At 37.2% G+C, this 144179-nt stretch overlaps 2 protein-coding genes across 4 annotated transcripts; both read right to left on the minus strand.

The window, feature by feature from the left end:
• Positions 1-13334: 13334 nt before the first annotated feature.
• AXR4 (alpha/beta-Hydrolases superfamily protein) lies at positions 13335-31290 on the minus strand. Its single transcript, XM_028206139.2, has 2 exons — positions 29089-31290; positions 13335-13773 (listed from the first exon to the last, which is right to left on the minus strand). The coding sequence occupies exons 1-2, from the start codon at positions 30271-30273 to the stop codon at positions 13525-13527; spliced, it is 1434 nt and encodes a 477-aa protein (XP_028061940.2). The 5' UTR covers positions 30274-31290; the 3' UTR covers positions 13335-13524.
• A 2079-nt stretch (positions 31291-33369) lies between these two features.
• LOC114310721 (long chain acyl-CoA synthetase 6, peroxisomal) lies at positions 33370-84266 on the minus strand. 3 transcript variants are annotated; one of them, XM_082914973.1, is made up of 24 exons: positions 83957-84266; positions 73875-73935; positions 73407-73484; positions 73193-73264; positions 73010-73091; positions 72667-72772; positions 72508-72584; positions 71608-71652; positions 71423-71506; positions 60806-60895; positions 60580-60659; positions 60384-60477; positions 58659-58747; positions 58484-58572; positions 57048-57177; positions 56812-56930; positions 37369-37492; positions 37198-37284; positions 36538-36641; positions 36244-36329; positions 34213-34299; positions 34036-34122; positions 33581-33688; positions 33370-33548 (listed from the first exon to the last, which is right to left on the minus strand). In XM_082914973.1, the coding sequence occupies exons 1-23, from the start codon at positions 84069-84071 to the stop codon at positions 33590-33592; spliced, it is 2085 nt and encodes a 694-aa protein (XP_082771099.1). In that variant the 5' UTR covers positions 84072-84266; the 3' UTR covers positions 33370-33548; positions 33581-33589. The 3 variants fall into 3 exon arrangements, with proteins under 3 accessions (XP_082771099.1, XP_028112608.2, XP_082771100.1); XM_028256807.2 differs by having other exon boundaries at positions 33370-33688; XM_082914974.1 differs by lacking the exons at positions 33370-33548; positions 33581-33688; positions 34036-34122; positions 34213-34299 and adding an exon at positions 34644-35729.
• Positions 84267-144179: the final 59913 nt, after the last annotated feature.

Here is a 144179-nt window from a genome sequence, read left to right on the forward strand (position 1 = left end):
TTTTTCTGGAATTTTTGAAAGTTAACTGAAAAAAACAGGTTTTAAGGTGGAATGCCCAAAACAAGGAAATTTAAAAAAAAGGGGTTCCACCATGGGAAAGTTTCATTTCTTTTGTGAATAAAATATGCTAACTATCACATGCTTAACTCAGAAATTTTGTTTGAAAGAGTACCCTTGAAAAGTTGAGAGATTTGTACAAAAAGAAGATGGTTTGTACCAAAATGAGGAAAATACAAGAGAGAAACAATACTCAAATCTTGGTATTTTTAACATAAGAACATGATAATAACAGATCTGAAACATCACTTAAAATCTTTAAAAGGACATGCATTAGAAAAGAAAATGAAGAGAAGGTTGTGTTGGTGGCTTACCTTCTAGCTTTGCACAAGAAAATCTCTTCTTCTTCCCTCTCCTCCTCTAGACTCCTCTTCCTTGCTCTCCTCTATCTCTCTCTAACCAAAATGTGTGTGTGAGTGAGTGTGTTGTGTGAGTTTGTAAGCTAGGGGGTGTGGTATATATATAGGCAAATAGGGGGGTAAAAGGACATAAAAGCCCTTTAGTTGGAATTGGATGGAAAGTTAGGATTTTGCTTGAATTCTAAAGGAATGGAAGGGACGTAGGAGGTGTGTTCCATTGGTTTAGGCCACATCTAGTTGTAATAAAACTAATTCTTGGATTTTTGTATCCTAGGTAGGTCACTAGGTTATATATTTTCTTAGAATCTCATGATGATATTTCTTGGAATTTGATTTCTCACATTCTCCAAGGAAGGGCAGCCATAGGGAAGTGTGGAGGGCAAATTCTTTATTATTTTATGTCCTAGGGTACACTCTTCAAGATGTATACATATATTTATATTACATGATTGATGGTACTTCAAGGTACAAGGTACAAGTACTAATTTTGGGGTAAATTTAGAATTTAAATAAAGAAGTGAGGGCTTGGAATTAAACTCATGTATTGGAACCTTACTTATGTAGAATTAAATTAAATTAGGTTAGGAAACCTAATCCGGCTAGTGTAATTCCTGTTCCGATAAAAATTAAAAATGCTATCAGGCAAGATTCGAAATAGTTTAAGAAACTGAGGGGCTTTAAGGAAATAATTCAAATGTAAGGGTTTTTTTTTTTTTTTAAAAAAAAAAAGAAAATACATTTTTCCGGGGCTTCACATTAAATTTAATGAAATGAGGAGGATTAGAACCTTAATGATGTATTTAATTATGATCTAGTTAGGTCTAGGACTAATGTAAATATCTTCTAGTTAGAAGTACACACATATATATAGCAAATATGTATAGGTACCAAGGTCATTATTGCTCCAAGATTTCAAGAGATTTTAAAGTACAATGATTATAGTCTAGGGGGGGTATGATGGCTAGCCATGTGATGGTGAATTGATGGACATGTTATATATATTTATATATATTTTGTACAAATCTTGAAAATTGTAAAATATATTATTAAAAAAGATTTTTGGGTAAAAGTGTATATAAATATATAGTAGTACTTGTTTGGGGTCAGTTTGTGATTTAATAAAAATATGCAGGCTTGGGTTCAATTAAAGTATCTATTTCAAGTGTAAAATAATTCAGTTTGTACTATCTTGTTTTGAATTTAAAGGTAAATAACTGAACGATGACTGTAAAAATTGAAAGTTAAGGTTTAGAGCGATTAATCTAAAATTTGAGAGTTAAGTAGTTAATATTAGAGTGTTAGAAGTGATTTCTAAGCTTCCAGGATCGATTAGGGTTTGTATGGATTCGCCCGTGATGCGTTTTCAGTCCTAGGGCTTAATTTGCGATTAATCGACGAACTAAGGACTTTATTATAATAATTCAAAATTTAGGGACCTAATAAGGTTTACAAAAAAAGTCAGGGGCCTCATAACCTATCCCCCTTAAATAAATTTCATCCTCGAAATTGTTGTGGAAAATTACGTCCTAGTGCTGACAACGTGTTTTTAAATCATTCACATGTTATTCTTCGTTCTGTCTAGAGTCGCCATTGGTCTTTCTAATAATAGCGTCTTGATTCGAATTCCTCCCTGATTAATGACTAAGGAGATAAGCTAATCTCCGAGCTTCTTGAATTGTTGACTACAAGGGTAATGACGCTGCTGCTTCCGCGTAAGGGCTTGTTTTGCCAATTTCCTGATGTGGCGATCTACACTTCCCATTGTGTTGGTTGATTTGTTGCATCATTAGTCTATCCCCCTTAAATAATAAAAGCGTTCTGTTGGATGGGTAAGAAATGTACTGACTTGGTGAGGCGGTCCACTATTACCCATATAGCATCGCGCCCTCTAGGTGACTTAGGCAACCCTGTCACAAAATCCATCGTCACATACTCCCACTTCCATTCTGCTATCGATAGAGGTTGCAACATTCCCCCTGGTTTCTGAAGTTCCGCCTTCACTTGTTGGCAGGTCAGACATTTGGCTACAAATTTAGCCACTTCCTTCTTCATCCATTCCACCAATATTGCCTCTTCAAATCTTGGTGCATTTTAGTCCCTCCTAGATGTACCGCAAATGCAGAATGATGGCATTCCTTCAGTACCTTTTCTCTAAGTAACTCGTCGCTTGGTACAAACAATCTGCCTTGGTATCTTAAACTCCCATCGGGGTGAATTACCCAACCGGGCATTGGTTCTCCTGACTCCAGACGTCCCTTGATGTAGGCTACCTCTTGATCATGCTTCTGGGCCTCCACGACTTCATTCATCAACTGAGGCATCACCTTCTGCGTATTAAGACATGCCTTTGTAATTTAGGATTCCACTTGGATCCTAAACTCATTGAGTGTCTTAACCATATCCCATTCCTTGACGGAGATCTTAGCCAACATCCCTCTGTTCTTACGACTTAGAGCATCTGCTACTACATTGGCCTTACCGGGGTGATATGAGAGAGTGAATTAGAAATCCTCAAATACTCCATTCATCGTCTCTGTCTCAAGTTAAGGTCCTTCTGTCTGAATAAATACTTTAGACTCTTGTGATCAGTGAAAATCTCAAATTGTTCCCTATACAGGTAATGTCGCCATTGCTTTAGGGCAAAAACTACGGCTGCTAGCTCCAAGTTGTGTGTGGGGTAGTTGCGCTCGTGAGGTTTTAACTGCCTGGATCCATACGCGACCACCTTCCCATTTTGCATGAGCGCACAACCTAATCCTTCTTTAGACGCATCGCAATACACAGTGTAACCCTCTTCTCGTTCTGGGATGGTCAAAATTGGTGCACTAGTTAACCTCTTCTTTAGTTCTTGGAAGGATTTTTTTGTCCCACTCACACTTTACTCATTTTTGTGTCAAACGAGTCATTGGTTTAGCTAGTTTGGAGAAATCTTGGATGAACCTCCAGTAATAACCGGCCAATCCTAAGAAGCTGCGGATTTCTGACACGGTTTTTAGTTGTCTCCAATCTAATACTGCATCCACCTTGGTTGGATCTACCGCAATCCCATTCCTTGATACCACATGTCCTAAGAATTTTACTTCATTTAACCAGGATTCACATTTACTCGCCTTGGCATATAGTCGATTATCCCTAAGAACTTGGAGGATAGTCCTTAAATGTTGCTCATGCTCTTCTTCAGACCTTGAATATACCAAGATGTCATCAATGAATACTACTACAAACTGGTCAAGGTATGGTCTAAAGATCTTATTCATCAAACACATGAATACTGCCGGTTGCATTAGTTAGTCCGAAGGACATTACTACAAACTCATAGTGGCCACATCTAGTACGAAAGGCAGTTTTTGGTATATCCTCCTCCTTGACTCGTAGTTGATGGTAACCTGGCCTGAGATCGATCTTTGAATAGCACCTTGAGCCTCTAAGTTGGTCAAAAGGTCATCAATCCTCGGGAATGGGTATTGGTTTTTAATTGTGACTCGATTGAGTTGACGATAATCGATGCATAGGGAAGTGTGGAGGGCAAATTCTTTATTATTTTATATCCTAGGGTACACTCTTCAAGATGTATACATATATTTATATTACATGATTGATGGTACTTCAAGGTACAAGGTACAAGTACTAGTTTTGGGGTAAGTTTAGAATTTAAATAAAGAAGTGAGGGCTTGAAATTAAACTCATGTATTGGAACCTTACTTGTGTAGAATTAAATTAAATTAGGTTAGGGAACCTAATCCGGCTAGTGTAATTCCTGTTCCGATAAAAATTAAAAATGCTATCAGGCAAGATTCGAAATAGTTTAAGAAACTGAGGGGCTTTAAGGAAATAATTCAAATGTAAGGGTTTTTTTTTTAAAAAAAAAAAAAAAAGAAAATACATTTTTCCGGGGCTTCACATTAAATGTAATGAAATGAGGAGGATTAGAACCTTAATGATGTATTTAATTATGATCTAGTTAGGTCTAGGACTAATGTAAATATCTTCTAGTTAGAAGTACACACATATATATAGCAAATCTTTATAAGTACCAAGGTCATTATTGCTCCAAGATTTCAAGAGATTTTAAAGTACAATGATTATAGTCTAGGAGGGGTATGATGGCTAGCCATGTGATGGTGAATTGATGGACATGTTATATATATTTATATATATTTTGTACAAATCTTGAAAATTGTAAAATATATTATTAAAAAAGATTTTTGGGTAAAAGTGTATATAAATATATAGTAGTACTTGTTTGGGGTCAATTTGTGATTTAATAAAAATGTGCAGGCTTGGGTTCAATTAAAGTATCTATTTCAAGTGTAAAATAATTCAGTTTGTATTATCTTGCTTTGAATTTAAAGGTAAATAACCGAACGATGACTGTAAAAATTGAAAGTTAAGGTTTAGAGCGATTAATCTAAAATTTGAGAGTTAAGTAGTTAATATTAGAGTGTTAAAAGTGATTTCTAAGCTTCCAGGATCAATTAGGGTTTGTATCGATTCGCCCGTGATGCGTTTTCAGTCCTAGGGCTTAATTTGCGATTAATCGACGAACTAAGGGCTTTATTATAATAATTCAAAATTTAGGGACCTAATAAGGTTTACAAAAAAAGTCAGGGGCCTCACAGAACAGACCTACCACAAATTAAAAAATTATTGTTTGGAAAAAAGTGTCTCTGTAAATGTATAGCAACAAAATGCTAGATAGATCTATTTTTTCTAGCAGCATAACATCGGAATAATGTAAATTGTTTAGCACCGTGTTACCAAAATTAATGGTGTAAAGAGATGAAATAGTTAATTTAGGGTTAGTTTTGGTATTATATTGAGGGTGTAATGAGAATTATATTTTTTTTAGTGGTGTAATAAGATGGAGGGTGTAAAGAGGTCAAATAATAGTGTAAATAGAATCACTCATAAATAAAAACTCATCACACCACACACATCATAAAGAGAAAATTTCATTTTCATCCCTACATTTTATCTTGATTTTCAATTACACTCCCAAATTTTAAATAATTCTAATTTTACTCTCAAACTTTTGAAATCGTATCAATTTTACCCCTACCGTCAAATTTGAAAAAGAAAAAGTCAAAAAAATTATATTTTGACCCCAAATTTGTACATTATCTCCTACCCAGGCTTACCCTCTCTTCTTTTTCTCCAATTCTTCCATCTCCGCACTTGCAAGTGTTGCCACCACCACCAACCATCACCACAAACACTCAATTCTCCAACCCAACTTCTTTCAAACCCAAATTCACTCACTAAATCCAAATCCAAATCCTCAAATCCAAATTCATTTACTCCAAAAATTTTAGTTATTCTTGCTCTAGGAGAGGAGCTGAGGTGGAGAGAGCAAAAAACACCACTTGGTTTCAATATCACAAAAATTCCCTCAATATCTCAACTTGATTTTGCATAGATTCTTTAATAAACCAATGATAATTTACAAAACAAAAAATTCAGAGTTGTATCCCTTTCATCACCTCTCACCGAGAACCCTTGACTATGGGATTCATCAATTCTTTGATATGACTTTCTACTTTCTTTTGGAGAGAAGCGGAAGGCAAAAGCTCAGTCACTTCAACGCCAAACGAGAAAATGAGAGATTTTCTATCTATTTCTAAGCTAACCCCCCGTGCTTGAAAGTATAACAGTTGGTTCTCTTCTAGATCACTAATTGCAGAAAGTGTCCATGGAAGTGTTCTTCAATTTCTTCCTCAATTAGGTTTTATTGAGAGAAAAACTGGGTTCTCAAGTATCATTCAATCTCTTCCCCAACTAGTTTTTATAGAGAGAGAAAGTGGATTATCAACGTGAGTGCTCCATTGAAAGTTGCATCTACGGAAGAAGATGAGATTGAATTCAACCAAGGCACGCCGTCGCCATTCAAATTGGCTGAAATTCAATCTGCTATTCACAGAGTTTGTCGACATATTGAGATTGGGTAATGATTAATTTGGATTTGGAAGCATTGAATTGCTTGAAAATTTCAGCCCAAGTGTAGAATGGATTGGCAGTGGTAGTGACTGCGCCGATCATCGAAGCACCCATGAATGCGAAGACGAATTCGGCACAGTTTTGGAAGAGAAGCATGATGACATCGCCTTTTTTGATACCGAGGATGTTAGGAAAAATATGTGATTCCCCACAAGTAAATCAATCAATGGGAATAAAAACTAATGCGGAAAAATTAAATCAAAAGTAACACAAGAATTTTTACGTGGTTCCCTCAATGTGAGGTACGTCCACGGGATCGAAATCCGATTCCACTATCAACCAAATAGTTTCTAAACGATTACAAACGAGACACGAATAGTCTCACAAAACCACCCTTAGGTGAATTCCAAATAATCACAAATAAACAAGAGGAAAAGATCTCACCAAATAGATGAACCAAAATCTTTAGAACCAGAATTGTAAAAGACCCAAAATCTGAATCAAACTAGCATCAAATCAAAGATGCTATAGTTCAAAAACAAACCCTTGGAAATTGAATCCACACAGCAACCATTCTCTTACTGGAAAAAAAGTTACACCCGAAGCACTGTCTTCCACAAAACCAATTTGCCGCCGCTATACCCTCTGATTTACCAAGGACTAAAACAATACATATATATATATATATATATTCTTGAATCTTGGGTTTTGTAATCAAACCCTAATTGTATCCAAATTGAATTGGATTTCCACAAATTAGATATAATATATAAAAATATATTATAACTAATACCAAACCAAATTAAACTCTTTTAATAAACCAATTGGGTCCCACACTCCAATAAGGAGGTATACCCAACAATTCTCCCCTTACCGGCTTAGGTGGAGATATCAACCATACCCGCCAAAGTTCGACACTTTAAATGTTTGTCCCTCGACAAAGTCTTAGTCAATATATCCGAAATATTATCATCTGTGTGAACCTTTTCGAGTTGCAACAATTTTGAATCTAACACATCACCAATCCAATGGTATCTCACATAAATGTGTTTCGATCTCGAATGAAAAGTAAAATTTTTACTCAAGTGAATAGCACTTTGACTATCACAATAAAGCACATACTTTTCTTGCTTCAAACCCAACTCTTGCAAAAATTTCTTCAACCATAACTTTTCTTTGCAAGCTTCCGTAATGGCAATAAATTCAGCTTCGATAGTTGAGAGAGCAACACATTTTTGTAATTTAGATTGTCATGCCACAGCTCCCCCTGCAAAAGTCATCAAATACTCCGAAGTAGATTTCCTAGAATCAACATCACCAGCCATGTCAGAATCTGTGAACCCATCAAGCATTGGCTTACCATCCCCAAAACACAAACACACCTTCGAACTCCCTCGAAGATATCTTAGAATCCATTTTACCGCTGCCCAATGTTCTTTACCCGGATTAGAGAGAAACCGACTCACCACACCAACGGCGTGAGCAATATCCGACGTTGTACAAACCATGGCATACATCAAAGAACCAACCGCTGAAGTATAAGGACCTTTCAACATCTCTTCCTTGTCTTTTTCACGTGTAGGACATTGACTCGAACTAAGCTTGAAGTGACCTGCAAGTGGACAACCAATCGGCTTTGCTTTATTCATGTTGAACCTCTCAAGAACTTTCTCAATGTAGCTTTCTTAAGACAATCAAATCAGTCCTTTTTTGCGATCACGAACAATTTTCATACCAAGTATTTGCTTTGCCGGTCCCAAATCTTTCATAGCAAAAGATTTACTCAACTCTATCTTTAACTTGTTAATCATGGTAGAATCTTGACCCACAATTAACATGTCATCAACATAAAGCAAAAGAATAATAAATTTACCATCCGAGAAATTTTTCACAAACACACAATGGTCCGAAGTGGTTTTAGAAAAACCATTATTCATCATGAAAGAGTCAAATTTTTTGTACCATTGCCGCGGGGCTTGCTTGAAGCCATACAAACTTTTCTTCAATTTGCAAACAAATTTCTCTTTCCCTTTTTTCACAAAACCTTCCGGTTGTTCCATGCAAATTTCTTCTTCAAGGTCACCATGAATAAATGCGGTCTTCACATCAAGTTGCTCAACTTCAAGGTTCATACTTGCAGCTATGCCAAGTACAACCCGAATAGAAGACATCTTCACAACCGGCGAGAAAATCTTATCAAAGTCAATACTTTTCTTTTGCCCAAAGCCTTTCACAACAAGACGTGCTTTGTACCTCAGATTCTTGCTATCATTCTTCAATTTGAAAACCCACTTATTTTTCAGAATTTTTCTCCCCTTAGACAACTTCACTAAATCATAGGTGTGATTTTCAAATAAGGAATTCATCTCCTCTTCCATGGCCTTTTTCCAATCACCTTTCTTTGTATGCTCAATTGCTTCTTGGTAGCTCTCAGGCTCCCCTTGATCAGAAATCAACACAAATTCATTGGGAGGATACTTTGTCGAAGGTTGTCGGTCCCTTGTAGATTTTCTCAACTCGAGTTGTGGTGGCGGTTCTTGAGTTGGATGCTCTTCCTCAATTTCTGGCTCAACCTCATTAGGATTAGCATCATCCTCCACATCTTCAATAGGTGGCTGCACATCTCACCCATTTTCATCATCAACTAAAGATGAAGGAGGTGGATCCATGTCAATGAGATCACTAGTTTTTGACTCCGATTGATCACCTTTGCCAAAGTCTTCAATTGTTTGGTCTTCAAGAAACACAACATCACGACTTCGAATGAATTTCTTGCCGACTGGATCCCACAATCTATACCCGAATTCATCACGCCCACAGTCAAGAAAAATACATTGTCTTGACTTACTATCAAGCTTGGACCTCTCAGCCTTTGGAATGTGAACAAAAGCTCGACAACCAAACGCTCTCAAGTGTTCATAAGACACATCTTTACCGGTCTAAACTCTTTCTGGAACATCACAATTCAAAGGATAGGAAGGAGATAAATTAATCACGTCAATCGCTGTCCTCAATGCCTCACCCCAAAAGGATCTTGGCAATTTAGCTTGTGAAAGCAAACACCTTGTTCTTTCTACAATGGTGCGATTCATCCTCTCGGCAACGCCATTTTGTTGAGGAGTCTTCTTAGCTGTCTTTTAGTGCCAAATACCTTGGCTGCGACAATACTCATCAAATGGCCCAATGTATTCACCACCATTATATAATCGGATGCACTTCAATTTCTGCCATGTTTCTCTTTCAACCATGGCCTGAAAATGCTTAAATACTTCTAAAACTTGATCTTTAGTTTTTAGTAGAAAATCCCAAACTTTCCTTGAATAATCATCAATGAAAGTAACAAAATAAAGTGCACCACTATGTGTTGTAACTTTTAAAGGATCACAAACATCATAATGAATCAACTCCAAAACATTTTCTTTTCTAGAAGCGACATTTTTATGAAAAAAAACTCTATGTTGTTTACCCGCCAAACAATGAACACAAGTTTTGAGATGTGTACCTTTTAAACCAGGTAGAAGCTCTTTCTCGAACAAAACTTATAGCCCCTTTTCACTCATATGGCCAAGCCGCTTGTGCCACAATTCGGTAGAAGTATCATCTTCAAGTGCATTAACAACACCTTTACAAATTTTTCCTTGCATCGAATAAAGTGTATGAGTCTTCTTGCACTTAGCCACCACCAAAGAACCCTTTGTGAGCTTCCATATTCCATCACCAAATTTGTTGTTGAAACCTTCATCATCTAACTTCCTAGTAGAGATCAAATTGAGGTGAATGTCAGGAACATGCCTCACATCTTTAAGTAACAACTTGCAGGCCAAATTTGTTTCCAAGCAAACATCACCCATGCCAAGAATCTCAGACAAACCTTCATTACCCATTCGAACAGAACCATAATCTCCTTCGGTGTAGGTAGTGAAGAAATCAACTCGAGAAGTCACATGAAAAGAAGCACCGGAATCAATCACCCAATTGCTCTCTTGGCCCACAAAATTGATACAATCATCTTCACAAACGACCATGAGATCATCGGTAGTAATTGCCGTTATGTCTTCTTGCTTCTTATCCACACTTTTGTCATGCATTTTCTCCTTGTTCTTGAGCTTTCATCATTCTCACTTCATGTGCCCTTTCTCATGGTAATAATAGCACTCGATGTCTTTCTTTGAAAAAGAACCATCTTTTTGATTTGTCACGGCTTTGATCACGGCCATGAGGAGTCTTACTTCTCCCCCTTGTTTTACTTCAGCCTCTCACAACAAATGCTTCCGAATGAGATGAACCTGCTGATTTTCTTCTAGTTTCTTCATTCAACAAGCTACTAGTAGTGACTTGGCCCATTGTCACAACTCCATCAGGCGCCGAATTACTAACTGTCACAACCAAAGTCTCCCAACTTCCAGGTAAGGAACTAAGTAGCATCAAAGTCTACAACTCATCATCAAAAATAATTTTCATAGAAGCAAGTTGGTTAACAATACTCTTTATTTCATTCAGATGTTCCGGTATAGGGCTGTCCTCTTTATATTTTAAATTAACTAACTTACGAAACAGAAAAGCTTTATTTGTGGCTGATTGCCTATCATAAAGACCTTCTAATTTTTTTCCATAAATCATGTGCTGAAGTTTCAGTAGCAACATGATGAAACATACTGTCATCAATCCATTGACGGATAACACCAACGACTTTTCGATTAAGCCTCTTCCATTCATCATCTTTCATATCATCAGGTTTGCCACTATCACCCTCAATGGGTCCATACAAATCTTTACAAAATAATAGGTCCTCCATTTTAGTTTTCCAAGTTACCCAATTGCTTTCATTGAAGCTAGACATACGACCCACATTCCCTTCCATTGATTTACACAAGTAAATAAACCCAAATAAACCATAAGTTCTGATACCAGTTGTTAGGGAAAATATGTGATTCTCCACAAGTAAATCAATCAATGAGAATAAAAACTAATGCGAAAAAATTAAATCAAAAGCAATACAAGAATTTTTACATGGTTCCCTCAATGTGAGGTACGTCCACGGGATCGAAATCCGATTCCACTATCAACCAAATAGTTTCTAAACGATTACAAACGAGACACGAATAGTCTCACAAAACCACCATTAGGTGAATTCCAAATAATCACAAATAAACAAAAGGAAAAGATCTCACCAAATAGATGAACCAAAATCTTCAGAACCAGAATTGTAAAAGACCCAAAATCTGAATCAAACTAGCATCAAATCAAAGATGCTATGGTTCAAAAACAAATCCTTGGAAATCGAATCCACACAGCAACCATTCTCTTACTGGACAAAAAGTTACACCCGAAGCACTGTCTTCCACAAAACCAATTTGCTACCGCTACACCCTCTGATTTACCAAGGACTAAAACAATATATATATATATATATATATATATATATTCTTGAATCTTGGGTTTTGTAATCAAACCCTAATTGTATTCAAATTGAATTAGGTTTTCACAAATTAGATATAATATATAAAAATATATTATAACTAATACCAAATCAAATTAAACTCTTTTAATAAATCAATTGGGTTTCACATTCCAATAAAGAGGTATACCCAACAGAGGAGTGATAATTTGGCAATGACTTTCTAGGAAACGATGTGGGTTTCGGAGAAAGAGTAGGATTTACCGATGGATCAATGATGAGACAGGGTTTGTCTGGGAATTGAGAGAGGTTTTGGAAGGAGTAAATGTGGAGAGGTAGGTGGATGGAGATGGGTATGTTAGGAAACTTTGATCGGAAAACATGGGTTTAGGAAGATTAAGACGATGGGTTCTGCGACGGAGGAGGAGAATGAGAGAGCTTTCATTTCTGTGTTTCAGCAGAAGCCACATACAACATTGTTGCCCCATCTCTTTCAAGCTCCTCTATCGATACAGAAGTGAGAATTTGGATAAGACGGGATGAGCTTAAATTTGAGACCAAATATAATTTTTTTAATTTTTTCCATTTCAGATTTGATGGCTGGGGCAAAATTAATCAGTTTGTTTGGTTCCAATTTTCAGAAAATTCTACCTTTTTATTTTCGTATTTTAATGTTTTCAATGAATTTTTTTTAATATTTTAAGTTTTTTTTTTTTTAAATTTAAGACACCTAACATAACTATACTTAAAAAGTATAATATTTGTGAAATTTTTTTCAAAAAATATACTAAATACCAAAAAATACCAAAAAAAAAATAAAAAAATTCAATACATTTCCGTATTTTTGTGTATTTATTAATTTTTTAAAATATTTTTTCGTAAATATTTTATTATTTTAAATATATCTAAGTAAGGTACATCTAAAAAAATAAAAAATTATTTAAAATTTTAAAAATATTCACCAAAAACAAAAAAATACGAAAAATAAAAAATTCGGTTTTCAAAAAACTAAAACTAAACACACTAAATACTATTTTAAAAAATTTGAAAGTAAAATTAAAATTATTCAAAGTCTAAGAGTATAATTGAAAATCAAGGTAAAATATAGAAATAAAAATGAAATTTTCTCTATCACAAAATCAACAAATACGGCAGAGCAGCAAATCCTTTTAAACATTTCAAAAGCTGGACAAGTCCAAGAAACCCAATATTTGAAAACTAATCAATTCCACGAGGAAGGTTAAATTATGTCCAATTACATATATATATATATATATATATATGAGTCGGGCTGCAGGCCTCAAATATTGAGGCGCGAATTTGTCTCGAATTTGTTTAACCGGTCATCCGACAAAAAAACTGATAGCCATGGTTGACAAGATGACAACTGCGGTAGACAAATGCTTCACCCGGTCGTCCGGGTGGTCGTCCAGCCAGTCAACCAGTGACCACAAATTCGCGCCATTTGTGTTTGAAGCTCTCGAGGCCTGAAGGACTAGTGTGTGTATATGTATATATATATATATATATATAGAGAGAGAGAGAGAGAGAGAGAGAGTACAGAGATAAAAACACAACTAAAGAGATTGAGAAGATCATACAAGATGATTAAAATTAACCTTAATAAACTAAAAAATTATGGTATTACACAACTTCATACTTCCAAGAGAACTAACTCACTCTGCTTTGTTTGAATTACCAAACTTCCAAGATTGAAGAATGTTACGAACACAAAAGCACGCACGAAGCATCGTTGGCCATATAAATGAAAAGAACTCAACTTGCCCATCCATGACCAAGCCCATACGCATCCATATAACCTGCAGTGTGAGCATGACCACGATCATGTTCATGACCATGATGATCGTGGTGGTCATCGTGATGGTGATGATCACTGTCTTTTGCTTTGTCGAGCATCTTCTGAATATGCTCCGGTATTGGCTCTTCCTCACTTTGTCTAACGGATTTCGGCAACGTGGACAGAAACTGAGAAATGCTTTCAGCTAGCTCGTCCGCTGCATCATCCTAAAACACAAAAACATATTGGGCTCTTAAAACATATAAATGCAATAATATACAAGATACTACTAACTGGAACAAAACATTTACATATAGCTCAGTTATACAGCAAATTACCTGCCAATTTATAGATAATTATCATAATCGAAGACCTAATAGAAATTTAAAGTTTTTTTGTAATAAAATATTAACTAGGTAGCTTTTTTTTACTAATTTATAACACTTTCAAGCTTATATTTTATTTTTGTAATCCTTTTAGGGGTTTAATAGATTTGATCAACAGCCTATATTTTAAGGACTTAATAGACTCAATAGATAGTTCAAAGACCAAGTACACATGATCGCAAATATGACCGTTACCGAAGCTCTGAGTGTTGGAGAGGCACGATTCGACCATGGCTGTTCAACTGAGGAAGAGGATCATCTGATCCGAAGCACAAAGAAAATTAAAAGCACATCGGGGAAAGAAGATGAAAATATGGCTGAAAACCAGCTGGAGGATCATTCAGATGCAGCCAATCCACTCCCCACTGATGAGCAAATGACTGAAATACGGGAGACAGAACCAAGAAGAAGCACTCAAAATGATAACCATGATATGAAAATAGATCAAGCGAAATCATTCAAACAGGCCCTCCTCAAATCACGGTTTAATGAAAGTGGTAATGAGAAAAGCTTTGACTGTGATGTAGAGGAAATCTCATCTGACGAGGAAGATTTGGCAACTAATGAAGCCCACGAGGACAATGATGATGCTCCAGAAGAAAACTTTGGGGGTATCCCTAGAGTCAAAATTCCACAGGCCCTACTGAAAAAAATCAGAGAACCATGGAAAAAGTGTTTGATAGTTAAGACTATTGGGGAAAAATATAGGGTATAAACTTTTCATGACGAAGATGACTCGAATTTGGGGCCTCCAAGCCGATTTTGAAGCCCTAGATATCGGTAATGGATTCTTTGTTGTGAAGTTTGATATGTTAGATGATTATACTAAAGTATTCACTGGAGGACCATGGATAGCCATGGATCACTATGTGACAGTGAGAAAATGGCAGCAAGCCTTCAAATCGGATGATGCTGAAGAAGACACTACAGCTCTATGGGTGCGATTCCCAAATCTACCCATAGAATATTACAATGAAAAAGCTCTGTATCACATCGCGAAGGTTCTAGGAACCCCTTTAAAGATCGATATTAACACAGCTATGGCATCAAGAGGAAAATATGCAAGAGTGTGTGTCGAGATGGATCTGCGAAAGCCTCTAATTTCCCAACTCTCCATAGGTAAGTACATTTATATGGTGGAATATGAACATTTACACCTATTTTGTTTCTCTTGTGGCAGGGTAGGACACAGAAGCGATTCCTGTAATGAAAGCACACCGCCGGAGGTGAACAAGCAATGGAACTCTACTGCCGGAGGAGAAAGGCTGAGGGAAGAAGCTGAGCTGGACACTGGGCTGACTACTAACAAGAAGCAAGATTTGGGGGAGATGAGCCGCACCAAATTTGGGCCATGGATGAAGGTCACAAACCAAAAGAGAAATGCTAAGAGCTTAAGGAACCCAAGAGGAGGCAAGCAGCAACAAGGAAATAGATTTCAAAGCCTGAAAGATGAGGAGGAGCCGCTGGATCACCAGAAGGCCCAATTTGCAAAAGAAAAAGAACAAGAACCCATGAGCCTAGGCCACCAGACTTTAGGTTTTAAGGAAAAGTCACCAGGCCACACGGACAAAAAGGATATGGGGGCCACTCAGCTCGACACAGCTATAGAGAAGAAAAGAGAAGATTTAATCAAGGGTAAGGAAGAGATTAATGAGGGAGGCACATGGGAACATCAATCAGAGTACCTACCTGAGGATGATACCACTACACACAGCCCACAACATCAATCACCAGTTAAGACCCCCACCAACTCTCTAGTTATCACCCCTTCCCACCCCCCCATAAGCTCTCAGCCAAGGAAAGATACTACCAGATCCAAAGTTAGAGATCCACCAGATAAACATGGAGGAAGAGGAGGGCGAGAACTACCCAGTGGAGTCCCACAGATTGAATCAACACAGAGTGCTGCTGTTTCTCACACCAGAGAAAAAAGTGTTTCACCTCATCAGCTCAGAATGGTGGATAGAGGAAGTAAACATGAAGATCCAACCACGGAGACAAATAGAGGCAAGCCAGGAGAGGCACTTTGTTTCCATAACATCTCCAATGCCAATGGTAGATAACCAAAACAAAGTAAGGGGTTTCCTGGACTTGCTGGACCAGACCCCTACCAAAACAAGATCAATCATCTATAGATTTATTGATTTGGAACTGTAGAGGAGCAGGCAATACCAGATTTAAGAGAAATATGAAAGAGCTAGTCCAGCTCCATAAACCTGATTTAATAGTTCTTATGGAAACAAAAGTGGAGTTTAGTTCCATGGGAATGTTTTTCAACAGAATGGGGTTTACCACTTCAGCTCATGTGGATCCTATAGGTCGTAGTGGGGGCATTTGGATGATCTGGAATCCTAGTGTAGTGAATGTGAGAGTAAGTGAGGCAAGCTCACAACTGATAACAGCAAAGATTTCAAGGCAAAACTACAGAGATTGGGTCCTGTCAGTAGTGTATGCTAGTCCTCATAGTAAGAAACGGGATGAACTTTGGCAACACCTGGAAGATACGTCCCAAACCATGGCTGATCCTTGGCTTATAGCTGGTGACTTTAATGATTTTGCCACTCAAACAGAGAAGAGAAGCTTGTCGGGAAACCTGAGCCAGACCCAAAGCCAAGATCAGAGGAGAAGCAAGAAGTTCTTAGATAGAATGAACAACTGTAATTTAATGGATCTGGGGTGCATAGGGCCCAGACTGACTTGGACTAATAACAGACAAGGCTGGGCCAATACTATGGTAAGATTGGATAGAGCGATGTACAACACAGAATGGAGAACCAGCTTCCCTGAACGTCTAGTTCAGAATCTCCCTCAGACCTACTCAGACCACTCACCAATGATGATTTTCACTCAAAGTAAGTCTCATTCTAACCCTAGTACCAAATCTTTTAAGTTTGTGGCTGCTTGGATATCTCATGAGGGGTTCCAATCTGTTGTGGATAAGAATTGGAGGGACTCCCCCCCTCTCTTACTGATAAACTCGATAGTCTAGCCCTTAAAGCTAGTGTGTGGAATAGAAAGACTTTTGGGAACATTTTCCAGAATAAGAGGTGGCTTCTTGGGAGGATTGAAGGAATCCAGAAATCCCAGTTTTTCAATTATTCCCACAACCTACACTTGCTTGAAATGAATCTTATTGAGCAATACAATAAAATTCTCTTTCAAGAGGAAATTCTATGGTTCCAGAAATCCAGATCCAACTGGATTACCCAGGGAGATAGATATACTAAAATTTTCAATTTAGCTACCCTGACTAAAAGAAGGAAGTGCAAAATTGAAACCCTCAAGAATGAGAGAGGTATGTGGATAGAAAATGTTGCTGAGTTGAAATCTCTTATCCTTGAGTATTTTGTGAATCTTCTTAATTTCACTCCTACTTCACCTGACCACTGGAACAATTTAACTCCTAACTTGATTAGTCAGGAGGACAATGCTGAGTTGACTAAGTAGGTGTCTAGGGATGAAATATGGAGGGCCGTGAAGAATATTAAGGCCTTTAAAGCCCCTGGTAGAGATGGTTTCCAAGCTGTGTTTTACCACACCTACTGGAATACTATCAGCACTACTGTTTGTGAGTTTGTTCAAAACTGTTTTAAAAGTAATAACATTCCCCCTATCATCAATAGAACTTTAATTGCCCTTATTCCCAAAATTGAGAACCCTGTGAACATCAAACAATTCAGACCCATTAGCCTTTGCAATGTGTCTTATAAAATTATAGCCAAAATCATCGTTGGTAGAATCAGACCCCTTTTGACTAAAATTGTCAGTCCTAACCAATGTAGCTTTGTTCCTTGTAGATCCACTAGTCACAACATCATCATCACCCAAGAAAACATTCATACTTTGACCCACAAGAAAGGTAAAATTGGGGGAATGATTTTGAAAATTGATTTGAAAAAAGCTTATGATAACATATCTTGGGATTTTTTGGAACAAACTTTGAAAGAATTTAATCTTGATGCCAACATTATTGAGCTGGTGATGTGTTGTGTCACTTCAGTGAGTACTGCTATCTTGTGGAATGGAGAGCCTCTCCAGGAATTCAAGCCTCAAAAGGGATTGAGACGGGGAGACCCCCTCTCTCCCTATCTGTTTGTTCTGTGCTTAGAAAGGCTCTCCAACATGATTAGATCCAAGGCTGAAAATAGAGTGGAAAGGCATACAGGTTGCTAGAGGAGGACCCTGCCTGACCCACCTTTTTTTTGCTGATGATCTACTCCTTTTTGCTAAGGCTGACATGAGAAATTGTAACACAATCATGAATGTCTCTCCTAATTATGATAAGAGAAAGGCCAGAGATCTAAGCTCCAAGTGTGGTATGCCCGACTGCAGAGTTAGGGAAATACCTAGGAGTGACTCTCATTCATGGGAGAGTGAATAGAGGACACTTCAGAACAATCCTTGAGAGGATGCAAAAACAGCTTGCTGGTTGGAAAACCAGTGTGCTGTCCATGGCAGGGAGAACCACCCTCATCCAGTCTGTGAGTTCTGCTCTACCCACCTACACTATGCAAACTTTGGAATTACCTGTTAATGTCTGTAATGAGATTGATAGACTTAACAGGAATTTCCTTTGGGGTGATACCCAAGATAAGAAAAGAATGCATTTGGTTAAGTGGGATGAGGTTTGCAAGTCAAAGAAACTTGGTGGCCTTGGCATTAAAAAGGTTAGGAATCAGAATCTAGCCCTTCTATCCAAGTTGGGTTGGAATCTGATTTGTGATAAGGAAGGTTTGCAGAAGGATGTTCTTAAGTGTAAATACCTTAAGACAACCTCCTTACATGAATGGCCTAAAGGCAGGCCTGCTTCTCATGTGTGGAGAGGCATTTTAAAGACCAGAAAAATTTTGAGGAAAGGGGTGAAATGAGAAATTGGCAATGGTAAGAGTGTAGATGTGTGGAAAGACTGGTGGTGTGGCAGCAAGCCACTAGTAGATCTTGCAGCTAAATCACCACAATCTAGCCTTAATGGGATTGGTGGGCTCAATGTTAATGATATTATTAATGAGGAAGGCACTTGGGATGTAGTGCTGATGAATGAATTATTCTCCCCTAATATTTCAGCTATCATCCAGAAGCTACCCCCCCCACCCACCTCTGATCTGGATATCCCTACTTGGAGGGGCTCATCTGATGGTGTGTTCACTACCTCAAGTGCAAATAACATCATTTCTGGCAATATAGGTACTGAGGAAGATTGGAGCTGGCTGTGGAAACTGAGATTACCTCAGAAAATTAAAAGTTTTTGTGGACTGCCCTCCATGGTAAACTCTTAACTAATCTGATAAGGGTTAAAAGAGGTCTGACCTCTGATCCTTTATGCCTCAGCTGTAGGGAGGTGGAAGATTTGAACCATCTTTTCAGGATTTGCTATAAAGCCAAAGCTGTTTGGTTAGCTATCTTTGGGAGGGAATGGTATCAACAAATGTATAATAAACCTTGGCAGGATTGGCTTACCTTTAATGCCAGAAACAAAAAACATTTCAATAAGCATCTCACTTGGTCTACTGTTTTTGTTGTGTGCCTTTGGAAAATTTGGAAAACCAGGAACTCCAAAATTTTTGAAAACATTGTGATTTGTACCCAGGAGAGTGTGAAGTTTGTTTTTGATTTTGCTAATGAAATTAACCAGGCTTTTACTCTAGCCATTGTTAACCCCAAACCAGCCTTCACACTAATCAAGTGGACTTTACCTCCTGCAGGTCAAATTAAACTCAATACAGATGGTTGTAGGAAGCTTGGAGGTGCAGGAGGATTTGGGGGCCAGTTCAGAGATGAAGCAGGAGCATGGGTGTGTGGTTATTATGGCAGACTACAGGATGGGACCAGTCTTGAAAATGAGTTATGGGCCATATACAAAGGCTTAACAGTGCTGCTACAAAAGGGTATGAATAAAGTGATTATTGAAACTGATGCCATGCAAGCTGTGACACTTTTAACAGAGGAGACAGACATCAACTCCCCATACAGAGGCTTAATAGAAGATGCTAAGATCATTATGCGTGAGTGTGAATGTACTGTGCAACATATCTACAAGGAAGGAAACTTGTGTGCGGATGCACTAGCAAAGCTTGGAGCGGAGCAACCAAAGGATATACTGGTGGTGAATGAACCACCAGCAGAAATTAGGAGTCTGCTAGTAGCAGACATCATTGGTAGAGCTATGGAGAGGGCTTAGCCTTGCTGTATTTTTTTTTAACTTTCCGATGTACCTAAAAAAAAAAAAAAGGCCAAGTACACAATTGGGCAATAGTTCAGGGGTAGAAAGTAAAATTAACCCAAATATATATACATATATATATATACTCATAGATTCCCAAGTTTCTTCTTCTCAGTGAGAGAGAGAATCCACTGCCCAGTCTCTTCAGACATTTATCTAAGATCAATTTTGTTTGAAAATCAAAACCAAGTGAGTACATCTTGCTTGGTTGACATGCATTTGCTTTTATATGCATATATGATACCAGGATAATTGTGTAGTATGTGTGCCAAGGCCCATGATAAATGTTAATATGCTAATTTAACAAATAAGAAAATGAATATAGAGGGAAAAAATAAATGAAGCTCCAGGTATCCAGCTTTTGAAGTATAGTAAGACTGAAATGTGATCAGCTGAAACCTAACTCAGAAAAGCAAACTAAATGACAATGACTCTAAGGTGTGGTTTGGGAAGTGGGTTGGCTTTTTGGCTATTTTAGCTTGAGGCTAAAAAACTTGATAGGATAGGCTTTTTCGTGAGGTGGCCACTGTTAGTATATTATTCTATGTTAATGTATATCAGCTGTTAGTAGGGTATATTTCTTTTCCTTTTACTTTATTTTATTATTGCAACTTTCGGCTCCTCTCCTATATAGAGGAGTTCAACTGAACCTTTGTAACATCCATCAACAACATTCAATACATAAATCAATATACATAATTCATTCTCTCTGTATCTCTCTCTATCAATTTATCTTACATGGTATCAGAGCAATGTTAAGAACTTAGTATTTTTCGCTTCCCCGGCGGGCGGCAACCTCGCCTTGGCCGCCCGCCGGACCTCAATCTAATCCGCTAGAATTTTCTACACATACCTTGAAGTTTCTTCGAGTCCACCATCTTCACGCCCAACTCCTTCGAGTCGCTGTCCTTGACTCACCCAGTCAACCCATCACCGAGTTCAGTCGGCATCGTATCATCATCTCCAGCATACCCATGGCCATTCCAGCCTCGGGAATCGATGTCGCCAAGCCCGGCTCCGACCGCAATACTCCCGGCAGCGAGCCCAGACAAAGGAGATGGCATACCATTTATAAACAGTAACCCGGCGGTGCCATTGCCAACCGGTGAAGTAGACTCTGCTACAATACGCCCTTTGCCCACATCTTCTGTCCATGGAGCACAGGTGGTGGGCTTGCTTGCACTTCAAATGAACGGGTGATACTCCAAGTGACAACCAGTACATGTTTCCGCCTAGCACGCCTCACATGCAAACGGCCAACAAGTCGCCCCCGGTTCCGCTACCCTGTAAACTGAAGGGCAGTCGGGAGATGGGCCCAACTTCTATTTACCACCACTAGATGCCACAAATGCCCCCAGAGAAGCCCTGCAGAGTTCTTCCAACTTTTCACAAGATAACAGAAACCTCAAATCCATGAGCAAGATGTGCTCACCACACATCTCACGGGCACAACCAAGGGGGAACCCATCACGGCTTTTAATTGCAGATTCTAGTTGTTCAACCAAGCACGATTGACAGAACTCATGTCCACTCTCCAACCTGTGTGTGTGTGTGTTATTGAATTCCAGAAAAGAAACGCTACCCACGTGATTTCATCTCTCTCGGTGCTGAGAGAGAGAGAACAACACTTTTTCTTAAAAAAAAAAAAAAAAAAAAGAAAAGAGCATAACGCAGCCTACAAGCATATTACATTTCTTTAATTTTGTTATGAATTTTCCACTCTGCACTCAAATACTTTCCCACCACCCTACACTAGCACTCACTTCCCTCTTTTATTTCTTTATTTAAACCACTTTTCCATACTTTCCCAACACCCCACACCAGCACTCCCTTCCCTCTTTTATTTCTTTATTTAAACCACTTTTCCATACTTTCCCACCCACCCACCCCAGCACTCCCTTCCCTCTTTTATTTCTTTATTTCAAACCCCTTTCCACGGACAGTGAGCCCGCCCTTTTCAATTCATTTTTCATTACATTTTTTTTTTTTTATTATTATTAAAAACAAAAAAAAAAAAAAAAAAAAACAAACAAACACACAAAAACAACAAAAAAAAAAAAAAACAAAACAAAACAAAAAAACACGACGCAGAGGAAGATCTGCACACCAAACTCACTCATTTTATTCATGTCGGGCTCACCCCGATCACCCATGTTTCCACATAAAAAAAAATAATAATAATAATAATAAAAAAAAAAAAATACAATAAAATAAAATAAAATAAAATAAAATACAAACAAACCACCACATTCACAGGTGGGATTTTTTCTCTACTCTGCCGCCGGCCTTTTCTTCTTGCCTCCGTCCTGGGCGGTCCTTGCCGGTGTTGCCTCCGTGTTTCCCACTCCACTGGGCACGATCACTACTCCCTGCTCCTCCACTGCAGCATATGGCGGCCCTCCAAATCGGAACATCACGGTGGCCTTCCGCTTCAGCTCCTTGTTTTCTGCCCTTAGCACGCTTATCTCTGCTCGCGCATCCTTATACATGCGTTGGAGCAGAGCCAGCTGGGAGTTTAATTGCTGCACCTCATTTGTCTTACTCTGCAGCCGGTGCGACAAGTTTGTGACCGCCGTCATGGACTCCACACATGCCTTCAAAGTATACTGATTCGCCTCCACATCCGTTTGCACTGCCATTTTTTGCTCCACCGACTGCATCGGAAAGTTCAACGGAGCAAACCCAGTGGTGTTTGGTTGAGGTTCACGGGACACCGCACCAGTTATCTCTCTTGTGGACTCGTTGAGGTCGGGAAAGAGAGTAAGCAGAGGGCAGGACGAAGAAGCCATTTTCTCTCGCAACAGAGTGTTACAGACTCTCTCTCTCAGCACAACGAAGAGTTTTACAGAGGATTTCGCAGGGTTTTTTGCTTCTGCCTCGGCCTCCGGCTCTGTCTTGGTTAAATAGCCGAGGCAGCCACGCGCATCGCGCGCCTCTTGACGCCAGACAAACGGGCACGCCAGCCAAGGCACTCACGTGCCTCGCCATCATTTTGGCACGCCTTTTGATGAATCGGGCACGCCTTTTGAGGGTGCGGGCACACCTTTTGAGGGCACGACTTTTGAGGGCTCGATATCTACATCCATGTATATCTTTTAGGCAGCCTATATACACACTCATACAGTGTCTTCTACACCGGCCAGCTTTATCAATCCCTTTGTTTCAACCTCAAATAGGTTTCTATCTTCACACCTATTTGAGTTTGAGGGGGGGTTATACATGTATCATGGTGAGCATGGTTACACACCATGGGAACCACTCAAGCCACCCCATGGCGCACTCCCTAAGTCGCCTCCTTGGTGCACCACCACAAGCTTTTACAACGGTCCAACATGACCCCATAAACTGTCTTCTACATCGGTCCGACATGACCCCATAAACTGTCTTCTACATCGGTCTGACACGACCACACAGTGTCTGCTACAACGGTCCGACATGACCCCATAAATTGTCTTCTACACCGGTCCGGCATGACCCCATAAACTGTCTTCTACATCGGTCTGACACGACCACACAGTGTCTGCTACAACGGTCCGACATGACCCCATAAACTGTCCCGACATTGATTCCGGTCAACTGCTACATCGGTCCGACATGACCCCGTAAACTGTCTTCTACAACGGTCCGACATGACCCCGTAAACTGTCCTGCTACAACGGTCCGACATGACCCCGTAAACTGTCTTCTACATCGGTCTGACACGACCACACAGTGTCTGCTACAACGGTCCGACATGACCCCGTAAACTGTCTGCTACAACGGTCCGACACGACCATACCGTGTCTTCTACAACGGTCTGACACAACCATACAGTGTCTCCTATCACATTTTTTAATTTTATTTGTCAGCTTATTTTTCTGTTTTGTTACTCTCTCCAAACTCAAGTTGGTTAGTACCTATCCTCCTTGAGTTTGAGGGGGGCTGTTAGTATATTATTCTATGTTAATGTATATCAGCTGTTAGTAGGGTATATTTCTTTTCCTTTTACTTTATTTTATTATTGCAACTTTCGGCTCCTCTCCTATATAGAGGAGTTCAACTGAACCTTTGTAACATCCATCAACAACATTCAATACATAAATCAATATACATAATTCATTCTCTCTGTATCTCTCTCTATCAATTTATCTTACAGCCACATGTGAAATGACCCAAATGCCCTTATAGTGAAAGTACCAAACTGCACAAATGGCTAACAACGTCAGCCTAGTCTTTGCTTTTAATATTTTTTTATTTTTTTTTCAATTTGTTTATTTTTTTGTCTGGTAGGGCAATTTATGTTTCGTTTTTTTGAAAATTATGTGGAAAATGAATTCACAAACTTGGATAATTTTCTTCTTTTTTTTTCATAGTTTTTTATTATTTTGTTTCTTGGTTTTGGAAAAAGCGTTATTAAATTTTTTTTTTAAATTTCTTTTATTAATTAGCAGATTTGCAGTCAGAAAAAAACAAAACATGAACCTCAATTTACCACAAAAAAAAAAAAATTTGTCACAGAATGGTATCAAGATTAGCATTTGTAGTTCAAAAAAAAAAAGGAGGGGGGTATTTGGCTACATTTCCATGACAGAGCAGTGGGTTTCTCACATGCGGGAAAAAAAAATTGACATAAACAAAGCAAACACAAATCAAAAAAACAACCACAGATGCCCAAAAATAAATGGCAAAAAATGTTTAATCACCCACAACAATGGCTTTGACAAATTAATCCAACAGATCGGGTTGAAGGCGATGGATTCAGCACAAACAAAATAGAAAAGCAACCAGTACCTAAAGATCGGTGGTGTTTCAGACGGCGAGTTCTTCTTTGGCGTTCTTCGCGCAATGTGTCATCCGGTTCCGATTGGCTTTGGCATTGTTCACGCGATATCTTCGCCGTTCAACGTCCCTGATTCGCCCCTTCGCTTCAGCGTGTTGTTGGTGTGACCTAGAATAATTTCAATGTTGCGTGTGTGGTGGGGCGGTGCTATGGTGAAGCAGAGTGGGAGGGGGATAGTTTGGTAAATTCACCCTGGCCTGGGACAATGCATAGCACATGAATCTCCTTTGTCTGTTAGTGGGTAATTTAGCCTTTTTTGGACTGTAGTGGCTATTTTAGCCCAAATCTGCCTTCCCAAATCCTGTGGACAAATAATTAATTATTGATTGGCTATGCCTCCATTTGGGAAGGGAGATTTGGGCTAAAATAGCCACTACAGTCCAAAAAAGGCTAAATTAGCCACTAGCAGACAAGAGATTCACATGCTATGCATTGTCCTAGGCCAGGGTGAATTTACCAAACTACCCCGCTCTCACTCTGCTTCACATGAGCACCGCCTCACCACACACGCAACACTGAAATTATTCTAGGTCACACCAACAACACGCTAAAGCGAAGGGGCGAATCGGGGATGCCGAACGGCGAAGACATTGCGTAAACAATGCCAAAGCCGATCGGAATCGAAGGACACATCGCGCGAAGAACGCCAAAGAAGAACTCGCCGTCTGAAACACCACTGATCTTCAGGTACTGGTTGCTTTTCTGTTTTGTTTTTGCTTTGTTTGTGCGTAAATCCGTCACCTTCAACCTGATTTGGTGGGTTCATCTATCAAAGCCATTGTTGTGGGTGATTAAACATCTTCCGCCATTTTTTTTTGGGCATCTGTGGTTGTTTTTTTGATTTGTGTTTGCTTTGTTTATGTCAATTTTTTTTTTCAGCATGTAAGAAACCCACTGCTCTGTCATGGAACTGTAGCCAAATACTTCCTTTTTTTTTTTTTTTTTTTGGAACTACAAATGCTAATCTTGATACCATTCTGTGATTTTTTTTTTTTAGGTAAATTGAGATTCATGTTATGTTTTGTTTTGTTTGTTTGTTTGTTTTTTTTTTTTTTTCTAACTACAGATCTGCTAATTAATAAAAGAAATTAAAAAAAAAATTAATGATGCCTTTCAAAAACCAAGAAACAAAATAATAAAAAACTACGAAAAAAAAAGACAAGAAAATTATCCAAGTTTGTGAATTCATTTTCCACGTAATTTTCAAAAAAACAAAACATAAATTGCCCTACCAGACAAAAAAATAAACAAATTGAAATATATATATATATATTAAAAGCAAAGACCGTTTGTGTAGTTTGATACTTTCACTATAAGGGCATTTGGGTTTCAAAAAAGCCAAAAAGCCTATCCCAAACCAGGTTTTTTAGCCCCAGGCTAAAATAGCCAAAAAGCCAATCCACTTCCCAAACCACACCTATATCTAATATATAAGCTGGATTTTACATCCCAAACACCTAAACATGAACCATCATATCTTTCTTCAACAAATAATTATAATTATTCATGCAATACCATATAGAACCCAATCATATGCTCAATTGTAGTTCTACCGTGATGCAAATATTTGTCAAGAGTTTCAGATACAAATCAGAGTTTGATGTAGGACAACTTTTAGAAAGTAAAAATCAAGCTGCCTACTATTGGTTTTATGGAGGGTTAGGGTGGTGAAAAGCTAGTAGAGTCGGGGCTTAATGAGGGAAAAAGAAAGTTTATAGGGATTGTAGACAAACAGGTGCAAGATTTTGATTGATTGCCAACATGGCAAATTACTGTATTTTTAGAAAAAGTGGTGCTGGAAGGTCTGGACACCGATGATTTTATGGGATTTTGGTGTCAATTCGAAGGTAAAGGATTGGAAATTGTTTAGGCTAACATTGGTGGTGCTTTAAAGCTGAAAAGGAGACTGGTCCTGGGCCGTGAACAATAACCTAGAACAACAAAGTTATTCTTGTTTGGAGAACAAGAAAAAGAAGAAAACCAAACCAAACTAACCTAAGCTTTGTCTCCCACTCTAGTAGGGTCGGCTACAAGAATCCTTTTTTACTATTCTACTTTGTCAAGGGCTATATACTAGAAGAAAGTGAAGAAGAGAGGAAAAAAACATGCATACACTTGCAAATACTACACAAAAGCTCACTAATACAACACCGAATTCTCAAGATTCAACTTTTCACTGACAAGGAAGATTATATGCACATATATAGGTTGCTGCTCCTAATTCTAATAGTAGTAAGGCTTCAGTTCAGGAAACCAATACACTTTCGACTCTTCAGTAAAAACAAAATATCCTAGATTTACTGTTGACCACAGATAATACCCAAAAGAACATAACTAGACCTGTAGCATGCCCTGTTGACCAATTCTAGAGTTCAAGTCCAATAAACTAGAAATTACCAAAATACCTTGACTCCGAAAACATAAGAAAATGAAAAGCAACCAGTAATAAACTGACTCTAATTTAGGAAACACACCATGGACATTTTTCTTCAGACAAAAAAGTCATTTCGTAAACTGTGAGCCCCATAGGCTTTGTTTTAGGTTTCCAAAGTGGGTATGCATTGTCTAACCAAACAATAGCTGCCAAATCAAGTTTAAGGATTTGGTAAAATGAGGATGAGAATCATTCAACTAGTTCTCTTCCATGTTTTATTCATGGAATTATAAAACATGGCAAATATTGAACTTGTAGTCAACAGAACCACTGGGATCATCTAAGGAAAGCTAAAGATGAAAATGCACCTTTCAGATTGGTTACTACCAAAATCTGAATTTACTGATAATCGTAACTAGTACTGTTTCTATCAGATATGATATTTTTAAAACTCCCTCGTTTATTTGAAATGACCTTATTCCAACAACTCTGGATGACATTCGTTTCCATGTAAATCACTCCTGAAAAAGTCTCATAGAATAGAAAATGCTAGAGATGAGCATCTCTCCATTACAGACACAGAAGACATGACATTTTTTTTTTCCTTTTAGTCATTTTAAGGGTTTTGGTTTACACAACCGTAAGAAAAATGTAAAGCCAAAATGGAGAAAAACTTTATTCACACAAAAAATATTACACAAGATGTGTATTATGCTGAAGGAATAAAAAGAAACCTACAAATAGACCTGACAACTTATGCACAGCTTGAAACTTGCTTTGTTATATCCAATCCAATTCTGGAAATTAAATAATTCACACAAAAACAAAGAGAACCTGACACTATGATTATGCTTATGGGAAGCAACACTTCCTGGCTGCAAAAGTATGTTTCAATAGGTGAGATCATCAAACAAGAAAGGGACGACTCCATATAATTTGAAATGGTTAATCATTTCTTTTGTTTATGGAAAGTATAAGACGCTGAGATTAAGCCTAGAAATCACCACACTTTAAGAAAGGTGTCCATGTCATGTCACTGATATTTTAATAAATCTTTCCCAACAATCAGTTGTTCAACTGTATTAGAGGAATTTCTGCATCATAAAATTGGTAAATTACATCTGAATTCTTTCATCAGCTAATTATGTCAGAAGGCATAACTAGCAACGCACCATATGGTATCAAATTTGTCTAAATGTTAAAGGATCATCCCATGTCGATTCCATCAATTTGAGGTTCTGGGAGTTTGGCCTGGGTAAAATAGTTGGAAACCTAACCTTTTGCTGTAGGACATAGTGACTTGACTTCCCTGGACTTAAATCTGCTAGATGGTAGACACAACTATTTTTCCACCAAGCAATGGGCCTGTATCCACTTTTTCCAATTATGGGCATATTTTTAGTCCTATACAATAGAACGTCATACCCATAAAAACATGGCCAAAATCTGCCAGAGTTCCATATCTTGCAGAGGTTCAATTGTGAAGTCAATAAATTTCTAGTTCAAAAATTGACCTTATTAACTAATCAAAGCTAGTTCTCTACCATACAATCTCACATTTGTGAAGCTATTCAAATCCTGAAACTCATTATAAGTCATAAAAACTCAAGCTTGATATGTTGGTTAAAAACTAAGTCAATATGCACAACTTCATCCAGAATCATTCTTGTCAACGGCATCTGAAAACATGAAGTTCATCACATAAAAGAAAGGAAAAGAAAAGCAGGATTTTATGATCCTCACCTGAGGCCAGCGTCCACCAGAATGCGTGACAAATGATGGCCTTGGAAGTGCATTGGCAACTTGGTGTCCCTCCTCACTCCATTCCTTGGACCAACCACTGGACCAAATCACTTGCATTGGCAAACCTTTCAACCCCTCTGAACTACCCCATTCCACCAAATCAAAACTACAATTCAACTTCTTCCCCATTCCTACAATTGCTCTCCTCCCGTCCCTCCCCTTCAAAAGAATCCTATGAGCCTCTACATCCAAACCACCAACTGATTTTGAACAAAACAATTCAAGAACCCTCACAAACACAAACCTAAACCCTAAAACAAGTTCTCTAACCACCGGCATTGCCAATACCCACAAAGGCAAAGCTGGGGAACTTGAAGTGGTGTCAAGAAGGGTCACACTCCTCAACAACCCCGAATTCTCCAACACCCAATTTGCGCCCAATCCCAACGCCGAATCGTGCAAAACCAAATCCACAGGTGCCAATCCCATAGAATCAATCACTTGCCCTAAAACCCTACCCATTTCTTCAGGCCCCAATTCTATTGCCTTAACCACCTCTCTCCTTGAAACCCGAATCTCATTTGCTTCATAATTCACATACCCCTTTTCAACCAACTGATCAAACCCCCAAAACAAACCCTTCTCTTTAATATCACTGTAAAGCTCCCAAACCCTTTCTAAACCCCCACTCTCACTCTCTTCCATCACCGTCATCGATTTATCAGAAAACCCAGAACCGGGCAGATCGATGGCGAGGGCACGGAGGCCTTTGGAGCCCAAAGACTTGACTAATTGGCGAAAAGTGTAAGAACTACAACCCAACCCATGTACAATGAGAACACTAGCGTCTGATTTGAGTGGACCATCTTGGATTGTGAAGACTTCAATTGGTGGATGGTTTGGGATTGTTTGGACCTTGATGGTTCGACCCTTGGAGTAGTGGTGGCGGAGATTGGTGGGGAGAGAGAGGAACCAGGTTTTGGGGTCTTGGGGGGAAAGGGTAGAGAGAGAAACGAAGAGGAGAGTGATGAGAGAGACTGTGAGGGTGGAGTAGAACCAGAAAGTGAAGGGGTTTGATTGGGAGGTAGGTTGTTTGTGGGTCGGTGGTGGTGGTGGTGGTGGTGGTGAGGTTTTGGGGTTTGGGGGTTGTGCTGGTTCTTGCTCTTCTTCGGTAATGATCGCCATTGTAGAGAGCTTGAAAGATCGTGGAAAGCCAGTAACATAGACTGAACTGAAAAAGCTGGACTTTGGTGGAAATGGGGATGAGAGAGAGAGAGAGATGTAAAGTGGAATTTTTTTTTTTTTTTTTTTTATAAAAAAAATTACAAAAATATGAGAGATAAATTACAAAAATAAGAGAGATGAAAGTTATTTTGAGATTAGCAATGATATCTCTTTTTAATTTTAAAACTTTGGTTGAGTTGTAATGATGTGGTAGATAATAAAAAAAAAAAATTAAAATTAAAATATCACATTACATTACATTAGGGTTATTAAAGCTTTTTTATTAGAATTCTAAATTATTTTTCTTTTGTGATACCGTGCAAGTATAAAGCTATAATATAGGTAAATTATGAATACATTCCTAAGATTTATTTAAAATATGAATTGTGTCATGTGATTTGAAAAATTACACTTACCTCTCCGTCAGAATTTTTTATCTAACAGAATTAATTGAAAAAGTGAAATTTCTAACTGTCTACCTGTATAATAATAAAATTATCTGAATTATTAATTGAAATAAAATTTTAACATTATTAAAAATTATTAATTAATTTGATAATTTATTAATAAAATGACCTATTTATTATAAAATTAGAAATCTTGAAGAGCATAATTTAATTTTTAAAATTACAAAAAGTAATTTGTAATTTAAATAAATCTCAAAGGATGTGTTTGTAATTTATCCCTTGTAACATATAATATTTGTGTATTTTTTTTATTTTATTTTTTCTGTCCGACTAAGTAATTTTTTATTTTTTTAAAGATGCAACCTCTCCCATACAAAACGACACTGTTTTGTACGTAATTCTTCCAAAAACGCTTCGTTTTGATGCACCGAACGTTTTCGACCCGAGTCCTGTCTTGGCGCTTCCCAGTTTTAAGAATAAAATATAGAAAAAATAGTGATTGCTTAAAGCATTTCCTATCCTTAACCTCTAAATTTATTTTTAATAAAAGATTTCTTAAAAATCATCTTCACCCCCTTTCATTCATCAAATCAAGAATGAAATATTATTTTCATCAAATTAAAAATTTATTAAATTTAAATTTAATTAAAAAATTAAAATATAAAAAATTAGAGATAATTTTCTTTTTCATTAAATTTGATGAAAAATGAATTTTTGGGTAAAAGGGAAATTTTGAAAAACATTTGTTGAAAATTACTAAAAAGATTAGTATAATTCATACGTGAATGTTCATAATTTACTTCTTTTTTTTTTCATCTTTACTAAATTTTTAAAAAAAATTAAAAAAAAACTTACGCTTGTAAATTCAACTCGACGGGATGAATCAAAAGATTAAAAACAAAAATAAACTTGAAATAACTTTTTTTGCTTGTTTTTAGGAATGGCAACGGGGCGTGGCAGGATGGGGCTGGGGATCACACTCCCCGTCCCCGATCCTCGAAGGCACAAAATTTTTCATTTCCATTCCCATCCCCAATCCTCGACGGCAAATCCATCAGCCCACTGCCCCTACCCCTGAACGGGAATTGGGTTTCCCCAACCTTGAAAAATCCCCGAATTTTTTTTTTTGGAATTTTGCATATCACAGAGATATGAGAAGGGACAGGGAAAAAGAAACAAACTTCTCCTTCAACAGATTCTCTTATTTATTACCATGAACTAAACTGGGGAGAATGTAAAAGAAATCAAGATAAATTTGATTCTCTATTCTTTTTATTTTTCACTAATTTTTTCTCCTAAATTTTTTTTAGCAACCAAACTAGCAGAGGGACCAAAAAAATTGAAACCTAGAGGACCAGAAAAATTTGTTCATTATACATACACACACACACACACATATATATAGACAATAGATCTGCTTCTTTTTTATCAAATCGATGAGTTGCTCAAATTTCTTGGCGGTTTATTGCTGAATTGCGATAATGAGGGAGTGCCTCGATCAGTGAAGATCCAAAGTTTAGATCGCCATCGTTTCTGACTTATTCGCTAGATCTGTTACCTCCGTCTGCTGCCTCACTCCAATCAGAGAAAGAGAGAGAGAAATCGAGAGAGAGAAGATAAGAGGCGGTCGTCTCTGTTGAGAAGAGGACAGGGGAAGGAGGGAGTCGGCGGTGATAAGAGGGTTTTAGAGAGAGACAGAGAGAGACCGAGCAAGAGAAGATGGAGAGGCAGTCGTCCCTGTGTATGAGTGTGAGTGATTGTGTAATGTTTTAGGATTTGATTTATATATATATATATATATAGGGGTAAACTGATAATTTTACTTCGAAGACAAATTGGGAAAGGGGTGAGGCCAGGACACTTATCCCCGTCCTTGGCCCGAAAACTGATTGAAGATTGATTTTTAAATACCATCCCCGTCATGTCGGCGGTATTTTTGGAAAAAAAAATCGCTCAAATCGAGATCAAGATGCCACATCCCCATCGGGCCAGATTCAAATTGTCATCCCTACTTATTTTGACTGTTTCAAAATTTTTAAATTCATCTATACAAGACGGGCAAAAAAATAAAATAAAAAATGACATAATTTAAATAAATAAATCACTAAACACAAAAAAATAAAAAATAAAAAATAATTTTCAAAAAAGGAGGTAGCTTAAGCTAACATCCCAAACACCCACTAAATTCAAGCCTTCTGCTTAAATTTAAATCAAATTAATGAAAAAAAACAATAGTGGAGGGCTGGCCATGACCTTGTAGAAAATAAAAGTAAAATCAAGGTCACTTTTAAAAGTGAGAATTTGAGTTGTAAAAACAATCTCTCCAAGAATAAGAATACATTCGAGTGAAAAACTATACTGTTGCTTGATCTGTGTCATGCTGTTTGTATATATAATATGGATTTTTTCCCTAGTATAGTTATTATGAAAATCATACTTTATACACAGCATTTCATTCATACTATCAAACCCTAGGACCTAAACAAACCGCACACTAGAGATGTAGGTGAGGTAATTTGCTTTGCTGGTTTGCCTGAGATAATTTCTGAATCCTTATTACAATATTCGAAAAGCAGATTCGAAAAAAGTATTATCAGTTGCTATAAAATCGTGTTACATCACTGCACAATTTGGAACCAATGAAAAAAGGTGGACCAAACTTGAGGATAGAATAAAATGAAATAAATTATCGGAACATGTTACAACCAAAGCAATGAAATTCTATACCATAATGAAGCAAGATCCCCATGAACCCTGGCACACGACATTAGTTAAATGGGAATTAACAAATCCAAGAATTTGTTGATAACTTTATTTTTTTTCTTTTCTTTATGCCCTCCATATATATATATATATATGCATTATTCCTCTCAGGACATTTTTGGTGGCGTTGGATCGGACGTGGAGAGCCCAGCGTACATGTTTGTAATTGCTTTGGCAAAGTATTCCTTTGCTTGAGGCCTCTTGACCTGGAAAAGAAATAAAAAGCAGCAAAACAGTGAACACTGCATTTCCAATTCTTACTCTCATACCATGCCTAGGAAACTGATGAGGAAGCATAATAGGGTTCCAATTACTCGGAAAAAAAAAAATACTCTTACAGAAATCTTAACAAGAATGATATGACAATGGCATTTTTTGGAAATACAAGTCATCGTGACGAGTATTTTGGTTTAAAGTGATAAAATCAAAACTTGCCACATTAATTTTTTATATAGTATTTCTGTTTGTATAGCACACTGTCTTGACAACCAAAAAGTGATTGAAAGATCTAGTAGCCGAGCTAATTTGAGGAGATTTTTTAAGAGAAGCTTACCTTGAATGTTGGAGTGAGAAGACCATTCTCCACAGTGAATGGTTCGAGCACCAAAGTCACGGCTTTTGCAAATTCAAAACCTCTCAACTGCATGGTAATAGCATAAGAATGTCAAACAAACTAAAGAACTGAATGAAATTTAGTAAAGAATTGAATAGTGGTGATTGCAGAAATTACCTGAGCTTCACTTCCGATAGCATCCATGTCAGCGAGAACAGCAGCCCTTGCTCTTGGGTCATTACATAGTTGTCCTAAATCTTCATACTGAGAAAATGCATTTTAAGACAAACGTCCTAAGAAGTACGGACACTTCTAAGAATGTGACATATTCGTCTCTTGTCCGTGTCGGACATCAACACTCTTTGGACACTCTTAGGACATATGTCCGACACTCTTCCAAACGTATCCTATTTTTTAATTTTTTTTTAAAGATCTAGATACTCTTTGGACACTTGAAGGACATACGTGTCAATCGCTTAACACACCTTTCTATCAATTAGACATATGTTAAACTAATTATAAGTTTGAACAAGATAACTTAAGATACGATAATAAAACAAAATCATAAATTTATAGGAATTGGTGTCATATTACACTTTTTCATGATCTTTGAATAATATATTCATATATGTAACATATAATAAATATATAAAATTATATATTTCATGTATGTCCCCCACGTCTCATGTGTTGCATTTTTTTAAAATTAACGTGTCGGCGTGCCCGTGTCGTATCCATATCATGTCACGTGTCCATATCCATACTTCTTAGCAAACGTCCATATAAATGCACTAAACTACTTTAAAAAAACAAACAAATGGCACTAAGTTGCTAATCAGAAAAGGATGCCCAGTATGTTGAAGATTCTCAAGTGGGTGTCACAAAATGAGGTTATGGCCAAAATAATACTCTTCTTCAAAATAATTCCCTACATAAAATGAATCCCATAATAACGTGACTGTTGAAGCCAATCGTTTCATCCCTAGAAGATTTATACTTCTCTCAAGGAACACAAACTTCATGGTTGTGACAATTATTGTAGTTTTCTTATAGAACAATCAGCATAAAATGTTCAGCGAAGAGGAAGATCTTAAGGAAGAAAAACCAAAACAAGAACTAGAATTATTTAGATAACCAGTGGGAGGACAATAAGCAATGCTGAAATAAGATTATCCACTCTCTTGTGGGTGTATTTGAAGTAGAGGTGCATCAAAGTCACAAACTAATCTTGAAAATGAAAATAATAAAGGGTAAAAAACAGTGGATCCCAAATTAAGAATAACAAAATTCAAGTGGAGAGGTGCAATGAGCAAAAAGGACTTAATAGGGAAATATCTCTTAATTAAGAATACTGGATGCAATTGCTTTTGTGGTTAGGTGGCCACATGAATGTCGGCACCAGCTTCCTTAGAAATCACTGCTCATCGTTCACAATCAGCTGCTTTGTCAAATAAGTGAAGTCTCCAAATTCCCACAATATTTTTTTTCATTTTTTCCTCTTTCTCTATCATGAATGTCTAGTTTGTTCCTTGAGAGAAGTTCCATCTTTAAGGAACATGAGATGTTGAGATGGCAGCATGTAGAAACACACACACGTGCAGGCAGAGACTTAAGTGAAATACTAGAGCTACAGTTTTAGGCAATTAAACTTACAGAAACTGCCAAATGCTTAGGATGCTATCCAATTTTATAGTCTGTGGCAAAAAATGACATAACAGGAATTATTTTTTAAGGACTGTTAAATATAGAAATCATCCCAATTGTATTATCTTGGAAAAAAAAAAAAAAAACTCATCAAAAACCACCAAATTCTCCGAGGTATTGCTGTAATTTGTAAACTAACAAGAAGCTAATACCAGGTTAATCAGAACCATCTTATTTTCAGTTATATTACATATTCCAGTGCTGCTTCTTACTGCTTATGACAGTAAAAGCGAATGCGCATGCCCAACAAGAGATATAAGATACAAGTTCTATTCTGTGCCTACATTAATGAAACTAGAAGGTGTTGGCACAAACGTAGTGTGCGAGTGAAACAATTAGATTGGCAATTTCAAATTCAAACAGTTGGATAGGGCCAGAAGCTGCTCCAAGCAGTTACCAGCGTGAGCCAGATTCATCTACACCAACTTGACTGTTGGCTTTATAATAGTATAGATAGACAGATAGATGAAGTTCAGCGTGCACCTAGTAGAGTCAGGTAAATACCTTGATACCTTCAGAATCAGCCCATTCCTTCAAAACTTCTGGGTCAACTGCCACCACGGCAACTAAACAGGAGTTCAAGCTATCACCTATGCACATAAAAACAGTCAGCTAAAAGTAAAACCTTGGCCTAATAACCTTGAGGTTATGGGTCAAGTCTCGGGGCAACCATTTTGTGCACTATACCAAAGGTTAGGTGTGTACCCACAATCTTTCCCTCCCAAACACACATTAATGTCTACTAATTGAGCATTGTTTTTTTAAGGTTTATGTACAGATTAAACTCCATCTTCTTACCATATATAAAACACTGAGAAACAAATTTGCACTTGGCATATACATTCTCAATCTTCTCTGGTGCTATATACTCGCCCTGTGCCAACTTGAAAATGTTCTTCTTCCTGAAACAAATTGATAATACTTTTCAATAAAAAGCTTTAAAATCCAGAATTCCCCAAGCATTGCTATTGGCATAGTACAAGTGTCTTTAGAAAGAAGATTCATCTTAAAAGAATGATCAGATTAGTTTCAAAAAAACTTGTACCAAGGACAGAGTAGTTAGAATAATTGCATAAAATTTATGCCACAAAATGTTGTAAAAAGGCTACTCTATCCAAATAGGTGAGGGCACTTTTATTTCCAGCCCAAGAATATTTACCTCAATAAGGAAAGTAATAATGCTTCAACAGAGACAACTAGTTGCCATCATAAGTTGTCATTGATGCATGTCTTTTCAAGTCCAGCAAAGGGTAAACATTCATTTTTTACATTGATCTAGAAAATCTCAAGCCGCAGGACATATTGAAACAAGTTAGACAACAATCTCTATACATCCAAGCAAGAGACATTAGATCATAATTAGATACAGTATAAGTGTAGTGTCAATTTTATTGAATTGTATGCAGTGTTAACATCAACTCCTCTGAATAATATGATATAAGATTTGTAAGATATTACCTGTCAATAATCCTAAGGCGGCCTCCAGGTAACCACAATCCAATGTCTCCTGTATGCAACCAAGCATCATCATCAACTACTTCTCTCCTGTTCAATTTACTTAAAAGTTAGGCATACTCGGTAATCATAAATTCATATAACAAGAAGTAACAACATGCATAAAGCAATTACGTCTGCACTTCATCCTTGTAGTAGCCTTGGAAAACAATTGGGCCCCTGACACAGATTTCTCCACGAGGGTAGGGCTGATCCTCAGAGGTGTAGCTCATTTCTGGAACATCCACAAGCTTGATCTCTGAAAGTGTATGGTAATATCAACTTAGCACAATGACAGACAGAGAGAGAAAACCAGATATCTGATAATTAGAAATCAACTTCCACTTAAATCTTTCTTGAGCTAGTTCATAATTTGCAGTAAGCATCTTTATTTATTTTCCTAACTATGATATGAAAGAAGTTACTTAGAAAAAAGCAAAGAAGAAGAAGAAGAAGAAGAAGAAGAGTCGTCTGAGGTAAGACAACACATTCAATAGAGAGAGTATTATATGAACAAAAAAAAAACACAAACAAACTCCTAAAAAAAATGCAATTTCAAATTCACATTCAAGTCTACTAAGTCTGCTAATAGAACAAAATTCTTCAACGTCTCATCATAGTGCATACGATCATATATCTGCACCTTTAAACAAAGAGCACCACTAAATGCCCCTACCTTTTTACTTTGGACCCTCCATTTCTTTTAACCCCCACCTACAAAATTCAAATTATTTAAAATTTCTTTGAACCCCCAACTTAATACCCAAATTATCCCTATTACAATTACCTCCACTCCAAAGGCATGCACACCCAATGCCTCCTCACCCCACTCCACCAACAGCATTATCCCAACCCACCAACGGTCTCGACATCAACAAGATTAAAGTTTTCCAGTGCCAACCCACCAAAGATATATATATATATTACCACATCTACATTCCAACCAAAAACATCATCCCACCGACGAGATTGAAGTTGCGTGGTCCTTCTCACAAGATATGTAAAGGTTATTTTCAATTTTTTGGCTTTATTTCGATCCTCACCATGTATTTTATGTACTAAAGCTATTACTATCCCGTTCGGTAGTCCAGTATTGAACATTGGCAAAACACAGAACCTTCTTTCTGAACAACAATCATAGACCCGGTAGGGTGTTGCCAAACATTATAGGTGTACCCGATATGATATTGCCGAACATTATCACCATAATGCGTTTGGTCTTGAAGAAACTTAATGTACGAGATGGATTAAAATGGAACTGTTTTTCAACACTTATACACTTTTACATACTTATACTCAGAAACAACTAATTGAACAAATAAATTTTGTTCGGAGTCCTAGTGCCGAATTATTTACTGTTGTTTGGAACTTGGTTGCCGAACAATCCATATTTGTTCGGTAATCTAAAATCGAACACGTCGCCTACACAAAACCTAATTTCTGTTCAAAAACACTTATCAATACATGGTAAACCTCAACAAAAATGTTGTTGTCATACTCCATTGCTACTTGTCGTAAGCTCTCGCCTCCTTTATCAACTAGGTTAGTGTCAACAATGATGATATGTGAAGAAGAACTAACACTATGAACAATGATGGGTGGTGAAGTTAGTCAAGAACACAATAGTGACAACAAACGAATGGGTTGAATGAAAATGGATTGTGATTATTGTCAGATGAGGAGTTTTTTTGCGGGGGGTTTGTGTTCAATATCGAGGTCTATGTGAGAGCGGTGAGAGTGGGTGTTTTAAGTAGGGGTGGGTGTCCAATTCTAAGTTGTCCTTAAGAGTAATTTTACTTAAGGTCATAATTGCCATTAAGAGAAAAACAAACAGGCGGGGGTCCAAAGTAAAAAGGCGGAGGCATTTGGCAGCACTCTCAAACAAATCCATCTCATTTTCCTAGCACTTCCTTTAGAGTAACGTCATTGAGTGGTTTTACTAATTGACTAGTGCTTTCAAATGTTTTAGGCATTGAAGTGACTAGGTCGTGTCATGGAATCTCTTTATCTCAAAGAAAATATATTATTGATTTGTTAAGTGAAACAGGGATGTTGAGGCCTAAACCTATAGACTCTCTTGTGGACCCTAACACCAAATTGATGGCTAATTAGGGTGAGTTGTTAATAGATCAAGGACGACATCAACAATGGGTTAGCAAGCTAACTGTTGTTACAAGACCAGACATCTCTTTTGCAATAAGTGCAGTGAGTCAGTTTTTGGATGCTCCTCGAACCTGTCATTGAGTTGAGATGCTATTATGCGCATTTTGAGGTACCTAAAAAGTGCACCTGGAAACGGAATCATGATCACAAAAATCAAGGGTTATATTGATGCAGATTTGGTTGGATCTCCACCTAATAGGAGGTCAATTACTAGCTATTGTGTATTTGTGGGAGAGTTTGAAGCACAAACTCAGACACATGACACAATACATGAGGGACACATGCAAAGTATGTTAAAATACTTATTTTTGTTCTCTTGCTAATATTTACGTAAAGTTGAGGTATACATATTGTTCTGTTAGGGTTTGTATATATATTTTGCTGATGTAAAGTTGAGGCATAATGATTATTCAACATACATAAAATTTCTCTCTTCTTCTTCTTCTTCTACTACTACTTCTTCTTCTTCTTCTTCCTCGTCCTCCTCCTCCTCCTCCTCCTAAATCCCAACCCTAAATTCCTTCATTTTACATTCTAACTTGGTATCAGAACAATCTATTCTTCATCAGAAAGGTTTCTACAGACTCTGAAGATCGATCTGAGGTGACCGAGATGTGATGATGTCATCAGCCGTACAATGACGTCAGCATGACGTAAGCACTGTACGGATGGGTCCTTTACCCCTAAACTCGAAATTGCCTCATGAGATTTACGGGGACTTTTCTGAAATTTTTTGATCATCCCTGATGTGAATTTTTAATTTTTGAAAGTATTTCATGTTTTTTAGGACTATTTTCCAAATCTGCTCTTGGGACTGCTTTTTGCTGTTTCTTCTTGCTAGAATCCCTACCCTAGGAGCTGAAAATACCTACCTTAGTGGTCCTTGCTCTTAATTTGTGGTTTTGCTACTGTTGGGTTGATGTTTTGTTAGATTATTGCCTCATTTTGGTCCAGCAGCACTGTTTTCTTCATTTCTACCTATTGACAGTTCCTATTTAAGGGCTGAAATCCTTCTAGCAAGAGATATTTGTTCTCTATTTATTGATTTCTGCTGTTGAGTTGGTGTGTTGGTTTAATTTGGGTCTAAATTTAGTTGGCAGACCTGTGTTCTCCTCACTCTTGCCTATTTTTGCTGTGAATTTTTTTATTTTTTTATTTTTGAGCTAGTTCTGCGTCTATATTGGTGATTGTTGGTGCTGGTTGTTGTGGGTATTGAATGTTTGCAAGAATTTTGCCCCTTTCATGCTCTTGTATTGAGAATTTCGTGTGATTGATCACTATGGTTAAGATTGAGGCTAAGGCTATAACTATGGGTAAGGATGATGACATGCCTAAATCTATCACTGCCAAAAAATTGAATGGTGCCAATTATTTGGCTTGGGCCCCTGTCGTTAAAATTTTCTCACGTGGTAAGAAGAAGTCCCGCTTCATTAGCGAACTCCCTCCTCCTATTGACGATAAAGCTTATGATGATTGATGTGGTGAGGATTCCTGTGTTATGGGTTGGATTTGGCATAGTCTGGAACCATATATTGCTGCTACTGCGTAATTTTGTGATACCTCTAAGGAAATTTGGAACTCTCTTCCTGAGTCTTTTTCAAATCAAAGTAATATCTCTCGGGTCTATGAGTTATATGAGCAGATTTTTGCTATGCGTCAATCTGGCCGGTCTCTCCCTGATTATTATATTAGTCTCCAGACTTTGTGGGATTAGTTACTGCAGAATCGGCCTTTCACTACTGATGTGAACAAGCAGAAGCAACATTGGGAGGAGTTTATAATGGCTTCTTTACTCTCTGGCTTAGATCTAAGTTGTGAAGGTTCAAGGATCAGATTCTTGCCAGTGAGACTCTACCTTCTACTGCAAATGCCTATTCTAGGCTGTTACACTCTTCATTGGAACAAGCACAATCCACCTATGGGTCCTCTACTTTGTCATCTTCTGCATTGGTTTCTAGTAGTGGTGATCATGGGTCTACTCACAGGGGTTTTCATGGTTCATCTGGTTCACAGGGCTCACGTGGTGGTTTCTGTGGTGGAGGTAGTAGTGGGCCTAGTTCTCGTACACGTGGTGATCGCAAGTGTACTCATTGTGGTTTCCAAGGTCATACTAAACCTTAGTATTGGCAGAAGTATGGAAAACCTGATCACGTCCATCAAGTTATGGATGTTCCATCCTCGCAATCTTCCTTGTTGTCCACTAGCTCTGATGCTTCTCCAGTTAATTCTCATGAGACACTCACTACTCAAATTAGTGAGCTTATTGCTCTTGTCCAGTCTCTCCGGCCTAGTCTACCTTCATCCTCTATTGTTATCATGGCTAGTTCAGGCAATATTGCATGTGTGGCTAAGTCCACTCAGCCTTGTGCCACGGATTGGGCGCTTGTCATCCTCCCGAGAAACCGACTCCACGAGTGGTACTGCATACCCCGTGCATTATGCCCAAGGACCAACCCAGGAAATGCAATAGGGATCTACCCTGCTTGCCTTGCCGCTCACAAACTAATGCGCTTGCAAGATACTTGGTGTAGAACTCGCACCCCGAATGAGTCGGTATGTGACATGCTACCATCGCTAGTCCCTGACGCCTTCGTCAAGAGGACATTACCCTGCTTGCCTGCCTCAATGCTTGTCCGTTCCCGTGCCCATGGGAAACCCGCCCTGCGCGGGCACCACCCTTGGTGCGGTCCCCACAATGAAGGTGCTTGGTGTAACTCCCACGTACAGTCCCCATCACAGTGCTCCTAGGCTGGCTCTGATACCACTTGTCATGGACTGGACGCTTGTCATCCTCCCAAGAAGCCAGCTTCACAAGTGGTACTGCGTACTGCCGTGCATTATGCCTAAGGACCAACCCAGGAGATGCGATAGGGATTTACCCTGCTTGCTTTGCCGCTCACAAACTAATGAGCTTGCAAGGTGCTTGACGTAGAACTCGCATCCCGAATGAGTCGGTACGTGACACTTGGCTCCTAGACTCTGATACTAGTTCCTATGTCTCTGGTAATTCCTCTCTTTTTGATACTCTTAGACCTGTTGATCATACAATTATACTTGCTAATGAATCTTCTCGACCTGTCTGTGGTCAAGGTCCTCTTTATCCCACTACATCCCTTTCCTTACCTTTTGGTCTTTATGTTTCTTTAGTTTCCATTTAATATGCTTTCTGTTAGTCAATTGACTCAAGCTCTCTATTGTTCGATAACCTTTTCTCCTACTTCATGTGTTTTGCAGGACCTCCAGACCAAGAAGATGATTGGTTCGAGGTGTGAGAAGGATGGCTTACACTTTTTGGACACTGAGACCTCTCCTCATCCTCCATTTGTTGTGTATATCTCCTCTTCAGTGGCATTTCAATTGAGTCATCCCTCCTTGGCCAAGCTCAAGTTAGCTGTTCCAGATTTGAGTAACGTTTCTTAGATTGAGTGTGAAGCTTGTCAATTTGGGAAGCATCACCATCAAGGTTCTAAAAAGCGGCCGCAACCATTACGTAACGGTTGTGGTGGTTACCGCCACCCGTTACGACCACTTTTGCGGTGTGATTGAGATTCACAATTGTGTCGGCCGTAGCGGTCGTAACGGTGTAGTAACGGCCATAACGGCCTGTTACGTAACAGTTCTGAACTATTTCTTTCAAAAAAAACAAAAAAAAAAAGAGCTAAAAATGAAGGAAAAGTGATAGAAAGAGAAGAGGGAAGATGGAGGAGTAAGAGATAGACAGAGAGAGAGAGAAGAGGGAAAATGAAGAACATGTTATTGATTTGTTGAAACTGTAAGACCTATACTATTCTATTCAGCTGCTATCACTCAACCATTTTGTTTGTCTGACTATTTATATATTGTTTGGAAATAATAATAATAATAATAATAATAAGTATGGTCATTATCTATTTGGCTTGATTAAATTATATATATATATATATATTTAGGATCTTATTTGTTCTCTTACTTTTGTCATTGTTTATCTCATATACAATAGTTAGTGATTATTTTTTTTTGTAAAATATCTAGAAAACATAACACCTATAATTATATATTAATACATATTTTATACATGTCAATTTTTTTTGATTAGTTTATTTTATTTTTATTTACAGGTTATCCAAAAAGAGAATGAATATTCAAGTGAGCCAAACCCTAAAAAAAAAATCTTTATAATTTATTTTTTAATTATTATATGATTACATTAGCATGTATAATTTATTTTTTAAGACTGTTCAAGTCAAAATTTGCATATGCTTCCACAAGTATAATAATTAAAAAAATAATTTTATACATCTAAGTCCAATTAATTATTTTTTTTGCCACAAGTGTAATATGAATTTATAACATATAAAGTCATTAGTTATTAAAATAAAATGTATGTGATTTAAAAATATGAAACATATTGAATCATACTTAAAAATTTACAAAAATTGATCAATATTTATTTTAAAACCCAATGAATATGATTATGAAAAAAAATATGCTGCTGGAAATTTGTGTTAATACATATAATATGATAGTGGTGTTGGTGGTAGATAGTGGCATGTATAGAATATGATAGTGGTGTTGGTGGTAGATAGTGGCATGTATAGAATATGATAGTGGTAGATAGTGGTAATATATAATATGTAAGTGGCATATAATGGGTTATAATGATGTTTGTAATATCTCCTATATAAGGAGTGTCATTTGGTCTTGTAAAATAAGAAGTTTTGAATATAACAGAAATATATTCCTTCTTCCTCATATTTTCGGAGTTTTTCTTCCTCATATTTTCTAAGTTGGTATCAGAGCAACAAAAAACGCAGCAGCCCTAAAACCGTCATAGCCATGTCGGAAGTCACGTCCGAAACCACTTCAACCCCTGCCGCTGCCATTCCGGTGAAAACGTCCAACTCTCACTCTGTCCAAATCACCACCACCCGCCTAAATGGTGATAATTTTCTCCGCTGGTCACAATCTGTCCGGATGTATATCCGTGGGCAAGGAAAGATCGGTTACATCACTGGTGACAAGAAGGCTCCTGCTGTTAATGATCCGCTGTTCGACAGTTGGGACGCTGAAAACTCCATGGTTATGACATGGTTGGTCAATTCCATGGAGGAGGATATAAGCTCTAATTACATGTGCTATCCTACTGCACAAGAATTGTGGGATAATGTTAGTCAGATGTATTCTGACCTAGGAAATCAATCTCAAGTTTTCGAATTAACTTTGAAGTTGGGAGAGATTCGTCAAGGAGATGATTCCGTCACCAAATATTTCAATTCGTTGAAAAGGTTGGGGCAGGATCTTGACATCTTCAACACATACGAATGGAAATCGGTTGACGACTGCAACCACCATAAGAAAACTGTGGAAGACAGCCGTATTTACAAGTTTCTTGCCGGCCTCAACATTGAGTTCGATGAAGTGCGAGGAAGAATTATTGGCAGACCTCCTCTCCCATCCATTGGCGAAGTATTTGCCGAAGTCAGAAGGGAAGAGAGCCGAAGGAGCGTCATGCTTAAGAAAAAAGGTACTGGTGAATCAATTGAAATTTCTGCTTTAATTAGCGATGCTGCGGCCAACAAGGCTGCAAATTACCAGCGCAGGTTTGATGATAAGCCACGGGTCTGGTGTGATTTTTGCAACAAGCCTCGCCATACACGCGAAACGTGTTGGAAGATCCATGGCAAACCTGTCAACTGGAAAAGCAGCAAACAAGGAGAGAAGAATCGTGGCTTTCCTACCGCTAATGAAGCCGATTCAGGTCCCTTCAACAAAGAGTAGATTGATCAACTCTTAAAGCTGATAAAATCCAACTCCTCATCCGGTACTCCTAGTGTTTTGTTGGCACAAACAGGTAGAAATCCTAAAGCCTTCTCTTGCCTAAACTTCTCTCCGTGGATCATAGATTCCGGTGCCTCCGATCACATGACTAGTTTTTCCCATTTATTTAGTACCTATTTCCCTTGTTCTGGTCATGACAAAATCAGAATAGCCGATGGTAGTTTTTCACCTATTGCAGGAAAAGGATTTATTAAACTAACTGAGAAAATTAATCTCAATGCTGTTCTTCACGTCCCCAACTTAGCCTGTAACCTTTTGTCTGTCAGTAAACTATCTAAGGATTCTAATTGTCGTGTTACATTTTTTGAATCCCATTGTGAATTTCAGGACCGGAACTCGGGGATGATGATTGGGCGTGCTAGGATGCTTGAAGGTCTTTACTACTTTGATGAAGTACCTGTTAGTAATAAAAAAGCTCAGAGCTTTAATAGTACTAGTTCAATCTCTGTTCGAGAAAAAATAATGCTATGGCACTATAGGCTAGGACATCCTAGTTTTCTTTATCTGAAACATTTATTTCCAGAATTATTTAAAGGGATTGATTGTTTTTCTTTTCATTGTGAAAGTTGCATTTTTGCAAAATTTCATCGCTCTACTTATTTGCCAAAACCTTACCAGGCTTCCAAACATTTTTATTTGATTCATAGTGATGTTTGGGGCCCTTCTAAAATCACTACTCTTTCTGGTAAAAGATGGTTTGTTACATTTATTGATGACCATACCCGCTTATGTTGGATTTATTTGATGAATAAAAAATCTGACGTGAAAAATTTATTCACCAATTTTTACAATATGATTGAAAACCAATTTCAAACAAAAATTGGTATTTTACATTCTGATAATGGAACAGAATATTTCAATGAGCAGTTGGGTGAGTTTTTGAAAAAAAAGGGGATTTTTCATCAATCTACATGTCGGGATACCCCTCAACAAAATGGCATTGCAGAACGAAAAAATAAACATCTACTTGAAGTAGCACGTGCTATAATGTTTTACATGCATGTTCCTAAATATTTATGGGGTGAAGCAATTTTAATAGCCTCTTATTTGATAAACAGGATGCCTACAAAGGTGTTAACATACAAAACACCTTTCGATTGTCTCAAAGCTTTTTTTCCTGACACGAGGTTGTTTTCTGATTTACCCGCCAAAGTTTTTGGATGTACTGCCTATGTTCATGTTCCTAGTCAATTTCGTTCAAAACTTGACCCCCGTGCTATAAAATGTGTTTTTTTGGGTTATTCCTCAAACAAAAAAGGGTATAAGTGTTTCGATCCTCAAACCAAGAAATTTCATGTGAGTATGGATGTGTCATTTGTGGAAACAAAATCCTATTTCCCCAACACTTCTCTTCAGGGGGAGACAAGTGGAGTAGAAGACCGTTTTTGGGATATTTCTATCCCGCTCCCCAATGTCATTTATCCTACACAAAAACCACATCTGTCTGATAATGATCACTTAGGAGAACCAAGTTCTATGGTGCCTAGTCAAGAAGATTCTTGTTTAGGGGGAGAAGTACTACAAAATGATCTAAATCCTGAGCTTCAGGTTTATACTAGGAAGCGATTTCATCTGAGGAATAATGACCTGAATGTCCATCCTAATGACCCGAATGTCCACCCGAGTTCTGGCATCGAAATTTTAGGTAATCCTATTCCTTCTATTTCCGACCTTGATGTTCCTATAGCAATTAGGAAAGGTGTCCGAAATTGCATTAAACATCCTATTGCAAATTACCTCTCCTATCAAAGACTGTCTAAAAACCATAGAGCTTTCACATCTAGGATTTCACACTTGTTTGTTCCAAGAAATATACAGGAAGCATTGGATGATCCGAATTGGAAATTAGCAGTCATGGAGGAGATAAATGCTTTAAGGAGAAGTGGTACTTGGAAGATAGTTGATCTACCCAAAGACAAGAAAACAGTTGGGTGTAAATGGGTGTTTACGATAAAATGTAACGCAGATGGAAGCGTTGAGAGATACAAGGCGAGACTGGTGGCTAAAGGCTTCACTCAAACTTATGGGATCGACTATCAGGAGACGTTTGCTCCTGTTGCTAAAATAAATTCCATCAGAGTACTGTTATCTCTTGCAGTAAATTCAGATTGGCCTCTACATCAACTTGACATTAAGAATGCATTTCTCAATGGTGATCTTGAAGAGGAGGTGTTCATGAGCCTACCGCCGGGATTTGAGCAGAGACTTGGAAGCGACAGAGTATGCAGATTGAACAAGTCATTATACGGACTCAAACAATCACCAAGAGCGTGGTTTGAACGCTTTGGGAAGGCAGTTATCAGTTGTGGCTTCTCGCAGAGTCAAGCAGATCACACAATATTTTATAAACATTCAAAAAACAGTAAAATTGCAATTGTGATTGTTTATGTTGATGACATCATTTTAACTGGTAATGATGAAGCAGAGTTAGCATCCCTCAAAGAGAAACTCGCAAAAGAATTTCACATTAAGGATCTGGGAGCCCTCAAGTATTTCCTCGGAATGGAATTTGCAAGATCCAAAGAAGGTATATTCGTTAATCAGAGAAAATATGTTCTTGATCTCCTTGGAGAAACAGGTATGCTTGGTTGTAAGATGGTGGAGACTCCGATCGAGCCTAACTTGAAGTTACAAGCTGCTAAGGCTGAAGAAGTCAAAGAAAGGGAACAATATCAGCGACTTGTCGGGAAATTGATTTACTTGTCTCATACGCGGCCTGATATTGCCTTTGCAGTCAGCATGGTAAGTCAGTTCATGCACTCACCAGGGGCAGAGCACTTTGAGGCCGTTTATAAGATCTTAAGATATTTGAAAGGAACTCCAGGGAGAGGCTTACTGTTCAAGAAACATGGGCATCTTCAAGTTGAAGTATACACAGATGCAGACTGGGCAGGAAGTGTTACAGACAGGAGATCAACATCCGGATACTGCTCCTTTGTAGGTAGGAACCTAGTTACATGGCGGAGTAAAAAACAGAATGTGGTAGCTAGAAGTAGTGCAGAAGCAGAGTTCAGAGCTGTTGCCCATGGAATCTGTGAAGTAATGTGGATTAAAAGAATTCTTGAAGAATTAAAGCTTTCTCACCCGACACCTATGAAGGTCTATTGTGACAACAAAGCAGCTATATCTATAGCTCATAATCCAGTTCTACATGATCGCACAAAACATATAGAAGTGGATAAACATTTCATCAAGGAGAAAATCAATGCTGGCATAATCTGTATGACCTACCTTCCAACAGGTGAACAATTAGCTGATGTGCTAACGAAGGGACTACACAAGAAGCAATTTGATAAGCTGACTAGCAAGCTGGCTATGGAAGATATCTTCAAACCAGCTTGAGGGGGAGTGCTGGAAATTTGTGTTAATACATATAATATGATAGTGGTGTTGGTGGTAGATAGTGGCATGTATAGAATATGATAGTGGTGTTGGTGGTAGATAGTGGCATGTATAGAATATGATAGTGGTGTTGGTGGTAGATAGTGGCATGTATAGAATATGATAGTGGTGTTGGTGGTAGATAGTGGCATGTATAGAATATGATAGTGGTAGATAGTGGTAATATATAATATGTAAGTGGCATATAATGGGTTATAATGATGTTTGTAATATCTCCTATATAAGGAGTGTCATTTGGTCTTGTAAAATAAGAAGTTTTGAATATAACAGAAATATATTCCTTCTTCCTCATATTTTCGGAGTTCTTCTTCCTCATATTTTCTAAGTTATGCGTATCGGTAAGTTTTTTTCAAATTGTGCGAAAAATAAAAAAATTCAGTTCCAGTTATCGCAACAGTTACGCTACGGCCTTTACACCCCGCAACCACAACCGCAACCTCAACCGCGCCACCGCCACCGTTACGGCGACCGCAACCGCTTTTCAGAACCTTTATCACCGTAATTCTTTTCTTAGTCGTAGTGTAGTCATGTGTCTAAGTCATTTGCTATTATCCATACAGATATTTGGGATCCTTCTAGAACTCAGTGTTAATGATTTCTTTTATTTTGTTATTTTTGTGTATGATTACTCTCGGATGACTTGGTTGTTTTTAATGAAACAAAGATCTGATTTGCCGTCCATCATCTCTAAGTTTTACAATGAAATCATTACTCAATTTGGCAAGCGTATTAAGATATTTCGGTCTAATAATGCCTTAGAATATGTGCAATCTATTGTAACTGCTTTTTGTGATACTCATGGTATTATCCATTAAACTAGTTGTTCTCATACATCCCTCAAAATGGTGTTGCAGAGTAGAAACACCACCATTTGTTAGACGTTGCTCGCACACTGATATTTAATATGCATGTCCCCAAATAGTTTTAGGGGCGATGCAGCTCTCATCACTTGTTTGCTTATCAATCACATGCCCTCTAGTGTTGTACACACATCTCCCTATTCTCTGTTATATCCCATAACATCTCCTCTTCCCTTGCCTCCTCGCATTTTTGGTTGTGTGGCCTTTGTCCATGTTCTTGATTCTGGTTTGGATAAGTTATCTCCTCAAGCACGCAAGTGTGTGTTCTTAGGCTATTCTCACGCTCAAAAAGAGGGTATCATTGTTATCATCTTGTGTCACGTCGCTACTTTGTCATTGCTGATGTTACCTTTTTTGAGTCTACTCTTTTTTTTTTTTCCTTTGGGCAACAGTTATCCACTGACCTTCTCTCTTATCGTGAAGGGGAGCCAGCCTCTCTTACTCCTACTATTCCATCTTATGCTCTTTCCATATCTACTCCTATATCCTCTCCCTCTCCTCTCGCTTCTTCCCCTCTTTTGCAGGTTTATCAACAGTCTCAAGCACGTCGCATTGGTGTCTTATGGCCCAACCAGTACATCTCCTTCGTGAGGTCCCTGTTCCACCTATCAATGTGCCCTTAGATGACCTTCCTATTGCACTCCGCAAAAGTAAACGAACTTGCACTCAACATCCTATTGCTAATTTCGTTTCTTATGATTGCCTCTCTTCTGGTCTTCACTCTTTTGCTTGTAGCTTCTCTAGTATTTTCATTCCCTGCTCCAATCAGCAGACTATGTCCATCTCTGGTTGGAAGAATGCCATAGATGAGAAAATGCATGCTCTTCAGAATCCTCTGCCGCCTGGCAAATCTATTGTGGGTTGTCGTTGGATTTATACTGTTAAGTATCTTCCTGATGAAACTGTTGAGCGACTTAAGGCTCACCTAGTAGCTAAAGGCTACACCCAAACCTATGGTGTTGATTACTTTGAGACTTTCTCTCCTGTAGCTCGTTTTAACTCTGTTCGGATTCTTCTCTCTGTTGTAGTTAATAAGTTTGGGCCTTTATATCAACTTGATATCAAGAATGCCTTTCTTCATGGTGATCTCCAATAGGAGGTCTATATGGATCAGTCCCCTGGTTATGTTATTCCCAGTCAAGAGCATCTTGTTTGTCGATTGCGGAAGGCCTTGTATGGTCGTAAGCAGTCCCCTCGTGCCTAGTTTGATTGCTTCAGTGCTATTATGCTTGCCTATGGATTTCACCGTTCCACCTTTAATCACTCTGTTTTTGTTCGCCACTCATATACTGGGAGTATTGTTCTTATTGCCTATGTGGATGACATTATCATTTTAGGGAGTGACTCCAATGGTATTGCTGATTTGAAGCAGTATTTGGGCCAACAATTTCACACCGAAGACTTGGGTCATCTTCGGTATTTTCTTGGGATTGAAGTTACCCGCTCTTTTTAGGGCTTGTTTCTTTCTCAACGGAAGTATGTTCTCGATCTTCTTACTGAGACTGGACTCTTAGGCACTCGCCCTAGTGATTCTTTGATGGATTCTAGTGTCAAGCTTGATGGTAAAACTGGAGCCTTATTTCCCTGATATTGGCCGTTATCGTCGATTGGTTGGGAAGTTAATATATCTCACTGTCACTCGTCCAGATATTACATATGCCGTGGGTGTGATCAGTCAGTTTATGCATGCTCCCCGCCAACCCCATTTTGTGGCTGTGTGTCGTATCTTGCAATACTTGAAGAGTGCTCCAGGTTGGGGTTTGCTCTATCGCCCGTCTTCCTCTTCGTCTCTTACTGGCTTCAGTGATGCTGATTGAGCTGGTAATAAGACTAATCGATATTCAACCTCGGGCTATTGCACTTTTGTTGGTGATAATCTTGTTACTTGGCTTAGCAAAAAACAGACTCTTGTTGCTCGTTCTAGTGTCGAGGCTGAGTATCGTGCCATGGCTCATACTACTTTTGAGATGCTTTGGATTCAGTCTCTTCTCCGAGATTTTGGCTTTGCTGTTCGCACTCCTATAAGCATGTCTTGTGACAATCAGGCTGCTATCTTTATTGCCAATAATCCCGTGTTTCATGAACGCACGAAACGTATAGAAGTTGATTGCCATTTTATTCATGATCTCTTACTCCGCAAGCAACTTGTGACTCCTTATGGTTGTTCTGCAAATCAATTGGGTGATATTCTAACTAAGCCTTTGGCTCAGCCTTCGTTTCATCATTTATCCGTCAAGCTGGGCATGTTCAATCTCTATGCTCCAGCTTGAGGGCGAATGTTAGAATACTTATTTTTGTTCTCTTGTTAATATTTACGTAAGTTGAGGTACGATGGTCATATTGCTATGTTAGGGTTTGTATATATATTTTACTGATGTAAAGTTGAGGCATAATGATTATTCAACACATATAAAATTTCTCTATTCTTCTTCTTCTTCCTTCTAAATCCTAACCCTAAATTCCTTCATTTTACATTTTAACGGTATACAATTTAATATGTTTAGTATATGCAATATACATGAATATTTAAGTCCAAGATAATAATTTTTAAATTCTAAATAAGATAGGTTAAAAAATTTACATTCTTTTAGTTTTATCATTGGATTTCAAGCTATTTTATTTAAACTTGTAGTGTGTCTTATGTGTCTAAGTGTTAGGAAGTGTTTGGTGAGTTTCATGTGGTGTTAGTGTTTGCCACGACACATTACCTTCTTAAAAGTGTCTGTGCTTTTTAGGTTGGAGGTAACTCGGTGTCATGGAAAAGTAAAACAAACAGTGATCGCTCAAATCGAGTGATGAGTCAGCATATAGGGCTATGGCGTTAGTTGATCTTATTGAAGCATATGTTTGAAAAACTAGGGACTAAGCATCCTCTTCCTATGAAGCTGTTATGAGAGAACCAAGCAACAGTACACCTTATTTCTCAAAGCAAGTTTTGGGGGGAACAAATTTACCCTCCAAAACCAAGTTTTGTTGAAACTACTACATAGCCTAATTAATCACAAAATAGAAATTCACCATGACAAAATAGGACCCTCCTGGGAATCATTCCAATTGCCAAAATTTATCTCCTCTCTAAATTTACTTTGCATTGAGCCTTTTATGGATTACATCACTTATCAAGACAGTAACTACTACATCTCATTTCCAAATCGTGGCCAAATGCCACCACGAGGATATACACCTGCTAGCATTACATTGTAAGTGCCCATTTTGTTCTTGCTATATAATATAGGACATGGTTTGAAAAATCTTTTGCTACCTGCTCATAGATGATACTGTACCTGCTTTATCGCTAGGAGAACATATTGCCAATAGTAAATACTAGTTAATCACATTTATAAAAAATGTGATTTCTCTAATATGGAGTAAAGTATACCATTAACTACAAACCAACTTCTGCATATGGAGTAAGTTCAAAGAGCAAATCCAAATCTATACCAACATTTTTTGACAAGACATAATAAGCCAAATCAAAGATGAAATATGCTACCAACATTTGGTAGAAAATTTGGTAAATATTTTGGGGTCTCTAGCATTGTTGAATCAAGATTCAAGTTCATCTGCTTTCAGTTTAATGTTAAAGGTCAGCTAAACATGACGGATGACCCTACTTTATCAGCACATGGATCAGGCCAGCTAAACATACTCGTATATGACACCACCAAAAATGATGCAGAAAAGATGCATCCAGGAAAACAAAATAAGGAAACCTCGCATAAACCATGAATCCTTCGAGAATGAGGGATGGACAAGGCAAAGAGGAAGGCACTAAAACTCACACTGAATCCCATGTGTAATTTATTATAGTGAACAAATCAACAATCACCATAGAGCTACTGTCTGGGATTAGGATTAGCAACACAAGAATGTTTTTGACAATCTCTCCAATCTAGGCTGATCATCATGCATTTTCTCTCAGCAATGATTCATGACCATTGCGGCCCATCTTTCTTCTTTCTCGTGCATTCAACCTGTACTGAATCATCCACCTTACAACTGTAATCACTGCCCTTCCTGGACATGACCCCAACTTTCTTGGGTAACTTTTCTAACCTTACATCCATGAATACTACCCCCACTTCCATTGAATGTGTTTCTCTAGCATTCACTTGAGTATAATTATTTCACATTTTTCTATCCCAATGGTAGGTGTTTATGATTTATGCAGCATTCTAAAAGAATTTCCAGCTTCATAGGTCTCGCTTCTAATAAAAAGCATTCTCTCCAGTCTCATATTTTGCATGAAATTACAGTCCATAATTGCGTTAATTCCAACTATTTTTTTCATCTTGAAGCATTCCTCCATGAAACTCAGTTATACCCCACTTATAGCAGAGTTTAACCAGAACTCTACCATCAACAAAGAACATACTCCTAGATAATGCCTGAATGACAATACCCACTATAGAGAAAAAACTACGATATTTGGAAATTCAATTTCATTCATGCTAGTCATTTCCCACTGTAGATGTCCTCAACAAAATGCTTGCCCAGTTCTTAGTCATCTACAAAGCCACTCTCTGGTGACCACACAATGCAATTCCTTCATTTCAATGCGTACATCATGCAGCTCTTTCTTCCTTTCAACCAAATCTATCAACTGTTCTTAAAATCGCTTCCATGGTCAATATTATGGCATGAAGCAAAATTAATTCCTAGACACCAGTATTCATATTGTAGTCACAGCTCAGCCACGCTCTTCTAAAGTTAGACAATACCAGGCAAAGCAAAAACTTTTCATTGTATTTTTAATATCAGGAAGATTATTTTTTTTCATTTGAAAATATATTATTTAAGAGCCAAAAAAAGGGGGGAGAGAGAGAGACAGACAGAGAGAGAGAGAGAGAGAGAGAGAGAGAGGGAGAGAAAGAGATTACAAATGGAGGTTGAAAAAACTCAAACAAAAGAAAAGTCAACATAGAAAAATGATATCAATGTATCATTTTTTTCCTTTACTTTTAGCAATCAGGATGTAAGATGGCACAATCCCTCCCGCAAAACGTCCATGACAACCCAAACATCAAAAGGCTCATGTCACATAACTAGTTGGCTACCACACAATGTAAAAGACGATGAGGGCTATTTTCCTCAACGCACATACACATACGACCAATTTACTATTATATGCCACCTCCTAATAAAGCATTCGATGGTGAGGATCTTCTCATGAGCTGTATTCCAAAAAAAAAAAAATACCACCTTCGAATGGTCTCCAATCAACCATATCCCTTCCCAAGGGAAAGAATGCCCATCATCCCCTAAAAAAATTTCATATAAAGATTTTACCACACAGAGTACCCCGCAGTGAAGACATCCATCAAAGAGCATCTTGATCCCCATTGGCTTTGGCATCTCATCCTACACATGCTTCCTCAAAGGGATGTCCACACAGTATGAGCATCTGATCTACGCAAATAATCCACCATAGAAAGCCTTCTTATCCTTGCCATACAAAAAATGGCAGGGAAAGAGCTTTCAATGCTATACTCCCCACACCATTTATGCTTCCAGAACATTACACTATCTCCTCCACCACCTCTCCAACTAAAATGACTTGCAAAATCCTACCAAACTTTCTAGATCCCTTTCCACAAATTTTTCCCGCGAGACAAACCCACCTCTAATGTAGTCCAATCACCCTAAGGCGTGGCATATTTAGCCGATACCACATGCCTCCAAAATGCCCCTCTCGATGCATATCTCCACAACCACTTCCCAACAGAAGCTCATCCAAAACTAGCTAGAAATGCCACATTTCAATTTGTTCGTGCTATTCATTTCCTCCTCCAATCCAATGGGGACTTCTCATATTTAGAATCTTTCTGCAGTGTGCTCTGTTTACTATTCTTTCGTACTTTCTTCTTTATACCATGCAATAGGTTAGCCAAGCATGAGCAGGAGCGAAGAAGGAAAACCCAAACACTTCAGTTTAACAGAAATGAGTAGTGACAAAATGACTAGATGAGGTGCCCATGCATCCCCAATTAGAAAGAATGATTGGAGGTTTGGGTCAAAGGTGAAGAAAAAGAAAAAGAAACATTTTGTGTCCAAAAATAGAAACCTGCAGTTTCACTCCCAATGCCCATTTCCTTTGGTTCTACATTCTTACCTGAAATAATAAATTGAGTTCATATAGGCATTTTTTATGCTTCTATGAACATAGCTTTTCTAGGCTTTCCAAGGCTATATTTTCTTCCACCCATGTCATAAAGTATTCGACCTGGTTTACAAAACTCCATTGAAAATCTCCAAACTCATAGTACCCAAACCAACCACTCTAGCAGACTTGTAGAAAGAACAAAAAGAGAGTTACAATGAGGGATGAGAAACCTGAATAAAAAACAAACCTACATAGGGGAAAATGTCAAACAAAAACAAAGGGCATTCTTTCAACTTTCAACTTTCCTTAAAATTCACAAGGAACTCAATGAAGATTATAGTCTCCCTTCAAGAATTTTCCTACAAATATAATTGCCCTCCTCTTGACCAAAATATTGCTTCTCCATATCCTGATCTATGAATGTGAAGGCATGAAGCACCAAAATGAGAACCCATATGAACTTTGATCTGCAAAAATGGTAATAACTGCAACAAAAACATAAATATGTACATATATAGACCCCTAGCTACCTAGTAACAACTATATAATCACATTCATCCAGATAAGCCTACACACGAGAGCTTTAGCTTCCTTAAGCCCTTCCAAGCAAACTATGCCCTGCTTTCACTACACTGCTATGACATAAGCTTAGAAGAGCGAATAACCTTTTCGTTCTGATCCCTAAATGTAACCCCGAAGAGGGTTTTTCTTTTGGAAAATTCTCGTTTACATCCATAGTGTATAAACTAAGTGGGCAGATAGGTGAAGCAAGCCTCTAGTTCAAACATCAGTTCCTGCACATAAAATGTATGGGTGAAGCAAGATAGAAAACAGTCCAATTATGAACGATTTTTTCAGGTTCAATTCTTATGTTATCTAGTAAGGTTTTCTAGATGTCACATTTTCTCAAAATTAATGAGTATGATCTCCCACCTTCTTCCTTGATAGATAATCAACAGATTGCACACCTGACTACTTTTTATTTTTATTTTTTTTGGAATAGTAGAAAGTATAGATTGCACACCTGATTATTAAAATAGTACACCAAATGAATGGGTCAATATTCTATGCCTATAGATGCATATCTATTTATTATCATTGTATGTTCATGTCCTTTTTCCCCTGGGATTTGGTATGTCAGTTTGTGATGCCAATTACTTTACAGTGCCATCTACAAGAATCTATAATGTGCCATGAGTTTTCCTTTATCCAGATCATCAGTCAACAGCTTACCACATGCAGGATTTGGAGCACCAACATGACCAGTCAAGTTGTCACCATCCTCCATAATGCTTATGACACAAGAAGTCTCAGTCATACCATATCCTTCAATGACGGGACAGCCAAAGCATCTGCAAGTTGTGGATGTGTTTGTTACAAAAAGACAATTAATCACTACCAACATTAGAAAATAAGGGTTATGCTCAACAAGTACTCATACAATGTTTTTAGAAGAAATATAAACTTACATCCTTAAAAATTCCATGACATCAGGAGACAAAGGTGAAGCACCTGAACCCAAAAAACGTACTCGTCCACCAAGTCTTGCCTTTATTTTGTTGAATACCAACCTATCCCACATCGGTGATGACTTCTGACCTAATACAATTATGAGAGAGTATAAGCAATTATGTGAGAATATACTATGAAAAAGCATTAATGGAAATCCTGCATAACTTGGGTAACATTTGTGTGTTGTGCATTAAACCATAAAATGCCAAATGGAAATTTTATGGAATATGACTGCATTCAAAAAGCTTAATGTATTAATGTCAAAGAAACTGATTATTTGGCTGTCAAAATCCAGCTCGTGCAAGATTCAGCTAAAAGTCTTAAGCAGTGGACATAAAGGATCCTTGTATTACAGCTTCCACCAGTACATTATTATACACAGCAATCATAAGCTTATCTGATCATGATAAAGTTTCCAAACATTATCAATTCTACCAGAAGAAAAATTAATGCGATTGCCCAGATCTAAACAAAATAGGAGGAAAACTCTAATTTTTTTCATGCCCATTTTTTTAATTCATATCATTTATGATGACAGATCTACATTTTCTTATAATGTAGATTTTGGCATCATAATACACACACACACACACATATACACACGTATATTCAACCGAAATTCGAAATGATACATTTGGCTATCACAGGGAATTTGTCGATGTCACCGCTGCAACTCCGTGGCCAAAGTTCTCTCTGAGAGTTATCTCTCTACCATGGCCGTGGACATGTAGTGTGTATATACTTCACTTTGCGAACAGAAACTAATGTGATTGTTGTAGGAACAAAGTTTCTGATTGTTGTTACATTCAAGAGTATACATCCGCATATGTTTGTAATTGCAAATGGTGATTGCATGTGCTGGGTTGTGGCAATGGTGAGAGTTAACAAAGAAAACATAGAAAGAGAAGACCGAAAGGGGTATAAACGTCCTTTTTCACTTGCTGTTAAGTGGATTAGAGTTGCAATTTAGTCCAAAACCACATGGGGCCTCTTTGGCTATTTTTAAACAACAGGGTGGTAAAGTGCTCCAAGGGTAAACCACAGGAGGTTAAAGTGGATTTTTCCCCATAGAAAAAAAAAGGCCAGAAACACACCACCTTCTAGTTATTCCAATTCCCAACTGGCAGGGGGGGTATCAAATGAAAAAGTTATAAAACTGAGTAGGCAATATAAAAGCAGAATTTTTTAAGTAGGCGGGGGGGCCATGGCCCCTTTTAGGCCCATCTAAGTTCCAGTATTCAGTGAATACTAGAGGGACTATCAGAGTACGGAATATACCATCTTATCAACCTTGAGTTGTTTATCCTACTGTGCTCTTATGTTTTGATAAACAAGGAAATTAAGAATTAAGAAGCTTCAAACAACAGCGTAATCATATTTATATGACTCATACCGCTCATTATGGCCTGCTTCTTGGAGTTGTAAGCAGCATTAAATAGCCTCTCCCTTAAACCCCCAGAAGTTTTTACAGCATTTGTAATCCTAGAAGACACAAATTATACATAATTGAGTGACCATAAAGAGTAACATTGAATAAATAATTAACCTAGCGCTTGACAATAACGCACCCAGCATATATTCTGTTGTACAAGCGAGGAACGCTGCAAAATATTGTTGGTCGTAGAGCAGCCACATCATCCATCAGTTTCAAATTGTCCTGCAGATAAGAGAGACTGTTCATGCATAGAGATTATACAAAGTAAAACTACAATGAAATACATAAATATCATACAAAGTAAGACCACAAAAGTTTAACCCTGTGAAGTAAATAACAAAATATGCAGACACCAAGGATTAAAACTGTGAATCAAAACTGAAAAGGAAAAATGAACGAGATTATGAACAGAAGTGAGTTTTGATGTTATCTTATACTAGGATATGTGGGATATTTTTCATCAATAAGCATAGTGCTTCCCCTCTCTCTTTACATGTGTGTGCCTGTAAGTCTCCATGTGTTTGGCTTTCTTTTCATCCTTCTTCATTTCATCATATGGAACACGATAACATATTTGCCAACAATGACAGCAATTACTGGTAACATGAAAAATTTGATGTGAAATCATACACAAAGACATTAATTCCTAATCAGATAAGCGTAGTGCCTCCCATCTCTCTTTACATGTGTGCGCCTGTAAGTCTCCATGTGTTTGTTTTTCTTTTTCATCCTTCTTCATTTCATCATATGCAACACGATAGCATATTTGCTAGCAATGACAGCAATTACTGGTAACATCAAAATTTTGATGTGAAATCATACACGAAGACATTAATTCCTAATCAGATATGTATAAAACATCCATCAAAACTTATCATATTGGCCTCATCAAATCCAACACTTGCTTGCAAACAGGAAAATACCTGCCAATTTTGAGCTTATCAACTGGTTCAAACGAGTGAGGAGAGTGGAAGAGAGAGAATAAGAGAAACAAAAAAAAGAGACACGTGTGTGATAAACGAGTACTCACTAGACTAAAAGGAAAGTTATATAGAGCGGCTGTTAAACCAGGGATGTTGTATGAGACGGAATGTTGGGCAACTAAGAAACACCATGTAGATAAGATGGGTATTGCTGAGACGAGGATGCTAAGGTGAATGTATAGCAAGACTATAAAAGATAGAATTAGGAATGAGTATATTCGTGAATGGGTAGGAATAGCACCGATAGAAGATAAATTGAGAGAGAATAGATGGAGATGGTTTGGTCATGTATAACAGGGGCCAACAGAGGTAGTAGTGAAGAGATGTCATACAATGACAGTAGATGGAAGTGTTAGGAGAAGTGGCAGACCTAGATTGACGTGGATGAGTATAGTAAATAGAGGTATGAATCTCCTTCATTTGACTAACCAAATGGCTGTTGATAGGGTCAAGTGGAGAAGAAGCATTCATATAGCCAACCCCATTTGATGGGACTGAAGGCTTGGTTTGGTTTGGTTTCATGTTTAAGTATAATGACTACAATTTAACTGAAATTCATAGGGAGAACATTTTCAATGTTCCATAGTTCCTCAACGTTTAACGTAGGACTCATGATATTAAACCATTTTAGCATCACACAAAAAAATGCAAAAAAAATAGTAACTCTTTATGTAATAGAGAATCCATAACAGCCATTCACTAATGGAAATACAGTTAATTGGTTGAACCCAAGTAACTAACTTTTGGCATGCAGCATACATACTAAATGTCCGAAAAGGATTTCATTAGTAAATTTTCCAGTAAGTTTTTGTTTCCTTGATTTCTAAGATCACATAAAAGAATCAATAGATATGATATCCAATTGTATCACATACCCCCTGGTAGAAACCAACAGCAACACCATAATACGCTGACAAAACTTGGTTAGCTCGTTCAAAGATGTGTGCCAGAGGAAGATAGGATATATAGCTGTCAAAATCCACATACGATGCACTTAAATAACTCAGGAGAAAAGGAAAGTTTAGCATATCTCAAAGTGACAGAAATAAACAATGCAGTATAACAACTCACATGTCCGAGGAATAAAATTTGATTGCGTAACTTGAGCCAGCAGCATTTGCGATAAAGTTTCCATGAGTCAACACAACTCCCTTCCGGAAGAAAAATAATATGGCAAGAAAAAATCAAAAATAAAATGAAAGAACATGATCTAATTAACAAGGTGGCAGTCATCCTATCGTGAATACTTTTGCCACAGTATCTAACAAATAAAATTCAAAAAGCATGAGTCTGCTACCTTCGGTGTCCCAGTAGTACCACTTGTGTAGCATATAGTTGCAACATCCTCAGGCTTGGGAGGGCAAAGAGGTTGAAGATTACTGTGGCCCTAGGAGAAAATTAGTTGTAAAAGATCAAACATTTGTTTCTTGAAACAAAACCAATCAAAACTTAAAACTTCCAGATTAAAGTCATGGATCATTAATGCAAGTTCTGAATGAAAAATAAAATAATGAAATCAAACAAAAAAATTATATATATATATATATATGTTAAAGAATAAACATTGCAAAAATAACAAAGTACATTATGTGCACATCCAAGATTTGTAACTCATATGAATAGGCCACAAAAAAATCGAAAAGGAAGCAACCAAGAGGCAACAAGTGACATGATTAGGAAAAAAAGTGGTCACATAAATCTTGCAAAACCCCCATGTTTATTTATTTATGTTAGAATTTACCATAACCCACTCCACCTACCACCTCCACTACCACACACACTCACCTACTTCACCTACTTTCCTACACCTACCACACACACTCACCTACTCCCAAATCCTCTCCTATATAATAGGAAGCCTTGTAATATCAACAGAACAACAATCATATATCTTGTAATACATCAATCAATAATCCATAAATTGTTACATGGTATCAGAGCAAAGTTAAAGATCTTGGTGTTCTCGGTGTTCTCCGCCTTCCGGCGGGCGGCAACCTTGCCTTGACCGCCCGCCGGATCCTCTGCATCAGACATGATCCCTCTCCCTCATGACCATGGCAGCTAAATTTACATGTTATCATCTTCATCATCCGAGGATTCTTCTGAACTATCACTTGATTCCTCTTTCTTCTTGACAAACGGAACAGAAACTTTGTTACCAGCAGTTGACGGCAACTTCTTGGCTTGGGAGGTCTTCTTATCATCTTCCTCATCTAACGAGTCATCAGTGCATGACTCACTCGTGTCCTCCACTTCCTCCACTTTTTGCGGGACAGCAACAGGCTCCTTCCCTCTGCCTTCTTTGTTTCAGCTGCAGAAGATGGCCTTTTTAACGAGACAACTTTGGTTGCTGGGGCCTCATCTTCATCTGATTCAGAATCCTCAGAGCTGTCACTTGTTTCAGTTCCCTTCTTGGAAGCCACCACTGTTAAAGGTGGCAGTGTTGGTGGCGATGCCAGTCCTCTTCTTGATGGGTCTATCACTCTCCACCAACAACAGCGGTGAAGTCGAACTCGTCCGATCGATCCAGACTTGTGTTCTGAAAGTGCACATTCACTGTGACGGTTGTAAGCTCAACGTCAGGAACATCTTGCCGAAAATTGATGGGTTTTTTACACAACCCATATAGACTCAGACCTTTGATCTCCGTACCCGACTCGTCGATCAGTACATACTGGGTCGAGGCGAATTTGGAGTCACATACCTCTGTTCCGATCGAGAACCCAAAAACCCCCTCTCGCAACAATCCGATCGCAAAGCCCTTTTGCATCTCACTTCTTCTCCATGCGCAGCCGTGGTTAACTCTTCTACCAAGATGGTGCAAATGGAGGCACATGGATCTTCTTTTTTTATCTATTTCTTTTATTTTTTTTTATTCTCTTTATCTGTCTTCACCATGTGTGTCTCTCATCCGTTTGTGGGAATCTACCACCGACAACTACAACCGAGCTCTCTCTCTCTCTCTCTCTCTACTCAAGAACATCCACCTTTAATTTAATATTTCCACCCATTTATTTTAACTTTTTCTTCCACTAATCCACTGATTCTATATTTTATTTTATTCCCTACCCATCATCTCTTTTCACTCTTTCTTCCCACCAGTTTCCTTTTTTATCATAACACCCACGTGCCATGTCCCTCAGCTTTTTGACACATTTTTTCTTCTTCTTATCCCCGTATTTATCATTTTCGTTTTTCATATGTATATATATATCTATATCTATATATATTAAAAAAAAAAAAAAAAAAAAACACAACTGCACATCACACTCATTTTATTCATGCCGGGATCAACCCCGATCACAATTTTACACTAAAAAAAAAAAAAAAAAAAAAAAAAAAAACCACACAGACAACAAACTCCCTCCCCCCGGAGGGATTTTTCTTTTCCTTTCTTTACTCTACTGCAGGTCTCTTCTTTTTGCCTCCGTCTTGGGCGGTCCTTGACGGTGCTGCCTCAGTGTTTTCCACGCCACCGAGCACGTTCACTCCCCCATACTCCTCCACTGCCGCATATGGCGGCCCTCCAAATCGGAACATCACGGTGGCCTTCCGCTTCAGCTCCTTGTTTTCTGCCCTTAGCACGCTTATCTCTGCTCGTGCATCCTTATACATGCGTTGGAGCAGAGCCAGCTGGGAGTTTAAATGCTGCACCTCATTTGTCCTACTCTGCAGCCGGTTCGACAAGTTTGTGACCGCCGTCATGCTTTCCACACATGCCTTCAGAGTATACTGATTGGCCTCCACATCCGACTGCACTGCCATTCTTTGCTCCACCGACCGCATCGGAAAGTTCAACGGAGCAAACTCCGGGGCGCTTGGTTGAGTTTCCAGTGCCACCGCACCAGTTCTCTCTCTCGTTGACTCGTTGAGGTCGGGAAAGAGGGTGAGTAGCCCGCGGGAAGACGATGAAGCCATTTTCTAGGCACCAGAGTGTTACACAGTATCTCTCTCAGAATTCTCTCTCAGAAAACAGAGTGTTACAGAATCTCTCTCAGAATATCTCTCGCAGGTTTTTTGCCTCAGCCTCAGCCTCAGCCTCTGTCTTATAGCCGAGGCAGCCACGCGCATCGCGCGCCTCTTACCACCAGCCGACAAACGGGCACGCAAGCCAAGGCGCCCACGTGCCTCGCCATCATGTCCGACACACCTTTTAATGAATTGGGCACGCCTTTTGACAAAATTGGGCACACCTTTTGAGGGTGCCACTTTTCCAAGGGTCCGACAAGACTCTATAAACTGTCCCGACATTTGATACCGGTTAGCTTTTTCAAGGGTCCGACAAGACTCTGTAAACTGTCCCGACATAGATTCCGGTTAGTTTCTACAAGGGTCCGACAAGACTCTGTAAACTGTCCCGACATAGATTCCGGTTAGTTTCTCCAAGGGTCCGACAAGACTCTGTAAACTGTCCCGACATTGATTCCGGTTAGCTCCTTTATGGGTCCGACAAGACTCTGTAAACTGTCCCGACATTGATTCCGGTTAGTTTCTACAAGGGTCCAACAAGACTCCGTAAACTGTCACAACAACTGTCACAGCATTGTCTGCTACAACGGTCCGACATGACCCCATAAACTGTCTTTTACATCGGTCTTACACCGCCATCGAGTGTCCTCTACAACGTTATGACACCCCCATACAGTGTCCTCTACAACGTTATGACACCACCATACAGTGTCTTCACCAATGGTCTGACACGACCATCCAATGTCTCCTATCCTTTTTTATTTTTATGTATTTTCTTGTTTTGTTCCTCTCTTCAAACTCAAGTTGGTTAGTTTCTATCCTCCTTGAGTTTGCGGGGGGCTGTTAGAATTTACCATAACCCACTCCACCTACCACCTCCACTACCACACACACTCACCTACTTCACCTACTTTCCTACACCTACCACACACACTCACCTACTCCCAAATCCTCTCCTATATAATAGGAAGCCTTGTAATATCAACAGAACAACAATCATATATCTTGTAATACATCAATCAATAATCCATAAATTGTTACAATTTATTTGTTTTTTTGATAAATAAATAAACTTTATTAGAAAAGCATCAAAACGATGCAACAAATACACCAACCCACTCAAAGGCCTCCAAAACTAAGTAAGTAAATCCTCCACAAAATCTACAAAAACTTACACATTGGGATCAACTGAGCTCGTAACCCAACTATGCAAAACCAAAAAAAGTCTATTCTGTAACCAAGAAAATGAGTGACACACATCCTGGAAGACACGCCTATTATGCTCTAACCAAAGCAAACAATGGGAAGCAAGAGACCAAGCCTTCCGACGCCTCTTCCGAACCCGAGCCCCTCCCTAACTCTAAAGAACACCCAGCACAAACCCTGGTTGCACCCACACCATACCAAACAAAACAACAATGAAGCTCCACAACCGATATGCAACCGTACGTGAAGTAGCAAGTGATCTACGGTTTCTGCATCCCCACAGCACATACAACACCAGTTAACCAAAATATGCCGCCGACAAATGAGATTATCAATAGTCAAAATGCAACCCAAAGCTGTTGTCCACACAAAAAAACCAACCTTAGAAGGTGATCAAATGCCCTAGACCTCCAAGGAAAGACAACATCAACACCTCCCACTTACGTAGTATAAAACGATGATACTGAGAAAACCCCTTTGGATCTCAAACAATCCCACACCAAAGAATCACCCTAACCCCTGCATACTTCACCCTATACAAAAACTCCAACAGATCCACCAACTAATCCAACTCCCACTCCTCAGCATCACAACGAAGATGAACATTCCAAACCACCGACTAACCCTGTCTATCCCCAACCGAAGCAACCGTCTCCTCCCTATTAGCAGCAATGGCAAAAATCAAAGAAACAAGTCAGCCAAAAACACCCCACCACACCACTTGTCAAGCCAAAAGCGAACCCTATCCCTCACCCCCACCCGTAACCAAGCCAGACCCCAAAACTCCTCCCACCCTAACCAAATCCCCTTCCACAAACCCCGACCATGAGAATGACTGGCCTTTTTCGAGCACCACTCCCCTTTATCCAACCCATACTTTATTACCACCACCACCTTCCTCCACAATCTCTCCCTCTCCTCCACAAAACGCCACAACCGCTTCTCTAAGAAAGCCCGATTAAACACAACCAACCACCTAACTCCCAAACCCCCTCCCGCCTTGGGTCTACAAACAGAATCCCAAGCCACCAAATGATAATAAAAATCCTCCCTCCAACCACCCCACAAAAAATCCCGTTGCATCTTTTCCAACTGTTTAGCAACTGTCACCGGAATCACATGTAACGACATAAAGTACGTCGGCATACTAGAAAGAACAATCTTAATCAACGTAATCCGCCCTCTTTTGGATAAATACTGTCGCTTCCATCTCGTCAAACGTCGCTGCACCCGATCCACCACCCCATCTCACACCCCCTTCTCCTTAAAAGTAGCCCCCAAGGGAAGCCCCAAATAAGAAACCGGTAAAGTAGCCACCCTATAGCCCAAAATGGTCGCCAACCCCGGAAGAGAAACAACTTCACCTACTGGAATCAATTCTGACTTCCCCAAATTAACTCGGAGCCCAGATACCGCCTCAAAACACAACAGCACGCACCGCAAGTGACCAACCCGATCCGCATCCGCATCACAGAAAATCAATGCATCATTAGCATAGAAGAGATGAGAAACCACCAGAGTAGCAAGACTCATCCCCACCTTGAACCCTGACATCAAACCCCCTAGAACCGCTCTAGACAGCAGACGGCTCAAGGCCTTCATTACCAAAAGAAACAGTAAAGGAAATCAAGGGTCTCCCTGCAGCAAACCCCTCCATGTAAGAAAGAAACCAGTCGGCGTCCCATTAACCAATATCGACATCCGCACCGTGGATATACAAAACGTCATCCAGCTTCTCCATTTCGCCCCAAAACCCATTCTCTCCAACAAATAGAGCAAGAACTTCCAGTTTACATTATCATAAGCCTTCTCAATATCCAATTTACAAATAATCCCCTCCTTGCCTTGCCTAATACGTGAGTCCACACACTCATTTTCCACAAGCACAACATCCAAAATCTGACGCCTCCCCACAAAAGCATTCTGAGACTCTGACACCATCCCCTCCAGCACACCCCGAAGCCTATTGGCTAGCACTTTAGCCAAAAGCTTATAAACACTGCCCAATAGACTAATCGGCTGAAAATCTCGAATATTCTCTGCTCCCCCTTTCTTACGAATCTAGGCTACAAAAAGCTGCATTAAGGCTCTTCTCATACTGTCCCGTCCGGTAGAACTACTTAAACAAGGGCATGAAGTCCAATTTCACCACCCTCCAACACTGCTGGAAAAGGGCAACAAAAAAACCATCAAGCCTTGGCGCCTTATCCCCAGGCATACTCCTCCTCCTCTGTGAATGGTCTCTCTATCATCTCATCGTCCACCTCTGAAATAGTATCAAAAGTAACCCCATCTAGCCCCGGCCTCCACATCTCCCCTCATCCCGGAATAAATGCTGATAGAAACCTACTATACCACTTCTAACTTCCTCCTCTAAAGACAGAATCACCCCATTAACACACATCTTCCTAATCTGATTCGACCTCCTATGAGCATTAGCCATTCAATGAAAGAATTTTGTATTACGGTCCCCATCCTTCAACCACAAAAATTTAGACTTTTGACGAAAACTAATTTCCTCTATATGGGCAATATGCACATATTCCTTTCAAGCCCTATCCCGACGAACCAAGTTTGCTTCAGAAAGACCTCCCTCAGCTTCCTTGTCGTCCAATTCTTGTATCACGGACAAGGTATCCACCTTTTGAGCCTCCAACCGACCAAACACCTCCACATTCCACCCTTTCAAATCAGACTTGAGATGTTTTAGCTTCAGAGCTAACCGACAACTAGGCAAACCCACCACATTATAACTAGCCCACCAGCCTGCAACCTTGTCAACAAAGTCCTCTGTCTGTAGCCACATGTTCTCGAACCGAAACGAAGTTGGGCCACGCCGGACCCCCCCATTGTCCAATAGCACTGGCCAATGGTCCGAGATCGGATGGTGCAACCTCATCTGGATCATCTGAGAAAAGTGCTCCTCCCAATCCCTGGTAACCAAAAATCTATTGACTCAGGACATTACCTGACCTCCTAACCATGTAAAATCAATCAACTCTATCTCATCAATAAAAGAAAAAAAAGCCCTCATAGGCCCCATCACAAACCTTGCCCCAACCTTCTCCTCCGAACTCCGCACCACATTGAAATCCCCACCCACACCAAGGCACCCCCCACCGAAAAGCTATACTCTGAAGTTCCTCCCAAAAGGCATTCCAGTCCACCCCCCTCATTGGGTCGTACACCCCTACAAACACCCACTGGAAATCATCCTCGATACACCAGAACAGACAAGACAAAGAATAGCCCCCCATTTCTTCCCCCTCCTTCACCACCACCCTACTATCCCAACATATTAAGACACCACCAGCTGAACCCGAAGCTGGTAAAACTACCCACTCCAGATATCTCCAACCCAACAACTCCCGAACTAACTCCCCGCCAATGCACTCCATTTTTGTCTCCTGCAAACACACCACATCCGCTCTAGCAGTCTTCAACAAAGACTTGATCACCACCCTCTTCCCCCTATCATTTAAGCCCCGCACATTCCAAGATAAGATTTTTAAACGCATGACAACAATAGTTGATCTTCATGACCCCTCTGCACCCTTCAAACATCCCCCTCTGAGCTTCTGTCATAATTTATTGAGCACTCCAATCAACGCAACTCCCGAACACCCTTGGCCTTCGAAGCAACAGCCTGTGCCTCCGGGCGAGCCGATACACCCCTCTCCATGATGCCTCAATTGACGAAAATAGTTTCAACACCTCCTCCTCGTGTCCCTCAAACGAAACACGCAACATTTTGCTCACCTCAAATATCCGAGCCAACACCTGATCCGAGACCTCATCTAAAGTCTCCAAAGTCGGTAATTACTCACCTCCAGATTCATTCGCCACTTCTAAATCCATATTTGTCTATCTGTCGTCCTCTTTGTGATTGCGAGAGGCCGTAGCACCAACGCTAGCTCATCACCCATATTTGCCCATCGCCTCTCATTCTCCATCTCTATCCCCAACCCTATATCCGCTTCCCCAATAGAACAAGGTACTAGTTTCTCCGAATCAGACCCCATTCTGCTCACCAGCTTCGAACGATTCCTGGTGTGGCTCCACCGTCGATAGGTGACTACCCTCCAACAACACTCGCGACTGCTCCTCTCGCGATATCGAAGCACTAGCTTGCGTGTCCCGCCATTGTGGCCCAACTGTGTCCCACAGCAAGTCAAACACCCGAACAACAGACAAATTTACCTGCCTCGACTTTGACCCAAGTGGCCTTTTAGGCTAACATTACACTGGTCCGGAAACTTAGGCCCATCCTTACCTATCTGTTGGGCCAAAACTCTATTACCCATCCAGTTTTGTTTAATTTGTTGTGACCCAACTTGGCCCCTTCCTTGTTAGGCCCTAACATACCCCATCCGGCCCACTGCTTTAGACTTAAATCCTCCCTGACCCACTCCCTTAGGGCTAGGAGCCACCCCTTTCCTTAAGAAATCAAATTTGCCCCACCTCCCAAATCTACGATCCTCCCAAAATCTGGGAACTTCCTCAAATCAACGAAATCCCTCCACCGATCCTACCTTTCCATTTCTAGCTGCCCACCCCCTCACGCCCCCACCGGCGACGATACTGCTGCAATCTTTGGTAATTCCTCAAGCCACACAGGAATTGAATACCGCCATGACTCTCACCGAATCAACAGACGAGATGGAAGCTGTCCCCTACAATAGACATGCAATCGGACCTCCCCCAGGTTAGCAGATAGTTCATCGGCCTCTACGAAGCCGCCACAACGATCACCTATAGCTCGATACATCTCCTCCCCGCGAAGATGAATAAGGAGCCCCACAACCCTCAGCCACTGTGTCGTCGCCGGCATAGACGACTTCCTTTTGTCACAACAGACTGACGGCGACTAGCACATCAAGCACAAGTCTCGTCCATCGATGACCCACTTCCTGTGCAGCACACTTTCTGCCTCGTGCCTCGACGGTAGTACAAAAAGGAAGTCTTGGACTCCTACTAGTCGGATCTCGACTTTCCCCTGCCCCTACCACCACCGACTAACCCACGCTATCATAGTCGAGAAACCAACCCTTTTTCCCCAGTCTCCCCCACCCTCCCTACCAATGCCCTTTCCAACAAATTTGACCACCCTATCTCTGCAACCCCGTGGATTACCATACCGCCTCTACCGTCCAAGCCTTTACTCGCCACCGTCGACACAGTTGCCCTTTTTGTCATCAGCTTCCCCTTGGCACCACCAATCTGAGCCAACCATCCATCTTCGCTAGTAAAGCCTTCGAGAACAAAAGCCACACCTTTCCATCCATCCCCGAACTCTGACTGGGGTAGAAATATCTAAGTCCTCTTGCCTCCCGACGTCACCATTATCTGAAACGATGATCCACCCCCTTCCTCGCCATGACTCCAAATGGCCACACTCCGTCACAAACCCTCCAGCCAACCCAAGAAGGATTGTCGTGGTGGATGACACGATACCTCCTTCAGCCTCGACACAATCCACCGCACTTCATAGCCTACCAACACCACCTCTCTCCACAGACCTTGCCCCCATTCCACTATCGCCAACCGTCAACATCCTTTATGGTCCACTTCCGGCTCCTCAATCTCAAAGGAACCACCCCTAGAAACAATATACGCCGACGTGGCGCACTCTCTGGCTTCACCAGAAACATCAGATCAGGTCCGGTATCCCACGGAAATCTTTTCCCGAATATCAAAGTTGGCATGAACATCCAAGCCCCAAATATAATCTTAAAGTTATTGAGAGCAGATATATATATATATAGTGGCAAACTCTATAGGATTAATATATTTTTTGTAACAATGAATTATGAGAGAAATGCTATGCTTCTTTCCTCCCATGTTTATTAATCTTCAAGATCTAAAAACCTTGTTCTTTAAATGAAAATAATAAAAAAATTGCCAAAAGAACATTTCTTGAATTTTTTTTTTAAAAAAAAAAATGTAATATGATCTTAGATTCTTATGTTAGAATATACTAGTTGGTAGTGAAAAAATTAACAACAATAATTTTAAGCTTCAAATGGTTGGATGAATTTTTTCACTTCTTTTGATATATTTAGAACAGAAACTCAAATTAAGGGCGGCTTGGTAAACCTACTGACTGCTGAACATTGAAAATTAGTGACTTCTCACCAGGTGCAATTAATAAGGCACAGCTAGCCATTATGTAAAAAAATATTCTTCCCTAAGAAAGGGTTGGAATTTTTAGCTACTTTCTTTACCCTTATCACTGAACAAGGTTAGTACAATATACTTCATAAATTTAGTTGACAAAGTTATTCTAAAGTATACTTTCATAAATTTAGAGTCTTCAGTGCTCCTCAATCAACACTAGATTTCCACGAACCAAAGTTTTAACTTTATCAAATACAACACACAAAAAATACAGAACAAAACAAAAAAAACTTAGGCCTCTAAATGTGCATCTTCCATTTCTCTCTGAATGAGTTAAGAAGAACAAAAAGGTCTTCACTTTCATCTTTCTCTACTTTTTCTCCCCCATGCCAAATATGAGGATAGAGCAGAGTTTTTTGAAATCCCTTCACTTCTGTATAACTAAATGAATTGATAACAGTGCATGGAATTTTCCTTAAACAAAAAAATTATCAATGGTAAACACATAATCAAAGTAATATTAGTCAAACTAAATCAAGCAAACCAACTAATTTCAGATTTAGGTTATACAAGCTTGTATATATACACTCCAATAACATACTTGAAGAATATTATAATTTACCTGACTAAGTAGCATTGAATAAGATGTAAGCTTAACACCAGATGTTGGAAGTGAGGGAAAATGTTCATCTATCCCTCCCACAACCTGTCACAGAGGGGCAGAGGAAAAGAATATAGAGAAACAAAAAAATTATTTAAGCACATGCATATAGCTAAAAGAAATTTTGAGGTGTTGGTAGAGCATACCACAATTAAACGTACAGATGACATCTCAGATAAGAAGCTCAACAACTGCAAATCTCAACAGATAACATAAAATATGTTACAATTTTCACAACATAAATTCATTATAGATATGACAACTACAAAGAAATATAAAGCTCAGATATGATGAAATATGAAAATATATATATATATATATATATATAGAGAGAGAGAGAGAGAGAGAACAAAAAGGGGGAAAACATTTCAGTTTTGACTAGTAAAGCTATAGAAGGCAAGTTCAGATAAAACTTCCTTGATTGTGATCACTATTGAATGCAGCATCAAATTTATTAGGGCCCAAATGTAGATACTAATGAATTCTCTACAAAAGCTGAGAGAACAGGAATTCTTTCAGTTAGAAGTTTGAATGGAGAGAGTTGAACACTTGACCTCCTAGTGAGGTACAAGGGCTCTAACCAATGGGCAAGCCCCATTAGTTTAATTTAAGAGTTTACGTCCATAAAATTGATAATGAAACACCAATTCAAAAATTTTCAAAAATTAAACTAAAGAATACCATGGTATCTCATATACATTAATTGCACTCTTTCACCAATGAATTCAATACCATTTCACACCAAGTTTTAAAGAATTCCTTAGTTAATTTAGTTTGTTATATACAAACTGATATAGTAAGAATCATTGGTAACCCTGGTTAAGTCTGCAGATTTTTTATTTTATATTTTTTTTGTGTATCTCGAAATTATGTCTTTTGGTCAGCAAAAGCTACAACAACTCAGTCAAATGTGTTCATATGCCATCTAAGAGACAACATGTTTTCGGGAAACTAATAGGGGGGTTATCCTCACTAGATAGGCATGACCCCCATAGTGAAGATGAGCAGGAGCAGCTTTGCAAAAGAAAAGAAAAGAATAAACTCACAGAAGTCAAAGTCTCCGGCACACAAAAAATAGCCTGTACATCCGCATGATTCACAATATACTTAACAGCATCTGGACCTGAAGATGACAAAAAAGCATCACAAATTCAACTTTCAGACTCTCTGAATTAGGTGAGATGGCATTTGAATAGACTACTCACCAAGAGTGTCATACAAAGGGACTGAGATATAAGAATATGCTGAACACGCATGATCCACAATCAGCCACTCTGGTTTATTAATAAAATAAAGTCCAATGCGAGCTCCCTGTTCCATAACAAAACCAGATGACACCATAGTATTTAGGGTCATAAATGACATTTGCTGCAAACTTGTGCTTGCCATTTACAACCAGAGATAATTAGCAAAACCTAATGAACAAAAATGAGAGATATCTACAGAATTCTTAAGTATACTAAATGTCAAAACAACAAACAACAAACAAGAAGTTAAATACACACGAGGTATTGAAAATAGTAATCCAAGTCCAGCAGTATGACTCACTTTTGATAATCCATGAGACCAAAGGCCAGAACCAACAGCTAACCTAGCGGTTCCCACCTCTCCATATGTCATCCATTTGTACCTTCAAATGCAGACAACAAATTAGACGAAATCAACTTTTGTGGACAATGTTCATAATTTGATCAATCTGAAGAGAAGTTTGTTAGTCAATAACCAACTTACTCTCCTACTGTTCCATCGATCCGAATACGTGTACCCAAGTATTTGTAGTCTTGGAAAGTTTCAACTGCATGTCTGAATAAACAAAATTGTAATACAAAATTATGTCTTCCCAAATGATCGGGAAAGGTACTTCAACCAGCAGGTTTTTAATCAGCATGATGACAAAATGAATGGCTATATGTAGCAGAAAGAGAGAGTGCAAGGAAGTTCTTACACAAAGTTATCGTGCAATGTGCCAATTTCAGGATGATTGGGGTATCGATCGACAAGCTTCAATGGAGAATGAGCAGATCTGCCATGAAATAATTAGTCAGGTGATAGTCATACCAAGATTTAGTTAAATGTACATTATCAAAAATAAATCTGCTAAAAAATGAAAACTAGAAAACACTAAGTCATGCCATATCAACAATTGTCCCAAATACTTAAGTAGGAATGAGTCCAATAATGTATATCAAGCAATCTACCAAATTGAACTGAACAGGGTGCATAAACACATATAGTGCACAATAATACATAAAGGGGGACAAACAAAGATTATGTGACTTGAACCTCCAGACTTCCGAGAACCAAGGCTCTGGAGACCATGAAAAATTACCAACTGTCCTGAAAGCTTAACATACCCAACAATATACACCAAGCTATCTAACAATTCACCCAAGTGAAACAGAAAGTAGCCAACCTGTATACATTCCACTTTCCTGTCTGCAACTTTTCTGGAAGAACTACGCTGTATGTCTGACCTGTAGGGGGAAATGATGATTATAATGAACAGGCAAACTAGTAGGAATGATGAAAGCAAAAGTGATTATCAACAAGTAAATGTGAGAAAGCAGCATTCATTAATTAACAAGAAGTAACTCCTTAACATGGTGTGCTTTAAGGTGGAACATAAGTGTGCAAATGACAGAAGCAGTGATGGGAAGCATTATTTCTAAAAGAATCCTGAAATCCATGCACTTATGCAGACTCAGTTGCAAGGAAAAACTAACAAGATACCAACTCAACACAACTACAGATCTGCAACAGCTATGCTCCAACTCAGACAGGATGTATTCATTAGCTAGACCTACCAAGCCGCCACTGCTTCAACTGTTCGTTATGCTGACATATCAGCATGAACCATAGAGCTAATTATCCAAGATAATCCCAAAAAAAAAGACAAAAAAGAAGTAGAAGATTATACCCAGTTATAGATACCTATGATAATGACTAATCCCACCACAAGCACCAATACTACATCTTCACTACCCTACTCCAACATCTATCTCACCCATAGGCATATTTTCAAAGCTATTCCCCCAAGAGGGTCTGGTAACTGGTTGAAAGTTTCAAACCTCCCTCTCTAATAGGAGCACAAATTGTTTAATGATTCACCAAGTGATATTTACACTCTCTGCAAATTGTAACCCAAAGAAAGTATATCACCATCTTTTTAAGTCTTTTTGCCACTGAATCAGAAATAGAGAATAAAGCGAGATAGTAGGTAAACTCCACAGCATGCTTTAATCAAACTAAGCCTTCCTCCTTTTGATAAGTTTTGTCTTCTCCACCCCACCAAACGTCTGTAAAATATTCAATAGTAGTCTCACACATGTTTATCCTTGAATGAAGATCTCAAAGGAAGACCCAAATACATATTAGCCAGTGACTAGACTTTACAAGCCAATATGGATGCTTAAGATCCAATATTAGGCACATCACCAACTGCAATCAAAGTTGATTTGCCAACGTTCACCTTCAAGCTCAACACTGCTTCAAAACAAAGGAGCACATGGCGTATACAGTCTATCTACTAACCATTAACTCCACAGAAAAATGATAACATCATCTGCATACAAGTTGAACATTGTAAGAAAAGAACCTTGTAGCGTGCCCACCTCAAAACCCTCCAGATAACCAACTTAGATCACATTATCAAATAGGATATACATCAGCCTAACAAAGACCTTTAGAGATCAAAAAAACAAACAGAGGAGCCATTAATCAAAACCTATAAAAAATAAAAATAAAAAAATTATCAACAAAAAAACAATAAGCTTTCTTAGTGCAAACTTGCAAATCAGCCCTGGTCTCCCACTCCTCAATCTACAAGGCATATCTTCATTAGCCACTGGCACCGCATCTAAAATCTGATACCCAAACACAAGCATTATAAGACTCAGAAATTAAACTAGGCAGCAGATCCTTAAACGCCCACCTAACACCTTAGCCAATAGTTTGAAAACCCCTCCAAGCAATAGGCTGGAAATCCTTCATATCCTCTTCCCCGTAGTTTTGGGGATCAAAGCCACAAAACATGCATTCAAGCTCTTTTCAAATGTCCTAGTCTCAAAACAAAATCACATGCTCTCTAACCTCCTCGCAATGTTGTTCAAAAAAGGTTAGTCTCATCCCATTGAGGCCCAAGTTTATCCGTATTCAAGGGCTTCAAGGCCATAATGATCTCCTCCTTCGAGAATGGGCATTCAAGCCAAATCCACTCCTCGGCAAACATATGGTTGAAATCTATGCTGCACGGAGGGACACGCTAACACGTTAATTTTCAAAAAATGCCGAGCACGACACGTTAAGGACACGTTAGAAAAGTATATATATTTATTTATATAATATACCTCATATATATAAATATTTTATTTCAAATTATGAAAATTTTAATATTTTAACATTAATTAAAAATTTAAACATTACAAGCCTACTAGTAGTAAAAGCTAGCTGTTTTGACCAATTGACATCTAGGTGGAACCATTACTAGCCTAGTAAGTAGAAAGTTTAATGAGCTGTAAACCCTTCATTTACCTGAATCTCAGGCACCTATTTAGTTTAAGTCAGAACCATTAATGGAAAAGGTAAGAAATGACATGATTACACAGATTGTAAACAAATTATTTTTTACTAAGAACACTTGAAGGATTTGTATCTCTACGCATCATCTATGTCACTTTTTATACACACCACAGATATAATAATCAATGCATATCCGCTCAAATCTTTTGTTAGTCAACATCTTAGGCGTCGCTGCCCAATTTTTTTTTACCGCCGACGATAACAAATCAAGACAATGATCATGGGGGAAAAATAAGAAATACTATTACATTTTTTTCAAATCAGATTATTTGCTATATCTCTAAAAATTGATCAAATATATTTATATGATTTTCGTTTTGGGCTCTAAAAATTTTCATTCTCTATAAATAATTATTCGTATAACAATCTTTTATTTTGATAATGTCAAAAGGGGAGAAGAAATATAATTTATATATGAATTTTTTACAAAGAATTTGTTACAAAGGGGGAGAAAATATAATGCAAAAAAATGCCTGTATTATGATGTTGAATATTTTTATGTTGCATTCATTCACCTGAAGTTTTGTGTCAAATTCATGTATAAATATAATATATTTTTATGTTGCATTTATTCATGTGAAACTTTGTATCAAATTCAAGCATATATTGCCTTCATCAAAAAGGGAGAGATTGTTAATTATATTATTTGATTTTTATGATGTCTAAAATACATTAGATTTATCTTGATTTTTAATACACATATTTTACATTCTTTGACACAAAATATTGTCTATTAAAATATATGTTGTATGATGCATTTGGAATGAATAATAATTAAATAGATTTTACTATAATACTATGCAATTAATAGTATATTACTATTCATTGTTTGACAAATTTGATACACTCACGTGGTGATGGGTTATCTTGATTTGGAAAAATATTATGCAATGTGTTAGAATTTTCCATCTTTACCTTCACCTACTCCACTACACACTCCACTTCACCTACCTCTACTCCACTACACACTCCACTTCACCTAACCCACTATCACCTCCACTACACCTACTACCACATTACCTTCACCTACTCCACTACACACTCCACTTCACCTACCTCTACTCCACTACACACTCCACTTCACCTAACCCACTATCACCTCCACTACACCTACTACCACATTTTCTTCTATATATAGATTGTATAGGAATTGTAATTAATGCATCTTGTAATCTATCAATCAAGACATCAATCAATAATACATAAATTCTTACATGGTATCAGAGCAAGGTTAAGAATTTAATATTTTTTCGCTTCACCGGCGGGCGGCAACCTCGCCTTGGCCGCCCGCCGGACCTCAACCTAGTCCGCTAGAATTGTCTACTACATACCTACCTCCTCATCATATCTTCATAACATCTCATTCTCTCTCGGCATCATAGTAGCCGTGATACTGCTCATACTTCTGGACAGCGGAGAGAACATCGTCTTTCTCGATCTTTCCGCCGACGCCGGTGGCGAGATCCAAGGCTCCGGCTTTCGACATCACTCTCCCCAAATAGTCCATAGCAGCTTCTCCACCGGAAAGATACTCCTAACAGCAGCGGAAAAAAGGTGTTTCCCTCAGCCAAACAAGGCTCAATAGCTGTGGTCCTCATCAAAATACGTGTAATTGCTACTCCTGAACTTGGTTTCCCTATCCTTGCTAACAAGCTTCTCAAATGCTTCCGGGCCATGTTCTTCTATGTACTTCTCAGCAGCAGTTAGAATGTCATCTGGCTTACTGAAGATGTCCTTCTTCCTTGGGACATACTAGACGTTAACAGTCTGCTGTGGGTTAAGAAAGAAAGGCCTCAAATAATGCTCATAAACATATGCAGCACCACTGATACTCTTTATGATGGTGGATATTTCAATGCCATTACAACACAGCACCTTGAAATTTATTTTATTTTATTTTCTTATCTCTCTTTCTGACCATTACAACACAGCACCAGCACACTTGTTCCCACCTTTCATCATGGTCTCCACTTTCTTTTTCTTTTTTTATATTTATTTTAATCCATCTTTTTTGAAAACAAAACCAATATCACTTTTTTTAATTCCTTAATTTATTTTAATAACATGAGTGGCCTCTCTTTTCCACCATCTCCCACTTTTTCTACACAATATTTTTGTACCACCGCCCACTCCATGATTTCCATATTAATATTATTATTATTATTATTATTATTATTATTATTTTCACAAAAAAAAAAAAAAAAAAAAAAAAAAAAATTCATTCCAGTTGATTTTTCTGCCTTACCACACCTACCATTCGAGTTTGCCAAACACACTTATTTTATTCATGTCAGGATCAACCCCGATCATAATTTTACACGAAAAAAAAAAAAAAAAAAAAAAAAAAAAAAAAAAAACCACCATAACACACCCAACACCCACAGTGGGATTTTTCTTCTCTACTCTGCTGCAGATCTCTTCTTCTTTCCTCCGTCCTGGGCGGCCCTTGACGGTGCTGCCTCCGTGTTTCCTACGCCGCCGAGCACGTTCACTCCTCCATACTCCTCCACTGCAGCATACGGCGGACCTCCAAATCGGAACATCACAGTGGCCTTCCGCTTCAGCTCCTTATTTTCTGCTTTCAGCACACTTATCTCTGCTCGCGCATCCTTATACATGCGTTGGAGCAGAGCCAGCTGGGAATTTAAATGCTGCACCTCATTTGTCCTACTCTGCAGCCGGTTCGACAAATTTGTGACCGCCGTCATGGTTTCCACGCATGACTTCAGAGTATACTGATTAGCCTCAATATCAGTTTGCACCGCCATTTTTTGCTCCACCGACCGCATCGGAAAGTTCAATGGAGCAAAACCAGAGGTGTTTGGTTGAGGTTCACTGGCCACCGCACCAGTTATTTCTCTTGTGGGCTCGTTCAGTTCTGGAAAGAGCGTGAGCAGGTTCTGGGTAGCTGGACGGGAAGAAGAGGCCATGTTTTTGGGTTGCTAAGTGTTTCAGCGAAATAGCAATTTCAGACTGGTAATGTTCGGAAGGGTTGGTGACAGAATGGCAACAAAGTGTTCCACAGTTTCTCTCTCCGCAGAGGCAGAGTTTTTTCAGCGAAGGGTTGGTTTCAGAGGTTTCAGAATGGTATGCCTCAGCCTCAGCCTTCGTCTTGGTTAAATAGCCGAGGCAGCCACGCGTATCGCGCGCCTCTTGCCGCCCGACAAACTGGCACGCCTTTTCATGGCACATCTTTTGACAAAGTGGACACGCCTTTTGATGGCACGCCTTTTGATGGCACGCCTTTTGATGAATTGGGCACACCTTTTGATGGCACGCCTTTTGACAAAATTGGGCACACCTTTTGAGGGTGCAACTTTTTAAGAGTCCGACAAGACTCTGTAAACTGTCCCGACATTGATTCCGGTTAGCTCCTTTATGGGTCCGACAAGACTCTGTAAACTGTCCCGACATTGATTCCGGTTAGCTCCTTTATGGGTCCGACAAGACTCTGTAAACTGTCCCGACATTGATTCCGGTTAGTTTCTACAAGGGTCCAGCAAGACTCCGTAAACTGTCACAACATTGTCTTCTACAACGGTCCGACATGACCCCATAAACTGTCTTCTACATCGGTCTGACACCACCATACAGTGTCCTCTACAACGTTATGACACCCCATACAGTGTCTTCACCAACGGTCTGACACGACCATACAGTGTCTCCTATCCTTTTTTATTTTTATGTATTTTCTTGTTTTGTTACTCTCTCCAAACTCAAGTTGGTTAGTTTCTCTCCTCCTTGAGTTTGCGGGGGGCTGTTAGAATTTTCCATCTTTACCTTCACCTACTCCACTACACACTCCACTTCACCTACCTCTACTCCACTACACACTCCACTTCACCTAACCCACTATCACCTCCACTACACCTACTACCACATTACCTTCACCTACTCCACTACACACTCCACTTCACCTACCTCTACTCCACTACACACTCCACTTCACCTAACCCACTATCACCTCCACTACACCTACTACCACATTTTCTTCTATATATAGATTGTATAGGAATTGTAATTAATGCATCTTGTAATCTATCAATCAAGACATCAATCAATAATACATAAATTCTTACACAATGAATAGTAAATTACTATTCATTATTTGAAATCTAAATAGTAATTTACTATTCATTGCACAGTAAACAAATTATGCCGAGTAACCTATCTCAAATTTTCAAACAATGAATAGTAATTTACTATTCATGGCACAATATTTTTCCAAATGAAGGCAACCCACCACCACGTGGGTGTATCAAATTTATCAAACAATGAATAGTAATTTACTATCCATTGCACACAAACAAACAAGAAAAATAAGAGAGATAATGGAGTGGTTTGAGCACTTTTCAAAAAGTGCACAGTTAAATACCATGCACTTTATAATATAATAATATATAAAATATCTAAAATGTATCATTTTGAATGTTTGTACAAATATTAATGTAAATAATATATTTTAGATATTTTATATATTATTATATTATAAAGTGCACAATATTTAAGTGTGCACTTTTTGAAAAATACTCCAACCACTCCATTACCTCTCTTATTTTTCTTGTTTTTTTGGGTGAATAACTTATTTTTCTTGTTTGTTTATGGAAGGAATTGGTATTTTTCCAAAGATGCATAGTAAAATCTATTTAAATATTATTCATTCCCAATGCATCATACAACATATATTGTCATGGATTAGGCGTTTGTCATCCTTGCGAAGCCAACTCCACGAGTAATACTGCATACCCCGTACATTATGCCCATGGACCAACCCAAGTGATACGATAGAGATCTACCCTGCCTACCTTACCGCTCACAAACTAATGCACTTGCAAGGTGTTCAGTGTAGAACTCGCATCTCCAATGAGTCGGTACGTGACATGCTACCATTGTCAATCCCTGACATCCTCGTCAGGGGGGACATTACCCTACCTGCCTACATACTTGTCTGTTTCCCTACCCATGGAAAACCTGCCCTACGCGAACACCACCCTTGATGCGGACCCCACAATGAAGGCGCTTGGTGTATGTCCCACATATTGTCCTTATCACAGTGCCCCTAGGCTAGCTCTATTACCACTTGTTACAGACAGAGCGCTTGTCATCCTCCTGAGAAGCCAGCTCCACAAATAGTACTACGTACCCCGTGCATTATGCCCAAGGACTAACCCAGGTGATGCGATAAAGATCTACTTGCTTGCCTTACCGCTCACAAACTAATGCGCTTACAAGGTACTTAGTATAGAACTCGCATCTCTAATGAGTCGATACAATATACCTCATATATACAAATATTTTATTTCAAATTATGAAAAAATTAATAATTTAACATTACAAACCTACTAGTAGTAAAAGCTAGTTGTTTTCACCATTTGACTTTTAGGTGGAACCATTATTAGCCTAGTAGGTGGAAAGCTTTAATGAGCTGTAAACCCTTTTCTTTTCTTCGGAATACAAACAACAAAAAGAGAGAAATCAAATATTTGTTGAAATAGGAAACTTCGATTTTCTAAATTGCAAGTGGAAAGCTTGGTCATCTTCCCTCTTTCATCTCTCTCTTGCAGCTACAACTTCAATCAGTGATTGATTTGTTGACTTCGAAGCTTCGGCTCTCTCATCACAGGTGGAAAGCTTGGTTGTCTTCCCTCTTTCATCTCTCTCTTGCAGCTGTGACTTCGAATAGTGGTTGTTGGGTCGATTTCAAAGCTTCAGCTCTCTCATCGCAGGTGGAAAGCTTCGATTTCAAGGACCAAGCTTCTTCTTCTTCTCCTTTCTCTCTCTCTCTAGTCTCGAAGGTGTCCAAGACATGTCTAAGATGGGATGAAAAAAAAAAGAGGGACATGCTAGACTGAGTGTCGGACATGTGTCCACTGAGTATCAAACGCATGTCAGACACTGATATGTGGCCTTTTGGGGACGTGTTGGTGCTTCCTAGGTTGAAATCCATGCCCCCTACTCCAGGTCTACAGCTCCCACAATACAAAAAGAAACCCTCAAAATACCTACAATGCCACTTCTAATCTCCTAATCTAAAATCAAAAGACCTCCCCCACTTGGAAAATCCTTTTACCTTTGTTTTAATTGATATCATCATTATTATTGCTTTAGATAATTTTGTAAATTTTATTTTGTTGAAGCCTTACACACATTTACCCTCGTATACATGTGTTTAATAAGATTGACATGAAAGACATTAATATAACAATTCCTAATTCCTAGTTCACATTAAATTTACTTCCAAATTATTTATTTGTGCCCTTCATGTACAAAGACGTGTAGACCTCAAACATGCTCAATTATTTAATTATTGAGCATGTATAAACATTTATATAGATTTAGTTCATGTTTCAAGCATTTCCATATTCTTCCTTTTTCATCATTTCCTTAGTTTCCAAACAATTTCCGAAATATTTATATGTTTCCAAGCTAACTCAACCAACACAATGAAACAAAATTTTAATCATTACATCCTATACAACTGTGTATTGCTACTCTTTTAACTATGATTAATTTACATAATGAAAGGCTAAGAATGTATTTATACATATACTGTTGTGTCCTACATGTTAACTTTGTCTTATGGGAACAAGAAAACCCAACATGTGAAAAAAGGCAACAAGGTCAAATTTTGTAGCAGAGAACCAATATATTTTGATTAAGGTAAAGAAGGTTATTCTAGTAAGGAAAATACTATACAAACAAACTTTTTTTCACAAAACTGATGTTTGCAAAACAAAATATGTAAGAAAAGTTTGTTTGTATAGCATTACTCTTCTAGTAACAGTGCAGCAGCCTTTCAAAGGGAGATTACTTGCAGCTTCCATAGGGAATCTGTTCTCATAAATCCACCAATCCCGAAAGTTTTAGATACAGGAATTTGCTAAAACATATTTGTAATTTGCTAGATATACAGCAAAGCTCCAGTTATCCAAAACATAAAAAGAATTTTTTTTAAAAAAATTTAAAATTGCATAGATATACTGCTTTTTTTAAAACAAAAAACTTGAATGCTCAATTTAATCAGACTTATAACCAAGACAGCAGAACGGGAGCTTGATTGTTGTTTCAATACAAAATTTTCCATTACACTACCAAAAAAATCCAACCCAGAAAAAGAATTTTCCAGGAGAATTCATCTAGAACCTACTTAATTTATGAAACAAATGAATCTCTTTTTTTTTCTTCTTTTTTTTCAATTTTCCGTTGTTGAATTATTTTATTGTTTGAATCCAAGAATATAGCAGATAATGAGTTGCACGAAGCTACAGTGAGAGGACCATTTAACAGGTAAAGTTCAGAAAAAGGACAAGCGAGATCAAACAAAGCCCGGAATATCCCTACTACATATCAAACCACCATTATATGCTGAACTACCTACCCCCCAATTAATAGAAATCAAGGGAAATTACTATTCAGCACAGATTTTGATAAACTATTACATATTGATGAAAAATATTATGATTTAAATTATTAATTTTATAATGTTTACCACTTTTTTTGTAAAAAAAATGTGACAGCACTGATGTGTAGTTTTCCCCAGAAATTATGGCCTTGTTTGGTGTGTTTTTATAGATGTGTTTTTGAGATAAAAAGTACGAAAAATTATTTTGTTTGCCTTTTTTTCATAAATGTTTTTGAAAATTTGTTTTGAGGAGATAATTTTAATGTCAATGAAAGAAAGAGTGATCAAGTAAATTTTTGAGATTTTTTTTAAAAAAATTTATTTGATTCGATTTTTCTTAAAAATTTATTTGTATAGAATTTTTTTCAAAATTTTTTCTAAAAATAAAACCAAACAAGGCCTGTAGCTCTCTGTACGGTATACACACAAAATCCACCATCATTGTATAACATAGCCACAACCAGAGACACAAACAGCCCCCTATAGAAGAAATGAAGAAGAATGAGAGAGAGTACCAAGAGAGAACTCAGAGCCGGTCTCGTTTCTTTGAATCTGGAAGAGTGAATCGTCGGTGTCGGGGAGGAGATGGGCTTGAATTGCTTTGAGACGTCGCTGAGCCGCGGAATCCATTGAAATTTGGGGCAGATTAACCTTGGGTGTCCTATCGGTCTCCGTATTGCTCAGGGAAGATTGTCAGAGTTCGAGAAAGAGAGAGAGTACAATAGTATTACGCAATCATTTGATTGTGTCTATTATGAGAGAGACAGCGAGAGAGATAGGAGGCACGCTTGTCGAGGGGATGGGGGTGATAAGAGGGGGCTTTTCTCTAATTAAGGGGCATTTTCCTAAATAAGTTAAAATAATAAATCAATTCTCAAACTAAACCTAATTTTAAAAGAATTCTCAAAATAAGTTAACTCGTGGTTCACAATCGCGATTTCAACATATTTGCACCAATCTCGCATGAAAGTTGGTAAATCTTAAATTCGTGGTTACAAAAAGCGCTTTTGATTAAGAAATCGCGGTTATAAAACGCGATTTTAATTAATTTTTTTTTTTCTGAACTCGCTGTTCTGAATTACGATTTTATCCAAAAAAAAATTTCTTCTGAACTCGCTGTTCCTAACCACGATTTTATGGAAAAAAAAAATTCTTCTAAACTCGCTGTTTCGAATCACACTTTTAGACCAAAAATTTTTTCTACTGAAATCGTGATTGTGAATCACGATTTCAATACTGATTTGCCAAGACCAACTGATGCCTAATGTAAAGTAAACACAGTTGGTCTAATAAAGTTATTTCATAAATAATAAAAAAATTCTAACAAATAAATTTCTAAAAATAAAAATAAAAATAAAATTCTAAAAATTTACGCTACCTTATAAAAATAAATAAATTTTAAGAATTAAATCCTAAACCTTAAAATAAAAAAAATAAAATTTATCCGTAAACACTAAGGTAGCGTTTGGTAACGTTTACGTTTTTTGTTTATATTTATGAAAATTTTATAAACTAGTTTTTTATTTATTTTTAGAAAAACATAAATTACAAACGAGTTTGGTTTGAACAAAATGTTTAAAAAAATTTATAAAATTTAAATGCGTTTAGTTTTAAAATGTTTAAAAAATTTTAAAAACGTAAAATAAAAAATATGTTTGTTCAAGCCTAAAATATTGAAAAAATAATTATTTGAAAAAAAATTTAATTGGGAAAAAAAATATTTCAAAAAAATTTAATTGAAAAAAAAGATTAATTGAAAAAAAAAACTAATAGAAACAAAAGTTAATTGAAAAAAATTATTTGGTCTTAATTTCAATTATTTGGTCTTATTTTTTTTCAATTATTTGAAATTAAGACCAAATAATTTTTTTTCAATTATTTTTTTCTATTAATTTTTTTTTCAAATATTTTTTTTCCCAATTAATTTTTTTTTTCAAATAATTATTTTTTTCTATTAAATTTTATAAAAAAATTTTAAACAATAATTATTTTATAAAATTTTCTTTCAATTATTTGTTTAGGGATAAAATTTTAAAATAATTATTTTCTTTCAATAATTATTTTATAATTTTTTTTAAACATTTTGTTCAAACCAACCTCGTTTGTAATTTATGTTTTTCTAAAAATAAATAAAAACTAGTTTATAAAATTTTCATAAATATAAACAAAAAACGTAAACGTTACCAAACGCTACCTTCGTGTTTACGGATAAATTTTATTTTTTTTATTTTAAGGTTTAGGATTTAATTCTTAAAATTTATTTATTTTTATTTTAGTAAAATAAAAAAAATAAATTTTATCCCTAAACACTAAGGTAGCGTAAATTTTTAGAATTTTATTTTTATTTTTATTTTTAGAAATTTATTTGTTAGAATTTTTTTATTATTTATGAAATAACTTTATTAGACCAACTGTGTTTACTTTACATTAGGCATCAGTTGGTCTTGGCAAATCAGTATTGAAATCGTGGTTCACAACCACGATTTCAGCAGAAAAAGTTTTTGGTCTAAAAGCGTGATTCGAAACAGCGAGTTTAGAAGAAATTTTTTTTTTTCATAAAATCGTGGTTAGGAACAGCAAGTTCAGAAGAAATTTTTTTTTGGATAAAATCGTGGTTCAGAACAGCGAGTTCAGAAGAAAAAAAAATCAATTAAAATCGCGTTTTGTAACCGCAATTTCTTAATTAAAAGCGCTTTTTGTAACCACGAATTTAAAATTTACCAATTTTCACGCGAGATAAGTGCAAATATGTTGAAATCGCGATTGTGAACCGCGAGTTAGCTTATTTTGGGAATTCTTTCAAAACTAGGCTTAGTTTAGCTTATTTAGGGAAATGCCCCATAATTAAGGCTTGGTTTGGGGTACACTAAGGCCTCGTTTGAGAACAAGTTATTTTAATAATTTTTTAATTTTTTATAAAAAGATGTGCAAAAAAGTAGAAAGGTGATGTGACAACTTTTAGTAACTTTTTTCTTTTTTGGTTAAAATAGTCACTCCCCAAACGAGGCCTAAATAATATAAAAAGCAAAAAGTCACTATCCTATTTAAGTCACATCATTTTATTTAAGTCATATTACCTCTCTAACACATTACATCAACCCAAACCCAACTTATATAAGCCAATAAGTCAAAAAGTGCACTTCTTTAGAACATCCCAAACCAACCCTAAGTTAAAATACCGATCAGTGTGTTTAGTTTGAATTTTTTGGATAAAATTTTTTAAAAATTGAGCTTTTTGTTTTTCGTGTTTTTTGTTTTTAGCGAATATTTTTAAAATTTTAAACATTTTTTTACTTTTTTAGATACACCTTATTTAGATGTATCTAAAAAGTAAAAATTTTGTGAAAAAATATTTTAAAAAATTAATAAATGCATAAAAATATAAAAAAAATTACTGAATTCTTGTATTTTTTTTATATTTTTGGTATTTAGTGAATTTTTAAAAGATTTTTTTTACAATTTTTTTACTTTTTAAGTATATTTTTGTTAGGTGTGTCTAAAAAGTAAAAAAATTGCTTAAAATATTAAAAAAATTCAGTAAAAACAAAAAAAAATACGAAAAATAAGAAAATAGAATTTTCTGAAAACTATTTTTTGAAAAATGAAAACAAGCACGAATTTCCCAAAATAAGTTGAAACGTGGTTAGAAACCATACTTTCACCGTTTTTATAATCCAACCGCATAAAATTTATAAAATCGTAAAAACTTTTAATTAAGAAAGTGTGGTTACAAATAATGTTTTTAAGGAAATTTGATTTTTAAATAAAACGTTGTTTCTAACCACGCTTTTAAATTTTTTTTTTTTTGTTCCAAAAAACGTGGTTTCTAACCACGCTTTCTTAATTAAACTGTGTTAAACCACGCTTTAAACATCACGCACTCTCTCTCTCTCTCTCTCTCTCTCTCTCTCTGTGTGACACACGCACACATCACTTACACCCACTCACACTCACATCAAACATATATAATTTTTAATATATATAAATTTTATTTTATAAAATCGAAACCAATATTAAATATATATAATAATAATTTATAATAGCAAATAATAATCAACTATATAAAATGATTATTTTTTTATTTTAATTCTTAATTTTTTTTATTTTAGTGTTTAGGGATAAAATTTATTTATTTTTTTATTTTAGGGTTTAAGGTCTAATTCTTAAAATTTATTTATTTTTATTTTTAGGTTTAGGATTTAGGGTTTAGGATTTTAAAAAAAATAAATTTTAAGAATTAAACTATAAATTCTAAAACATAAATCCTAAACCTTAAAATAAAAATAAATAAATTTTAAGACTTAAACCCTAAACCCTAAAATAAAATAAAAATAAATTTTATCCCTAAACACTAAGGTAACGTTTGGTAACGTTTACATTTTTAGTTTATGTTTACAAAAATTTTATAAACTGATTTTTGTTTATTTTTAGAAAAACATAAATTACAAACGCGTTTGGTTTGAAGAAAATTTTTAAAAAAATTAAAAAACATAAATTAAAAAATATGTTTGTTCAAGCCTAAAATATTTATATTTATATTTATTATTTATGACAATGGGATCACACATATTATAATGGAAAAAAAATTAATTAAAAAAATAATTGGACAAAAAAATTAATTGAAAAAAAAATAATTGAAAAAAATATATATTTGAAAAAAATATATTTGAAAAAAAATGAAAAAAAAAATTATTTGAACAAAAAAAATTGAAAACTAAAAACGTAAACTCATTTTTTGAGTTTACTTTTTTCCTCAAATTTATAAACTGAGACAACTATTTATAAATCAAAAAAAAATTATCAAACAAGTTTTTATGACAGTTTTTAAAATTTTTGTAAATATAAACTGAAAATAGAATGGTTACCAAACAGGAAATAAAAAAAAAATTAAGAATTAAACCCTAAATCTTAAACCTTAAAATAAAAAATAAAAATAAAAATAAGAATTAAAATAAATAAGTAATCATTTTATGTAGTTGATTATTATTTGCTATTATAAATTATTATTATATATATTTAATAGTGGTTTCAATTTTTATAAAATAAAATTTATATACATTAAAAGTTATATATGTTTGATGTGAGTGTGAGTGTGAGTGTGAGTGATGTGTGTGTGTGTTAGAGAGAGAGAGAGAGAGAGTTTGTGAGTGCGTGATATTGTTTGGTCTATTATTGAAAGCTTGGTTTTAAACCACGTTTTCTTTACAACACAACTTAATTAAGAAATCGTGGTTAGAAATCACGTTTTTTGGAGAAAAAAATATTATTTAAAAGCGTAGTTAGAAACAACGCTTTATTTATAAATTAAATTTCCTTAAAAACGTGATTTGTAACCACGCTTTCTTAATTAAAAGCTTTTACGATTTTACAAATTTTCTGCAATTGTGATACAAAAACGGTGAAAGCCCGGTTTCTAACCACGTTTCAGCTTATTTTGGGAAATCCGTCAAAACTAGGCCTAGTTTGAGAAATAGCTTGGTATTTTAGCTTAATCAGGGAAAAGCCCTTGATAAGAGTAATGCTACGCATCATGAAATAAATATCATGAAACTAATCAAATGGTGATTGCATAATATACAATAAAACACTACAAACATTATAAACTAATTCAAGGGTGGAGAATCTTCATAAAGACTTTTCATGATACCTAGCATTATTGGGGTGATAAAAGGTAAGGGGTGGGTTTTACTTCGGTGGTACACCAATTAAGCTTTATTTGTCATAATTTAAAAAAATTAAAAATTTAAAAAAATTACTATTCTATTTAAGTTACATTATTTTATTTGAGCAACTTCATCTCTCTATCACATCATTTTAAATTCAACTCATTTTCAATTCATATTTCATAAAAGTAAAAAAGTACACTTATTTAGAATATCTCAAATCATATTTCATAAAATGTCAAAAAGTGCACTTATTTAAAATATCCCAAATAACTCCTAAGTGTATTAATTTTAGCGATCTCGGTTCTTCCTTCTTTGATTGTTGTACCTGGACTTAGGTTCCGTGGAGTTGGTTGTTGTATATGTCTTGTTGTCATCCTTTAATTCCGTATGTTTGACTTTTAGGATGTATTGGGCATGTTTCGAACAGGTTGGTTGAGCTTTAGTCCCATTCCTTGTTGCTCTGATTTTTGGCGGTCCGCTCGAGCGGGTCCCTTTGCGCTCGAGCGAAGTTTTCACACTTTCAGCATTTTGTGCCTCTGTAAAACTTCTGTAGGTGCGTTTTTCACGCTCAAGCGAATTTCCATACGTTCGAGCAGGTAGCACTCGAGCGGGCCTCTTGGCGCTCGAGCGGGTGTTCATGTCTGTAAAAGTACTAAACGAGTGTAATCTACGCTCGAGAGGGTGTATTTTGTTTATGTGTCTTGGCGCTCGAGCGGGTCCAGTTTCTTGTGTTTGACGCTCGAGCGTCCTATTCTCCGCTCGAGCGGGATAGTCGTATATCAGTTGGCAGCTGGGTGATTTTGAATCACTTTTCACATTTCCTTTCTCTCTCTTACTTTTCTAAACCCTCTTTTAAGAGCTCCTCTCTCTAGGGTTTGATCTAGTTAGAGTGATCTCCTACCCTTGAGCCTTTACAAAAAGTGTAGAGCTTGGTGTGGACTTCCTATCAATCCGAAAATTTCTTGATTTGGAGCACTTCGGGATTTCTTCATCATCTCCTTTGGGTTTCATCTCTTGAGGTAGGGATAACTACTCATTTCTATGGTCTTTGACATAAACTATTGGTCATTTTGATGTAATGTTGAGTTAAGTGATTTTGGGTGTTAGGGTTTCAAAATGTATAAAGAGGGGTTTTGTATTTTGATGCCTATACATGTGTATTTGGGTCTAGAAATGTGTTTATTGATGTTGTTGTCGATATTTGAGCCTTTGGATCAAAGTTAAGAAAAATGGGAGAAAGCCCTAATTTTTGTTATGAATTAATTTACACAATTAATTTGGGAATGATATGGAAATATGAAATTGAGTTGGAAATGCTGAAATTGGCATAATATGAGATAGAAGGGTGGAGTTGGATTTATTAATCGCTTACTTTTGAAAATGTCAATTATATATCTGTTGAGGCATTTATTATCTGTTTAGAAATAACTGCTTTGGGCTATCGGTGGAGGATAGTTTTGATTGTTGTAGACACTGCATGATGATTAGGTGAATTGAAACTAATCAATTTGGGTACGCCATTGAGTATGACGGTTGGAATAATACGACGAATTTGTGTATTGATTGGTCATTGTATATGATGAGTGTTTGAATACATGGGTGCCGAATCTCGCGGATGAAATTTCCGTAAAATGGCCATTCGAAAATATTTATACATGGATGCCGAATTCCGCGGACGCAATTTTCGTAAAATGGCAGTTCGAATATATTTATAGATGGGTGCCGAATCCCGGGGACGCAATTTTCGTAAAATGGCAATTTGAAAATATCTATACATGGGTGCTGAGCCCCGCGGATGAAATTTCTGTAAAATGGCCACGAGAAAATAAATACACATGGGTGTCGAATCCCGCGGACGCAATTTCCGTAAAATGGCAGTTTAAAGTATTGTTGGCATGAGATATAGTCTCACTTAAGTTATTTGGCCAGGTTCTGAGCCATATTTATCAGTTGAGTTTTTGTTAAGTGAAGGATTATGGAACTGGATTGTACTGTATGTTGGTTTATATGAGTTAAATGTTTATCAAGTGCTAATGTTTTAGTTATTGCTCATATTATATTTAGCATATCTCTACTGGGCATTGGCTCACCCTACATGGGACATCATTTTCATGTACAGGTGTTACGCCACCTCCAAGGACGTAGCTTGGGAGGCTAGAGGCTGTCAGACTCTTTTTGTTGTTTTTGTTGTATTACATGTACATCAAGCCAAGGGCTTATTTGTGTAGAGTTAGTACTCTCTTTTTTGTAACCAAGTATTGACTTGGAAAGTTATAAGCCCATAGGGCATTTACTTTTATTGTCAACATGTAATACCTTTTGTAAGAATACTCTGCTGATTGTAATATAAGGTCTCTTCTATTTATCGTGAATGCATGTTATGATGAGTTTATTTTCGAGGGCGTTACATTAATACTAATTACAATATTATTATTAGAGTAATGTTAGGAATCTTAAATAATTTATCAAATGTTTTATCAAACTTCTCATAAGGGTGTGGGACTTACACACATGTGGATTTGTGTGTAACATTACCAATGTGAGAGGTTTGATAAAATATTTAATAGATTATTTGGGGTCCCTAACATTACTCTTTTTATTAATCTCATTTATTATATAAATTATAAATATTAAAAACTTTTTAAATTGTACATTAATTAATATCTATATCTATATCTATACTATATATTAAGCAAAAGGGGGTTTTTAATCCCAAGCCTTGTGAGAGCTCTAATCTCTCAATCTAAATTTCTTGATTTTTTTATTTAAAAAAAAACTTAGCATTTATTAACTTCTCCCAACCCTCAAGTCTTACCCTCAAAATAACACTTTAATGCATTAAGAACAAGCATAAAAAAAATTCTTTGAAATCCAACACATATGAATTCCTTGAAAAGTCCAAACACATATGATTATTATCCCTCATAATAACACTTTAATGCATTAAGAACAAGCATAAAAAAAATTCTTAAAAAGTCCAACACATATGATTATTATCAAAATATTAAACTTTAATATAATATAAAAAAAAAGATATTTAATTCCTTGAAAAGTCTAACACATATCTATATCTATACTATATATTAAGCAAAAGGGGGTTTTTAATCCCAAGCCTTGTGAGAGCTCCAATCTCTCAATCTAAATTTCTTGATTTTTTGATTTAAAAAAAAAAACCTTAGTATTTATTAACTTCTCCCAACCCTCAAGTCTTACCCTCATAATAACACTTTAATGTATTAAGAACAAGCATAAAAAAAATTCTTTGAAATTCAACACATATGAATTCCTTGAAAAGTCTCAACACATATGATTATTATCTCTCATAATAACACTTTAATGCATTAAAAACAAGTATAAAAAAAAATTTCTTAAAAAGTCCAACACACATGATTATTATCAAAATATTAAACTTTAATATAATATAATAAAAAAAAAAAGACATTTGATTCCTTAAAAAGTCTAACACATATGATTATTATCAAAATATTAAACTTTAATATAATATAAAAAAGGAAAAAAAAAACATTTAGATATATGATAGAATTTTGTGTTATGATATGTATGATTTTTTGATTTGTTATACAACCAATAATGTCGACTCCAATTTTATTATCATATTATTTTGGGTGAATTTATGAGTTTTAAATATTTCTTCCGAATTCATAAAAAAAAAAAATTACAATGTGTAGTTGTTTTCAACAGATAAATATAAAACAAATACTAAGATAATTCTCTCATCTTAAAAAAATACTAAGATAAGTCACTGAACTAATGAAGAAGCAAAAGAAAATACATACATATACAAATGACTAATTTTATTAATACATAAATCATACTCTCACAACAACTGATCAATTTTATTAATAAGTAAATCATTAAGTAAATTAATAATTTTTAATAATATGAAAAAAGATTTCAGTTAACCATTTTGTTATTAAATAAATTATTAAGTCAATTAATAATTTTTTAATGATATGAGAAATATTTTTCTATAAACAATTTTGATAATTTATTATTGCATAGGAGAATTTTTTTTTTCTTTCTTTCTTTTCCTTGAGTATTGTATTAAATTAAAATTTATCACAAATGATAGTTGTAATTTCTACTATTATATGACCAATTCATATTTTAAATAAATTTTATGGTATATTTGTAATTTGTTAAAAAATAAAAGATTTATGTTTCATAATTAACCAAGAATATCCCAATCTAAATTTTCTGATTTTTTGATTTAAAAAAAAAACCTTAGCATTTATTAACTTCTCCTAACCCCCAAGTCTTACCCTCATAATAACACTTTAATGCATTAAGAACAAGCATAAATTTTTTTTTGAAATCCAACACATATGAATTTCTTGAAAAGTTCCAACACATACGATTATTATCCCTCATAATAACACTTTAATGCATTAAGAACAAGCATAAAAAATTTTTCTTAAAAAGTCCAACACATACGATTATTATCAAAATATTAAACCTTAATATAATATAATAATAAAAAAAAGACATTTAATTTATTGAAAAGTCTAACACACATGATTATTATCAAAATGTTAAACTTTAATATAATATAAAAAAGGAAAAAAAAAAAAAGACATTTAAAAATGCCAATTCACATATATAGATAATTGTAAACACAATCCGTGCATAGCACGGGATATATGCTAGTCTATACTATATATTAAGCAAAAGGGGGTTTTAAACCCAAGTCTTGTGGGAGTTCCAATCTCCCAATCTAAATTTCTTGATTTTTTTTAGCATTTATTAACTTTTCCCAACCCCCAAGTCTTACCCTCATAATAACACTTTAATGCATTAAGAACAAGCACAAAAAAAATTCTTTGAAATCCAACACATATGAATTCCTTGAAAAGTCCCAACACATATGATTATTATCACTCATAATAACACTTTAATGCATTAAGAACAAGCATAAAAGAAATTTCTTGAAAAGTCCAACACATATGATTATTATCAAAATATTAAACTTTAATATAATATAATAATAAAAAAATTTAATTCCTTGAAAAGTCTACCACATATGATTATTATCAAAATATTGAACTTTAATATAATATAAAAAAGGAAAAAAAGAAGGCATTTAAAAAAAAAGAAAAAAAAGAAGACATTTAAAAATCACAATTTACATATATAGATAATTGTAAACGCAATCCGTGGATAGCACGGGTGATATGCTAGTTATATATTAAGTAAATGAGGGTTTTTAGCCCCAAACTTTGTGGAAGCTCCAATCTGTCAATCTAAATTTCCTGATTTTTTGATTTTTAAAAAAAAAAATCTTAACATTTATTAATTTCTCCCAACTCCCAAGTCTTACCCTCATAATAACACTTTAATGCATTAAAAACAAGTATAAAAAAAATTCTTTGAAATCCAACACATATGAATTCCTTGAAAAGTCCCAACACATATGATTATTATCCTTCATAATAACACTTTAATGCATTAAGAACAAGCATAAATTTTTTTTTTGAAAAGTCCAACACATATGATTATTATCAAAATATTAAACTTTAATATAATATAATAAAAAAAAAAGACATTTAAGGGGTTGTTTGGGGTGTCCTAAATAAGTTCTCTTTTTGTCTTTTTGGACTAAAAAATTGAGGAAAAAAATATGGTTGTGTGGGTTAGCTTTTTAACTTTTTATGAAAAAATGTGTGTTAAAAAATTATATAAATTAGTGTGTAGGGAAAAATTAGGATTGGGAGTTGTGCAGCCGTAATTTTTGACTTTTGGTGAATAGTGATAACTTTTTAACTTTTTGATTTTTTGGCAACTTCCCAAACTTGGCTTTAATTCCTTGAAAAGTCCAACACATATGATTATTATCAAAATATTAAACTTTAATATAATATAAAAAAGGGAAAAAAGAAGACATTTTAAAAAAAAAGAAAAAGAAAATATTTAAAAATCACAATTCACATATATAGATAATTGTAAACACAATCCGTGCATAGCACGGGTGATATGCTAGTATATATTAAGGAAAAAGAGATTTCTAACCCCCAAGCCCTGTGGGAGTTCCAATATCTCAATCTTAATTTTTAAAATTTTTTATTTAAAAAAAAAACTCAGCATTTATTAACTTTTTTCCAATCCACATATCTTTTCACATGCCTATATTTATTGATTTGGTCAAAATCTCATGATCAGCATTTAAAATCCCCTCATACAAATAATTATAGATACAACTCGTGCATAGTTACTGTAGTACCATTTTCAACTCTTCTCATATATTATGATTAGTGATAAGATTGTTAAATTATTTTTATAAAAAATCTTAAAAAACATAATTTATATATTAAAAAAATCTAAAACAAATATAAATATCTATAATTAATCCGTGCATAGCACAGATGATAGGCTAGTACTAATTAATACATAAGACATAAGGTATTATTCTTCTAATTTTGAAGCTTTTACTCAATTAGGAGTGGTTAGCTCGTTCTACCGTCCACCAGGTGGAACACTGCACCAACCTCTCCTCTCTCTCTTCATTCATGTTTCACGATTTGCTTGGTGAATTGGTGGACTCGTGTTGTGGTTGCCTTTTGCGTTTGGGCAAAAAACTAAGTAACCGGCGCCCCCACTTTCGTATGTTGGTTACCATACTATACACTTTATTTTGGGAGATTTACCAATAAATCCCAAATGTTAAACTTATGAATCAATTGGTCCCAATTTTTTTCTAATAAATTGTTTAGTCCTTGGATATTTTGAGGGACCTTAATGCCCTCATTTAGATGTTATTAGATGCATGCTCTTTATAAGGGTGTGTCACGTGCCACACACAATATGTCACGTGACACACACAATGGGTGCCACACATCAACAAAGTACACCAAGGCTCTTTATGAGGGTGTGTTACGTGACACACAATATGTCACGTGACACGTACAATGGGTGTCACACATCAACAAAATACACTAAGGCTCTTTATGCTTTTTGCCTTGGAGTGTCACGTGACACACACAATAGGTGCCACACATCAACAAAGTACACTAAGGCTCTTTATGAAGGTGTGTCACGCGACACGCACAATGGGTGTCACACATCAACAAAGTACACTAAGGCTCTTTATGCTTTTTGTCTTGGAGTGTCACGTGACACACACAAACACACACAATGGGTGTCACACATTAACAAAATACACTAAGGCTCTTATGCTTTTTGCCTTGGAATAATGTATATCACGTGACACACACAATGGGTGCCACACATCAACAAAGTACACTAAGGCTCATTATGCTTTTTGCCTTAGAATGATATATGTCACGCGACACACACAATGGGTGCCACACATCAACAAAGTACACTAAGGCTCTTTATGCTTTTTGCCTTGGAATGATGTATGCCACGCGACACACACACGGAAGGGTATAATTAACCTCTCAATGTTACTAAACAAAGGAAATAGGATCAACTGGTAAGATATTTCCCCACTAATAGGATTAATCAGAACAATAGAAATAACCTTAGGACCAATCAGTAAAACTGTTTGTGAGATAGGATTTATTGGTAAATATCCCCTTTATTTTTTAGGATAAATAAATGGAAAATGACGTAGGTGAGTAACGCCAATTCTCACAATTTGAAAAAAAAAATTTTAACTTTGTTGAAAAAAAAATTCTATTTATTAATTTATTTGAATTATATTTTTATTTTTTTTTGGGTACATTTTTTAAACAAAGTTTAAAAAATTATATATATATATATATATATTTTTTTTACTTTTCAAAATAGGCCTGAGTACTACCCTAATAATTCCAACTAGAGGTGGACATTGGCGCCAGTCTAGTCCTATTTTTTTAAGGTTTTGAAATATTATTTGAAGGATGTTATTAGCACTTACCTCTTTATTTTGGACTTCCTAATTCTTTGAACCCTCACCCAACAAAATGAGTTCTCACCATTTTCTCTTTAAACCCCCACTTTAATACCAGCTATACTCCAAACCCTAGCCCTAACCCTAAGCTTAACCTTAGGCTATGTTTAGTTTGAGAATTTGGGAAGGAATTTGGAAAGGAAAATAGAAAAAGTAAGTGAAATGTGAATAAAATATATTTATATTTTACCTAGTTTTACACACATTTTCTATTTTCCTTTGCAAATCCCTTAAGTCCCTCAACCAAACACAACGTTAGCCCCCACTTCTAACCACCACCTCTAGCATCACTATCATTGCCTCTAACAGCCCACACCTTTCTTTTTCTTTTCTTTTTTTTTCTTCTTCACCTCTTCTATTTCAGTTCTGGCAAGCCACCATCATACCACCACGATTTGAATCAGAGAGAGAGAGAGAGAGAGATTTGAATATGAATCGCACTACCTCCTCTGCCTCATCATCGCACTACCACAACACTTCGCCAACCCCGTCACAAACTCCCTTCCTGATCGTGAACCTTAACCTAGCCTTCTTTTTTTTTCTTCTCGCTACAAAATCCATCGCCAACCGTCGCGTCACCATCACCGTCATCATCTCTCTCTCTCTCTCTCTCTCTCTCTCTCTCTCTCTCTCGATCTCCGTCTTACTCTCTCTAAAAACCCTAGGTCTAGGGTTAGGGTTTGGTGAAAATGGCCAAAGACAACGAGAGGAGGAGGATTGGTGATGAGGAGGATCAACAGTGAGATCTAGGGTTAGGGTTTTGACGATGATGATAGCAGCAGTAGGTAGTAAGCGGTAATGGCAACGGCGCAATGGTGAAAAAAAAGAAGAGAGAGTACTACAATGTTAAGGGTGACGGTAAGGTGGATAGTTAACGTTGGGGTGAATAGTGGCTACCAGAGGTGATGGAATTAGGGTTAGGGTTTGAAAAAATAGGGTTAAAGGGTTAATGATGAGGGTAAAAATGGAATTTTATTTTTAGACAAAATTAGAATTAAAAGAAATGAAAGAACGAAGGGTCCACAATAAAGAGTTATGTGCTAATAGTAGCCCTTTATTATTTTGATCTGAATTATTCTATTTGAATTCAAAAATTATCATAGTATGTCTAATTCAAATTTTAAAGAGAGTTGTTATTAACACCTACTTAATTTCTTTGGACCTCTCAATTTCTACCTTTTTTTATAACAATTACATCTTGGAGTAAAATTACATTAAAAGGCAACTTTTAATCGAACACCCACTCACCCACCAAATAAAGACAATTAGAATGACATTTTACAATATTGTACGCCCACCTCCATCCTCACCTAAATGTATTCCTCACCAACTTAAACCCTAAATGAATTCTTCTTCATCACCATCCTAAACCCTAAACTTATTCCTCTTCATCACCATTTTTGTAACAAAGCAATAATCATCATTTTTATGTCCAAATCAATTAACATTTTAAACAACATATTACAGACTCTGAGTTTCTCCAATCAAATTTTCATCTACATTTGTGGTTGTTTTCACCATTCGTTGATATTTATAGAGTAATGGAAGGCGGTGACAACAACTCTGATGAGATTGGCGTTGCATTGATAAGTTAATCTATCTTGCATTAATGATTCTTGGTCGTTTTTGATAATTACTGTTTTGTTCGAAGGTGTTCGGTACTGGTTTGTGGATTGTCAAGGTTTTTTTCGATAATATAGTGTTGAACAAAAACATTTAGTTTGGTAGATGGATTTCGAATAGTAATATTTTGTTCTACACAGGTATGTCGAACGGTTCCATTTTATAGGATTTTTTCCCTAGTTATGTTTTTTTTGGGAGTTTTTCCCTCTTAAACCCCCTGTATTAAGGGTTTTACCCTGAAATAAACCAAAACAATAAAATATGATGAAGAGTTGAAGGTTACTGGAGAGAATGAGAAAAAGATCATCGAAGAGATTTTTGACTAATAGGAGAAGGAGAAAGAGAGGGATCGTCATTCACTAAAAGAAGGAGAAAGGGACTATAGATTCGCCGTTCTTCAACATGAGAGGATGTGCAAAATTAGGTGTGTAGCAATCTTGATTTAGGCCCGACCTAGTTATTACTTTTGAATCCAGGAAACCATATTCGTGATGGTCGTTCCTTCCTCTTTATGTTTGGTTTTGGCTTCAGGGGTCGACACTATCCTTGTTGATATTGACACTGCCTCATTTTCTTTGTTTTGTTCTGCTCCAAGGGGCGACACCAACTTTAGAGGTGTCGACACTATCTTGCTACTGTGTTCCTAGATCGCTACTGAAATTTAAGGTCGACACCATCCTTTGGTGGTATCGACACTTGCATGTTCTTGTTGGCTTTTGGGGTTGACACCAGTCTGAGAGGTGTCGACTCTTGTTTACTGCAAAATCTGGATTTAGTTGCTGAAATTTGTGGGTGGTTTGGGATGATCTAAATAAACACACTTTTTGACTTTTTGTGACATATGGGTTAAGTTTGGGTTGGGTTTGAAGTAATGTGGTAAAGAGGTGATGTGACTTATATAGAATAGTGACTTTTTGACTTTTTTAGAATATCCCAAACAAGGTCTTAGTGTTGACACCTCTGGTCCAAGGGTCAACACCTTGTTTGCTGCCAGCATTGTCTTTTTTTGTCATTTCTTCCTGAAGGGTCGACACCACTGATACAAGGGTCGACCTCTATGAGATTTTTTTTTATATTTTAGTTTGGTTTTGGGCCCTACTTCTTGGGGATTTCGACTTGTTGGATATGTACTATCACTCCATTCTTGAGATTTTAGAAAAGTGTATCTTTAATGAAATTTATTTATCTATTTAGAGATATTTGTTTTGGACTATCGGTGGAGGATAACTATAAGTGTTGTAGAAATTGCATGAGAATTAGGCGAATTAAAACTAACTTCTCATCCTTGTGCATTGAACATTGTTGCTCATTTAATACATTGAAATGTATATTATTTGAGAAAAATGAGTGAACGTGGGAAAGAAGTGTGAATCACCAAATCAAGTTGGCCTATGTGTCCAGGGCGAAAGTCTCGAAAAATGCACGTATACATAGGTACCGATTCCCGCGGACGAAATATCCGTAAAATGGCAAGAGTAAAGCTTGTATAGGCTACATTTACATGGGTGCCGTTTGACGATTTTTCACGAATGAAATATCCATGAAAGGTTGTACTAGTTTGATATTTTCCCCTATTTTCTATTGTAAAGGGCATGGTGTTATCCCAAATAGGCAACCCAAGAGGGGGGTGAATTGGGTTATTAAAAATTTCACAATATTAAAATCAACACAATATTCAAAATTTTAATAAATAAATAAAAAACAGAATAATAATTATCAATATAAAAGTAAGAGAGATAGGGAGAGAAAATCAAACACTACGATTTATAGTGGTTCGACACGCCAGGCCTACGTCCACTCTCCAATGAACCTCCTTGAGAATTTTTTTACTATCAATTGAATAAATACACCACCAAGCTTGTGGATTTGGCACAAGACTTACTCTTATCTATTGAGCCTCACTCAACAATAAATGCCTTACCCTTACAAAATCTCTCACAAAAATAAGAAATAAGAATAAGTGGTACTTAAACCCTCTTTTACAATAATTCTCTCACAAAGAGTAGATATGAAAGTGTAAGAATAAATGCTAGACTTATATATGAAAATGAAAGAGCAGAATACAATATACTCAGAATTTTTGAACTCACAGAAAATTTTCTCTTCAAGTTCTTGATTTTTCTCCACACACAACACTTATATTTATACACAAAAATATACCCGTTGGACTCTTCTTGCTGACGTCATGGCTTACATAAGCACGCTCTTGACATCATGGCTTACATAAGCACGTTCCTGATGTCATGGCTTACATAAGCACCCTCCTTGATTTTAAATAGTCAGCAAATGTTAATAATCAAAAAGATAAAAGTAAGACTAATTTTTTCTTTTCCTTTTTTGTTTTTTCAAACATGGAGCCACTGTTTTTGTAGACAATTTAATACAAAGTTCACAACTTTCAAACAAACAAATGATTTGCTCCATCTTGTTTATCATATATATATATATATATATATATAACTCCATCTTTTTCTTCTTATTTGATTATAATATGATATAATCAATGTAGTGTAAAAAATTTAATAGCGCACGTGATATATTCTATTTATATTATATGCATTATATATATAATGTTCTAATCAAATATTTGCATACAGAAAAATCTCTTTAATAATATTTATAATGGATCTGAAAATATATGCCATCTTTAAAATATTGTATATGTTGTAGAGATTTTAAACTAAATATATCCTACCACTACATTTGGATATATCAATTTTTTCAAAAGAAGATAACTCATTAATATCACATTTGTCAAGATAATACAACCAATCAATCATTTTTGTCAAAATAATATAATTAATCAATTTTAATTTTGTCAAAAAGTGAATAGTGATCAACCTAAATTTTCAAAAAGTGAATAGTAAAGTTTTCAAAAATATTTTTATTTAACTAATATTTAACAAATATATATATTTTAAAAAGATAATATTTTGTGTCAAATAAATATGTATATTAAAAAAATCCAAATTGTTACAAATAATATTTTAGACATCATCAAAATTAAATAATATGATTAACACATGGTTTTGAGAATTGTGATATAAACCTGGCATAGCACGACTTTTGAAAAATGATATAAATGTTTTGGTATTGGCATTGCATGTGCATAAAACCTTTTGACTTTGTTAAGATTTATACATTGTATGGTAGTGTTTCTACTGGGTTTTGGCTCATCCTATGTGGGAAAAACCATTTTCAGGTGTTGGTGATATGCCTCCATCAAAAACTAAGCTTGGAAGGACTGTGGAGTTGAAGGCTTAGTGTTATTATTTTGTATTTAATTTTGTACAAGCCTAGGGTTTTATTTGTATTAAGCTTAAGACTCACTTTTGATATACCCAAGCATTGACTTGGAAAGATGTAAGCCATCAGGGTATATGGTTATCTATTTAAATTCATTTCTTTTCACTACCTTGTAACACATGTTGTAGATTCAGGATGTATTGTTTTATGAATGTATATCGCACGTGTCACCTTTGTATATTAAACTCTGGTTAATGAAAGCTTATGATTTCATTTATGTTATTATTTATCAGTTGTTATGAGGTGGGTATACTATATTTATTTTGGGGCGTTACAAGGTGGGTGTGCACTTGGGTATGATGATATTATGAATAGGGGTAAAATTGGTATTAAGTGGGGTGCTCAAAGATATCTTATTAAAATTTAGAGTTTATGGTGGGGTTCAAAGAAATGGGGGATCCAAATAAATTAGGTAGGTGCTAATAGCAGCCTTTAATTTTAAAATTTTAATTCCTATTATACTCTACAAGGACAACACATATTAAACATTAAAATAAAATATATTTTTTTTTATGGTACACCCTAATCAATTATACATATTATTCCTATTCAAATCTCTCCATCTTCTTCTCCAAGTTTTAATTATTTTCTCTTCTTCTTCTTCTTCTTCTTCTTTCTCATTCCAAAACTCCAATCCACCCTATCAAAACTCATCATTATCATCAACATCATTGTTTTTTTATTATATTTTTTTACTTGCAAATAGAAAAAAGTTTGAACAAAATCAAACAATAAATGAGAGTAATAATCAAAATAGCTTTTTGAAACAATCCATCAAAGAGAAGGTAAGTATTCACAAAAATCTCAGAGTACAATTATTGATTTTCTATGTTTTTTTTTACATAAAAGCTAATATTCAATTTGTTTTTCATTATTATTGTTTGAAATTCTATAATCGAACAATTTGACTTTGTTCGGTTCTGAAAGTCGAAGGAATAATAAGGAAAAATAGGCTAAATATTTGCCGTCCTCCTTCGCCGGTGCTGAGTTTCCTAATCGTATTCCATGTATGTATGTATGTGAACAAAAGAAATGTTTTTCAAAAATAATTTGAATTTTTAAATTTATTTATTTGGGTGTACCTCAAAAACATAATTTGGTGGAAAAAATAGGGTGTATTAAGAATAAATTGTAACCCTAAATAATTTAATATTGAAAAATTGGGCTCACTTAAACATTTTTGGGTGTAAATAGAAAGGGGACTTACAGGCCAATCCTATCGACCAGATTTATTTACTTGTAAGTCCTGCTCATTTTTTCACCTCTCAGTATCCCCAAAATACCCTTCATACACCTCCTTCAACAACTTAATCATCAACTCACTGCCATGTCCTACCACCTCCTACTTTTAACCATCGACAAGTACTTCCAATCACCGGTGATAACCTCTGGCAACCTTCGGCACTCACTATAGTCACTATCTCTTAAGATCTGATGGCAACATAAGAAGAATAATACGAAGAAAAAGAAGAATGTGTGTGTGTGTGTGTGTGTGTGTGAGAGAGAGAGAGAGAGAGAGAGAGAGAGAGAGACGCCTCGTTTGGCAAGTGGCCATTTTAGCCAAAAAGTCAAAAAGTCACTAAAAAAACCAAAAAGCCAACAACTCATACCAAAAAGTCAAAGATTCCATTTTCTCTCTACTTTTTGCATATCTTTTCGTAAAAAGCCAAAAAGTCATCCCAAACATACTAGTTTTTTTTATATCACATTTTAGCCAAAAAGTTACTAAAAAAGTATGTTCCCAAACGAGGCGAGAAGATGAAGAGGAAAAGGAAAAGGAAAAGGAAAAAGAAAGGCCTTAGTAGAAAATTATTACCCTTCGTGTCGTAGATCAACATAACCATGCATTTACCATATGCTTTTTGTCCTCTTTCCAGTCATAAATTTATCACTAATAGATTTACTTGTCCAATATATTCACATCTACAATGACATATCAGTGATAAATTCATCACTGTATAACGCAACAATATATAGCATATTCAACAAATTAATGATAAATTTATCACTAATTAATTAATCATACTGTATATTCATCTCTCTAGTGACAAAAATGATAAATTTATCACTAACTATTTGTTAAAAAATTACAAAAATCTCATCATCATCGTCACAAATTAACACAAGATTCAAAGACATATTCAGTAATAAATTTAGCAGTGATAAACACATTCACTGATAAATTTCTCACTAGTTGTTTGTTAAAAGATTATAAAAAAAAAAAAATCTCGTCATCATCATCCCAAATCAACACAAGATTCAAAGAAATATATCAGTGATACATTTATCATTCATACAACAGATTTGGTTTAAGAGAAATAAAGAGATAGAGAGGGAGTGAGGAAGAGAGAGGTGATAAATATAACATAAACAAAAATCAGTAATAAATTTATTATTGTATTAATATCAAAATTCTAACAACAACTGAAACGCCCTCAAAATAACAACAATAAACCCATCAGATAAGACATACATTTACATATAAACTAACTACATTCTTTTATTCATTAAAGTTCCATTACTTAAGTATTACATGTTAACATCAAAACAAAATGCCCTACGGGCTTACAGCTTTCCAAGTTAACACTTGGTTACAACAAAGAGTACTAACTCGTTTACACATTAAGCCCTTGGCTTGAAGTTACATGTAATACATCAAAAGTTAAGCGACAAAAGTATGTCCGCCACTAGCCTCCCAGCTATGTTCTTGGAGGTGGCATGCTTCCTGCACCTGAAAATGATATTCCCATATAGGGTGAGCCACAGCCCAGTAGAAATACACTAAACCAACCATGGACAATGACTAAAATATTAGCAATTGATAGATGGTCAACACAGATACAATCACATAAATCACATCTTTATGTCTTACAACTTATGAGTCTAAGTTACCTTTCATTTTTCCTTTTTCAACAGATAAGCATGCTAGCTCTATCATCATTTCCACAGTTATGTATAAAAACTATATCTCACATTCAGATAAGCATAAAAGCTATATCCACATTCTCAACAGATATGTATAACAACAATATCCCACATTCACAGATAAGCATATAAGCTGTATCCACACTTCATAACAGATATGTATAACAACAATATCCCACATTCACAGATAAGCATATAAGCTGTATCCACACTTCACAAAGATAAGCATATGAGCTCTATCTTCACTTCTCTAGACAAGCATATGAGCTGTGTCTACGGAGTTCATCCCCTATCTCCTCCCAATACCTATCCGGTTTAGAGGTACATCCCCTATCTTCCCCTAAACCGCGGAGTACATCCCCTATCTCCTCCTCTACACATAACGTATATAAACACATTGGTTCTATATACAATCACACAATACATACAATTAATGTATTCTATCAACAGTCAAATTCCATGACACATTTCATTGATTAGTTTTAGTTTACCTAATCATCATGCATTGTCTACAACAATCACGACTATCCTCCACCGATAGCCCAAAGCAGTTATTTCTAAACAGAAAATAAATGCACAAATGGATATTCAATCAACATTTCATTTCCTCATTTCTCCCAATTAATTATCCCAATTAATTAAACAATGTAATTAGGCCATTATCCATAATTACCATTTCAACCCTTAGGTCCCATTTTCATCAATGATTTAACATCAATTCCATTTCTCCATGCCAAACATGCATCTAGGTTTATTATGAATAAAACCCCAACGTTTGTAAAATTACACAAAAGCCCCAAACTTTCACAAAATTACCAAACAAGCCCAACATCTCAAAATACCAAAATTTAAAGACAAAACCCATAGAGAGGAGTAGGATATCCCTACCTCAAATTCGGAGTCCCAAAGGAGAAGACGACAAAACCCAACGTGCTCCAAAACCCGAGATTTTCAGATCAAAATGAAGCCCTCGACGATCAACAACTTTTTTGTAAAGGCCAAAGGTGAGTAAATCACTCCTACTAGATCAAAACCTAGAGAGAAGGTAGAGTCTAGAGTGAGAGGCTCAACAATGGTGATTTTGGAAAAGTAAGAGAGAGAAGAGAAAGTGAAAAAGTGATTTGAAGAGTCACAAATTCGGGACTTTAACCCAGGTCTCCGCTCGAGCGTAAAACACCCCGCTCGAGCGGCCACTCACAGACTTCCGCTCGAGCGGCCAACCTCCCGCTCGAGCGCAGAATGCACTCGCCCAGCACTTTTGCAGAACCAGGCCTCCGCTCGAGCTCCCAACCCTACGCTCGAGCGGCACTCAGACAACCCCGCTCGAGCGACCAATACCACGCTCGAGCGTACAACGCTGCACAGGAAAATACTGAATGGGTGTAATCTCCGCTCGAGCGCCAACACCTCCGCTCGAGCGTACAGGCCAAAAATCTGGGCAACTAGTTTTGGTTTCTAAACTCAACCAACCTGAAACAAATCCGCCCAACACATCCTATAACTCAAATACGAAGTAAAAGGATGTAAACAAAATAATAAACAACTACCAACATCCACGGACACAAGTCCGGATCACTATACAACAAGGGTAAACCCGGGATCGCTATAACAACAGTCTAAAAGATATTAAACAAATCAGTGATAAATTCATCATATTAGTTCAACATGTTTTACAAATGTAGATCTTCACCAACACACTGTAGAAAGAGTCTCGATCTTATCGGTGACCATGTAAAGTACCAGATTGGCGCTGAAGATGGTAGATCGGCATTGAAAACAACTAGATTTTAAGTCATTGGTGAAGTTTGATGTTGAAGATGGTGGATCGATGATTGAAGCAAAACAACGGTGATGGCAGATAAACGATGGATAATAGAGGAAGAGCGACGATAATGGCAAAAATGAAGAAAGAAGACAATATCAGACAAGCGAGTCAAACAGTTGAGAGTTGGTGACGTATAGATCGGCAACGGTGGAGATAGTTGGTGAACAATGGTGGTGGTAGTGGCCAGCGAAGGTGGTGACAAGTGGAAGTGGCAGTGGTTAGTGACGGATGACGATGGTGGTTATGGTTGGATGGCCATGGCCATAACTACACTAGTGGTATTTTCTAGAGATATATATATATATATATATATATGAGAAAGAAAATGAGTTCTGAAAAAATGATAAAGAGAGAAGTTAATACAGATTGAAAAATTAACGAGTAATAAATATTATAAATAATTAAAGATTTAGAAAGTGTTCGAGATGATTTAAATAAGGATTTTTACCAGCTAGTAGCAGGGGCAAAATTGGGATAAAAAAGTATAATAAGACTTCTTAGTGCATGGGATAAAAATTTAGGACCTAATGGGTAATAGATTCAATTATTGGGACCGGCTAGTAAAAATCCCTAAATAGAATCCCCCTTTTAGTCCATAGGGTTGGACTGGGTTGATATTTTCAGCCTAATTGATTAATGGGCTCGGTTTGGAAATTATATTTTCGGCCTAGCCCAGCCGCTACATATTTAACTTTAATTTATATACTATATTAAATATATATATACACTCTTTTATTGTTGGCCATGTGATTTGTAAGATGTTTAAGTAACTATTTTGCTGAAGACATTCAGAAAAAAAAATGTTTAAAGAAATTTGAAGTTTAAATTATAGATTTTTATTTTGTTTTTAGTTTGATGCATTACTAACCGTTTGATTTAAAAAAAAACTTTGAACTTTTGAAATTATAAGTGTTTGGTTTAAAAATATATATATATATATAAAAAAAAAATTGTTCTGTTTTAATTAATATGGCATTAAATGTTTAATGATTAGTTTCTTTATAGGCCTTTGTCTATTTATGAAAAGATAATATGTACTATGATGTTTATTTTTTAATTTTTTTTATATCTAATGTATATGGCCCAATGGACGGGCATGAGAATTAAGGCTAGGGAATTATAATTTATTTAGGGTTGGGCATGAGTTGATTATATAGGCTCAATGTTTAGGCCGAGCGGGTTTAGGTAGACACAAAATCCCTTATTAGGTAATGTCGGCCCAGCTCAGTGAAGGACCACCCCTACATTGGAGGCGCTCAATTAAATTTCCCAAACATTTTTCTTTTTTAACAATGCTACATCTCCTAATTTATCACCCCTAAATGACCCCTAATGATGTGGCATTGAGGTTAGACCCCACATGATGAAATTTTGACAAATCAAAATTTGACACTTGTCTGACACATCATTAGGGGTGATAAATTAAATGTCTCAAGCATTTTTCTTTAAAAAATACACATGTTGTTCATTTTTTTAGAGACAAACGTAAGAAAATAAAAAAGTTACAATTATCGGATCAATCTATTTTTTTTTTTTTTTTGTGGATGATATTCACAAAGGGATCTATAAAATAAACAGTTCAATTTATCGAAATGGGACCCGTGATGAGTCCCACGGGCCCAAACAACACTCTCCAATTCATATGAGAATTGAAGGTAAGCCCAACCCTATCACGATTACATTAAATTTCCTTAACGTTTTAATTCACATAATAGTTAACTCTATTTTCATCATTAGTAATTCGTTAGGTATATAGATAAAAGAATAACATTGCCAACTCTTTTACATTAAAATGTATGCTATATTTTATTTATTTTTATATTTTCAAATCATCGCATTAACTCCAGTACATTTATAATTATTAAAAAGGAAATAATTGTAATTATGCAAATTGGTTAGGCTTAGTTATAATTTTTCAAAATCTCAAAGGAGGTCAAAGTAATTTACCCTTTTATTTTAAAGTGAATTACATTGACACTCCCCTTATTCTTTTAAAATTACATTGGCACCTATCTACTCTATGAAATTATGTTACATTCCTCTGTCAATTGACGCCATTAAATGAGATGGTGAATTGACCGTTAATTCCTCTCTCTCTCTCTCTCTCTCTCTCTCTTGGTTCTTTTCTTTCCATCCCATTGATCAAAACAATTATTTCTTTCACTTTTGGGTTACCCAACTACATAGCCTCTCTTATCTACTTCTTACTTCCAAAGTCAGTGCCTTACACCACTTATTTCATGAAACTACCTATTACATCATCGTTGTATATTTACAATTCCTACTCCATCACCTTATCTCGTTCTTTGTCTCTCCGTAATTTGTTTTATAGATCTCTCATTCTCGTGGCCTCAATTGTGTGTCAATGACTTGGGTGTTAATTTGGGTGGATTTTAGAGTTAATTCAATGGATAAAGTTGTTGACTCTGGTGGATTTGAGTATTGATTTGGCGAATTTGTGTGTGGATTTAGGTATTGATTTGTGTATAGATATAATGGTTGAGGATTGCGAACATCAGAATAATGGTTGTGTGTGATGGCTATACTTGTATGATAAAGTGCAACACAAACAATTTATGCTCATTGATGGTGTAGGTGGTAGACTAGTGGTAATGGGGTATGAAGAGTAATGGTGGGTACAATAGAGTTTGCAAGGAAAGAAAGAAAGAAACAAAGTTACACTTCTTTTTTTTTAATTTGTAAGGATAATTTTGTTATTTTTTGATGTACTTTTAGGGGAAAATTACCATTCAGGGTGATTTTTGAAAAATTATTTCACATTAATGAAATAGTTTATGATGTTAATTATTAATATTTATAATGTTTATCATTTTTTTGTAAATAATTTCCACTGACAAGAGAGTGGTAAGGCAATTGGTGGGGTTTCTTTTGTTACACAAATTTCCAAGGTATGAAAGGGTAGTATAATTTCATAGAGTAAAAAGGTACTAGTGTAATTTCAAAGAGTATAGTGGTCCCAACGTAATTTTAGAAGAACTAAGGGTATGCAAAATGTAGTTTTTTCTTTATTTAAATGTCATATTGATTTTTTTTTTCTTTCCATATTGACCCTTTTTCCATCCATATAACAATTAATTCTATCATCAAATTGTAATGCCAATATTTTCCGAGTCGCATAAAAATCAACATATGTTATACATATGTGTTAAATAGGTTTCCTATAATTATTTATTGAATATACAGTATGTAGATTTACGGAAAAAAAACACGTGTACACAAAATTAACATGCTATATATTGTTGGAAATAGTGTTAAGAATATTATAGTGTCTGTTTGGTTTGATTTTTCCAAAACTATTTTAGATGAGTTTCGTTTATTTTTAGTGAATTTTTTTATATCTTAATCAAATTTTTATATTTTTTAAATGTACTTAATCAAAACGCATCTAAAAACTAACATAAATTGGCTAAAATATTAAAATAAATGAAAATTGAATAAAAAAACAAGTTATAGGTATATATAAGATAAGATTTTCTTACACACACACACACACACACACAAAAAAAAAAAAAAGAGAGAGAGAGAGAGAAAACAGAAGAGGAAGAAAAAAAAGAAGTTAAGATTTGGTATTTGGGTTTGAGCCTTTAGGGCACTCAAATTTTGTGAGGGAAGTTATAGGCAATGTGGGCTTTGACCAAAATTACCACACACATGCACACCTTGCCCCACATCAAACCAAACTAGGGTTCAAGTCAATCTATATTGTATTTTTTGGAAAAAAATGTGTTTGAATTTTTGTACCGATTTTTTCTTTTTTTTTTTGGCAAAAATACATAATTTTTCAAAATTCAAATTGAATTTTGAAATTTGAATTTGATGCCTCTCATTTCCGATCACCACTAAGTAGCCCCCATTTTTGTAATTTTAATAAATTCAATCATTATCAATCTTCTTCTCTTCATCTCACTTTGCTTTCTGCTTCAATATTCCATAATGTTCTTATTAGAAAATTTTCTGTAAAGTCACAATCGATAGACGATTTGGCCACAAATTTTGCCAATAACACAAATAAATTCCAACAAGTGATTCAAATGAAACAATTCAAGGAAGAGAAACAAAATTTGAAAAATAACAAAAGACAACTCCATTAATCTTCAAAGATGATAAAAATTCTAGTGATGAACAGAATTAGGTTATGAGCTAATACTATTCTACTTCTAAAAATTAAGATAAACTACTCCTAAAGATACAGAGAAGTATATGATGTGTTTGATGCTTTCTTGATGCCTTGCATGTTTCTTTTTGCCCTCTTTATAGGTTGTAGGCTTCAAACAAACAATAAGTAACTACCTTGGCAGTTTGTTTTCACGGGAATGACTTCTCCAAAATTTATGCCACACTTCATGGGATAACTTCTCCAATATTTATTCCACACTTTTCAACCATTTGATTTCGTAACCAACTAAGTTACTGTCTCCTCCTATACAAACAAGACAACAATAATAATAATAATGTGACCATAGGTATTTTTCAAAAAGATAATTCATGGTCTGGATCGACAAACCATAATCGACATGCCACAATCAATAAGACTAGATAATCAATAGACCACAATCAACAAAAATTTGACCACAATTGATAGGAAATATTTTATGATACAAACAATGCCCCCAACTCTTTAAAAATGTAAAGTCTCAAATTCTTGAAGAGTTGTATAATTACTATGCCAAATCCAAGCATTATTTGGTAATTAATTAATCACCATTTTATGACTTTCTCTCTCTAGAGAATACTCAATAGCATAAATAATGAAAGTTATAATCAATTACTAGAACATGCAGAATGACATGTGTACCTCAACCCATTTAGGTGTGCTCTTTATATAGGAGTGCCCTGTCTCATCCTATGTTTTCCTTTTCATCTAGGACTCTATTTGTCTAACAAGTATCTTTATCTAAAATTCATCTTCCTAATTTGGTTGGATTTAATCTTCTCAATAGTCCTATTCATACCCAATTTGGTGTTGGAATATGTGTGAACGTAGAATCCCACATTAGATAAGCAGTAAAACAGATAGGTCTTAATTATACATTAGATGGACTCTCTAAGTGTGTATGAATTCTAAATAATGTATGTTGGACCTTGATGTTAAGCATATGGGTTCTGAAGTTTCTTCTCAATGGATTGGGCCAGTGATTGTTATGCTCTTGTGGGCTCTTCGATTCCCTAACAACTGGTATCAAAGCCAATGGCTAGTAATCTGTGGGAGAACCTTCCTAGAGCATCAATATTGTTGGCCTTGGGCTTGCACAGAAACTCTCGATGGACCAAGAAAAATCCATAATGACTCTTGATGGAGCAAAGAAAATTCCTGGTGCACATGGCAAGGTTGGACCACGATAAGATGACTCTCGATGAAGTATGGTGGCAAATGATGGAGTGTGTGATGAACTTGCTAATGATAGATCAAACTCAAAAGGGAGCAAGACGAGACCCGATGTTTGGTTCACACATGAAGGGGAGATTATTAGAACATGTGTAAAGGTAGAATCCTACATTAGATAAAAAGTAAAAGAGATAGGTCTTAATTATAGGCTTAAGCTTTAAGTGGGTATGAGTTCCAAATAATGTATTATAGGCCTCAATGTCACAACCCACCTCGGTGCCTATGGTTGGATTCGCAACTAATTAATTCTAAAATTTCTAAGAACTAAATTAAATAATGCAGCGGAATGAAATAAAAGATGTAGATACATATCTGGAGCGTACATGTGAATTATTATTTATGTAACATAATTCAGATAATAATTACAAATAAACACGAGAAAAAAAAAACAAAAAACAAAAAATACGATGTTCATCTCAAGTTTTGGTCCTGATTAATAGGGTAAAACCATTATTCCTTAAGTTTATTCACCTGAAAGGGTTTTAACAGCTATAAGCATATGACAGAGTGAGGAATATTATACTAAAAACATAAGGATATACAAATCACCGTGAATAATTGTTTAGGCTAAATGATGAATAGTTTGGTTCGAATAAATTATTTTAAATAATAGACATACAATACAAAAATTGTATATGCAAAACAATCATAACCACGATACAGAACAGAATAGAAGGTCAATGGATCCATGACAGACAAAGGCTCACGAAGTGACTAATCAGAGGGCCAATGGTTATTTAAGTCCCCCAAGGTATGGGACCTCAGTGGTGGTACTTATAAAAATAAATGGTTATATACTTATCGTCAAATAAATTTCAAAATTTAAACAATCATATCCATGGGTTTTAATTTTAAATAAGCATGGCTCATAAAATGAATAACATAATTGAATGTTAATATAATTAAAAAAACATGATTTGCATAAAATAACTTATAAAATAATTTATGGCTACTCAAGGTATAATATAGCTCATCTCAATACTGCCCTTACTATTTATTTATTTATTTTCCCTTTGAGCTCTTTATTCCTTCGGCTCTTTTTTCACTCATGTTCTTACCTGTTTGGCCTTGCCAAAGCCTCCATTCCTTATATACAGGCCCATGGACACTGATTCATCACCCTATGAAATGATCCATCCTATAGGTTCCATTACTTGGCCCTTTTAGACCCCACGTGGCTTGCCTTAACCAAAGCCGCCACATGCTCTTAAGACTACTTAACCTCCTAAGTAGCCAACACACCTTAACTTTGGCCTATTTCTACCTTAGCCCACACAATTTACTAATTTCGTGGTTATGTTTGGTTTGGCCTAGAAAAATGTATTAATCATATTTTTATGTTTTGGTAATAACAATTTTAAGTTAGCTTATATTTTAGTGAGTATAACTATAAAATCAAATATTTTATTGAATTTTATTTATTTATTTTTAATTTAATTAATTAAACAATTGGGGTGTCACACTTAATGTTAAGTATGTGTGTTCCAAAGTTTCTCCTCAACAAATTGGGCCAATGATTGTTGTGCACTTGTAGGCTCCCCAATTCCCTAACACTTAAGAGTCGCGTCCCCATTGGGATTCCACTACCTAGGAGTCATATTTTAACTAGGGTTTGACCAATGTCACAACCTTAATTAGTATTATCCTGCCACATGACACCACAATTTGAGGTCGTACGACATAGACAATCTCTTGGACCTACATGGTCCCACTCAAAAATACATCCCCCACAAGTGTTCTTTCATGATTTCAAACGAGCCTTATGCATTGGTCATCATTTGTAATTAGCCACATTTATCTTATGACTTTTCTGGCCAAATAATTAATTCAAACAATATTTTAAAACTAATAACAAACAATACTTCTTGTCTTGTAAGCCACATTACCAAAATCAAATCTTGGTGTGATCCACAAACCCATAATAGGTGTTGAATGCCATAGTCCATGGTTGTGTATAGCTCAAAAATTCTGTAAATTCAATATTTTGAACAATGCCAAAATATTAGATTCATCATTAATGGGTTGTTCATCATTTTTAGCCATAGTTGGCTTAAAATCACACTTTTTAATCCATTGCTTTTATCACTCCCTGGATTAAGAGTTGCAACAAAAAGTTTTTTTTTCTTACACATTAATGGGTTAGAAACATTTTTTGAACACCCATAAAATATTGAATGAATTTTTTCTTTCAGACAATAATGGGTTGGAAACATTTTTTAAAAACCCAAAAAATATTTTTAACTTGTGAAATTGCCCCTTGTTATGGCATTTTTATTCTTATGGTCTTTTTTTATTTTCACCCTTGACAATTGATAGAGTAGCTTTTTCACTATTCATAGCTGTTAATGGTGTGAGAAGAATTGAAGATCTACATAAATTGGCTTCTGTAATAATTTTTAATGTTTTCCTCCATTGAAAAATCTCTATATCAAATTGGTCAATTTGATCATCAAGTTGACCAATCAATTTATCAAAATGATTTGATGTTTCTAACATCAAATAATATGGCAATGGCTCTATTATTTGGAATTTTTGCCAAGCAAGATAATCAATTTCTTCTTGTAAAGATAAAATTTCATTCTCATGCCAACACATTTCATTTTCACAAAATCAAATCAGTTCATCTAATTTTTTCGGCACGTCATTCTATGGAAATTCACTTATTGGAATATTATGTGATTGTGTTCTATAAATTTCTTTCATGTCATTTTTTAAAACTTCTTTGGAGGCTAACATACTCCGAATAGAGTTGCAAATGAACCAAGTTGTTCATGAACAAGCTCGGCTTGGCTCGTTAAGAGCTCAACTCGGCTCAATTCGTTTAGTAAACAAGTCGTGCACAAGTTCAAATATTAGGCTAGTTTAGTAAACAAGCCGAGCTCGAGCTCGTCAAGCTTGACTCGTTTATCTTTATTTAAATTATATAATAAATATATTATTTATATATTAAATAATTTTTTTAAAAAATATTTAAATAATATAAATAATATTAAAAAAATTTATCGAGTCTAGCCAAGCCAAGCTGAGCTCAAGTTTCATTAATATTAACAAGCTCAGCCAAGCTTGAACCCAGTTTCTTATTGAGCCGAGCTCGAGCTCAATAAACGAGCTTGATAAGTAAATGAGCCGAGCTCGAGCTCAGCAAAACTCGGCTCAGCTTGGTCAGTTTACAGCCCTAACTCCGAATTAGTATGGGCTCTCCTTCTAGCTCCAAAAATTATTAGCAAAATTTATGTAAAGTCACAATCGACAGATGATTTGGCTACAAACTTAGACAACAATGCAAATAAATTCTAACAAGTGGTTCAAATGAAATAACTAGAGGACGAGGAACCAGAAATTGAAGAATAATAAAAGATAATTTCATTAATTTTCAAAGAGAATAAAAATTATGTTGATGAATAGAATTTGGTTTAAAATAAATACTATTCTGCTCCTATGAAAATTAAGATAAACTACTCCTAAAGATATAGAGAAATCTATGATGTGTTTGATGTTTTTTAGATGTGTTGTTCGTTTCTCTTTGGCCTCTTTATAGGTTGTAAGGTTTAAGCAAACAATAAGTTATGCCTTGGTAGTTTTTGTTGGACAAATTGTGTAAATTAAACAAGATAAATAAATTCATGATTAATCAATTACTTTACAGAATGAGAAAACATGCTGGGAATTACAACCATATTGCACAGAAATACATAATACGATAAATGGTAAAGAAAGCAAATCAAAGCCTATGTGATACTGCAGTCTCCTTAAAACAGATTAGCTGCTTCACTGTGGGTGCTGGAGGTACGTCGACTTCTGTCTCCCAAGATACGACGGTTTAGATCGACTAACGCAGAAGCATCTTCTGTTAGTTTTTGTGAACCGACAATGGCAGCACTCTCTCACACAAGAAGAAAATTATAGAGACAAGCAAACTGACTGCATATTTAGAAGCCAAAAAAATTCTGTGTCAAAACCAAGGGAGATGGGTCTCCTTTTATATACAATGAGAGAGAGGAGAAACCTTCCAGCCATGAAGGCTAGTAACTAATGCAGGCAAAACTGCCCAATAACTTCTGCAAAACTGATGGGACTTAAGTGTTTGTGAGTTACACACGTGTGTATATATAAATATATCAGCAGCCACTTTACAGATTTGGCCCAAAAAGATTAGGTTAGTGGACCACCAAACTGGCCTAGCCCAAACCTAACCCATTCCAACAAGCCTCAAGCCCAAGATCCAAGACGCACGGATCACGAACCCGGCTCGGTCCGGTCCGGGCGGACGAACGGTGCACGCGTATGACAATTTTTGCATAGCCAACTTGAACCATAGTCTTGGTCCAAGCCTATCCTTGAAGCGCCCATTACTCATTTCCTTCGAAAAATTTGGATGCCCTAAAGGGTTCATGCGCTTATCAGAATCTTGAGGTTTAAATACCCATCAAAGTTTTCCTCTACAAACAATGTGGAATTGGTAGTTATACACAATTCCCAATACCTCATTTATGAGGCTAACTTTTATGAGACAATTTCTCATTTAATTCTTAATGGTTTTTTGTCATTCTTTTTGTGGTGTAAAGACCTTGTTACAAAGAATCTAAACCCATTTAATCCCACCTCAACCAATGGTTGGGACCTATTTTAATTTCTCATTAAAGTCACCAAAAAATCATTTTTCGAACAATCCCCCACATGAATAAAAATTGACCGAATAAAGAAAACAGACAGCATTTACAACAAAGACTCGGAGAGGTGCACACAGACTAACCCTGTATCAGAAAAGGTAGTTGTTGGTCTTGAACCTTTTATAGTGAAAGCCTATCGGACTTATTGGCTGACCAGTGAACGTAATGTCTTGAACTGTTCTACCGTTTGTGTAAACCGAGACAATAGACCTCACAAAGGAGTTAGTCCAACAATTGTTCTTATTCTTACTGGTGTGTCTGGTATGGCCCTGGAACACTAGCCTGGTTTAGTGAGTTATTTAAAGAATTCAGCCTTACCAATTCTTAAAGAAGCGGCCCCACTTCGCATTCACATAGGTGACCTATATAAGGTATCTCATTATACCACGGTTGATTATTCATATCACTTAGATTATTAAAAGTAATAGCTTAACCTTCTACTCCCATAGAGTATCACTGTACAATTGAATCGGCAAGAGGATTTACCTCTTCGGTACTCACTCGTTACACGAAATTAGGTTGTCCCTTTGAACCTAGATCTTCGGATCTCCAGTCAACTAGGTTGAGTTTTCCGTTCGGGTAACATTACTAAAGGCCTTAACCCCATTCCTCTTGATGACGTTTCTACTAACTCTCGAGTTAACCCTTTGGTTAGCGGATCCGCAATGTTGTCCATAGACTTTACATAGTCTAGAGAGACAACTCCATTAGAGAGTAGTTGTCGTATGAAATTATGTCTACGACGGATATGTCTGGACTTTCCATTATACATATTACTCTGTGCCCCGTTCAATCGCCGATTGGCTATCACAATGAATACAGTTAGCAGGCACAGGTTTCGACCAACATGGAATATCCTCAACAAACTAGTGAAGCCATTCAACTTCTTCAGTTACTTTATCCAAAGTAATAAACTTATATTCCATCATTGATCTCGATATACACGTTTGCTTGGAAGATTTCCAAGACATGGTTACCCCTCCGAGGGTAAACACATAACCACTAGTGGATTTTGAGTCCTTTATATCGGATATCCAATTAGCGTCACTATACGCTTCTAGTACCACTGGGTATATGACATAATGCAGCCTATAATCCCAAGTGTAGTGTAGATAACCTAACATCCGCATAATGCCCCTCCAATGAGTAGCATTTAGATTACTTATATATCTACTAAGCCCGCTATCAGAGTAGGCTATATCCAGCCTTGTACAACTTATCAGATACATCAAACTTCCAATGACCCGAGAATATTTTAGCTGAAAGACACTCTCACCATTGGTCTTGGTCAAATGTAGACTCACGTCTACTGGTGTCCTAGATACACTTATATCTGATTTACCAAATTTTCTAAGTATCTTCTCAATATAGTGAGACTGAGAAAGTAAAATACCACTAGATGTTCTAATAATCTTAATACCCAGAATGACATCTGCAAGGCCCATATCTTTCATGTCAAACTTAGAGTTTAACAATTTCTTCGTAGTTCTAATCATATCATCATTACTACCAACAATAAGTATGACATCTACGTATAGACACAAAATGACATAACCTCTGTCAGTGTCTTTAACATATACGCACTTGTCACACTCATTGATTCTAAATCCATTTGATAACATAGCGTTGCCAAATTTGTCATGCCATTGCTTAAGAGTTTGCTTCAAACCATATAATGACTTGACAAGCTTACAAACTTTCTTATTTTGTCATGGGGCTGAAAACTCCTCGGGTTACTCCATGTAGATTTATTTACCTAAATCTCTATTTAAGAAAGTGGCCTTTACATCCATTTGATGTATCTCCAGACCACGTAACGCAGTTATCGCAATCACCATGCGAGTGGATGTAATCCTTGTCACAAGTGAATACGTATTAAAGTAATCCAGGCCTTCTCGCTGCTTGTATCCTTTGATAACTAGCCTAGCTTTATACTTATCAATTAACCCGTCTACGTTCATCTTTCTTCTAAAGATCCACTTACTCCCCAAGGCCTTATTGCCTGGGGGTAGATCAACCAACTCCCAAGTATGGTTCTGTAAGATGGAGTCAATTTTACTTTTAATTGCTTCTTTCCATGAAGGACTTTCAGGTGAAATCACGGTTTTATGAAAAGTTTGAGGTTCTCTATCTAACGTATAAGTTCTGGGCCAAAGGACTTGGCAATCCTAGCCCTCTTACTCCTTTTTAGCTCATCTATTTTCTCATCTCAATCATCTTCAAGTTCCTTCTTAGAACTTTGATCCTCTCCTCGGGTTCGGTAAGGAAATTCGTCTTCAAAGAAGACGCATTCCTTGACTCCATTATGGTTTTCTTATGGATATTTGAAACATCAGACTTGTGCACAAAAAACCTAAATGCACTACTATTCTGTGCATAATCAATGAATATACAATCCACGATTTTTGAACCTATCCTAACTCGCTTGGGTGTAGGCACTGACACTTTTGCAAGACACCCCCACATTCATAGGAAATTATAAGAAGGCTTGCGGCCTTTCCATAATTCATATGGAGTCTTGTCTACTTTCTTCCGAGGGATTCTATTTAGAATGTAATTCGCGGAGAGAATCGTTTTCCCCCATAAGTTCTGTAGCAACCCAAAACTTATTAACATTGCATTAATCATTTCTTTTAACGTTCTATTCTTCTGTTTAGCAACACCATTTGACTGAGGGGAGTAAGGCGCTATGGTTTAGTGAATAATCCCAAATTGAGCACAAAACTCAGCAAATGGGGATTCATACTCACCATCACTGTGACGCCCCAAAAATCGTGAACATTAGAGAATATATTAACAATTAAATACAGGGTTTATCTAAGGTTAGAAGTCTAGGAAACAACACTAATGAGTCCTATGGCCAATAACCAAGTAAGATCCCAGATCGCCGGAAGAGTCAAGTTAGCCTCATTTCTAAGTCCAGCTTTCTTAGATAGCGCACTACCCTTTTGACAGATTTTAAAAGGCATTGACGCAAAGTCTCATAAGCAATGCAGAGATAGACATAGGATTACAAGGTAAATAATAATTACAGTGTCTCAAATTTTAAATTTACAAAACGAGTCCCATTACTATTACAATCCAAGAATAAATAAAAGCACAGTCAAACTAATAAGCGAAATGATTCCAAACTTTCTCTAAGGCAAACTTAAGTCTTCAAATGTCTTTGACTCTTCGTTGGCTTTGTACAATTCTTCGATACCCGGCATGAAATGCCATAAGCTTTGAATGCCCATTAAACACACACACACACCTCGTCCCCTTTTCCCAATCTAATACATAATAGCAAATTACAACAATAGGGGAAAGAAGCATGACATTCAAGTAATTAAAATAGGTTACAGGGTTAGTTGTTAGTAGTCTAGAAATCCTCTAAAGAGATTTCGTCCTCCCAACCGCAAGAATTGGTATACCCCCTCTTTTGCTGCTTTGTTGCAGAACTTACCTCGGATGCCTAACAACGGTTATATACCGCGTAGCACCAACCGCAGGGCCTTAAAAGAGACAGTAATAATGGGCCTTGCCCAAATCCCTCCTTGCACCAAATACCTAGGGTCCGAATATAACCACTCCGTTCAAGGGTTCTGAAAACCACTTACGCAAGACTTTAACTTCCAAATAGGGAACGCATCCCGTCAACCAATCAATATCTTAGTAACTTGTCCAAAAATTCGCAACCCATTACCACTGATTAAGTTTCCCATTTGAGTTAGATAATTTAAGGCAGAGTTAGGACATGCTCTTAAAACAACATCTATGGCACAGGTATGAACAACTAAATAGTACAAATAGAAGGAAATAAAGTTACAACACATGAGATTCACATATGAAGATAGGCACAAGTAGCTCTAGGCATATTCAAGTAGTTAAAAGAATAATTTCGCACAAGAATATAATTTCTAGATTTGCATAAGTGTGAGCACTATTGAAGGATTAAAATAAAATACATAAACCTATGACATGTGTAATATCATACCGAGACATGATCATAAATTAATAAGCATATTCATGAACACAAAAGCATAAAACACCAATGAAAACAGAATTTCCAAATTCAGTACTACCTAAAGCTTATACTAAAAAGGGTTATTTTAGATTTTTCCAGAGCCTGGCCTTTTTATAGTTCATAGAGAATTTTATCTAGTTTTCAGAACATATTTCGAAAATGGATTAGCTTTTCCAGATTTTTAGTCATTTCAGAAATACTCCAGCTCTGTCCAGATTCGTCGACCATTACGAAAATCGGATTTTCTCACAAACTGCTTACTCGTTTTCAATGAAACCAATTTTAATTGAAATCTAACTCCTTAAGAAAGATTTTGACATAAAATGGAGGTCCAAAATATTTTTATAAATGTTTCTAAAATTTTTGCAAGGTGGCTGTAAAACAGATTTTTCTAGCACAGTTCTTGAAAATAGAAAGTTGGTGAGAAAAGAGGTCAGCTAGGGGAAATTTTCCACTTCTCTTGTGATGAAAACATGATAAATAATATGTATTAAACTCAGAAATTTAAGGTGAAGGTGTGCCTTTTAAAATTTTGAGAGATTGATATGGAAAAAGGTAATCTTATACCGATTAAGAGAAATAAAAGAAGGGTAGAATCAAGGCTCAACTCCTTTCATTTTTAACACAAGAATACTATTAGAACACATCTAAAAATACCATTTAAAAATTCTAATAACATGTATTTGAAAAAGGAAAATGAAAGAGCGAGTCGTGTTGTGGCTTACTTGAGGGTTGTTGGAATTGCTAGCAAACTTTTTCTTCCTCTCTTCTCTTCTAACAAGCTCATGCTCCGTCATTTATTTTCTCTTAGCTGAATATAGTGTGTATAAGTGTTGTTCTTGTAGGTAAAATGCTAGGGGAAGGGTTGTTTATATAATGAATTTGGTGCAAAAGGTCCTAAATGCCCCTTGGTTGGAATTAGATTGGATAGTTTGGATTTAGTTTGAATTCAATGGAATAGTAGAGGATTAAAGGTCTTAATTAGGTTCCTAATATGATCTAGTTAGGGTTTTCTTCCTAATCAAACCAACCTGGTTGCATATATACATATATACATAAAAGTTTGTACCAAGTCAAAGATTTTCTTCCTTAAATCATGCAAAATTGTCTCAAAAAGTACATTCATCATATCTATGTAGGTATGGCTAGCCATAAATGGTGATTTGAGGAACTTATTTTATATTTTTTTGTGTACAAATCTTGGAAATTGTAAAATATAATGTTAAAAAAAGATTTTAGGGTACAAGTGTATATATAAATATATAATGGTACTTGTTTGGGGTCAATTTGTGATTTAATAAAAATGCGAGGGCTTGGGCTCAATTAAAGTATCTATTTCAAGTGTAGAGTTAATAAATTATTATTAGGAAAAATAATTTGGTTTGTATTATCTTGCTTTGAATATAAAGGTAAATAACCAAACGAAAACTATGACAACCGGAAGTTAAGGTTTAGAGTGATTAATCCAAAATTTGAGAGTTAAATAATTAATATTAGTGTTAGAAGTGATTTCTAAGCTTCCAGGGTCGATTAGGGTTTGTATGGGTTCGTTCGTGATGCATTTTCGGTTCTAGGGTTTAATTTGCGAATAATCGACGAACTAAGAGCTTTATTATAATAACTCAAAATTTAGAGACCTAATAAGGTTTACAAAATTTAGGGGGACTGGGTATTTGGTTCTAGATAAATTATCTTATGTCGAGTTGACTTGTCTATGCAATTTGGTAAATTGCTTGGTATCTCGAATTGAATCGTTTGTGTAATTATTGGATCCCTATGAAATTATTCATTCTCCGAGCTTTGTCACTCCTGTAGTATTTTATACTTTCCAAATTAATTTACTTTGCAGTTGTGGAGCAAATTTAGTGGCGGTTGGAGTTAAAGAATTTAAAGAATTATTGAGTTAGGGATTTTTGGACTCACCACTATATATTGTTTTTAGAGATTTGTATAAGTTATATTTTGGAGACATTTGTGTAATTATTTTAGAGACAATTTTGTATGTTTGAGGTTATTAATTAGTTAGAATTTAAATTTGAGGTTGAGTGTATTTATTAAAGGCCCAGAAGCTAGGGCATTACAACCACGATCACTTACTATAGCCTTGATCTTTCGACTTAGTTGATTCTCAACTTCATTCTTGAAAAGAATAAATTTATCAATCGCCTCATCTTTGCTTTTAAGTAAATACACATAACATTATTTAGTGCAATCATCAACAAAAGTGATGATGTACTTGTTGCCACCACGTGATTGTACAAATTTCAAGTCACATGCATCACTATACACTAAATCCAAAGGCTTGGTACTTCTTTCAATAGAATGAAAAGAAGTCCTTGTCAATTTTGTTTCTACACAAGTTTCACGTTTGTGATTTGGATTAATCTTAAAAGATGGTATGTGATCTAACTTGATCAACCTACGCAAATAGTCAAAATTTACATGACCCAATCCACCATGCCATAAATTAGAGGACTCAAGCATATAAGCAGAAGAAGAAGCTTTCTCATTAAGTTTTAGGATAATAGTCATTAAATTTAGCTTGAACATACCACTTGACATATATCATTTCCCCACATAAACCCTGCTTTTGGTTAACACGACCTTATCAGATTTAAACACCATGTGGAAGCCATTCTTGCTTAAGAGCGACCCCAAGACAAAGTTCTTACGAATGTCCGACACAAATAGGACATCATTCAGAGTCAGATCTTTTCCTGAAGTCATCTTCAGGACCACCTTGCCTTTACCCTCAACAGTTGAGGTTGCAGAATTCCCCATGAACAATTTTTCACAATTTGAAACCGGTTTGAAAGTTATGAACATTTTCTTCTCCGCACAGATGTAGCGAATGGCCTTAGTGTCCATCCATCATTCCTTCGGGTTGGACCCTACCATGTTCACTTCGGTGACAACGGCTGCCAGATGCATGTCGTCCACATCTTGCGAGAGATCCTCTATCTCAGTCATGTGAGCCCAGCTTTTGTTCTATGGAGGGTATTTGTTGTAAGGCTTCTTCTTCTTGTGGCAGTCAACCGCTCGATGCCCATCGCTTCCACAGTTGAAGCACTTTTCATTGAACCTAAAAGTAGGTTCTTGCAGCTTGTAGACCGGCCTTTTGGAGACACCGCCTCTTGCCCCCAACTTTAAGCTTTTGTTTGTCGGTGGCTTTTTCTTTATCCTCGAGGACTGGCCATGCTCAACCACGTTTTCTTTCACAGTGGAGGTATACCCCTATTTCTTCTTGTTGTCTTCCTCAATCCGAAGCCTGACAACAAACTCTTTGACTGCCATCTCCTTTTGTTTATGCTTCAAGTAGTTCTTGAAGTCTTTTTAGCTGTTAGGCAGCTTCTCAATCAACGCAGTTGCTTGGAATGATTCACTTAAGAACATTTCCTCTGCATGAATTTTGTGCAAAATTACTTGGAACTCTTGGACTTGATTGATGACGGTTTTTGAGTCCACCATCTTAAAGTCTAGAAACCAGCCAACGACAAATTTCTTTGCCCTAACATCCCTGGTCTTGTACTTCTTGTCCAAAGCATCCTACAACTCATTTGCTGACTTCTTGGCATAAAACACGTTGACAAGTGAATCTGTCAAGCCATTTAGAACATAGTTCCATCAAAGAAAGTCTGACTACTTTCAAGCATCTAGAGCTATGAGCTTCTATTTGTCTTTCTCATTCTCCTCCACGGCTGATGGATCTTCACTTAAAAACCTTGCAAGGCTTAGAGTAGTCAAGTAGAACAACATCTTTTGTTGCCACCTCTTAAAATTCACTCCCGTGAACTTCTCCGGGTGCTCATGATGGTTGAGCGGGCCTTCCAGAACAGCAGGAGCAACAATAGGGTTGACCACAGAGGTCATAGTAGTAGGGGTTGGCAGACTAGTTGCCCTGGGGTTTTGATCCCCATCAACATTAGCAGCAACAACAGTAGCATCGGTGACAGTTGTCATTTCTGAAAAATACAACAGAATTTCATTTTTTGTGTTTCTAGAAATTAAACTTTACACTAGAAAATCCCACAGCTGGCAATTTCATTCAAAACTAGTCTCACCACTTAACCTAAAATCGAACATGGTCAGGAATGTTCCCAGGAAGACTGGAGGGGTCACATTGGTCCCACTTAAAACCCAGTTAACATTTTGACAAAACTTTTAGGAACATGTTGACTCCTAGTCTATGAGAAACAATTTTTCGAAAAACAAACCAAAATCCAAACTTACAAGCAATTTAAAAATTACTAACCAAATTATAAGCAATGTAAAAAATTGCTACAACAATACAATCAAATAAAACTTACTTCTACAAATTGGTAAAAGAACCAAATTAAAACTCAAGCAAAACGTTGCTGCAAATATAAACCAATCCAAGTAGGATTATTATTTGTCTAAACTCTTTTCCTCGTTTAGGCATTTCTATTAAAAAAAAAAAATAGTAGTCCAAATTTTTATTGCAATCCCAAATCTTATTCATTTGGATTTGTATTTTTTTTCCCCAAATCCCCTTCCGCATAGGTTTTCCTGTGGAGAAAGTTAGCAGAAAAACACAACAAAATACAAAACAAATAATCTAAAGAAACTGTAAAATTAATAAATTAAGTTAATAGCAAAATTAAGTAAAATTAAAATGCTAGACAAGTTATACAATTAAACTTATAACTCCCAAATAAATTACAAACGTTATAACTCTAAAACTTAAATTAAAAAATAGTTGACAAGAGTTATAGGAAATTATTACAAAATAATCATGTAAATAAATAGACAATTAACACTTTTAATTGGCAAGAGTTACAAAATAAAAATATAACTCTAAGAATTAAATTAGAATGAATCAGCAAGAATTATATGCAATTACTACACAATAAACATGTAACTAATTCATGTACCTAATGCTAGAAATTAGAAAACAAGGCGCATGCAAATTACATTACATTCCTTGGAAAATAAAACATGTAAAATCAACTAAATTCTAGCAAAATTAAACTATGCAATAATCCTACAAATGTAGGATCTAATAACCAAGGGAATTAAACTAGAAAAGTAAAACTTTGACACTCATGAGCATGCAAATTAAATCAGAACATGACAAAATCAAAAGACATGCAAATCATATTATAAAACTGGAAGCAATCAACTTGAAACAATCATTTAATAAATTGAATTGCAACAGTAGGCAGTGAGAAAGAAAACAGTAGCATGGAGCTTATAATAATTTAATTCCAACTAAGGCTACCAATAGAAGTCCAAATAAGTTATGGGCAAGTCCCATATGCTGCATACATGACACGGACACCAGAAAAAAACTGGCCACATTATTATTATTATTATTTCCTTTTTATATTTTTATTCTACGCATGCTGGTGATAAATAAAGCCATTTGAATTTATACCAAAGCAAATCACATGCATATATATTAAATCATGGACTGTATATAAGACAAATAGTGGCCATCACCCATAAAATCATAAACCAAACATATAACATTATCCCAGGTACTAAAATAGGCAATTTGAATTAACGATGAATCTAATTATCTAATTTCATGGGAAACACATGTAATTTGTTTTAAGAAACAAGATAAATAAATTCATGATTAATCAATTACTTTACAGAATGAGAAAACATGTTGAAAATTACAACCATATTGGCCAAAAATACATAATACGATAAATGGTAAAGAAAGCAAACCGAACCCTGTGTGATACCACAGTCACTTTAAAACAGATTAGCCACCTCACCGTGGATGCTGGAGGTACGTCGACTTCTGTCTCCCAGGATACAACGGTTTAGACTGGCTAACGCAGAAGCACCTTCGGTTAGCTTTGGCAAACCAACAATGGCAGTACTCTCTCACACAGGAAGAAAATTATAGACACAAGCAAACTGACTGTATATCTGGAAACCAAAAAATTTCTGCATCAAAACCATGGGAGATGGGTCTTCTTTAATACACAATGGGAGAGAGAGGAGAAACCTTCCAATCATAAAGGCTAGCAGCTACTGCAAGAGAAACTGCCCAATAACTTCTGCAAAACTGATGGGACTTAAGTGTGTGTGAGTTACACACACGTGTGTATATATAAATATATCAGCAGCCACTTTATAGATTTGACCTAAAAAGGTTAGGTTTGTGGACCACCAAACTGGCCTAGCCCCTCAAGCCTCAAGCTTCCAAGACCCAAGACCCACAGACCGGTCCAGGTGGCCGGGTGGCCCGTGCGCGTGCTTTTGGCAATTTTTGCATAACCAAATTGGAACAAAGTCTTGACCCAAGCCCATCTTTAAAGCATTCATAACTCCCTTCCTTCGGAAAATTTGAATGCCCCAAAGGGCTCATGTTCTTATCAGAATCTTGAGGTTTACATACCCATCAAAGTTTTCCTTTACAATCAATGTGGAATTGATAGTTATACACAATTCCCAATGCCTCATTTATGTTGCTGACTTTATGAGACAATTTCTCATTAAATTCTTAATAATTTTTGGTTATTCTTTTTGTGGTGTAAAGACTTGTTACAAAGAATTTAAACACATTTAATCCCACATCAACCAATGGTTGGGACCTATTTTAATTTCTCATTAAAGTCGCCAAAAGACCATTTTTCCAATAGTTTTCATGGGAATAACTTCTCCAATATTTATGTCACACTTCACGGGATAACTTTTCCAATATTTCTTCCACACTTTGCCACCATTTCATTTTGTAACTAACTATGTTATTGCCTCCTCTTACACAAACGAAAAAACAAAAATAATTCTAATAATAATATGGCCATAGTTATTTTTTGAAAAGATAATTCATGGTCACAATCAATGAGATTAGGTTTGGCCACAATCGACTGGCCACAATCAGCAAAACTGAATTTGACCATAATTGACAAACCACAATTAACAAGAAATATTTAATGGTGCAAACAGTTTTACATAAAGCTAGTGCATAGGTTTGGGAGATAAATAGTTTCAGTATTGATTTTGGTTTGCTAGACTTGGAGATGTAGTGTTGCATCTATAAGTAGAAGTCATTGCATCTTGGGAGACAAACACCAGTAATCTTGAAACATCGAAGCGAGTGATAATTTTTTTACATATTTTATGCTAAAATATCTTTCCCTTTTATCTAAGGATTTAAGCACTTCAGAAAACTCCTTCTAGGCCCAAGAAAATGAGGCTTCAACCTGGGCCTCTAGCAAGGTTGTATTTGGAAAGTATTTTTCCTTCAAGTCCAAAGAAAATCAAGATTCACAAGCAAACACCAAGCTAATTTCATGCTATAGAGGTATTTAAAATTTAAGAAAAAATACACTTGAGATTTTAAAAAATAATTATAAATAAGTGATCCACTTTATAAATATTAATACTTATAATTCTAATTTTTTTATGAATTTGTAATCAATTTCTTATGTCACCACTAAACGGTAATTTCCTCTAAAATTTATTAAAGTGACTCTCATCTCTAATGTAAAGATTTCAGCTCTGTTTGTATTTAAAAATGTGATATTTATTATCTATTAAGTCCTATTAGTGGAGAGTTTCTTTCCTTGTAGTTAGGGGTGTAAATCTGGCCTGGCCTAGCTCATGTCAGGCCTCGTAGGCTTCCGCCAAAATTTGAACCAGGCCGGACCGGCCCACGAGCCAAAAAAATTAGGCCCAGGCCCAGCCCTAGGCCCAGGGGTATTCCGGCCTTGGGAGGGCCGATGGGCCTGGCCTCGGGCTTCGGCGGGCCTGACCAAATTTTTTTTTTTTAAATTTTTTTCTACCAAAATCTTATTATTTTCCATTACAAAAGACACCGGGCCTCAGGCCGGGCCTTGAGTGGGCCTTAAGCAGGCCAAGCGGGCCGGGTCAGGCTTCAAAATGATAGCCCAGGTCCAGGGGCTTGGGCTAGGCTCGGGCTCAGGTCTAAATGGCCGCAGGCCATTTTTACACTCTTACATGTAGTCCTGGTTTTGGTTTTGGTAGTGTTTTGATGGACGGCTATATCCTTTTATTAATGTGACAGGTATAAAAACACTTCTTAATATAGTTTTTCCAAATGTGACACTCTAATATGGCAAGTATGATGTGACATATTAAAAAAAAATTAGTATATTTTTCTTAAATATGACATTCCAATGTGGCGAGTATGATGTGACACACAATGTGCTGGGTATGATGTGATATACTAAAAAATTTCTTAGTATACTTTTTTTTGAATATAATACTTCAATATGGCGGGTATGATGTGACACACTAAAAAATTTCTTAGTATACCTTTTTGAAATATAACAGTCCAACATGCGGGTATGATGTGACACACTATGTGGTGGGTATGATGTCTCACATTAAAAAACTCTTTAATATACTTTTCCCAAATGTAACACTCTAATGTGGCAAACAAATGAGTCATTACATATCTAAAAAGATTAAATGGATCACCAATATATATATATATATATAGGACTATATGAATCATAAATAAAAAATATGGGATTTATGGTCAATTCCCCTTTAAAAGTTTAAAATGTATAAATTTGATATTAATTACTTAAAGAAAATAGTTCAAATTTAAGTAAAAAGATAATTTACCTATAAATTTAAAGATTGAATTAATTATTTTTTTTCATGAAGTGTCGTTTAGGAGTATGCTTTTTTAGCAATTTTTTAACTAAAATATGAGATGAAAAAAATTAGAGTAAATTATATGTAGGGGCCGAATATATTATTACGTAGGTTAGCCGAATAATTTAAAGAAGGAAATCAAGTCATGTATTATACGGCTCTATCCTGGAGGGACAGAGGCCGAATAACCAGATCGGCCGAAGAATCAGGTGTAAACCGGGCCGAATATGAACAGGTAGCTGAATGAGCAGTTGTTCATTGGACGAAAGGAAGACCCAACCATCAACATCAAGGATGACTATAAATAAGAAGAGCATCGGCTAAAAAAGAGGTATGTGAGAACAAGTAAGACTAACTTAAGATATAAGCTACCAAGAGAGTATACACTGACTTATCCGTCGGAGTGCTAATTCTGGCACCCTCGACAGGAGTTAGGAATGGCAACGGGGCGGGGCCGGGCCGGGGACCACACCCACAGTCCGCGATCCCTGAAAGTGACAAATTCCCCATCCCCGTCCCCGATCCCCGGCGGGGAGCTCATCGCCCCTCCCGCCCCCGCCCCCGCCCCTGATCGGGGATCGGGTTTCCCCAACCCCGAAATATCCCCGATCTTTTTTTTTAACACAAAATTAATCTGTTTTTTCACAACAAAAAAAAAATTGAATCTATCATCAAAATTTAATCTGTTTTTTCAGTATTCCTCATCATCATCAACACTCATCATCAACAACTTTAAAAAAAAAAAATCTGAAATTGTATTTATCATCATCATCAACATAAAAAAAGAAGAAGAGAGATCTGAGATTGTTCTGTTCATCACCCACACACACGTATATATATATCTATCTATCTATCTATCTATCTATCTATCAGCATCATCAACAATCATCATCACACACACACACACATATATATATATATATATACATACATACATACATACATACATACATAGAGGTAGAGAGAGAGAGGGAGAGCTTCACGATCTGTAATCTGTTCAGATTAGTGATCGGTGGTGGCAACGGCCACGATCTGTTCACGAGCGGCGGTGAAGGAGAAGCGACAGCGATCGACGTCGTGTGTGAGAGAGTGAGAGAAGGAGGCGAAAGCAACACTGCCGTCGTTGTGAAAGAGAGAGAGAGAGAGAGTCCAAACCCTAAGCTGTGAGTGAGAGAGAGAGAGAGAGAGAGAGAGAAGTCCAAACCCTAAGCCGTGACTGTTAGAGAGAGAGAGAGAGAGAGAGTCTAACCCTAAGTCGTGACTGAGAGAGAGAGAGAGGCCCAACACTTCTGTGTAAGTGTGAATGAAATGTATGAGAACTAAACCTAAGCCCACACATATATATATACTGGGCATAATTGTAATTTTACATCGGGGATATTCGGGGCGGGGGTCGGGGATAGGGGACGGGGCCGGGTCGGGTTCGGGGATGGGATATGTATCCCCGAACCCGGCCCGAACATCATCGGGGATTTTTTTTTGAATACCATCCTCAGCCCATGGGGGATATTTTTCGGGGAATAACCGCTCGATTCGGGGTCGGGGGGTCGGGTCATCGTCGGGGCAGGTTTAAATTGCCATCCCTAACCGAAGTGTTCATTCATTTTCAGGTGACTAGCTGAGGATCAAGACCATCTTACAGGATCCAGAGAGTATTTTCAAACCACTTCTCCACAATTGGCGCCGTCTATGGAAATTCTCCAGCACATCCATGGCGGGCATGACGGAAGATCCTCTGGTAGTTGCTGACAACCTTATGCCACGAGATGATACCACTCTAAGCAACATGTTTGGGCCAGAGAATATTTCCGCACGAAGGGCCTTGAACTTTGACTCAGTTGCCCAGACCTCACCCTCGACTTCAGCACATGAGACAATGCAAGCGATTATGGATCAGGCGAAGCAAAACGAACAAAGTTAAAAATCATGATGGCTGAGAACGAGCGCCTTCGACAGGATTTGGCCTTGGAGGTGGCAAAATCCCAACAGGCCGCGCGCCAAGATCCAGGACGACCTCTGAGAAAGGATGGCTGACGACCTCAAGTTCGGCGGCATGATAGTAGCAGTGATTTTGACTCATCGTCCCCCGAATCCAACAAGAAGGGATGAGTCGAAGTCTCTAGTTCTTCCGAAGGCAGTCCGCATGCACGGAATAAGCGAAAAAAAAATGATTTAGACGAAGCGGATCAACATGACCCTTTTGTGCGATGGATCGCAAGGGCAGTGCTACCCAAAAAGTTCAAAGCTCCATCGTTCACCTTATACGATGGAAAAACGGACCCTACTAATCACATTCGTCATTATAAGCAAGCCATGACGCTTTATGCTAACGATGAGGCCCTCATATGTCGAATATTTCTGAGCAGTTTGGGACTATTAGCCGTCAGATGGTATTATAAATTAGAATCGGCATCGATTAAGAGCTTCCATCAACTCCAAAAATCCTTCAGGGCAAGGTTCATCACCAATGAGGTCCAGACGAAGCAGGCCGATTCTCTCTGGGCAATATAAATCCAACCAGAGGAAACCCTATGTGCATATTCAGGGCGTTATTGGGAATGCTTTAATCTGGAAGATGATGCCTACAATGACTCTATGGCCATCACCGCCTTTAAATTGGGATTGCATCCCGATAGTGCCCTCGACAGCTCCTTGACCAGAAGGCCCCCCAAAACAATCTGGTCACTAATGAAGAAAGTCGAGGAATATTGCAAAGTGGAAGATGACGCCCTACGGGTCAAAGTCGGACACAAGGTCAATAAGCCAGCCCTGTCTGAAATCGTTCAGCCGATAAATTCTGTACAATCGCGGAGCCCTGAACCACGAAATCGGGCTAAACGAGACAAAATACGAGATTCGCGCCGATCAAATAACCAATTTTCATATCGAGCTAATAACAACTTCAAGTGGATAGCAGGCGCATAAGGCGCGCAGACAAGAAATATACGGAGTTGTTGGAGCCGATCAGCACAGTTATGTCTAAAGTTCAACACTTTCCGTTCTTAAATGGCCATCCAAGATGGTGAGACCTCCCGACACAAAGAGACGGGATAGGCGGTGCAAATATTATAAAGACCATGGTCATGATACCGACAGTTGTTATGCATTGAAGGATCACCTTGAGGAGTTGGTACAAGACGGTCGGCTTAAGCAACATGTCCGAAAAAACAACTTAACCAAAACAGTTGCTTTACGGCAGGATTCACCTCCACTCGGCATAATCCATATGATATACAGCTTGCCGACGGCATCTACAGTACATGCAATTCAATTGCATCCTAACCACCAAAAGCAAATCACACCAGCGAAACGGCCCCATAAAGCTGTGAGTATTACTTTTGATGTGTCTGATTTGGTCGGCGTAACGCTTCCCCACAATGATCCCTTGGTCATCGAACTACGTGTAAATCGATTCACCGTTGACCGTGTTCTCATTGACCAGGGAAGTACTTCGGAAGTTATGTACTACAAGACCTTCGTCAAACTCGGCATCACTGAATCGGACCTGTCTCCAACTCATTATCTGTTATTCGGCTTCAATGCTAATCCGGAACATCCGTTGGGCAAAATCACACTACTAGTTTGGGCCGGCTCCCGATCAGTAGATATAGAATTTTTGGTTGTCAAGCTTCCTTTGCCGTATAATCTCATCATGGGACGAACTTAGCTACATACCATGCAGGCCGTGCCAAGCACCTATCATCAACTACTTCGCTTTCCGACTGAACGCGGCATTGAGCAAATTCGAGGTTCCCAGAAATCGACGTAGGCATGTTATCTTCTTGCCGCAAAGACACCAAGCGAGCTGGAAGTGAATTCGATTGAGGCGCCGGATCGAGAAAGCCTCGACGACATTGGGCGGTTCCCAAGTGAAAAGGCAACCAGAGCCCTGGATCGGGTTAAAATTGACGAGAATCCTGACAAGTTCTTCATGGTCGGCGCCTCTCTAAGTAAAGTTGACAGGCATGAGCTAATTTCTTTCTTACTCGGCAACCTTGATGTATTTGCATGGTCACCATATGAGATGTCAGGGGTGGATCCATTTGTGTCTCAGCACCGCTTAAACGTTGATCCCAGATGTAAGCCGATTATTCAAAAAAGTCGGAGGTCAGCCGCGGAACACACTGCTGCGGTTGTTGAAGAAGTTGACCGGTTGTTTGATGCCGGGGCAATCCGCGAAGTAACCTATCCTACATGGCTGTCAAATACTGTGGTTGTAAAGAAGAAAAATGAAACTTGGCGTGTTTGTGTGGATTTTACAGACTTAAACAAAACTTGTCCCAAGGATTGCTTTCCCCTCCCCAGAATAGACCAACTTGTAGATGCAACGGCACATTATCAATATATGAGCTTCCTGGATGCGTACAGAAGCTACCATCAAATTGCCATGCATTTGGAGGACCAAGACAAAACTACATTCCTCACCCCAAGAGGAACCTATTGCTATAAGGTTATGTCTTTCAGGCTGAAGAATACGGGGGCAACCTACCAAAGACTAGCCATTGTCATGTTCAATGAGCAACTCGGCCGTACTATGGAAGTGTACATCGATGATATGGTGGTCAAGTCCAAAGAAGAGCAAACTCATCTAGCCGATCTGGAAGAGACATTCGACATTCTTAGCAAATACAAAATGAAGCTGAACGCTTCCAAATATGCCTTCGGCATCGAATCCAGCAAATTCCTTGGCTACATTGTTAACCACCGCGGAATCGAAGCCAACCTGAGGCAAATCACAACAATCCTAGAACTCGGCTCTCCTCAGTCGGTCAAAGAGGTTCAGAAGCTAATGGGAATGGCCGCCACACTCAACAAATTCATCAGTCGTTCCACAGATCACTGTCAACAATTCTTTCATACCCTTCGGCAGGGTAAAGCTTTTGAATGGACCCTCAAGTGCGAAGCCGCTGTGGACGGTATGAAGACTTACCTCTGATCAATTTCACTCTTGACAACACCTTCGACAGATGATCTACTCATTTTATATCTAGTAGTTTCCGACCGAACCGTCAGCACCGTACTGTTAAAGGAAGAACTAGGGGAGCAGCGGCCAGTTTATTATGTGAGCAAAGCAATGGTTGACGCCGAAACATGTTACCTTCCGTTGAAAAAACTCGTCATTGCTCTCGTCATGGCAGCAAGAAAACTGATGCATTACTTTTAGGGGCATACCATTGGGGTACTAATGGACTACCCCCTTTGCTCAGTACTTCGTAGTATAGAAGCATCAAGGAGCGTTTCAAAATGGGCTCTCGAACTCAGCCAGTACAATATTCAATTTCTGCCCAGAACCTCAATCAAGGAGTAAGTGCTCATCGACTTTGTGGGTGAATTCACTGGATGTCTCGCCGACTTTAAGTCTGATCAAATTCAACCTAAGCCGAACTGGAGTATTTACGTTGGGGACATTTGGTAGTTGTATTGTGACGGATCATCCAACCAACGTGGCAGTGGGGTGAGCGTAGTGATCATGGCTGCCGACGGGGCAATAATCGAGCAGGTTGTCAAATTGGGCTTCAAAGCATCGAACAATGAGACCGAATACGAAGCATTGTTAACCGGGTTACGAAACGCACATCTCCTTGGTGCTCGGCATCTGCTTGTCTTCTGTGACTCAAAACTAGTCATCAACCAATTGAAGGGGGAATACGGAGCCAAAAATGACCGTATGGCAGCTTACATGAAAACGGCGAATTTTTTGCTGGCAAAATTTGACCATCATGAATTAAATCAAGTAACTCGAGATCAGAACACACATGCAGACGCCCTGGCTTGCCTAGCCTCCGCCATCAACTCAGAAATTAGGTGGACAATTGAAGTAGGATTCATCCCTGAGCCGAGCATTGCCCCCTCAGAGTCAATTAAAATCAATATCGTATAATCAGGTCCAAGTTGGATAGACCTCATCACTGCATTTCTATCTTCCGAATAGCTCTAACAGACAAGAAAGAAGCCCACAAACTGCGAAATAAAGCCCTGCGATATTACTTAGATCCGCAAAGAAAGCTCTACAAAAAATCCCTTTCTGGCCCATACCTAGAATATGTTCATCCGGATAAAGTCGAAGAACTCTTGACCGAAATACACAAAAGTAGTTGCGGTGCCCATTCTGGTGGGTGTTCTTTGGCTCATCGAGCTGTAACACAGGGGTACTACTGGCCGACCATGAGAGCTGATGCCGAGTGTTACATCAACAAATGTGAACAGTGCCAGAAGTTTCCCCTTTAACCCATTTGCCTACCGAGGAGTTGAGCTCAATCACCAGTCCTTGGCCGTTCACTCAATGGGGGGTTGATATCATCTGGCCATTGCCACGAGCCCCAAGTAACAAGAGATTCTTAATTGTTGCGACAGATTACTTCACAAAATGGGTCGAAGCGGAGGCATCAACACACATCCGAGATTCTGATGTTAGGCATTTTGTATAGAAAAATATCATAACACGATTCGCCATTCCAAGAGCACTCATTTCAGACAATGACACCCAGTTTGATTGTGGCGTATACCGAGAATTGTGCAGCAACTATGGTATTCGGCTCTATTTCTCCACCCTGGCTTATCCACAGAGCAATGGTCAAGCTGAAGCCTCCAACAAAGCCATCTTAGACGGCATTAAGAAGAAACTAGAGAAAGCTAAAGGCAGATGGGTCGAAGAATTGCCTAGTGTGTTATGGGTTCATCGCACTACTCCGAGGCGATCCATTGGGGAAACGCCGTTTGCTTTATGCTTCGGAACCCAGGCAATGATCCCCCTGGAGATCGACCTCCCAACCAAAATGACATGATGTGGGCCTTGGATTTGACTCTGATTAAAGAACGACGAGACCGTGCCCTTGCATCCATGGCACGGTACCAGTAATAGCTCGCTAAGTCGTATAATCAACGTGTTCAGCTATGCCGCTATACACCGGAGAATTGGTCCTCAAGAAAATACTTCCTGCTGCCAGGAATCCGGATGACAGAAACTGGGTCCTAACTGGGACGGCCCCTATCAAATTGATTCGATCGTAGGAATAGGGGCATATCGGCTTAAAGACATGGATGGAAGAAGCTTGCCGCGCCCATGGAACTCTACACACTTGCACAAGTTTTATCATTAACTTGTACGGCATGACAGCTTGTTTTGATTTTACACCGTATGTATCTTTCTTTTTTCAATATAATGTCCTCTTTCCCAGTGAGTTCTGATTGTTTGAAAAAACCTCCGAATTCGGAGCGCCCTTTGTGAATGACACATTTAAGCCGAAAAAAGCCTCCAAATTCGGAGCACCCTTCATGAATGATGCGATCGGCCAACACAAAAAGCCTCCAAATTCGGAGAGCCCTTCATGAATGACACGTTTGGGCTGAATAAAGCCTCTGAATTCGGAGCGCTCTTCGTGAATGACACGATCGGCTAACATAAAAAGCCTCTAAATTCGGAGCACTTTTCGTGAATGACACGATCGGCCAACACAAAAAGCCTCCAAATTCAGAGCGCCCTTCGTGAATGACACGATCGGCCAACACAAAAAGCCCCCGAATTCGGAGTGCCCTTCTTGAATGACACGTTTGGGCCGAATAAAGACTTCGAATTCAAAGCGCCCTTCGTAAATGATGCGATCGGCCAACACAAAAAGCTTTCGAATTCAGAATGCCCTTTGTGAATGACACGTTTAGGCCGAATAAAGCTTCCGAATTTGGAGTGCCCTTCATGTAACAACCCTCGTTTTGACTTAGTCATACTTGCATACATTTATGGATGATCTTGTTTTAATATGTGCGTTTGCAAATCTTGTCTTGTTTTGTTTGAATGATTGCTTGCATGCTTTGTTCTCGTCTGGTACGTTGCCGAGGTCATCTTAAGCCTAGACACCTTCGAGACCTTTGTCATTTAGAACTATCTTGGAACCCCGTTGGTTGACCTCCATCTTCACCCTGGAATATTGGCCGAGATGTCACCATCTAGGCCGAGGTTCGCGTCGCCTAGGCCGAGATGTGCATCATCTGGGCCGAGATGTTAATATCTAGGCGTTCTAGATCCTTGATCCTTGCATGAGTGATTTTGTTCCTGGAATGGTACGACCTAGACCGAGGTGTGGCACATCTAGGCCAAGGTGTGGCACAGTTTAGTCAAGTGTTGTCCTTCTAAGCCGATGTCCTTGCCCCTTGATTGCCGGAGTCTTGTTGTTAGCCGATGTCGTTACTTGCCGGTGTGTTCTTGTCGCCTAGCTTGTTGAGTAGACTTTGTCTTGGTCTTGTCTTGTCATGTCAGTCACCTTTTTGGATAGAGCCAATCAGCTGATGCCACGTGTCCCGGCAGAGGGATTAAGTCAGTGATTATCGTGAGGAGCATATCTTTGTGTATCAATCTTGCCTTTTAGAGAGAGAAACTCTAGGAAGAAAAAGGAGAAGTTTGAGCTAGAGAGAGTGAACTTCCAAGCTTGATCGTTGGAGCTTGAGCCGTTAGATTCGAGTTTTGAGGTTAGAATCTTAACATATTCTTGTTATTCCTATTGATCATCTAGCTGCATTGCACGATCAAACCTATTCTACACGCCATTCATCGATTTAAAGTTAGTTTTAGAAGAGAAAACGGTTTTCATGTGTTTTTTAAGAAAAGCCTCGTTTGATCCGAAAGTTTGCATTAAGGCTCATGCTTTTGTGTTTGTTTTGATAAGATCCTGGAGTGTGGGTACCCAGGTCCATGTTTTTGAAATTATAGCATGAAATCTCAGCTTTTGTAATAGCAAGTTTTGATCTTTGCGTTCATCTTCTTCATACTCATGTTCTTCATGTTTATCAAGAGGGAAACCCAGATTTTCCCGACTTCGCTTTTGAATGTGGCCATCGAGGCTACACCTTGGCAAGGAGGTGTGGGACCTCGGCCTAGACCTGGTAGTTGCCCAGCGTGTTTTTCCAAAGATAAGAAACTGTGTTCGATTTGATTGACTTAGTTTTTGAAGAATGCCGAGGTCATTTGCATGTAAGCTAGACTTGTTTTGAGTAGTGCATTCAATAGACTTTGCCATGTGTTTGCAGGACTTGGACTTGCCTTGACCCTGACGTTTGAAGAACTAGGTGAGTGGTATTTTTAATAAAGCTATGTTATACGTTTTGATAAAGACTTTGCTTTGCTTTGTTTTGAAAGTATTTGTTAAGCATGAATAATTGTCCCTGTTTTGTATATCAAGTATGATCTTGTCGTGATGACCTTCTCGGAAAGTCCCTTGTGCTGGAGGACTCTAAACTTTCGCAACACATCTCGTTTAAAAGTCCCCTGTGCTGGAGGACTCTAAACTTTCGCAGCACATTTCGTTTGAAAGTCCCTTGTGCTGAAGGACTCTAAACTTTCGCAGCACATCTCGTTTTTGAAGTCCCTCGTGCTGGAGGACTCTAAACTTTCGCAGCACGTCTCGTCTTTAATGTCCCTCGTGCTGGAGGACTCTAAACTTTCGCAGCACATCTTGCCTTGAAAGTCCCTTGTGCTGGAGGACTCTAAACTTTCGCAGCACTCTCGTGTTAAAAGGCTACGGGCCTTTGTAACATAGGTCCCTTGTGCTAGAGGACTCTAAACTTTTGTAGCACCCTTGTTTGAGATGCCTCTCTTGCTTTGTCTTGTTTTGCCACTGACAGTTTACCGCGTGGATACGTTTGCCAGAATGTTATTATTTGTAATATGTGATGCTAGTAAGTATCCCTTGAAGCTTTGAAGATCTGTTAGATGGACGAGGTCCATTCCTTGTTATATATAAAGTTTTGTCTTGTATTGTTTTGAAAGGACTTCGGCTATTATTCATGCAAACCCCTTTATTATTTATACCATTCACTGAGTATCCAAGCTCACCCTCTCTATATATATGTAGGTGATGAACAAGAAGGCGGTGACGCCTAGATGTGATTCTAGACCTTATTTTGGGTTTTTGATTATGTCGGCTTAACCTGTATTAACGTCGGCAGTCTTGAAAATTATGCTTCTCGATTTGTACTGCTTGTATGTTGCATACGTCGGCTTGAGAAGCCTTTTGATCAAGACGTGTGTTTTGTATGATTGTTATGTCGGCAAGGAAGATGTCGGCAATTTGGCAGACTGTGTTCCTAGACCTGTAATTCGTACAATTTGTTTATGTCGGCTTGTGGAGCCCTTTGCTAATATGTAAAATGTAATTTGTACTTTGCTTTGTTTGTAATTAAGTTATAACCCATATGTAAATGGTTGCTATCTCATTTGACTTATGCACAGCTCTTATGGACTAATCTGTTTGTATAAATTGCTTCCGTACTTGTGAGCCCCATATATTTATACTCTGTTGTGTGTGGATTTTGTAAGTTGGCCTTCGGTAATCCCGGATTACTGGCCATCACGGCACCAAACTACTAGGGGCGGTTTGGGGTCGTGACAGAATGGTACCAGAACACAAGTTCCTTGGTATACGTTATTCACACACTTTGAGTCCTAAAGAGCATAGGATTTCCCCCTTAGAAAGATATTAGGAATGCATCGTATTGCTTGCTATGTGGTCAAGGTGTGCATCATCTCAGCATGCTTAATTGTTACCTGCCTCCGTGATTATTTGTTCGTCTTGTTTAAAAGTCACATTTTGCATACTCATAGCATCATGAGGAGAGGTAGACCTCCAGTTGGCCGAGATCAGTCCGAGGACAGATTGGACAGACTAGAGAGGTTAGTTGAAGGTTTAGCCCGCGAGTTAAGGTAGACAAGACAGCAGTATGCTAGTGCTACATCGACTCAGGCCGAGCAGACAAATGGCCGAAATACAGTTTCACCTCCACCTCCTCCAGTACCACAAGTGCCCCCACAGCCAGCTTTATATGGGGACGGCACGATAGCTCTGATCAGGGAGTTCAAGAAAATGAAGCCACTAAGATTCCAAGGGGGGTATAGAACTGATGAAGGCCGAAGCTTGGGTTTTGGAAATGGAAAAGCTGTTCGAGATCTTTCCCAGCACTGACACCCAAAAGGTGACATTAGCAGCTTTTACACTAGATGACGACGCCTGCAGATGGTGGATGATGGTTCGAGAAAGCAATCCAGACTTGACCTGGACCCGATTTTTAGAATTGTTCTACACCAAACATTTTCCCTTAAGTGTTCGGAATCGCAAGGCTACTGAGTTTCAGACTTTGACGCAAGGCAGTAGAACAGTAGCTGAATATGACCGTGCCTTTACCGAGTTGGCAAGGTACGCACCCCACATGGTCAATGATGAATATATGAAGGCTAAGAAGTTCGAAAGTGGACTCCGTGGACCGATACAAGACCGGGTTAACATGCTCAACATGCCGACTTATGCTGGAGTGTTGGACAAAGCTATTCTGGCCGAAGCCAACTTGAACAGATACCAGGGTTCAGGAGAGAGCCAGAGGAAGAGGCAAAGTTATGACAATCGCCGAGCACAATTTGGTCCCAAGAAGAAAGCGAACGTCGGCAGTTCAAGCAACCCAAGACAAGAGAGTGGTACTAAGCCGATATGTTCCAGTTGTGGGAAGCCACATTTCGGGGTCTGTCGTCGGGCGTCTGGGGCTTGTTACGAATGTGGTGAAGTAGGTCATTTTGTGAGGGACTGTCCAAAAACGAAGGCTGGGGAAAGTAAGAAAGATGAGAATACTTCGGGCTCCGTGCAGAAAGGTAACGCTGAGAAAGGACCGATGAGACAAGGCAGAGTCTTTGTACTGGTACTAGGGGACACTCAAAATGCTGAGACAGTGGTGTCAGGTATGCTTTCAATTTGCTCTCAAAGTGCATATGTATTAATTGATTCGGGTTCTACGCATTCATTCATTTCTGCTAAGTTTGCCGAGAAGATTAATAGGAAACTAGAACCCCTTGATTATGTATTATCTATATCTACTCCATCTGGGAGATCTATGAATGTTGCATCCATCTATCGAGCCTGTGTTATTGTGATTGGGAATGTTGAACTGTTAGCTGACTTAATGCCATTGGACATAACTCATTTTGATGTTATTTTGGAGATGGATTGGTTGGTGGCAAATCATGTGTCCATAAATTGTGTTTCAAAGAGTGTCACGTTAAAACCTCCAAACCTAGCCGAGGTCACGTTCCAAGGAAAAGGGGTAGTATCCCCACCTTACTTAATTTCATCCATGAAAGCCTATAGATTGATCCAAAAAGGGTGTCAAGGTTATCTATGTAGCATACTAAATAATTTGAATGGAAGTGTTGAGTTAGCCGACGTCCCAGTGGTTAATGAATTCCCCGATGTCTTCCCAAATGATTTGCCTGGCCACTTAGTCGATAAAGAGGTAGAGTTTACTGTTGACATCATGCCGGGAACTCAGCCCATCTCTAAAACACCCTATAGGATGGCCCCCGCCGAGCTTAAGGAATTGAAACTTCAACTACAAGAGTTGCTAGATAAGGGTTTCATTAGGCCGAGCACTTTACCCTGGGGAGCACCCGTCTTGTTTGTTAAGAAGAAGGATGGTACGCTTCGTCTTTGTATTGATTACTGGGAACTGAATAAGGTAACCATTAAGAATAAGTACCCGTTGCCGAGGATAGATGATTTGTTCGATCAGTTGTAAGGAGCACGAGTCTTTTCCAAAATTGACCTTAGATCGGGCTACCATCAGCTTAAAGTCAAAGCCGAGGATGTCGAGAAGACCGCTTTTCGGATGAGGTATGGCCACTACGAGTTTTTAGTGATGCCTTTTGGAGTGACCAATGCCCTTGCAGCCTTTATGGATTTGATGAACAGAGTCTTTAAGCCATATCTAGATGAGTTTGTGGTTGTCTTCATCGATGACATATTGATCTACTCTAAGAGTAAAGCCGAACACGAGGAGCATTTGAGACTTACCTTATAGACTTTGAGAGATCGGAAATTGTATGCCAAATTTAACAAGTGTGAGTTTTGGCTTTCCACTTTTTCATTTTTGGGCCATGTGATTGATGAAGAGGGTATTTCGGTCGATCCTAGTAAAATTGAAGCCGTTGTGAATTGGTCGAGGCCGACTAATGTGTCCGAGGTTCGTAGTTTTCTGGGATTGGCTGGTTATTACAGAAAATTTGTAAAGGATTTCTCAAGGATTGCAATTCCGTTAACACAACTGACTAAGAAGGGAGTGGCTTATGAATGGACTAAGGATAGAGAAGTAGCTTTCCAGGAGTTGAAGACGAGATTAGTCGCAGCACCAATTCTTGTACTACCATCAGGTAATGAAGAGTTTCATGTCTACAGTGATGCTTCGCATAAGGGTCTGGGTTGTGTATTAATGCAAAAAGGTAAGGTTATAGCATATGCCTCTCGTCAGTTGAAGACACATGAAAAGAACTATCCTACCCATGATTTAGAATTACCAGCCGTGGTATTTGCTTTGAAGATTTGGCGCCACTATTTGTATGGAGCTTCTTGTCAGGTTTTCACAGATCATAAAAGCTTGAAGTACTTGTTCACTCAGAAAGAATTGAATATGAGGCAGAGAAGATGGCTTGAGTTGTTGAAAGATTACGATATGCAGATCCAATATCATCCAGGTAAAGCTAACACCGTGGCCGACGCTTTGAGCAGAAAGATGGTTGGAAATTTGGCATGTCTAACCGCAATCTTAGTAGAGCCGACTATTATTGAAGAAGTAAAGACAAGACAGATGGAGGATGAATTCTTGAAGAAAGTAGCCGATGAGATCATCACAAAGCCGAGATCAGGGTACACCATAGAAAATCAAGTGCTCAAGTTTGAGGGAAGATTGTGTGTGGCCGACATCCTAGATTTGAAAAGAAAAATTTTGCAGGAAGCTCATGGTTCCAAGTTTGCTGTTCACCCCGGGAACACCAAGATGTATCAAGATGTGAAGCAGACGTTTTGGTGGCCGAACATGAAAGGAGAGATAGCCGAGTTCGTGTCGTAGTGCCTGTATTGTCAACAAGTGAAAGCAGAACATCAAAGGCCAACAGGACTTTTTCAACCCTTACCGATTCCTGAGTGGAAATGGGAGCACATCTCTATGGACTTTGTGGTTGGTTTGCCGAAGACACAAAAGGGTATGGATTCGATTTGGGTTATTGTGGATAGACTAACTAAGTCAGCACACTTCTTGCCTGTTAAGACCACCTTCAACGCCGATAAACTTGCTTTGTTGTATGTGAATGAGATTGTTAGACTTCATGGAGTGCCGATGTCAATTGTGTCAGACCGAGATCCGAAGTTGGTTTCCAGATTTTGGCAGAGTCTACAAAGAGCTTTCGGAGCCGAGTTGAGGTTTAGCACAACTTTTCATCCCCAAACTGATGGGCAAACGGAGAGGACGATTCAGATACTTGAAGATATGCTTAGACTATGTGTATTGGACCTCCAAGGAAGTTGGGGAGTACATTTGCCTTTGGTGGAATTTACCTATAACAACAACTATCAAGCTAGCATTGGCATGGCGTCGTATGAGGCACTGTATGGAAGAAAGTGCAGGTCGCCGATATATTGGACCGAGGTAGGAGAAAAAGCTCTGCTTGGTCCCGAGCTAATTCAAGTAACAACCGAGAAGATTAAGCTCGTTCAGCAAAGAATCAAAACCGCACAGAGTCGACAGAAGAGTTATGCCGACCAAAGAAGAAGAGAGTTAGAATTTGAAGTCGGGGACCACGTGTTCCTATAGATTTTGCCGATAAAAGGAGTTACAAAATTTGGGAAGAAGGGCAAGTTAGCACCCCGTTACATCGGGCCTTTTGAAATTCTTAAGAAGGTTAACCTCGCTGCCTACAAACTTGCTTTGCTGCCAGGATTGAGCCAAGTCCATAATGTATTTCATGTTTCGATGTTGAGGAAGTATATTCGAG

This window comes from Camellia sinensis, chromosome 2, assembly GCF_055761805.1.
Source record: "Camellia sinensis isolate YWXY chromosome 2, ASM5576180v1, whole genome shotgun sequence".
NCBI lineage: Eukaryota > Viridiplantae > Streptophyta > Magnoliopsida > Ericales > Theaceae > Camellia > Camellia sinensis.

Coding starts and splice junctions, on each gene's coding strand:
- AXR4 (XM_028206139.2), bottom strand. CDS start 30,273: ATGGCGATCATTACCGAAGAAGAGCAAGAACCAGCACAACCCCCAAAC. Junction 13,774..29,088: donor CTGGTGGACGCTGGCCTCAG/GTGAGGATCATA, acceptor TTTGTGTTTTAG/GATGATGCAGCGGACGAGCT.
- LOC114310721 (XM_082914973.1), bottom strand. CDS start 84,071: ATGGATTCCGCGGCTCAGCGACGTCTCAAAGCAATTCAAGCCCATCTC. Junction 71,653..72,507: donor TGCCGGAGACTTTGACTTCT/GTGAGTTTATTC, acceptor TGAGATTTGCAG/TTGTTGAGCTTCTTATCTGA. Junction 60,896..71,422: donor ATTCAATGCTACTTAGTCAG/GTAAATTATAAT, acceptor ATTTTCTCCTAG/GGCCACAGTAATCTTCAACC.